Here is a 106,639-nt window from a genome sequence, read left to right on the forward strand (position 1 = left end):
AACAACTTGCAATCATAAGTGACGGAGTTAATTTCGGGTAAAATCAATGAAAATGGGGTATGCCGCTAGCATAAAAATTAGATGTGATAGAGCAAATCTGAGATCATATTTAGAATCGGCACCCTGAAATTAGTCTAGAACAGCTGCAAAAGTCCAGGCCAGAAAAAAAACGTTTTTGATGTTGTTGTTGACCAGTGTTATTATCTATCGCTCTATCTCTCTCTAACTCTCTCTCTACCACCTCTGTATCTCTCTACTCTCTCGATCTCTCTCTCGATCTCTCTGTGCGTGTGCACACACACGGCGCTCCGTGCTTGACGCTTTTTCTGGGGGGGTTGGAGGGGGGTCTCGTGGCTTTTCTACGCGAGTCGTTGGGTGTCAATCAATAAACCTTCCCGTGAACATTGCCTACACGCGTTGGCTTCTGGGTGGGGGCTGACCAGAGGTCACAAACGGGTTTTGATTCCTTACCCGTACCCGTACCCGGCCGCACCAGGGTCGCAAACGGGTACCCGTACCCGGCCGTACCCATACCTTACCCGGCCGGGTACGGGTAGGGTACGGGTATCGGGTACCTGATTGCGACCTCTGGGATGAAGCCATGTTGCAGGCGCGGGTGGGTTGATTCTAGGAACTTGAATTGTGAGAAGAGACAAGACGTTGGGAAATGAGTGACAAACGGTGACTCACCAGTGACTCACGGCCTACCCGTACCCGGCCGCACCAGGGTCGCAAACGGGTACCCGTACCCGGCCGTACCCGTACCCTACCCGGCCGGGTACGGGTACGGTACGGGTATCGGGTACCTGATTGCGACCTCTGGGATGTTGCCATGTTGCAGGCGTGGGTGAGTTGATTCTAGGAACGTGAATTGTGAGAAGAGACAAGACGTTGGGAAATGAATGACAAACAGTTACTCACCAGTGACTCACGGCCTACCCGTACCCGTACCCGGCCGCACCAGGGTCGCAAACGGGTACCCGTACCCGGCCGGGTAGCCGGGTATCAACAGCAGCAGCCTATGACACCTGTTATGCACGGTGGCTGAACGCCGCTTTACCCTCCGAGGGCGGGCTGATGGAAGTTCTGTCACGTGACCCGTCCACTGCGTGTGACATCGGCGGCACGGCACGGCTTCCCCGCAGTGGGAAAACATTAACGGCTCGGCGGCACGGTTGTGCAGTGGAAAAGAAGCGAGTTACAGGATGGCCCAAGTGACCCTCTACTGAGTGGGGACGGGTGGGGGGGTAGGAGCGTAGAGGTACGGTACAACATGGGATTTTCTTCCACTGCACTGCTCTCCGCTTCTCGCTACGTAGTACAGCAGCAGCAGCCTATGGCACCCGTTATGCACGGTCACTGCCCATCCGATCGCTGTCCGGGCTGAACGCTGCTTAGCTTCCGAGGGCGGGCTGATGGGAGTTTTGTCACGTGACCAGTCCACTGCGTGTGACGTAGGCGGCGCGGCACGGCTCCCTGCAGTGGACAAAAAAAAACAAATCACGTGTCTCTTCTTCCAGGAGCGACCCTGGCCGTCACAAATGATAGCTCAACGAAGCGGCTTGTCGCCGCGTGGAGATTTCACGGCACGCCAAGTGCTCTGAACGCGTGGCGATGTGGATTCTAAATGTTGCGGGGGAGGGGCGGGGATATTCATATTCTTAGGTTTTTTCGGTAAAGTCACGTAGGTAAAAAATTTAAATTGATAAAAGTAAAATAAAAATAAAAAATCACGACGTTTCGGAGGCAACACAAGCTTCCGTATTCTTAGGTTTTTTCGGTAAAGTCACGTAGGTAAAAAATTAAAATTAATAAAAGTAAAATAAAAATAAAATAAAAATTACGACGTTTCGGAGGCAACACAAGCTTCCGTATTCTTAGGTTTTTTCGGTAAAGTCACGTAGGTAAAAAATTAAAATTAATAAAAGTAAAATAAAAATAAAATAAAAATCACGACGTTTCGGAGGCAACACAAGCTTCCGTATTCTTAGGTTTTTTCGGTAAAGTCACGTAGGTAAAAAATTAAAATTAATAAAAGTAAAATAAAAATAAAATAAAAATCACGACGTTTCGGAGGCAACACAAGCTTCCGTATTCTTAGGTTTTTTCGGTAAAGTCACGTAGGTAAAAAATTAAAATTAATAAAAGTAAAATAAAAATCACGACGTTTCGGAGGCAACACAAGCTTCCGTCTTCAGGTGGAACCGTCACAGCACGATAGCTGTATCAATATATACAAGGACTGTTTTCTTGGAATTTCTCTCACTTGATACAGCAATCGTGCTGTGACGGTTCCACCTGAAGACGGAAGCTTGTGTTGCCTCCGAAACGTCGCGATTTTTATTTTATTTTTATTTTACTTTCATTAATTTTAATTTTTTACCTACGTGACTTTACCGAAAAAAACCTAAGAATATGAATCCTTGCAGTCACGAAAGCTTCAAATCTAGAATTAATACCCTCTAGGGGGGGGGGGGGGAGGACCGGAGGACCCCGGAGAAAAATCCACGCGACCACGGGGAGAGAGAGAGAGAGAGACGCGCAAACTCAAGTGACACTTTGGTCCACACACACTGAACGGCCAGAGGAAGTGGATATTACAGAGCTACTTCTGAGATCCCTTCTTCAAGTGACACTCTGGTCCAGTAAAGGGCACTTTCCCGCCCACTCTCCCACGACCTCCTGTATACCAGGCGAGGTAGTTAACATCTCCTCGCCACCGTGATGATGATGAGAGAGAGAGACACGCAAACTCCAAATATACAGCAGCAGGCGTCAGGGTCGGGATCGAACCCACGACCTCCTGTACACCAGGCGAGGTAGTTAACATCTCCTAGCCACCGTAATGATGATGAGAGAGAGAGACGCAAACTCCAAATATACAGTAGCAGGCGTCAAGGTTGGGATCGATCCCACGACCTCCTGTATACCAGGCGAGTTAGTTAACATCTTATAACCACCATGATGATGATGATGAGAGAGAGACACGCAAACTCCAAATATACAGCAGCAGGCGTCAGGGTCGGGATCGAACCCACGACCTCCTGTACACCAGGCGAGGTAGTTAACATCTCCTGGCCACCGTGATGATGATGATGAGAGCGAGAGACACGCAAACTCCAAATATACAGCAGCAGGCATCAGGGTCGGGATCAAACCCACGACCTCCTGTATACCAGGCGAGGTAGTTAACATCTCCTAGCCACCGTGATGATTATGAGAGAGACACGCAAAGTCCAAATATACAGCAGCAGGCGTCAGGGTCGGGATGGAACCCACGACCTCCTGTACACCAGGCGAGGTCGTTAACATCTCCTAGCCACCGTGGTGCCCTCTAAAAAAAACAAAACACCATTCGGCTCGGGGAGCTCGGCTTGTGCGGTGGGACAAAGTAAAAAAAACGAAATCAAAGTGAGCGATGTGATAGGGGAGGCCCAAAATCCGGTCGCGTTTTCGGCAGCGTTGAGGGTGGCAGCTTCCCACGCTCACGCGAGAGGCGCTGAGATTCAAACAACCGTGGGGGGTCGACCCGAGTCACCCCCCCCACCCACACCCAATGGTGGAGCCAGGATGTTCAGGTAGAGGGGGAAACCCCTCCAGCAATGAGAAATGATAGAGGAGTTGTTAGTGAGTAAGGAGTTGTTAGTAAGGAGTTGTTAGTAAGGAGTTGTTAGTGAGTGAGGAGTTGTTAGTGAGTAAGGAGTTGTTAGTGAGTAAGGAGTTGTTAGTGAGTAAGGAGTTGTTAGTGAGTAAGGAGTTGTTAGTGAGTAAGGAGTTGTTAGTGAGTGAGGAGTTGTTAGTGAGTAAGGAGTTGTTAGTAAGGAGTTGTTAGTGAGTAAGGACTTGTCCCTTGCTTTGTATGCGACGCGTGTGCGGCGATGACGCAGCCATTGATCGAGGGTTGAATTCGAACCGCGTTGTGTGATCGGCATCGCGCTCGCTGAAGGTGAATGCCTTCAGGGAAGTCGTGTGGACTGTATACACGCAACTGCGCACAATTCTGAGTCACTTATAACTGCTTTGCCGTTCCTTATTGCCAATTATGGATTCATACTATTGTCCTATCATCTCATAGAGTCCCTGGCACATAATAATATGCTACACAATGGCAGTGGGGGTCGAAAAAATGCCGATTTATTACTAATAAACCCCAACGATCCGATCGAAATCAGGGATTTTGATCGGATCATTGGGGGGGCACGTGCCCCCCACCCACCCACCGCCCCCCCCCCTCCCCAGGAGGCTAGGCCTGTGGTGTAATCGGCCGAGGATTAGCCCGCACCCGTTCGCAGCAAACCACTCCCGAGGTGAGAATCAAATTCTATGCAAATCTTACCCCGCCCCCCTCCCCCTCTCCACCCCCCTCCACCCCCCCCAAAAAAAAAATCTCAGCAAATATTAAAAAGAGCACGCGCCCACACACTTTGCATGCCACCAAGTTGCGCAATCGTCTCCTAAACATTGGCACACTTAAAAAGTAAAAAGTGATTTTTTTGTTGATATGTGAGCAGGTGTAAGGGCCCCGTCCATAAATGACGTCACGCACCTAGGGGGGGGGGGGGTCAGACATTTGTGACGATGGGGGATGGGGGGTGAGAAATGTGACGTCACATCAAAATGCGCAACTTTAAATAAATATACACAACACGTTTTACTTAATTAAATAGACTTTTTAATAAATGTTTTCTCCTACAACGTCAGAGTGCAGCGCCACATTAAATACGCACTACAATGACAATAGTTTAAAGCGATTTGAAGCATGTTTAATTTTTGCGAGGAGGGGGGGGGCAGAGCTTTGTGACGTCATATTTCAGGGGGGGGGTCTGACTTTTTGTGACGCCGTGTGACGAGGGGGGGGGGTCAAAAATAGTCAAAAATCAAGTGACGTCATTTATAGACGGCCCCATTAAGGCCTCCACTGATCTACTGCGTAGCTCCTTGACCTCCTGGCCATCACAAATGAGAGGTAGTTAACATCTCCTAGCCACCGTGATGATGATAATGAGAGAGAGAGACACGCAAAGTCTAAATATACAGCAGCAGGCGTCAGGGTCGGGATCGAACCCACGACCTCCTGTGCACCAGGCGAGGTAGTTAACATCTCCTAGCCACCGTAATGATGAGAGAGAGAGAGACACGCAAAGTCCAAATATACAGCAGCAGGCGTCATGGTCGGGATGGAACCCACGACCTCCTGTATACCAGGCGAGGTAGTTAACATCTCCTAGCCACCGTGATGATGATGAGAGAGAGACACGCAAACTACAAATATACATTCTAGATTTGAAGCTTTCGTGACTGCAAGGATTCATATTCTTAGGTTTTTTTCGGTAAAGTCACGTAGGTAAAACATTAAAATTAATAAAAGTAAAATAAAATAAAAATAAAAATCACGACGTTTCGGAGGCAACACAAGCTTCCGTCTTCAGGTGGAACCGTCACAGCCACGACAGCTGTATCAAGTAAATGAGAGATTGCCGGAGCTACCACTCCGTTTATATAATGGTTGGAGAAGGTGGTGGGGCAAGGGCCAAGTACAGCACACTTTTTATTAATTTAACTACACTTGTTTGCCAATCTTCTTTGATAGACAACTATTACAGGTTTACCATGTTTAGTGGTTGTCTCGTTGTCACAGGTTGAGTCACAAACCGTACCGCTCCATAACAAAGGCTCACCCTCTTAAGCCTCACCTTACCATATTAATAAAAAGTGTGCTGTACTTGGCCCTTACCCCCTTCTCCAACCATTATATAAACGGAGTGGTAGCTCCTGCAATCTCTCATTTACTTGATACAGCTGTCGTGGCTGTGACGGTTCCACCTGAAGACGGAAGCTTGTGTTGCCTCCGAAACGTCGTGATTTTTATTTTAATTTTATTTTACTTTTATTAATTTTTATGTTTTACCTACGTGACTTCACCGAAAAAACCTAAGAATACAAATATACAGCAGGCGTCAAGGTTGGGATGGAACCCACGACCTCCTGTGTACCAGGCGAGGTAGTTAACATCTCCTCGCCACCGTGATGAGAGAGAGAGAGAGACACAGACTCCAAATATACAGCAGCAGGCGTCAGGTTTGGGATCGAACCCACGACCTCCTGTATACCAGGCGAGGTAGTTAACATCTCCTCGCCACCGTGATGAGAGAGAGAGAGAGACGCAGACTCCAAATATACAGCAGCAGGCGTCAGGTTTTGGATCGAACCCACGACCTCCTGTATACCAGGCGAGGTAGTTAACATCTCCTAGCCACCGTGATGATGATGATGAGAGAGAGAGACACGCAGACTCCAAATAGACAGCGGCAGGCGTCAAGGTTGGGATCGAACCCACGACCTCCTGTACACCAGGCGAGGTAGTTAACATCTCCTAGCCACCGTGATGATGATGATGAGAGAGAGTGAGAGACACGCAAACTCCAAATATACAGCAGCAGGCGTCAGGGTTGGGATCGAACCCACGACCTCCTGTACACCAGGCGAGGTAGTTAACATCTCATAGGCACGAGCTGAATGAATATCACGTGAACGTGAGGGGTACTGCACCCGGCTACCCATGAGGGGGAGGTGGTCGGAGGTTCGTGGTGCAGAGCCAGTACAGCTGGCGGCCTGGGTTCGAGTCCACGTTTCAGCCGCTAGCCTGTGGGAAACCCAGCGCAGTGAGTTGATGGTGTGTAGCCTGATCACCAATCACTCGCGTAGAGATCCATAGACTCGGGCAGAGATCCATAGACTCTAAAGACTCGCACAGAGACCTATAGACTCACACAGAGATCCATAGACCCACAGACTCTATAGAGACCTGTTGATTCGCGTAGATTTGGGTTGTTATAAAACTGGGTTCTCAGGTGTAGTGGGTTGATGGTGTTTATCCTGATGACCAATGACTCACACAGAGATCCATAGACTCAAAAAACTCACACAGAGACCCACAGACTCATATAGAGACCTATCGACTCGCGTAGATTTGGGTTGTTATTAAACTGGGTTCTCAAGTGTAGTTAGTTCATGGTCTCGGGGTGGTCACCAATGACTGCACAAAACACCAATCACCGTAAGTTTGGCTCTCCACTGAATTTGTCCAAATTACAGCTCTGGTCATTTGAATATCGGTTTGACTGTCACATGACGAACATCGCTCTCGTATGATCCAGAGTGTCACTTGAAGAAGAAGGGATCTCGGATGAGGCTCTGTGATATCCACTTCCGTGGGTCAGAGGTAGCTCTATGAAATCCTCTTCCGCGGACCGTTTCTCTAACACGGGGACTGGGGGGAGGGGGGGGGGGCGTCACGCTGCTCCGGATTTTCCTCATCCCGTGTAAATGAAGGTGGCTGCTGCGACCGGAGATCAACATTGGGATAGAAAAGTAAATAAATAAAATAGCCAAAAAAATACCAAAAATATGAAAACAAGTATTTAAAAAAATATTAAGAGGAAATAAACCAACAATAAAAAAGTAAAAAAACATAAAGAAAATATAAAGAAAAACAAGAAAGAAAGAAATTCAAAAGGGAAGAAAAAAATAGAAAGAAAGAAAAGTAAAAAAAAACAAAAAAAACATTCAAAATGCAAAACGTCAAATTGGCACGGAGGGAACGAGTCAACAAATCCTTTTGGTACAGAGGAAAAAAAAGAAACTACGAGAGGGGCCAAACCTCCTTTTTAATATAAATAAATCGCCCGCCCAATTTAAAACAAACGATCCGCCTGGGGCGTCAGCGCCTGAAAGTGTAAACGTTGCCACATTTTTCTTACATCAACGTTTATCTCAGAGGCCTCGCCGACACATTCAGCGTCGGTGTCGACATCGCAATCCCTAAAAGCGCCCCCGCTTTTAGGAATTGCGTGATGGGGGAATACATTTCTTGTGCAATTCACCATCCTTCACATCCATGACTCATCACGGTGGCTAGGAGATGTTAACTACCTCGCCTGGTATGCAGGAGGTCGTGGGTTCGATCCCGACCCTGACGCCTGCTGCTGTATATTTGGAGTTTGCGTGTCTCTCTCTCTCATCATCATCACGGTGGCTAGGAGATGTTAACTACCTCGCCTGGTGTACAGGAGGTCGTGGGTTCGATCTCGACCCTGACGCCTGCTGCTGTATATTTGGAGTTTGCGTGTCTCTCTCTCATCATCATCACGGTGGCTAGGAGATGTTAACTACCTCGCCTGGTATGCAGGAGGTCGTGGGTTCGATCCCGACCCTGACGCCAGCTGCTGTATATTTGGAGTCTGCGTGTCTCTCTCCCCGTGGTCGCGTGGATTTTTCTCCAGGTCCTCTGGTTGTTCCCTCCACATTTAGAATCAACAAGCTTTTAGAGTCTTTGGCTGCGATACATTTCCACGCGATGTGTGCACGTTGAACTTCTTTCGCACCGTACGTAGCCAACCGTCCTAAATCGGAGGTGTGGGGGAAGGCCAAACAACACTCACCACAAAAAGCAATTTTAGAGAAAGTAGTTTTAAATCTAGATTTAAAAGTGCATAGCTCCAGTGGCTTCCTAATATCGGAGGGAAGAGGGCGATAAGCCACCTCGCAAGCTCTCGTTTGCGATTTCCATGAGGTTGCTTCTGAAAAAAAAGCTAGGTAGCTCAGTGGGCCCTGGTAAAATAAAACAAAGTTGAAATATAATAAAACGGTTTTCCCCCCTTTTTTCTGGTGACAAAACTGAAAAACCCTATTATTATATTTTGGTACTGGCAAAGATGGTCTAATGATGTAGATGCTCACCCCGAGCCCTCATTACTTTGATAGTGCAGCATTGTCTTTGAGCTGTACGCCTTTTGGCGTCCTCTGGTTGAGCACCAATTGGGTCGAGCCTTAAAAAAAAAATTAACCCGTAAAAACAAAGTTTTTCACTATAAATCCTTTATATGCGTGGCGGCTAGAGTCCTCTCGTCCTCTGGCTTGAGATGGCTGCCACCTATGGGTTAGATGATTGCCTGCCACCATTAAGCAATTGGTAATTAAATATATATTTTTTCCCTAAAAAGTGTGAAGTTATGGAAAAAAATTTTCACGAAAATAAATTGTCACGCACAACGAGTCTGTGTGCAAAATGTCAGCTCGATTGGATCACGGGAAGTGGGTTAAAAAACGACCGAAAGATTTGCACGGTCGTAAGCGCGCAAGCAAGCAAGCAAGTGAACTTAATATAAAGGATTTAAAAAAGCCGTCCCTTGGTGTGGACCAATCATTTTCAAGGACAATGCATGTATTATCATAGTGTGTTTTTTGTTTCCATTTTGACTGTAAGTATTGTGGTTAATGCAGACATGAATCCTTGTTAAAAGGTTTCAGTTTTGTTGCCAGAAAAAAGGGGAAACATCCTATTATTATATTTTGGTACTGGCTAAGGAGGTCTAATGATCAAAGTTTCAATAGCTTCTAGATTTGAATCTTTAGTGACTGCAAGGATTCATACTCTTAGTTTTTTCGGTAAAGTCACGTAGGTAAAATTAAAATTAATAAAAAAATAAAATAATAAAAATCACGACGTTTCGGAGGCAACACAAGTCTCCGTCATCAGGTGGGACCGTCACAGCCAGATTTGCTGTATCAAGTGAGGCAGGGATTCCAAGATGCAAGTTCTTAAATACAAGTTAAGGGGGAGGAGAGGAGGGGGGGGCTTATCAGAATGTGGCAGCCAATGAATGGAACGTATTGGGAGGGGGGGGCGGGGCTAAAAGAGCACGAGGTGAACGTAGACGTGGACGTGTTTGTGCGCTATGAACCCGGCGACACGAGTTCGATTCCAGCTCACGGCCAACACCAGTGACGATTATCTGAACCGGTCCCGGGCCTCCCCTAGGTCGACTCAGCCTCAAATGAGTACCTGGTGCGGTGTGTAGTAAACATCGCCACTAGGGAGACAAAGGCGGTCGGGCGTGGTGCTGGCCACCCACCCCCTCGTGTACCGTTCCGGCCTTCATAGGTGCTCGCTAACAGCACTTGCCCCTACAGTCTGTTAAGGCTATACAGGGGATCTTTGTCTTTGTTTGTGCGCAAGCCTCTGTTGGTGCACATGATAGAAGAGAACGAAAATGCCCATGTTGTTGTCTACCAGTGTTGGCTGACAATCAAATACGAAAAAGGAGAGTACTGTTCAACGCTGGGGATGTTAACACTCGGTAAAGTAAAATAGTGCCTGTCAAATAAGATGGTCCAAAAATGTGTAGTTACATCTTTTTTGCATGGTTAATAACATCTTTCCCACGATTAAAAAGAGAACACCGGTCTCTCCCCCTCACTCGGCTCCACTCTGGAATTTCCTCAAAATCGGCTGCCTTCTTGACTTCTTATTAGCATAATAAAAAACTTGCTGAATCCGAGAAACGTCTGGACTCATGGACTCTTATCTCTAACGACCATAAGAGTGCTGCTTGTTGCTGGCTACTGGGCGTATTGGGCCATTAGGGCAAACTGTGCAATATTTGATTTACATATAAAAGGTTTTTGGGTTAGGTCATCTAAATATCAACGTGTTGTGAAACCCGCCACCACCCGGCGCTGAGTAAACCCACTCTCCAACACACAACCGGTTAGTGCTGAACTAGTAACGAATTGTCAATGTTGTAGTGGGTTTAACTCTCCAACACACACAACCGGTTAGTGCTGAACTAGTAACGAATTGTCAATGTTGTAGTGGGTTTAACTCTCCAACACACACAACCGGTTAGTGCTGTACTAGTAACGAATTGTCAATGTTGTAGTGGGTTTACTCTCCAACACACAGCAACCAGTTAGTGCTGAACTAGTAACGAATTGTCAATGTTGTAGTGGGTTTAACTCTCCAACACACAGCAACCGGTTAGTGCTGAACTAGTAACGAATTGTCAATGTTGTAGTGGGTTTAACTCTCCAACACACAACCGGTTAGTGCTGAACTAGTAACGAATTGTCAGTGTTGCAGTGGGTTTACTCTCCAACACACAGCAACCGGTTAGTGCTGTACTAGTAACGAATTGTCAATGTTGTAGTGGGTTTACTCTCCAACACACAGCAACCGGTTAGTGCTGAACTAGTAACGAATTGTCAGTGTTGTAGTGGGTTTACTCTCCAACACACAGCAACCGGTTAGTGCTGAACTAGTAACGAATTGTCAATGTTGTAGTGGGTTTAACTCTCCAACACACAGCAACCGGTTAGTGCTGTACTAGTAACGAATTGTCAGTGTTGCAGTGGGTTTACTCTCCAACACACAGCAACCGGTTAGTGCTGGACTAGTAACGAATTGGCCACGTTCTGTTTCCGTGATAAACCCTTTACTAATTGGCTGTGTCGGGTGGTGGCGGGTTTAACGACACATTTATATTCACACGATCCCCCCCAAAAGAAACCCCTCTGTTATGGATAATATTGGTTGCGAAAGCCTCCGACCACGTGTTAAACTGATCTTTTATATATATTTCGATGTCATCGAGGGTAGTGGTAGGTGTCATTACGCAACGCCGCTAAACCACAACTCTCCTTCCAAGTCACCTGGGCGGTGAGGGGGGGTGGCCCGGCTGAACGCGCCCATCGCACCGCAAGTCCAATTAAACCGCGCGCCCAACCACTGTGATTGTGAAGTTATTGCGAAGTTATTGTGAAGTGTGTTTTGGGTTATTCTGACGGGTGACAAGCGAGCGACGCGCCCCTTGTCAAGGATTTCGCTGCGTATAAAAGTCGAGCACCAGCTCCCAACGCCGATCAGAGAGGCACTGCCGCCCGTTCCCATCCCAGCAGCCAGAGATGTTGTGAGTATGTGAGCATCAAACTTGTTTCGATTTAAAGCTTTCGTGACTGCAGGGATTCATCTTCTTGGTTCTTTCGGTAAAGTCACGTAGAAGGGAAGTAATAAAATAATAAAAATAAAACATAATAAAATACAATTCTCACGACGTTTCGGCCACAACGCAAGCAGCCGTCCTCAGGTGAAGAACAGGTCTGTCGGGGAGACAGCGTCTGAAGCTTTCAGACGCTGTCTAAAACATAATAAAAGCTTCAGACGCTGTCTCCCCGACAGACCTGGTCTTCACCTGAGGACGGCTGCTTGCGTTGTGGCCGAAACGTCGTGAGAATTATTTTATTATGTTTTATTTTTATGATTTTATTACTTCCCTTCTACGTGACTTTACCGAAAGAACCAAGAAGATCAAACTTGTTTTGAAGCTTTCGTGACCGCAGGAATCCATACTACGTGGCTAGAAGTGAAATGAGTTAATTTAATTATTTTATTTTATTTCTACCTACGTGACTTTATCGAAAGAACCAAAGAGAACGAGAGCATCGTGATGATCGCGGTGTATCGGCATGACGCGATCTTCGTAATCGTTACGGTGCATCCGTCAGTACGCGTGTATCCTAATGGCGATGCTACCGACAGACCTGTTCTTCACCTGAGGACGGCCGCTTGCGTTGTGGCCGAAACGTCGTGACAATTATTTTATTATGTTTTATTTCTATTATTTTATTATTTCCCTTCTACGTGACTTTACCGAAAGAACCAAGAAGATGAATCCCTGCAGTCACGAACGCTTTAAATCGAAATTTAACCGCAACTACGGGGTGGGATTCCACAAAACTTTAAGATCCTTCAACAAACTCCGTGATAAGAAGGCTCAGCTAATCGAGTCTCTCACCTTTCTGAAGAGATGCCGCGACTCTAAGACCTGTTTTTCACCTGAGGACGGCTGCTTGCGTTGTGGCCGAAACGTCGTGAGAATTATTTTATTATCTTTTATTTCCATTATTTTATTATTTCCCTTCTACGTGACTTTACCGAAAGAACCAACAAAATAATAAAGATATATTTTATTATTTCCATTATTCTTGGTTCAGCGTCTGAATGAGACGCTGTCTTTCCGACAGACCTGTTCTTCACCTGAGGACGGCTGCATGCGTTGCGGCCGAAACGTCGTGACAATTATTTTATTATGTTTTATTTCTATTATTTTATTATTTCCCTTCTACGTGACTTTACCGAAAGAACCAACAAAATAATAAAGATATATTTTATTATTTCCCTTATTCTTGGTTCAGCGTCTGAATGAGACGCTGTCTTTCCGACAGACCTGTTCTTCACCTGAGGACGGATTCTTGCGTTGTGGCCGAAAACGTCGTGAGAATTATATTTAATTATGTTTTATTTCTATTATTTTATTATTTCCCTTCTACGTGACTTTACCGAAAGAACCAAGAACACCCTGTACTACCTGAAAGTTTAAATGTTTGACGGCGGAGGAGGCCGGGCCAATCCGGGTCTCAGTCCCCGGCCTCGAACCGGGGTATTAAGTCTCGAGAAATTCATGGTCTCAGACCGGTTACAATTGCCTGTGTAGGGGTGTCATGGGAAGGATTCCCACCAATAGGAGGGGGAGTGGGAGGTTGACAGGAGAAGGGGGAGAAGAGGAGATATCAGGGAGATAACGGGCGGGGAGAGGGATTGGTTGACAGGAACGAGATTGGGACGGCTGGGGACAGGTGGATGGGAGGAAAGGAATAAAATGCGAACCCCCTGCAACCTTGTGTTGGCTCTCCTTTACACCTGTCAGTTTTTGGTTCAACTCCAGCCGTGTGAGTCAGAGGTCGTGGTCTGACCGTCATTACTCGCAGTGCGCTGGTTGCCGCCAAGGATATCACAGTTAGCTCTGTTACATTTGCTTTCACGAGCTGTTCACCGAACGAAGCACTGGCCTGAGCAAGCCTTTATCCAGCAGCGTATTGATCGTGGCTGATGATGGTGGTGATCACGATGGTGGTGGTGCAGGTGGTGATGATGGTGATGATGATAATGGTGGTAGTGAGGGTGATGGTGATGGTGACGATGATGATGATGGTCGTGGTGATGGTGGCGATGATGATAATGGTGAAGGTGGTGACGATGACGGTGGTGGTGATGGTGGTGATGATGATGGTCGTGGTGATGGTGGTGATGATGATAATGGTGAAGGTGGTGACGGTGATGATGATGGTGACGACGATGATGATGGTCGTGGTGATGGTGGTGATGATGATAATGGTGAAGGTGGTGACGATGACGGTGGTGGTGATGGTGGTGATGATGATAATGGTGAAGGTGGTGACGGTGGTGATGGTGGTGATGATGATAATGGTGAAGGTGGTGACGATGACGGTGGTGGTGATGAAGGTGGTGATGAAGGTGGTGACGATGACGGTGATGGTGACGACGATGATGATGGTCGTGGTGATGGTGGTGATGATGATAATGGTGGAGGTGGTGAGGGTGATGATGATGGTGACGATGATGATGATGGTCGTGGTGATGATGATGATAACGGTGAAGGTGGTGACGGTGATGATGATGGTGACGACGATGATGATGGTCGTGGTGATGGTGGTGATGATGATAATGGTGAAGGTGGTGACGATGACGGTGGTGGTGATGGTGGCGATGATGATAATGGTGACGGTGGTGACGATGACGGTGACGATGACGGTGGTGGTGATGAAGGTGGTGGTGACGGTGTCTATGCGCGTGCGTGCACCGCACCCCCCCCCCCCAGCACTAACCTCGTAACCTCGGCGGCGGCGGCGTTGGTGTTCATGGCGAGCGTCGTGGTGGCGACATCCGTCAACGACTGGAAGCTCCTGGACACGACGCTGCCGGCGAACAGGAAGGTCATCGTGGACGTTCACAATGAGCTGCGGCGCGGCGTGGTGCCGACCGCCAGCAACATGCTCAAGATGGTGAGGACACGTGGCAGTCAGCGCCCATCGCCCCCCCCCCCCTCCACTATGTGGCCCCCACACACCAGATGTCGCAACCGGGTACCCGATACCCGTACCCTACCCGGGTAGCCGTTTGCGACCTTGGTGCGGCTGGGTACGGGCACGGGTAGGCCGTTAGTCACTGGTGAGTAACCGTTTGTCACTCATTTCGGGTAGGGTACGGGTGCGGGTAGGATACGGGTACCTGTACCCGGCCGGGTACGGGTAGCAGTTTACGACCCTGGTGCGGCCGGGTACGGGTAAGGAATCAAAACCCGTTTGCGACCTCTGCCACACACTCCACCCATCCTCCGATTAGCAGGGTCGGCTACGTACAATGATTTAGACGCAAAGATTTAGACAATGATTTAGTCACGATGATTTAAACACGACGATTTAGACGGAATGATTCAGACACAATGATTTAGAAACAACGAGTCAGGTACGATGATTTAGATACGATCCTTTAGACAAGATTATTTAGACACAATTATTTAGACACGAAGATTTAGGCACAATAATTTGGAAAAATGATTGAGACACGACGAATTAGATACAACGATTTAGACACAAACACAACAGACAGCCCAGCAGAGCCGCGGGACATATTAATGCTGGGGTCCCCCACCTGAGCAATCAGTTGCATGCGACTCAGTTGCATACGCGAACGTGTCTCTGCAACCGGTTGCGAGCAAATTGCGCTTTCCACTTTGGTTGCGTTTGCTCCTCCGCAGCGGTGAGCAGAGGCTTCGCCTTCAAGCGGCGACCGATTTTGTAAAAAACAAGACGGATTTCACTTCCCACTTGTGTGCGTGTCGTGAGGTCTTACGCGACCATACCTCACCACGCCGGTGAATTTGCGGATTTGCTAGAGAGGGGGTGGAGGTGGGGGCGTCAGTGGGGTGGGTGGGATGGAGGGGTGAGTGGGTGAAGTGAGGGGGTGGAGGGGTGAGTGGGTGGCATGGAGGGGTGAGTTGGTGGGATGGAGGGGTGAGTGGGTGGGTGGGGTGGAGGGGTGTGTGGGTGGGGTGGAGGGTGGAGGGGTGAGTGGAGGGGTGAGTGGGTGGGTGGGTGGGTGAGTGGGTGGGATGGATGGGTGAGTGGGTGGGTGAGGTGGAGTGGTGAGTGAGTGGAGGCCTGAGTGGGTGGGGTGGAGGGTGGGTGGGTGAGTAGGTGGGTGAGTGGGTGGGATGGAGTGGTGAGTGGGTGGGTGGGTGAGGTGGACGGCTGAGTGGGTGGGGTGGAGGGTGGAGGGGTGCGTGGAAGGGTGAGTGGTTGGGATGGAGGGGTGAGTGGGTGGAGGGGTGAGTGTGTGGGTGGGATCGAGGTGTGAGTGTGTGGGTGGGATCGAGGGGTGAGTGTGTGGGTGGGATCGAGGGGTGAGTGTGTGGGTGGGATCGAGGGGTGAGTGTGTGGGTGGGATGGAGGTGTGAGTGGGTGGGTGGGTGGGTGAGTGGTATGATGGTGGTGGTGGTTGTGGCACAGCCTGGCTGAGTGTGCCGGGACTTGTCTGCTACAGGCGTACAACGAACAGGCGGCGGGGACCAGCCGCCTGTGGGCCGCTGCCTGCAGCTTCACGCACAGCCCCAGCAGCACACGCACCTGGAAGACGCCGCAAGCAGGTGACAAAAAAGCTTCCGTGACTGCACAGTGATAATGGTTTTTTACCCTTCTATCTGGCTACAAAACTGACACCTTTTTACGAGGAGTCATGTTTGCATAGACCGCAATACCTGCAGTCATAATACAAACAAAAGACATAACTCTGATAATGTATGCAGTAAAAAAAAATGATAATTGTTTTTTTACCCTTTTATCTGACAACAAAACTGACACCTTTTTACGAGGAGTCATGTTTGAATAGACCGCAATACCTGCAGTGATAATGCAAACAAAAAACATAACTCTGATAATGTATGCACTGTCCTTGAAGTTAATTGGTCCACACCCGAGACAGCTTTCCTTAGAGCCTAGTCTCACAGTTTTGTAGCCAGATAGAAGGGTAAAAAACCAATTATCATATTTTTACGGGCAAATGAGGTTCCCATAGTGACTGCACAGTGTTAAGCAACCGATAGAAAAGATATTGCCGCTCGACTGATTCGGAGTGAAACCTCTGGTGTCAAACCGGAGCCGGTCATGAGCACACTGCTCAGGTATGGGAAACTCTCCACTCTCTCCACAACTGCCCCATCACCAGTTGGGAGTTGTGGGGGTGGAGTGTCCGATGGTACAAAATACCCAGGCAGGTGCTTCGTTTTGGTGGGGCTGATGGTAAGGCCGCACCTCCTAGTGTCACACTCCAGTTTAAGCAGCAGCAACTCCAACTCCTCATGTGAGTGAGCCGCAATTACCAGGTCGTCAGCATACATAACGTGGTTGACCAATAGGGAGCCATCCCTTGACCGCACCCGGGCATCGATCAGCCTCCCATTGTATCTGCACCAGATGGAAATTCCTCCGGTACAGCTACTGAAGGCCTCACTAGTTTTGGTGGGGCTGATGGTAGACTCACGCAGTCACTCACCCACACACTCACCCGCACCTCCGATTAGCACGGTGGGCTACGTACGATGCAAACTCTGATGGTGCATTGTCTTTGAGTTGTGCGCCTTTTGGCGTCATCTGGTCCAACACCATGTGAGACTAGGCTCTAAGGAAAGCTGTCTCGGGTGTAGACCAATCTACTTCAAGGACAGTGCATATATTATCAGAGTTATGTTTTTTGTTTGCATTATGGCTGCAGGTATTGTGGTCTATGCAAACATGACTCCTCGTAAAAAAAGGTGTCAGTTTTGTTGCCAGATAAAAGGGTAAAAAAACAATTATCTTTTTTTTACTGCATACATTATCAGAGTTATGTTTTTTGTTTGCATTATGACTGCAGGTATTGTGGTCTATGCAAACATGACTCCTCGTAAAAAAGGTGTCAGTTTTGTTGCCAGATAAAAGGGTAAAAAACCGATTATCTTATTTTTTTACTGCATACATTATCAGAGTTATGTTTTTTGTTTGCATTATGACTGCAGGTATTGTGGTCTATGCAAACATGACTCCTCGTAAAAAGGTGTCAGTTTTGTTGCCAGATAAAAGGGTAAAAAAAACAATTATCATTTTTTTTACTGGCAAATGAGGTTCCAATGGTGGTGCATTAGAAGTTCAACGTGCACGCATTCCTGCGACGCGAATGATCTTACACTGCACGCACCCGGCTCCTCCTCCTCCTCCTCAGAGTGGGGCTGCGGAGAGAACCTCTTCATGTCCAGCAACCCACGGTCGTGGGACGAGGTGGTGCACAGCTGGTACGACGAGGTGACCACCCCCGGCTTCCAGTACGGCACGGGGGCTGTGGGGCCCGGGGCAGTGGGACACTACACTCAGGTGAGGGGCCACGCTCACCACCAACACCACCACCACGCTCACCACCACCACCACGCTCACCACCACCACGCTCACCACCACCACCACCACCACGCTCACCACCACCACCACCACCACGCTCACCACCACCACCACGCTCACCACCACGCTCACCACCACCACCACCACGCTCACCACCACCACGCTCACCACCACCACCACGCTCACCACCAACACCACCACCACGCTCACCACCACCACCACCACCACCACGCTCACCACCAACACCACCACCACGCTCACCACCACCACCACCACGCTCACCACCACGCTCACCACCACCACCACCACCACCACCACCACCACCACGCTCACCACCACCACCACGCTCACCACCACCACGCTCACCACCACCACCACCACGCTCACCACCACCACCACCACGCTCACCACCACCACGCTCACCACCACGCTCACCACCACCACCACCACCACCACCACCACCACGCTCACCACCACCACCACCACCACCACCACCACGCTCACCACCACCACGCTCACCACCACCACCACCACGCTCACCACCACCACCACCACCACGCTCACCACCACCACCACGCTCACCACCACCACGCTCACCACCACCACCACGCTCACCACCACCACGCTCACCACCACGCTAATCACCACCACCACCACCACCACGCTCACCACCACCACCACCACGCTCACCACCACCACGCTCACCACCACCACCACGCTCACCACCACCACGCTCACCACCACGCTCACCACCACGGTCACCACCACCACCACCACGCTCACCACCACCACCACTACGCTCACCACCACCACGCTCACCACCACCAACACCACCACCACGCTCACCACCACCACCACCACCACCACCACCACGCTCACCACCACGCTCACCACCACCACCACCACCACGCTCACCACCACCACCACCACGCTCACCACCACCACGCTCACCACCACCACCACCACGCTCACCACCACCACCACCACGCTCACCACCACCACGCTCACCACCACGCTCACCACCACCACCACCACGCTCACCACCACCACCACCACCACGCTCACCACCACCACGCTCACCACCACCACCACGCTCACCACCACCACCACCACCACGCTCACCACCACCACCACGCTCACCACCACCACGCTCACCACCACCACCACGCTCACCACCACTACGCTCACCACCACGCTAATCACCACCACCACCACGCTCACCACCACCACCACCACGCTCACCACCACCACGCTCACCACCACCACCACGCTCACCACCACCACGCTCACCACCACGCTCACCACCACGGTCACCACCACCACCACCACGCTCACCACCACCACCACCACTACGCTCACCACCACCACGCTCACCACCACCACCACGCTCACCACCACCACGCTCACCACCACGCTCACCACCACCACCACCACCACGTTCACCACCACCACGCTCACCACCACGCTCACCACCACGCTCACCACCACCACCACGCTCACCACCACCACGCTCACCACCACGCTCACCACCACCACCACCACGCTCACCACCACCACGCTCACCACCACCACCACCACGCTCACCACCACCACCACCACCACCACGCTCACCACCACCACCACGCTCACCACCACGCTAATCACCACCACCACCACGCTCACCACCACCACCACGCTCACCACCACCACGCTCACCACCACCACCACGCTCACCACCACCACGCTCACCACCACGCTAATCACCACCACCACCACGCTCACCACCACCACCACCACGCTCACCACCACCACGCTCACCACCACCACCACGCTCACCACCACCACGCTCACCACCACGCTCACCACCACGGTCACCACCACCACCACCACCACCACGCTCACCACCACCACCACCACTACGCTCACCACCACCACGCTCACCACCACCACCACCACGCTCACCACCACCACGCTCACCACCACGCTCACCACCACGCTCACCACCACCACCACCACGTTCACCACCACCACGCTCACCACCACGCTCACCACCACGCTCACCACCACCACCACGCTCACCACCACCACGCTCACCACCACGCTCACCACCACCACCACCACGCTCACCACCACCACGCTCACCACCACCACCACCACGCTCACCACCACCACCACCACCACGCTCACCACCACCACCACGCTCACCACCACCACGCTCACCACCACGCTCACCACCACGGTCACCACCACCACCACCACCACGCTCACCACCACCACCACCACTACGCTCACCACCACCACGCTCACCACCACCACCACGCTCACCACCACCACGCTCACCACCACGCTCACCACCACGCTCACCACCACCACCACCACGTTCACCACCACCACGCTCACCACCACGCTCACCACCACGCTCACCACCACCACCACGCTCACCACCACCACGCTCACCACCACGCTCACCACCACCACCACGCTCACCACCACCACCACCAGGGTGAGGGTCGTGAAGCTGTGGGCTGCAAGCTGCACCCTGTAGCAGTCAGCCGCCCCGTGCGATCGCTCAACTCGCACCCCCCCCCCTCGGTGTCCGCGTGCCCCCCCCCGCCCCCCCTCCCCCCCAGGTGGTGTGGTACAAGTCCCACCAGGTGGGCTGCGCCGTCAACTACTGCCCCAACCACCCCGGTGCCCTCAAGTACCTCTACGTGTGCCACTACTGCCCCGCGTGAGTTAGTGGACCCACCCCACCCACTCCCCACAACACCTCCCAAAACCTCCCCCACCCACCCCCCAACATCCCCCCCACACCCCAACACCCCCTCACCCACCCCCCAACACCCCCCCACACCCACCCCCCAACACCCTCCACCCACTCCCCAACACCCCCCCCACCCACTCCCCAACACCCCCCACCCACCCCCCAACACCCCCCCACCCACTCCCCAACACCCCCCCACCCACTCCCCAACACCCCCCACCCACCCCCCAACACCGCCCCCACCCACTCCCCAACACCCCCCCACCCACTCCCCAACACCGCCCCCCACCCACTCCCCAACACCCCCCACCCACTCCCCAACACCCCCCCCACCCACTCCCCAACACCCCCCACCCACCCCCCAACACCCCCCCACCCACTCCCCAACACCCCCCCACCCACTCCCCAACACCCCCCACCCACCCCCCAACACCGCCCCCACCCACTCCCCAACACCCCCCCACCCACCCCCCAACACCGCCCCCACCCACTCCCCAACACCCCCCCACCCACTCCCCAACACCCCCCACCCACCCCCCAACACCCTCCCCCACCCACCCCCCAACACCCTCCCACCCACTCCCCAACACCCCCCACCCACCCCCCAACACCGCCCCACCCACTCCCCAACACCCCCCCACCCACTCCCCAACACCCCCCACCCACCCCCCAACACCCTCCCCCACCCACCCCCCACCATCCTCCCCACTGCGTGCAGAGGGAACCTGGTCACCAGGATCAACAAACCCTACGACCTGGGGACTCCGTGCCAGGCCTGCCCCCATAGCTGCGACAACAACCTGTGCAGTGAGTTACACGCACACCCACGGCGCACACCCACGCACACACCCACGCACCCACGCACACAAGCACACACCCACGCACACACCCACGCACACACCCATGTACACACCCACGCACGCACACACCCACACACTCACGCACACACTCACGCACCCACGCACACACCCACACACACACCCACGCACGCACGCACACACACACACACCCACGCAAACACTCACGCACCCACGCACACACCCACGCACACACCCACGCACGCACCCACGCACACACCCACGCACACACCCACACACCCACGCACGCACCCACGCACACACTCACGCACTCACGAACCTACACGCACACGCAAGTACCCACGCACCCACGCACACACCCACGCACACACTCACGCACTCACGAACCTATACGCACACGCACGCACCCACACACCCACACGCACACCCACGTGCACACCCACGCACCCACGCACACCCACACACACCCACCCACGCTCCCACGCACACACTCACGCACCCACTCATGAACCTACACGCACACGCACGTACCCACACACCCACACGCACACCCACGCACACCCACGCACGCGCACACCCACGCACCCACGCACATTTACACACACACCCACAGAGGCCGATCTTGACACCGCTGGTACTAATCAACGGCAAGTCCACTCAGCTCCACATCCTCTAGCCCGTGCCGCGCCCGTTTAGCCCCTTCGATCCGGCCGAACAAAAGCTGTTTAGGCATGCGGTGGCTGGGCATGCGGGCTAGATGACCCAGCCAACGAAGCCTTGCCTGCCGGAGGTGCTACCGATGGGACTTTGTCCAGATTTCGAAGATTTGTGAGCTCCTCACACAATCCAGCCTGGTTAAACCCAGGATGGATCCTTGGCAGGCCAGCCTAAATGTTTCTAACCGGCGAAGATGTTCCATTAGGGGGTCCACGTTTCGCAAGCGTAGAGAAGGGAGGGAATGACTGTGGCCGAGAAGACCTGAAGCTTCGTGCGGAGCGACAGACCAGGTAGCTTCCACACAGCGTTACGCAGCCGACCAAAAGATAATGCCGCTCGACTGATTCGGAGTGAGACCTCTGCTGTTAAACCGGAGCGGGTCGCACACTGCCCAGGTATGGGAAACTCTCCACTCTCTCCACAACTGCCCCATCACCGTTTGGGAGTTGTGGGGGTGGAGTGCCCGATGGTACAAAATACCCAGGCAGGTGTTTCGTTTTTGTGGGGCTGATGGTAAGGCCCCTCCTCTTGGTGGCACACTCCAGTTTCAGCAGCAGCGACTCCAACTCCTCCTGTGAGTGAGCCGCAATTACCAGGTCGTCAGAATACATAACGTGGTTGACCAATAGGGAGCCATCCTCAGGTTTTTTCGGTAAAGTCACGTAGGTAAAACATTAAAAGTAATGAAAGTAAAATAAAACAAAACAAAAATAAAAATAAAATTCACGACGTTTCGGAGGCAACACAAGTCTCCGTCATCATGTTGCCTCCGAAACGTCGTGAATTTTATTTTTATTTTTGTTTTGTTTTATTTTACTTTCATTACTTTTAATGTTTTACCTACGTGACTTTACCGAAAAAACCTGAGAATATGAATCATTGCAGTCACGAAAGCTTCAAATCTAGAAGGGAGCCATCCCTTGACCGCACCCGGGCATCGATCAGCCTCCCGTTGTATCTGTACCAGATGGAAATTCCTACGGTACAGCTACTGAAGGCCTCACGAACTACGTGGTCGAAATAGATGTTAAATAATGTGGGAGCCAGAGGACATCCCTGTTGCACCCCAAGGTGTACAGGGCATGGCTCTGACTCCCGGCCACGTAGTTTTACCCGGGCCTGCTCACCACCATGAAGGTCCTTAATGAGCGTGAGCAGAGGGTCAGGGACTCCGAAAGCACGAAAAAGAACCCAGAGCCCAGGCCTACTGATGATATCATAGGCCTTGACCAGGTCAATGAAGCAGAGATGTAAGTCTTGTGGGAATTCCCTACACCTCTGCTGTAGCAGACGGACAGAAAATATGGCATCTGTGCAGGACCGCCCTTTCCTGGCACCGCATTGGGGCTCCGCAAGCCTCTCCTTAGCGTGCCTAGCTAGGCGATGTTGAATAATCCTTGCCAGGACCTTTCCCGGCACACCAAAGAGTGAGATGCCCTGTAGTTGTTACAGTCTGTGCGGTCCCCCTTTTTAAAGAGGGGGACCATCAGGGCATCCTTCCAATCCTGCGGAACCCGTCCAGTGATCCAGACTGTTGTTATGATGTCATGTAGGGCAGTCTGCGCACAAACGCCACCCTCCCTCAGCATTTCGCTTGGGAGATCATCTCTGCCCGGTGCCTTTCCTGGTCTCAGACTCCGGATCGCCCTCAGTACTTCCTCAACAGATGGAACCTCAGCCAGCCACTCACAGGGGGTGACTTCCTCCTCCAATATTTGAGGCACCGCAGCCTCAGCAGGGTCATCCCCACTTTGTCCCATGATGTTTTCCAGGCTGAGGGATTCGCCCCATCCCCCAGGACCTCACAGAAATGCTCAGCAAATCTGCACACACACACACAGATTCACAAACAAACAGACTCACACACAGACTCAAAGAGCAAAGATCCCCCGTATAGCCTTAACAGACTGTAGGGGCAAGTGCTGTTAGCGAGCACCTATGAAGGCCGGAACGGTACACGAGGGGGTGGGTGGCCAGCACCACGCCCGACCGCCTTTGTCTCCCCAGTGGCGATGTTTACACACCGTACCAGGTACTCATTTCAGGCTGAGTCGACCTAGGGGAGGCCCAGGACCGGTTCAGATAATCGTCACTGGTGTTGGCCGTGAGCGGGAATCGAACCCGTGTCTCCAGGTTCATAGCGCAGCGCGCTAACCGCTACACTACCGCTCCCCACACACAGACACACACACACACACAGACTCACACACACACACACAGACTCACACACAGACTCACAAACACACAGCACAGACTCACTCACACACAGACTCACTCACACACAGACTCACACACAGACTCACACACACACACAGACTCACACACACACAGACTCACACACACACAGACTCACACACAGACTCACAAACAGACTCACCCACACAGACTCACACACACACAGACTCACACATACACAGACTCACACACACACAGACACACACACAGACTCACACACACTCACAGACTCACACACACACACAGACTCACACACACACAGACTCACACACAGACTCACACACACACACAGCCTCACACACAGACTCACACACAGACTCAGACTCACACACACACACAGACTCACACACAGACTCACACACACTCAGACTCACACACAGACTCACACACACACAGCACAGACTCACACACACACACAGACTCACACACACACAGCACAGACTCACTCACACACAGACTCACACACACACACACACAGACTCACACACACTCACAGACTCACACACACACACAGACTCACACACACACAGACTCACACACAGACTCACACACACACACAGCCTCACACACAGACTCACACACAGACTCAGACTCACACACACACACAGACTCACACACATACTCACACACACAGCACAGACTCACACACACACACAGACTCACACACACACAGCACAGACTCACTCACACACAGACTCACACACACACACACAGACTCACACACAGACTCACACACAGACTCACTCACACACAGACTGACACACCCTTGAATTTCGCAGCCAACCCGTGCCTCTACGCGGACAAGTTCAGCAACTGCCCGCAGCTGTTCAGCGCCTACGGCTGCGGGAACGACGGCGCGGGGGGAACCTTCGTGCAGACAAACTGCCCTGCCAAGTGCAGGTGCACGACGGAGGTGCAGTGATGGAACCGCGTCACGACTCGCTCCACCCCCCTCGCTCCACCCCCCTCGCTACACCCCCCTCGCTACACCCCCCTCGCTCCACCCCCCTCGCTACACCCCCCTCGCTCCCCCCCACCCCCTCGCTCCACCCCCCTCGCTACACCCCCCTCGCTCCCCCCCACCCCCTCGCTCCACCCCCCTCGCTCCACCCCCCTCGCTCCCCCCCACCCCATCGCTCCACCCCCCTCGCTCCACCCCCCTCGCTCCACCCCCCTCGCTCCACCCCCCTCGCTCCACCCCCCTCGCTCCCCCCACCCCCTCGCTCCACCCCCCTCGCTACACCCCCCTCGCTCCCCCCCCCTCACTCCCCCCCACCCCCTCGCTCCACCCCAATCCCCTCGCTCCCACCCCTCACTCTACCCCCATCCACCTCGCCCCCCCCCCTCGCCCCCCCCCACCCCCTCGCTCCCCCCCCACCCCCTCGCTCCACCCCCCTCGCTCCCCCCCACCCCTCGCTCCACCCCCCTCGCTCCACCCCCCCTCGCTCCCCCCACCCCCTCGCTCCACCTCCCTCGCTACACCCCCCTCGCTCCCCCCCCTCACTCCCCCCCACCCCCTCGCTCCACCCCAATCCCCTCGCTCCCACCCCTCACTCTACCCCCATCCACCTCGCCCCCCCCCCTCGCCCCCCCCCACCCCCTCGCTCCCCCCCACCCCCTCGCTCCACCCCCCTCGCTCCCCCCCCACCCCTCGCTCCACTCCCCTCGCTCCACCCCCCTCGCTCCCCCCCACCCCCTCGCTCCACCCCCCTCGCTACACCCCCCTCGCTCCCCCCCCTCACTCCCCCCCACCCCCTCGCTCCACCCCAATCCCCTCGCTCCCACCCCTCACTCTACCCCCACCTCCCTCGCACCCCCCCCTCGCCCCCCCCACCCCTCGCCCCCCACCCCCTCGCTCCCCCCCACCCCTCGCCCCCCACCCCCTAGCTCCACCCCACCCCTCGCCCCCCCCACCCCCCTCGCTCCCCCCCCCCTCGCGTCCGCGCCGTTCGTCGCGAGCGCGCAACGCAAGTCCCATCGAATAAAGTGGAACGACTTCCGTGGGAGTTCCGCTTCGCACGGGGCGTCTGGCTTGGCGCGCGTGTGTGTGTGTTGTGTGCGTGTGTTGCGTGTGCGTGTTGTGTGTGTGTGCGTGTTGCGTGTGTGTGTTGTGTGTGTGTTGTGTGCGTGTGTTGCGTGTGCGTGTTGTGTGTGTGTTGTGCGCGTGTGCGTGCGACGTCGTCGTCCGGTAGCGGCGCAGTGTGTGGTGGTGTGGTACAGCTGGTGTGGTACAGCTGGTGTGGTACAGCTGCTGTGGTACAGCTGCTGTGGTACAGCTGCTGTGGTACAGCTGCTGTGGTACAGCTGCTGTGGTACAGCTGCTGTGGTACAGCTGCTGTGGTACAGCTGCTGTGGTACAGCTGCTGTGGTACAGCTGCTGTGGTACAGCTGCTGTGGTACAGCTGCTGTGGTACAGCTGCTGTGGTACAGCTGCTGTGGTACAGCTGCTGTGGTACAGCTGCTGTGGTACAGCTGCTGTGGTACAGCTGCTGTGGTACAGCTGCTGTGGTACAGCTGCTGTGGTCATCTCAGTCGGTCAACCCAAGGCACCTGGGTCTGCCCCGTGACGTCACGAGGGGGTGGGGGGTGGGGTTTGAGAAATGTGACGTCGCATCAAAATGCGCAACTTTAAATAAATGTAGACAACACGTTCTGCTTAGTTAAATAGACTTTTTTAATATAAATGTTTTCTCCTACAACATCAGAGTGCAGCGCCACATTAAATACGCACTACAATGACAATATTTAAAGCGATTTGAAGCATGTTTTATATTTTTTTTGGGGGTGGGGGGCAGAGCTTTGTGACGTCATTTTTGAGGGGGGGGTCTGACTTTTGTGACGCCGTGTGACGAGAAGGGGGGGTCAAAAATCGTCCAAAATCGCGTGACGTCATTTATGGACGGCCCCAATGAAGGCCGGCACGGCCACGCTAGGGGAGGGAGGTGGGTGGACAGCACCACGCCCGGCCGCCTTTGTCTCCCCTCGTGGTACTCAATTGAGGTTGAGTCGACCTAGGGGAGACCCAGGACCGGTTCGGATATTCGCTACTGGTGTTCGTGGCCGTGAGCGTGAATCGAACTCGGGTCGCCGGGGTCGTAGCGCAGCGTAGCGCTGATCACTACAACAAGCACCACCACCCACCAACTACCACCAACCACCCACCCACCCACCACCACCCTCTCTCACCAACTACCACCAACTACCACCAACTACCACCAACTACCACCAACCACCCACCCACCCACCACCACCCTCTCTCACCAACTACCACCAACCACCACCACCAACCACCTATCCACCCACCACCTACCACCACCTACCACCAACTACCACCAACTACCCACCCACCACCACCCTCTCTCACCAACTACCACCAACGAACATCCACCACCACCCACCACCTACCACCACCTACCACCAACTACCACCAACTACCCACCCACCACCACCCTCTCTCACCAACTACCACCAACGAACATCCACCACCACCAACCACCATCAACCACCACCAACCAACCACCAACCACAGCCAATCACCACCACCCACCACCACCCACCACCAACCACCACCCACGACCCCCTCCCACCAACCACCACCACCAACCACCACCCACCACCATCCACCCCCTGCTCCACGTAACAAACGCGGCCACCGCTCTGCGTCAACGTCCATCCGGAGGGAGAACGCGAAGACGGCAAAGCCGCGAAAGTAGGTGGCGCACAGAGATTCAACAACAACAGCCCGAACCTGGGAGAGAACTCGTCTCGTCGTCGTCGTGCAAGAGAGTTGCTGGCTATCTGAGTCAGCGCCGTCAACGTTAGACGGCTCGTGTTGTGTACAGCCGAGGCTGAGCTACCGTGGGGAGTGTGTGGACGGTGTTGATACTGGTTGGAACGAAGTGAACCAGCCTACAATAGATTATATCGTCCGTCCGTCCGATTAGGTAGAGCAACATTGCCCCCTACTGCAAACACTTGGCAGGACCCTATGAAAACCTTTAGACTCAGTGAGGCTTTCCTGGCTAAACAAGTGTAACATTCCCTTATAATTCCCCGAGATAGTTTTTAATTAAAACATTTAAATTCAAAATTAACTCACAGCGGCCTAGAGCCTACAGCTAGGCCTAAAGCCTAGAACTAGGCCTCAAACTCTCCCTTCGTATCGTCCGATTAGGTGTAGCAACATTGCCCCCTACTGCAAACACTTGGCAGGACCCTACAAAAACCTTTAGACTCAGTGAGGCTTTCCTGGCTAAACAAGTGTAACATTCCCTTATAATTCCCCGAGATAGTTTTTAATTAAAACATTTAAATTCAAAATTAACTCACAGCGGCCTAAAGCCTACAGCTAGGCCTAAAGCCTAGAACTAGGCCTCAAACTCTCCCTTCGTATCGTACTCCCGCCATTTAATTTTATTATAGCCATTCATGTGTTCGTTCCTACCAGCCCACCCCGCAGGGACCTGTTAAATTCTAGATTTGAAGCTTTCGTGACCGCAAGGATTCATATTCTTAGGATTTTTTCGATAAAGAAGGTGCCTCCTACAAAGATTGTCTCCGACTCGCTGACTCTACACATGCATCGACTCACGTAGTCACTCGCCCACACAACTCACCCATTCTCCTATTAGCATGGTTGGCTACGTACGGTGCGAACAAAGTTCAACGTCGAGTTGCTTGGACTGTTTCAATCCGTGAATTCCTCCCATCGTACTCCTCTCCCCCATCCCCCAAAAAACTCTGACAACTCCAACCACACAATTGGAACCTCATTTGCCAGAAGAAAAAATATGAGAATTGTTTTTTTTTACCCTTTTATCTGGCAACAAAACTGACACCACCTTACTCGGTTTGAACCACCTCGACGGGGAGGGGTTTCCGTGCGTGTGTAGTCGTGTACAGTGTAGTGTATAGTGTAGTGTATAGTAGTGTAGTGGTATAGTAGTGTATAGTGTAGTGTATAGTGTAGTGTATTGTGTAGTATATAGTAGTGTATAGTGTAGTGTACTAGTACAACACTAGTGGATAGTGTAGTGTATAGTAGTGTAGTGGTATAGTAGTGTATAGTGTAGTGTATAGTAGTGTATAGTGTAGTGGTATAGTAGTGTATAGTGTAGTGTATAGTAGTGTAGTGCTATAGTAGTGTATAGTGTAGTGGTATAGTAGTGTATAGTGTAGTGTATAGTAGTGTATAGTGTAGTGTATAGTAGTGTATAGTGTAGTGGTATAGTAGTGTATAGTGTAGTGTATAGTAGTGTATAGTGTAGTGTATAGTAGTGTATAGTGTAGTGTATAGTAGTGTATAGTGTAGTGTATAGTAGTGTATAGTGTAGTGTATAGTAGTGTATAGTGTAGTGGTATAGTAGTGTATAGTGTAGTGTATAGTAGTGCATAGTGTAGTGTATAGTAGTGTAGTGCTATAGTAGTGTATAGTGTAGTATACTAGTACAGCACACCGGTTGTGTGTTGGAGAGCTAAGCCACAACATTTACGACTTTTTGCCAGTAATTACAACCAGCTTCATCAGGCGACAGCCAGATTTGTGGAGAAGTCCACCTGTTTCGTTCCTTATATAGAGACGTAGATGTGGTGATTATTGAGGCAACGTACATGATGCATGTGCATTACGCGAGCCCTTTGAACATGTCCTTCCTGTCTATTGTGTTTATTCAATAGGGATTACCGTTGGTAAGGCTATTTTAATAAACAGGACGTGGAGAAAAAGCCACATGACCACAGGGAGAGAGAGAGAGAAATGCAAATTCCAAATATACAGCAGCAGGTGCCAGGGTCGGGATCGACCCCACGACCTCCTGTATACCAGGCGAGGTAGTTAACACGGCGCATTCATCGCGGTCCCTTGACTTGGGAATAATGATGTATTCACCACGGACCTTTGCATCGGACTCGATGGAAAGGTAGTGTGTTCATCGCGGTCCCTCCAATCCACTGTGTAATTCATTCACCGCGGTCCCTTCAATCCACTGTGCAATTCATTCACCGCGGACCCTTCAATCCACTGTGCAATTCATTCACCGCGGTCCCTTCAATCCACTGTGTAATTCATTCACCGCGGTCCCTTCAATCCACTGTGTAATTCATTCACCGCGGTCCCTTCAATCCACTGTGTAATTCATTCACCGCGGTCCCTCCAATCCACTGTGTAATTCATTCACCGCGGTCCCTTCAATCCACTGTGCAATTCATTCACCGCGGTCCCTTCAATCCACTGTGTAATCTATTCACCGCGGTCCCTTCAATCCACTGTGTAATTAATTCACCGCGGTCCCTTCAATCCACTGTGCAATTCATTCACCGCGGTCCCTCCAATCCACTGTGCAATTCATTCACCGCGGTCCCTTCAAACCACTGTGCAATTCATTCACCGCGGTCCCTCCAATCCACTGTGTAATTCATTCACCGCAGTCCCTTCAATCCACTGTGTAATTCATTCACCGCAGTCCCTCCAATCCACTGTGTAATTCATTCACCGCAGTCCCTCCAATCCACTGTGTAATTCATTCACCGCGGTCCCTCCAACCCACTGTGCAATTCATTCACCGCGGTCCCTTCAATCCACTGTGCAATTCATTCACCGCGGTCCCTTCAATCCACTGTGTAATTCATTCACCGCGGTCCCTTCAATCCACTGTGCAATTCATTCACCGCGGTCCCTCCAATCCACTGTGCAATTCATTCACCGCGGTCCCTTCAATCCACTGTGCAATTCATTCACCGCGGTCCCTTCAATCCATTGTGCAATTTATTCACCGCGGTCCCTTCAATCCACTGTGCAATTCATTCACCGCGGTCCCTTCAATCCATTGTGCAATTCATTCACCGCGGTCCCTTCAATCCACTGTGTAATTCATTCACCACGGTCCCTCCAATCCACGGTGTAATTCATTCACCGCGGTCCCTTCAATCCACTGTGTAATTCATTCACCGCGGTCCCTCCAATCCACGGTGTAATTCATTCACCGCGGTCCCTTCAATCCACTGTGTAATTCATTCACCACGGTCCCTCCAATCCACGGTGTAATTCATTCACCGCGGTCCCTTCAATCCACTGTGTAATTCATTCACCACGGTCCCTCCAATCCACGGTGTAATTCATTCACCACGGTCCCTCCAATCCACTGTGCAATTCATTCACCGCAGTCCCTTCATTCCACTGTGTAATTCATTCACCGCGGTCCCTCCAATCCACGGTGTAATTCATTCACCACGGTCCCTCCAATCCACGGTGTAATTCATTCACCACGGTCCCTCCAATCCACTGTGCAATTCATTCACCGCAGTCCCTTCATTCCACTGTGTAATTCATTCACCGCGGTCCCTCCAATCCACGGTGTAATTCATTCACCACGGTCCCTCCAATCCACTGTGCAATTCATTCACCGCAGTCCCTTCATTCCACTGTGCAATTCATTCACCACGGTCCCTCCAATCCACGGTGTAATTCATTCACCACGGTCCCTCCGATCCACGGTGTAATTCATTCACCGCGGTCCCTTCATTCCACTGTGTAATTCATTCACCGCGGTCCCTCCAATCCACTGTGCAATTCATTCACCGCAGTCCCTCCAATCCACTGTGCAATTCATTCACCGCGGTCCCTTCAATCCACTGTGCAATTCATTCACCGCGGTCCCTTCAATCCACTGTGCAATTCATTCACCGCGGTCCCTTCAATCCACTGTGTAATTCATTCACCACGGTCCCTCCAATCCACGGTGTAATTCATTCACCGCGGTCCCTCCAATCCACTGTTTAATTCATTCACCGCGGTCCCTTCATTCCACTGTGTAATCTATTCACCGCGGTCCCTCCAATCCACTGTGTAATTCATTCACCGCGGTCCCTTCAATCCATTGTGCAATTCATTCACCGCGGTCCCTCCAATCCACTGTGTAATTCATTCACCGCGGTCCCTTCATTCCACTGTGTAATCTATTCACCGCGGTCCCTCCAATCCACTGTGTAATTCATTCACCGCGGTCCCTTCATTCCACTGTGTAATCTATTCACCGCGGTCCCTCCAATCCACTGTTTAATTCATTCACCGCGGTCCCTTCAATCCACTGTTTAATTCATTCACCGCGGTCCCTTCATTCCACTGTGTAATCTATTCACCGCGGTCCCTCCAATCCACTGTGTAATTCATTCACCGCGGTCCCTTCATTCCACTGTGAAATCTATTCACCGCGGTCCCTCCAATCCACTGTTAAATTCATTCACCGCGGTCCCTTCATTCCACTGTGAAATCTATTCACCGCGGTCCCTCCAATCCACTGTGTAATTCATTCACCGCGGTCCCTTCATTCCACTGTGTAATCTATTCACCGCGGTCCCTCCAATCCACTGTGTAATTCTTTCACCGCGTCTTCTTGGTTCTTTCGGTAAAGTCACGTAGAAGGGAAGGAATAAAATAATTCTCAGAATTAGAATTATTTTGAGAATTATTTTATTATATTTTATTTTTTATTATTTTATTACTTCCCTTCTACGTGACTTTACCGAAAGAACAAAGAAGATGAATCCCTGCAGTCACGAAAGCTTTAACTCGAAATTTTATGATGTTAAATTTGTATTATTTTATTATTTCCCTTCTACGTGACTTTACCGAAAGAACCAAGAAGATGAATCCCTGCAGTCACGAAAGCTTTAACTCGAAATTCATTCGCCGCGGTCCCTTCTCTCCCTACTGCATGCGTCGCGTGTTCACCGCGGCCCCTTGTGCCTACTGTACACGGTGCATTCAAACCACACGAAGATGCGGTTCGGCGTTGGGCTCGTGGTAAATGCGTCTCGCTCCGACAGAACCACCACTCCAACTCACTCGCCGTCTCATGCCTGCCACCATCTCTCCCGTACAATCATCATCGTCGTCGTCGTCGTCGTCATCGTAACATTGCTCAACTCAATGGAAGTTAATTCTAGATGTGAAGCTTTCGTGACTGCAATGATTCATATTCTAAGGTTTTTTTCGGTAAAGTCACGTAGGTAAAAAAACATTAAAAAGTAAAATAAAATGAAGTAAAAATCACGACGTTTCGGAGGCAACACAAGCTTCCGTCTTCAGGTGGTACCGTCACAGCCACGACAGCTGTATCAAGTAAATGAGAGATTACAAGAGCTACCACTCCGTTTATATAATGGTTGGAGAAGGGGGAGGGGTAAGGGCCGCATACTTTTTATTAATATGGTAAGGTGAGGCTTACTTTATTTTACTTTGTAATGTTTTTACCTACGTGACTTTACCGAAAAAACTCAATAGAAGTGTTGCCATAACTCGTTTCTGTGTACAACTCTTGACAGTGCCGTTTGGTTCTTTCGGTGAAATTCACGTATGAAGATAAAATAATAAATTAAATAATAGCATACTACGACGTTTCGATTGCAACGCAAGCAATCGTCATCATCAGGTATAAATTAAATAGCAACAAAAAATCTAACCAGAAAACTATAGACAGACATGTGTTACTCTCTGTGTATCTTGGTGATATCTGTCTGCTTATATGTCTGTCTATAGTTTTCTGGTTAGATTTGTGTTGCTATTTCATTTATACCTGATGACGATTGCTTGCGTTGCAATCGAAACGTCGTAGTATGCCATTATTTAATTCATTATTTTATCTTTACACGTCACTTTACCGAAATAACCAAAGGGTAATTCCTGCAGTCACCCAAGCTCCAAATGTAAGATCTTGACAGTGCTGTTTGTTGCTACCCGCTTGGTAGCCAACACTCAGCACCTCCGATCGGCAACGGTTGGCTACATACGGTGCGAAGAAAGTTCAGCCCACGTGCGTTGGCTGCGTTGTGTGCGCGCAAGAGTGTGACGGTCATGCCTCTCACGACACCAAGTGGCAGGGTTCGGTTCCCGGCTAAGGCCGCACCCTCTCTCTCTCTGTCTCTCACTGTGTGGCGATTGTGTTGTGTGTGTGTTGTGTGTGTTGTGTGTGTGTTGTGTGTGTGTGTTGTGTGTGGGTTGAGTTGTGTGTGTGTGTTGTGTGTGTTGAGTTGTGTGTGTGTGTGTGTTGTGTGTGTGTGTTGTGTGTGTGTGTTGTGTGTGTGTGTTGTGTGTGGCGATTGTGTGTTCTCCACGCTGGTCTGGAGAGTGTTGTGTTGTGTGTGCTGTGTATGGTGTGTGTTGTGTGTGTTTGTTGTGTGTGTTGTGGTCTGTGTGTTGTGTGTTGAGTTGTGCTGTGTGTGTTGTGTGTGTTGTGTGTGTGTTGAGTTGTGTGTGTGTGGTGTGTGTGTGCTGTGTGTGGTGTGTTGTGTGTGTATGGTGTGTGTGTGGTGTGTGTGTGTGGTGTGTGTGTGGTGTGTTAAGTTGTTGTGTGGTGTGTGTGTGGTGTGTGTGTTGTGTGTGTGTGGTGTGTTAAGTTGTTGTGTTGTGTGTGTGGTGTGTGTGTTGTGTGTGTGTGGTGTGTTAAGTTGTTGTGTTGTGTGTGGTGTGTTGTGGTGTGTGTGTTGTGTGTGTGTGGTGTGTGTGTTGTGTGTGTTGTGTGTGTGTGGTGTGTTAAGTTGTTGTTGTGTGTGTGTGGTGTGTTAAGTTGTTGTGGTGTGTGTGTGGTGTGTATGGTGTGTGTGTGGTGTGTGTGTTGAGTGTGTTCTCCCCGCAGGTCTGGAGAGTGTTGTGTGTGTTGTGTAGGTTGTGTTGTGTGTGTGTGTTGTGTGTGTGTTGTGTGTTGTCTGTGTTGTGTGTTGTCTGTGTTGTGTGTGTGTGTTGTGTGTGTTCTCCCCGCTGATCTGGAGAGTGTTGTGTTGTGTGTGTGTGTGTTGTGTGTTGAGTTGTGTGTGTTGTGTGTTGAGTTGTGTGTGTTGTGTGTGTGTATGGTGTGTGTGTTTTGTGTGTGTGCTGTGTGTGTGTCGCGTGTGTGTGCTGTGTGTGTGTGTGGTGTGTGTGCTGTGTGTGTGTGGTGTGTTAAGTTGTTGTGTGGTGTGTGTGTTGTGTGTGTTGTGTGTGTGTGGTGTGTTAAGTTGTTGTGTTGTGTGTGGTGTGTGTGTGGTGTGTGTGTGTGGTGTGTGTGTTGTGTGTGTTGTGTGTGTGTTGTGTGTGTGTGGCGTGTTAAGTTGTTGTGTTGTGTGTGTGGTGTGTGTGTGGTGTGTGTGTTGTGTGTGTTGTGTGTGTGTGGTGTGTTAAGTTGTTGTGTTGTGTGTGTGGTGTGTGTGTGGTGTGTGTGTGGTGTGTATGGTGTGTGTGTGGAGTGTGTGTTGAGTGTGTTCTCCCCGCAGGTCTGGAGAGTGTTGTGTGTGTTGTGTAGGGTGTGTTGTGTGTGTGTGTGTTGTGTGTGTGTTGTGTGTTGTCTGTGTTGTGTGTGTGTGTGTTGTGTGTGTTCTCCCCGCTGGTCTGGAGAGTGTTGTGTTGTGTGTGTGTGTTGTGTGTTGAGTTGTGTGTTGAGTTGTGTGTGTTGTGTGTGTGTGTATGGTGTGTGTGTGTGTGTTGTGTGTGTGCTGTGTGTGTGTTGTGTGTGTGCTGTGTGTGTGTGTAGTGTGTGCTGTGTGTTGTGTGCTGTGTGTGTGTTGTGTGTGTGCTGTGTGTGTGTATTGTGTGTGCGTTGTGTGTGTGCTGTGTGTGTGCTGTGTGTGTGTGTTGTGTGTGTGCTGTGTGTGTGCTGTGTGTGTGTGTTGTGTGTGTGTTGTGTGTGTTATGTGTGTGTGTTGTGTGTGTGCTGTGTGTGTGTTGTGTGTGTTTTGTGTGTATGGTGTGTGTGTTTTGTGTGTATGGTGTGTGTGTTGTGTGTGTGTATGGTGTTTGTGTTGTGTGTGTGTTGAGTTGTGTATGGTGTGTGTGTTGTGTGTGTGTGCTGTGTGTGTGTTGTGTGTGTTGTGTGTGTATGGTGTGTGTGTTGTGTGTGTATGGTGTGTGTGTTGTGTATGGTGAGTTGTGTATGTTGTGTGTGGTGTGTGTGTTGTGCCCCCCCCCCCATGTATCGTCTCAAGGCTTAAACGAGCAACCTGTTGCGATGTTTATACATCGCCACTCGGGGAGACAAAGGCGGCCGGGCGTGGTGCCCTGTTGGCCGTCAAAGGTGCTCGCTAACAGCACTTGCCCCAACAGCCAGCTAAAGGCTATAGCGCTTCTGCATGGGTTTCCACCGGTTTTCTCTCCTATAACAGACACAATGTATCTTCTTGGTTCTTTCGGTAAAGTCACGTAGAAGGGAAGTAATAAAATAATAAAAATAAAACATGATAAAGTAATTCTCACGACGTTTAGGCCACAACGCAAGCAGCCGTCCTCAGGTGAAGACCAGGTCTGTCGGGGAGACAGCGTCTGAATGAGAAATATTTTATTTTTTCCCTTCTACGTGACTTTACCGAAAGAACCAAGAAGATGAATCCCTGCAGTCACCAAAGCTTTAAATCGAGACACAATGTAACTGCTTAAAACATCACACTCATTAAAAAGGACCTTCAATTAGGGTCACACGCAGAAGCAGCAACAGCAACAACATCGCCCCAACTGCGAAACAGAGGTCGCAACCGGGTACCCGATACCCGTACCCTACCCGATACCCGGCTACCCGTACCCGGCCGGGTACGGGTAGGCCGTGAGTCACTGGTGAGTCACCGTTTGTCACTCATTTCCCAACGTCTTGCCTCTTCTCACAATTCAAGTTCCTAGAATCAACCCACCCGCGCCTGCAACATGGCTTCATCCCAGAGGTCGCAATCAGGTACCCAATACCCGTACCGTACCCGTACGGGTACCCGTTTGCGACCCTGGTGCGGCCGGGTACGGGTAGCCGGGTAAGGAATCAAAACCCGTTTGCGACCTCTGCTGCGAAAGCGTTGACACGACCCTCCTGACACAGATTTTTTGAGAGTCGTTGAAGCTTTCCTGGGTAGCCAAGCGGGATAGTGTGACGTCGTGTGGAGGTGTAGGTCTCCGAGGTTCACTCGGCCTGAAATGAGTAGCTGGTGCGGTGTGTAAACATCGCCACTGGGGAGACAAAGGCGGCCGGGCGTGGTGCTGGCCACCCACCCACCCACCCCCTCGTGTGCCGTGCCGAACTTAATAGGTGCTGCTCGCAAACTGCACTTGCCCGTACAGTCTGTTAAGGCTATACGGGGGATCTTTGTCTTTGTTTGTGTGTGTGTGCCATAGGTGGGGAGCGGTGGTGTAGCGGTTAGCGCTACACTGCGCTATGAACCCGGCGACCCGGGTTCGATTCCCGTTCACGGCCAACACCAGTGACGATTATCTGAACCGGTCATTGATCCTCCCTTAGGTCGACTCGGCCTCATATGAGTACCTGGTGTGATGTGTAGTAAACATCGCCACTGGGGAGACAAAGGCTGCCGGGAGTGGTGCTGGCCACCCACCCCCTCGTGTGCCGTGCCGGCCTTCATAGGTGCTGCTCGCAAACTGCACTTGCCCCGACAGTCTGTTAAGGCTACGTGGGGGGTCTTTATCTTTGTGTGTGTGTGTGTGTAGGTCTGCAGCATGAGCGGCGGTCGCATCTGCTCCCGGCTTCTCTCAGTGACTCCGCTGAGCTGCAAAGTGAAATCGCGCAGATCGCTGAGTAAGTGACGGACGCGGCAGACGCTTGCGATGCCTGATTATAACACTGGTCGACGCACTTTTTCTGCCATAAGGTATTCCCAACGGTAATTTTTGGGTGCTGATTCCAAATCTGGCATCGGTTTTTGTCTATCACATCAGGTTTTTGAGATATCAAATATTGCATTTTCAATAAAAAACTGCAGAAGAAAAATATTAAATAAATGTGGATATCTACATAAAATTATATTTTAATCACACTATCCTAAAAATACAGCACCTTATTTATCTACATAAAATGATATTAATAACACACTATCCTAAAAATACAGCACCATATTTATCTACATAAAATGATATTATAAACACACTATCCTAAAAAATACAGCACCATATTTTAACACTAAAGCAGTCACTGACTCGCAACAACTTGCAATCATAAGTGACAGAGTTAATTTCGGGTAAAATCAATGAAAATGGGGTATGCGGATAGCATAAAAATGAGATGTGATAGAGCAAATCTGAGATCAGATTTGGAATCAGCACCCTGAAATTAGTCTAAAACAGCTGCAAAAGTCCAGGCCAGAAATTTTTTTGTTGTTGTTGACCAGTGTAATAGAATCATTCATGTGAACAAAAAAGTCCACTGCCCTAACGAGCGTTGAGACATTGCCGTTCATCCTCCTGGTGGGAATTACACATTCCTGTGACAAGGGTGAGTCTGTCCATAGGGCAACCGCTGTTGACTTACACACAAAGTGGAACAAGTTTATCGACCCCCCTGAATGATGATGGGCAGAGTCAACCGCCTCAGTCTGGATGATTAAATAAGAACCTTATGGTGGGAACCTGTGCTCCCGAATAAAAGGAATTGAAAAATCGTAATTAATAAATTTACTTTTGCCGACTCCGTCCCACCGCGCACACACAAACTCCGCGACCCGCCAGAAATCAATCCTCTCGTTCTTCACCAAGCACCCGGCGTTGCCAAAATTGCCGTTCTCGTAAACAAAACTTTGATACTTTGATCAGCGCGTCGTGTAGAGCTCGTCGAGAGGAACAGATCGCCGCGTCGTTCGCCTTCAACAGACGTACAATGACGTCGCAGCGCAGATTACGCGAGAGCCCCGGGGGCTTATGGGACCCCGGGGGCTCCCGCCATGAGGTTCACGATGAACTCGCAACCTTCAGGCTGAGAGAGATGCTCGCTACCGCTGAGCCTGTGTCGGCCATTGGCGTTAACCACGTGGCTGTTACAGGGGGGATTGATCTGTGACGCAGGAGGGCAGTGGTCTTCATTGCAAGACCTGCGGGCCACAGACGGAGACTGGTGGCCTTCAGTGCGGTCCAGAGGTCGCAAACGGGTTTTGATTCCTTACCCGTACCCGGCCGCACCAGGGTCGCAAATGGGTACCCGTATCCGGCCGGGTACGGGTACCCGTTCCCTACCCGTACCCGTACCCTACCCGAAATGAGGGACAAACGGTGACTCACCAGTGACTCATGGCCTACCCGTACCCGTACCCGGCCGCACCAGGGTTGCAAACGGCTACCCGTACCCGGCCGGGTACGGGTACGGGTTTGGAAAGGCACAGCAACATTGCCTCCGAATGTGAAACTACGGTGGTACGTTCCAAGTTGATTCCGTTAATATTCTCGTCTTTATGCCTTGCAGGGAAATATGCGGCTCTAGCAGGATCGGTGATTGCAGGGTAAGATGGCTGTTCAGTTCCTGTTATTTCTGTGATGTTTGTGAAGATACTTCACTCTAGGTGCTGTTTGTATCAAGTTAAAATATTATACTCTTTGGTTCTTTCGGTAAAGTCACGTAGGTGAAAATAATAATAGAATAAAAAAAATATATATATAAAGTGAAAACAACTAAATAAAATCACTTTTTTATTTTTTATTCTATTATTATTTTCACCCACGCGACTTTACCGAAAGAACCAAAGAGTGCGGATCCTTGCAGTCACGAAAACTTCAAATCTAGAATTAAAATATTATTTGTATTATTATATTAGTCTAGTGACTAACTCGGAGACGGTAAGATTTGGAGACACTTCTTTATTAACGAGCACCATCGGAGCTCGCGCTCTTCATAGTCAGTCCATCTATTGCCGGCAACGCTACTCAGCCAGGACATTTGGTAGGCTGCCTGACTGGCAGAGGTCGCAAACAGGTTTTGATTCCTTACCCGTACCCGTACCCGGCCGCACCAGGGTCGCAAACGGGTACCCGTACCCGGCCGTACCCGTACCCGGCTGGGTACGGGTAGGGTACGGGTATCGGGTACCTGATTGCGACCTCTGGGATGAAGCCATGTTGCAAGCACGGGTGGGTTGATTCTAGGAACTTGAATTGTGAGAAGAGACAAGACGTTGGGAAATGAGTGACAAACGGTAACTCACCAGTGACTCACGGCCTACCTGTACCCGGCCGCACCAGGGTCGCAAACGGGCTGTTGTGTTGTGTGTGTATGCACCGATGCTCTCTGTGTTGTGTGTGTGTGTGTGTACACCGGCTGTGTTGTGTGTGTGTGTGTACACCGGCTGTGTTGTGTTGTGTGTGTGTGTACACCCGCTGTGTGTGTGTACACCGGCTGTGTTGTGTTGTGTGTGTGTGTACACCGGCTGTGTGTGTGTGTGTGTACACTGGCTGTGTTGTGTTGTGTGTGTGTGTGTGTACCGGCTGTGTTGTGTGTGTGTGTGTGTACACCGGCTGTGTGGTGTGTGTCTGTGTACCGGCTGTGTGTGTGTGTGTGTGTGTTCACCGGCTGTGTTGTGTGTGTGTGTGTACACTGGCTGTGTTGTGTGTGTGTGTGTGTACACTGGCTGTGTTGTGTGTGTGTGTACACTGGCTGTGTTGTGTGTGTGTGTGTACACCGGCTGTGTGGTGTGTGTGTGTGTACCGGCTGTGTGTGTGTGTGTTCACCGGCTGTGTTGTGTGTGTGTGTGTACACTGGCTGTGTTGTGTGTGTGTGTGTGTGTACACTGGCTGTGTAGTGTGTGTGTGTGTACACCGGCTGTGTTGTGTGTGTGTGTGTACACTGGCTGTGTTGTGTGTGTGTGTGTACACTGGCTATGTTGTGTGTGTGTGTGTGTGTACACCGGCTGTGTTGTGTGTGTGTGTGTACACCGGCTGTGTTGTGTGTGTGTGTGTACACTGGCTGTGTTGTGTGTGTGTGTGTGTACACCGGCTGTGTTGTGTGTGTGTGTGTGTGTACACTGGCTGTGTTGTGTGTGTGTGTGTACACTGGCTATGTTGTGTGTGTGTGTGTACACTGGCTGTGTTGTGTGTGTGTGTGTGTACACTGGCTGTGTTGTGTGTGTGTGTACTGGCTGTGTGTGTGTGTGTACACGCAGAGGCTGCGTGTTCGTCGCGTACGAGGCCGCGTCGCTGCGCTTGGCTCTGCAGATCCGGACGTCGGCCGTGGACGTTGAGAAGCTCAAGTCGTACATCTACATTGACACGGAGTCACCGCTGCCCCCCGGGAACCAGGGTCCGCTTGCTGCCCTCACTCACTTGCACCAATTCTTCTCCAGAATTGGGGCTGGGGCAGAGGTCGCAGCCGGGTACCCGATACCCGTACCCTACCCGATACCCGGCTACCTGTACCCGGCCGGGTACGGGTAGCCGGGTAGCCGTTTGCGACCCTGGTGCGGCCGAGTATGGGTAGGCCGTGAGTCACTGGTGAGTAACCGTTTGTCACTCATTTCGGGTAGGGTACGGGTACGGGTAGGGAAAGGCTACCCGTACCCGGCCGGGTACGAGTACGGGTACCCATTTGCGACCCTGGTGTGGCCGGGTACGGGTAAGGAAACAAAACCCGTTTGCGACCTCTGGGCTGGGGTTAGGAATATAATTAAGCTGTCCCTGAATTTAAACTCCCCAAGTTGGCCTGCGGCCACATCTGCAACACTAAAACCATCCTGCTGCTGCCTGCTGCACCGATTTGTTTCAAGTTCAAGTTCATGTATTAGGTATAGCCCTGTGAGCCATTCGGCTCTTGAATCGGGTGCAACCGCAACAAACAAAAAACAAAAACACGAACAAAAAACATCTTAAAGTGAATATGTGACTGAGTGCAAACAGAAAATCCATGGAAAAGACAGGAAAATATTGCAGAAAAAAATCACCGCACACCAACGCTTCTGTTACCTCGACTCAACAGGGACGTTTGATGTCTGCCGGTTGAGTCGCCCTTGGAAAAAGAGCTTGGCTTTATTCAGGAAATAAAACTTCTGATTCTGATTCATATCAATCTCTTAATGCCCCACCCTTTTACTCTATTGGCTCCCGGCGCCTTTCCATTTTGGGTCCCACCCCCTTGTTCTTTAGGCCCCGCGTCTTTCCGTCCAGACGCCGCCCATTCGGCATTGAGTCGTCATCTGTTCCGTGGGCCGCACACTCATCTGCTTCATGCCTTGGGATCAAAGTGGCAGAGGAGGTGGTGGTGGTGGTGGTGGTCGCGATGAATCTGAACGCCGTGTCTACGATGTGTGCAGGTCTGCCTGAGCGTGTGAGGACCGGCCTACACAGGCTGCGGCGGAGGCTTTACGAGGCCACGCTCGGGAGGCTGTGGAAGCCGCTGGATGGTGAGTCTCTCCCAGAGTACTACGAGCTTGAAACGATATTGAGGGGACTGGGCGGGTCAGAGGTCACAGCGCCGTGCTGCCCGTGCTGGAACCGCCGATATCCTCGGTTTGGGCCCAGGATCATGGCCAGCGCTTAATAAACCAGGTTCTGAGACGTGGTAAGGTGGTGGTCTCAACCCAGTCGATGACAATTGCACAAAAATTATCCAGTAAAACCTTGGATTGCGAGTGACTTGGTCTGCGAGTGTTTTGCAAGTACGAGCTAAATTTTTTAAATAAATAAGCAAATGGCATCATAAGCCGTTTATGGATAATTCACACGGCAGTGTTAACCAGGGCGGCCTGCCAGATTCGAATCGCGAACCTACGCAACAAGCGGGGAACCGCGCTGCCGGTGGGCTCTGTGACCATCCACTCAATCAACGCATCGGCGCTGCCGTAGCAATACGGTGAAAACTTGGATTGCGAGATTCTAAGAACACAGGATGAGATGTTACTATCCTTTGTGCAAGCACTTCCAAGAGTTCATGAACAGTGAGCCTGGTGAAATTTGGGGAGCGCATCGTCAGTAGTGAACCTTTGGTTCCTAGGGTGTTTCGGCCTTTCACACGATACAGCCTCCCCAAAGGCGGCCAGCGACAGGGTGATCAATCCTACGCTTGCGTCCCATTCCCAATTAGTCATAGGAGTTGCCTTGTTGTTGATAGCCAACATCCCATGGGACTATGCGTGGCAGGGGCGTCCTCCTCCCTGAGTCAAGCATTGTTGACTGCATACCTCCTGGCCCTCTCACTTCGGGGCCCAGCTGGGGTCTTTCCTCTTCATCCAGAGCCACTGACTGCTGCCTTCTGCCGCCTCCGATACAGCTCTGATTGCCGAACGCTGGTCTGCGAGTGTCTTGCAAGACGAGCTAAATTTTTAAATAAATATGAATTTGATAAACGAGCGAGGTCTTGCAACACGAGCATTACGTACAGTATACGCTTTAAATTTCGATTTAAAGCTTTCGTGACTGCAGGGATTCATCTTCTTGGTTCTTTCGGTAAAGTCACGTAGAAGGGAAGTAATAAAATAATAAAAATAAAACATAATAAAATAATTCTCACGACGTTTCGGCCACAACGCAAGCAGCCGTCCTCAGGTGAAAACCAGGTCTGTCGAGGCGACAGCGTCTGAATGAAACAGCACCATGCCGAGCGTCACGTGATCACCACCGATGTACGAGTGCTTTGATATACGAGTGCTTTGGATTACAAGCACGTTTCCGGAACGAATTATGCTCGCAATCCAAGGTTTTACTGTAGTGAATTTGTTTTTTGGCCAAATTTGAATACATTCTTCCTAAGTTATGGGTCTGCGAATTTCAATCACGGTCCCTGCTTGCGGCTCGTGCCTTGTCCCCGACGTAGTTGCAACCTGGTGTGACCGCTGCTGCTCGTGGATGTTGACTCCCCACCCCTCTTCTTGGTTCTTTCGGTAAAGTCACGTAGAATTGAAATAATAAAATTATAAAAATTAAACATAATAAAATAATTCTCACGACGTTTCGGCCACAACGCAAGCAGCCGTCCTCAGGTGGAGGACAGGTCTGTCGAAGAGACAGCGTCTGTCTCCTTATTATTTCCACTCTACGTGACTTTACCGAAAGAACCAAGAAAATGAATCCCTGCAGTCACGAAAGCTTTAAATCGAAATCCCTCCCCCTCGCCGCACCATTTTCTCCTCGCCCCCCTTACCCTCCTCGCCATCTTCTCTCCCACACCCCCCCCCCCCCCCTTTCCGTGCCTCCAGACATTCTTCCTGGCGCCAACGAGGACGACAGGAGACTGTGGCAGCTGCTGCAGAAGTCCCGCTCTGCCCAGCTGTCAGAGAGGCTGCAGGCCGTGCGGGAACTGGCGTCCGCCCATCACTGGCCCGGTACCGGCACCGCCCCCCACGACGCTCGCCGGCACGTCGGCGCGTTTCGTGACGCGTAGCGACGATGGTGATGATGGTGACAGTGATAATTGTTTTTTTTATCCTGTTATCTGGCAACAATAGTGACACCTTTTTTACAAGGAGTCATGTTAGCATTGACCACAATACCTGCGGTCGGAATGCAAACAAAAAAGACAACTCTGATAATGTCATTGAAATTGATTGGTCCACACCCGAGACAGCTTTCCTTAGAGCCTAGTCTCACATGGTGTTGGACCAGATGACGCCAAAAGGCGCACAACTCAAAGACAATGCACCGTCAGAGTATGAGAGCTCTGGGTAATCATTTACACCATTGGAACATCCTTTGCCAGTAGCAAAATATGATAAAAAAAATGTTACCCTTTTATCTGGCAACAAAACTGACACCTTTTTTACAAGGAGTCATGTTAGCATTGACCTGCGGTCGGAATGCAAACAAAAAACACAACTCTGATAATGTATGCACTATCCTTGAAATTGATTGGTCTACACCCGAGACAGCTTTCCTTAGAGCCTAGTCTCACATGGTGTTGGACCAGATGACGCCATAAGGCGCACAACTCAAAGACAATGCACCATCAGAGTATGAGAGCTCGGGGTAAGCATTTACACCATTGGAACCTCCTTTGCCAGTAGCAAAATATGCTAATTGTTTTTTTACCCTTTTATCTGGCAACAAAACTGACACCTTTTTTTTACAAGGAGCCATGTTTGCATTGTAAAAAAGGTGTCAGTTTTGTTGCCAGATAAAAGGGTAAAAAACCAATTATCATATTTTTCTCCTGGCAAAGGAGGTTCCAATGGTTACCATGGCGACGCGTGGCGACGATGGTAACGTTGGCAACGCGTGTTGACGATGTTGCAGATTACCAGTACAGGAACGTGGCCCAGGCAAGCGACGCACGGACCCTGGTCGGCCTGGCTCGTTCCCAGGACGTGGACTTGAGATTTTTCCTCCCTCCTGCCCCTCTGCTTCGTTCGGACACCGTGAGCACCCTCGCACCTCGCGCGCCCCCCCCCCCCCCCTCCTCGCATCCCGCGTCTGCCGGTCGTCTCGGTCTGTCCTGTGACCTAGGCGGGCAGTGAGCCTTCCACACTTCACTTGGCGTAAAGGTGCAAACGGCAAAGATCCCCCGTATAAGCTTGAATATACTGTTCGGGCAAGTGCTGTTAAGCGAGTGGTACCTCATGAGGCCTCCTTTGCCAGTACCAAAATATAATAATAGGGTTTTCACCCTTTTTTCTGGCAACAAAACTGAAACCTTTTTACAAGGAATCATGTTTATATTAACCACAATACCTGCGGTCAGAATGCAAACAAAAAACACACTGATAATGTATGCATTGTCCTTGAAATTTATTGGTCCACACCAGACAGCTTTCCTTAGAGCCTAGTGTCATACGGTGTTCGACCAGATAACGCCAAAAGGCGCACAACTCAAAGACAACGCACCATCAAGAGTATTGAGAGCTTGGGATAAGCATTTAAATCATGAGGCCTCCTTTGCCAGTACCAAAATATAATAATAGGGTTTTTCCCCTTTTTTCTGGCAACAAAACTGAAACTCTGCGTTGTCTATTTTTACGAGTGGGTACCTATGAAGGCCGACACGGCGCACGAGGGGGTGGGTGGCCAAAACCACGCCCGGCCGCCTGTCATGGTGCGCCTGGCTGACACAAGCACCGTGGTGATGTCACCGCCACTTTGTGTTGAATGGCGAGTCTTGTTGGTGGCGCTGGTGGCGGTGGCTATGGCGATTGTGTTGTTGTTTTGGTGGCGGTGGTCATGGTGTTGTTGCTGGCATTTGTGGTGGTGGTGGCAATGGTGATGATGATTGCGGTGTTGGTGGTGGTGACTTGGCGGTGGTGGCGGTGGTTGCGGTGGTTGCGGTGGTGGCGGTGGTGGCGGCTGCGTCGTCGTCGCTGCTGCTGGTGCTGGTGGTGGTGACTTGGCAGTGGTGGCGCTGGTGGCGGTGGTTGCAGTGGCTATGGTGTTTGTGGTTGTTGTTTTGGTGGCGGTGGTCATGGTGTTGTTGCTGGCATTTGTGGCGGCGGCGGTGGTGGCAATGGTGATGATGATTGCGGTGTTGGTGGTGGTGACTTGGCGGTGGTGGCGGTGGTGGTGACGGTGATGATGATTGCGGTATTGGTGGTGGTGACGTGGCGGTGGTGGCGGTGGTGGCAATGGTGATGATGATTGCGGTGTTGGTGGTGGTGACTTGGCTGTGGTGGTGGCAATGGTGATGATGATTGCGCTGTTGGTGGTGGTGACGTGGCGGTGGTGGCGGCGGTGGTGGCGGTGGTGCCGGCTGCGTCGTCGTCGCCGCTGCTGCTGCTGGTGACTTGCTGGCGCGGCGGGCTGCAGGGCCCTTCCCCTGCCTTGGCCGAGGAGCTGCGAGCCCTGGTGGCTGCTCTGCCCCAGCGGAGCGAGGACTCCTGCCTGCGCTACTTCACATCGCTGGCGCTCAGGGACGGCTACGAGCACGTGGAGGCACAGAGGGTACGGCCGCCTACACCGCCGCGGCCCACGGCATCGTCGTTAACATCTCGCCGCAGTGGCTCAGAGATGTTAACTACCTCGCCTGGTGTACAGGAGGTCGTGGGTTTGATCCCGACCCTGACGCCTGCTGCTGTATATTTGGAGTTTGCGTCTCTCTCTCTCTCTCATCATCATCACGGTGGCTAGGAGATGTTAACTACCTCGCCTGGTGTACAGGAGGTCGTGGGTTCGATCCCGACCCTGACGCCTGCTGCTGTATATTTGGAGTTTGCGTGCCTCTCTCCCTGCGGTCACGTGGATTTTTCTCCGGGTCCTCCGGTTTTTCACCCCACAATTAGAATCGACGTGACGCGTTCAGATTATTTGGCTGCTTCGTGGTGGGTTAGGTAGTGGTGAGTTGGTGGCGGTGGTGCCGAGTGTGGTGGTGTCACTGGCAAGTCCCGTAGCCCACGATGTCTCCGTTGCCTCCCGGCGCGCAGGATGGCCCAGGCTGCTTCGAGACGAGCGAGTTCCTCTACGCGCAGACGCTCAGCTCGCTGGCGCCCGAGCGCGCTGAGGCCTTCTGCCTGCACGCTCTCCTGCACCATTCCATGGTGAGCGCCGCAGTTAGAGCTCGGTGGGAGGTGGGGGGTGGGGGGTGGGGGGGGGTTGGGTGGTGGGGGCTGGGGGGTTTGCGGGGGTAGGGAGTTGGGAGGTGGGGGGTGGTGTGTGGTTGGGATGTGGGGGCTGGGTGGTGGAGGTTGTGGGGGGTGGGGGGTGGTGTGTGGTTGGGTGTTGGGGGCTGGGGGGTTTGTGGGGGTAGGGAGTTGGGGGGTGGGAGGTGGGGGGTGGTGTGTGGTTGGGTGGTGGGGGCTGGGGGGTTTGTGGGGGTAGGGAGTTGGGGGGTGGAGGTTGTGGGGGGTGGTGGGGGTGGGGGTACCACTTGACCCACGCGGTAGGTGGGAACCATCCCGCTTGCTGTACTGCCATTGTGCACGTGGCCGTGAGCCGAGAGACGGCGGCGGGCGACGCGGCAGCCCACGGACAGGGAGGGAGTTTCACGGTCGCGTGTGTGTGTGTATGTGTGTGTGTGTGTATGTGTGCGTGTATGTGTGTGTGTGCTCCACCAAACCTCGCTGCGTCCACAGTGCACTGCCTTAGTGCTGCCTTAGTGCTGCATTTCCTGGAGTGGTGGCCGTGCACATGGCCTGTCATCCAGCCCTGTGAAGGCAGCAGGGGTTGGTGGAACGTAAAAATGTTGAGTGAGTGGGTGGGTGAGTGAATGGGTTCGTGGATGAGTGGACGAGTGAGTGGGTGGATGAGTGAGTGGGTGGGTGAGTGAATGGGTGAGTGGGTGGGTGAATGAATGGGTTCGTGGATGAGGGAGTGGGTGGGTGAGTGAGTGAGTGGGTAGGTGAGTGAATGGGTTCGTGGATGAGTGAGTGGGTGGGTGAGTGAATGGGTTCGTGGATGAGTGAGTGGGTGGGTGAGTGAATGGGTTCGTGGATGAGTGAGTGGGTGGGTGAGTGAATGGGTTCGTGGATGAGTGAGTGGGTGGGTGAGTGAATGGGTTCGTGGATGAGTGAGTGGGTGGGTGAGTGAATGGGTTCGTGGATGAGTGAGTGGGTGGGTGAGTGAATGGGTTCGTGGATGAGGGAGTGGGTGGGTGAGTGAGTGGGTGGGTGAGTGAATCGGTTCGTGGACGAGTGAGTGGGTGGTTGAACGGACGAGTGGGCGAGCGATTGAGCCACCTCCATCGCTAAGGTGGTCCCACCTCCACCTCCGCAGGTGCCGGGCCACGGTAAGCTCATGGTGGACCGTGGCGCCCTGCAGCTGCTGCTGAGGCTCTACCTGGCGCGGCGCGACCCGGCGCGCAAGGTGCAGCGCCGGGTCACTCGCATCCTGGGCAACCTGGCCGCGTGCCCGGAGCTGCACGGACAGATCCACCAATCCGGTGAGCGCACGCGGAACGACTCGGGGCCGTGCCAGTCGCCGCGCACTTTGCCTCGCGACGCAATCGGCCCGGTGCTCGGGGACCAGAGGTCGCAATCAGGTACCCGATACCCGTACCCTACCCGATACCTGGCTACCCGTACCCGGCCGGGTACGGGTACCCGTTTGCGACCCTGGTGCGGCCGGGTACGGGTAGGCCGTGAGTCACTGGTGAGTCACCGTCTGTCACTCATTTCCCAACGTCTTGTCTCTTCTCACAATTCAAGTTCCTAGAATCAACCCACCCGCACCTGCAACGTGGCTTCATCCCAGAGGTCGCAATCGGGTACCCGATACCCGTACCCTACCCGTACCCAGCCGGGTACGGGTACGGGTACCCGTTTGCGACTCTGGTGCGGCTGGGTACAGGTACGGGTAAGCAATCAAAACCCGTTTGCGACCTCTGTCGGGGGCAGCTACGAGCACGTGGAGGCACAGAGGGTACGGCCGCCCACACCGCCACGGCCCACGGCATCGTCGTTAACATCTCGCCACAGTGGCTCGGAGATGGTAACTCCCTCGCCTGGTATACAGGAGGTCGTGGGTTTGATCCCGACCCTGACGCCTGCTGCTGCTGTATATTTGGAGTTTGCGTGTCTCTCTCTCTCATCATCACGGTGGCTAGGAGATGTTAACTACCTCGCCTGGTATACAGGAGGTCCTGGGTTTTATCCCGACCCTGACGCCTGCTGCTGCTGTGTATTTGGAGTTTGCGTGCCTCTCTCCCTGCGGTCACGTGGATTTTTCTCCGGGTCGAATCGACGTGACGCGTTCAGATTATTTGTCTGCTTCGTTGGGTTATCGTTTGTGGCCGGGTTGCTGTTGATGAAGAGTTACATAGCTCAGTAGGCCTTACCTGGTGAAATAAAAAAGTAGTTTAAGTCGTAAAATTTCGATTTAAAGCTTTCGTGACTGCAGGGATTCATCTTCTTGGTTCTTTCGGTAAAGTCACGTAGAAGGGAAATACAAAATAAAAAAATTTGTAAATGTTTTTTATTATTATTTTATTATTTCCCCTCTACGTGACTTTACCGAAAAAACCAAGAAGATGAACCCAGTCGTTCGTAAAAGTTGAAGGCGGTATAGTACTATAGTAATCGAGCGAGTGCAGAATCACTGAGCTGGAATTGATAGCTTGAAAGCATTTAGCGCGGGGCCCTTGAAAGTGCGGGGCCCGTAGCTACATATGTAGCTATACTCTTTGGTTCTTTCGGTGAAGTCACGTAGACGGGAAATAATAAAGTAAAAAAAATAAAAATTATTTTATTATTTCCCTTCTACGTGACTTCACGTAGAAGGGAAATAATAAAATAAGAAAAATAAATCATTATTTTATTATTTCCCTTCTACGTGATTTCACGTAGAAGGGAAATAATAAAGTAAAAAAAATAAATCATTATTTTATTATTTCCCTTCTACGTGACTTTACCGAAAGAACCGAGAAGAGTCTAAGTCGTAGTTTAGTAGCGTGTGATACTGACGGTTCTGCCCGTGATGCTGCTGGCGCTGTGTGCGTGCCGGCGCTGCCGGCGCTGCAGGCTGGCTGCGGCCGCTGGTGGAGATGTCTCAGAGCCCCCGGGTGGTGCAGGCGTGCCACGCAGCGCGGGCCCTCGCCAACCTGGACAGGGAGACGGCGCACGGGACCCTGATCGAGGGAATGTTCCTGCTGCACCCTCTACATCGCAGCAGGTGACTGCTGCAGCACCGCTACATCGCAGCGCCACTGCACCACTGCATCGCAGCGCCACTGCACCACTGCAACACTGCATCACTGCTCCTTCATGGTGGTGTTGGTGTGATCACCAGTGAGGAGGTGGTGGTGATGGTGGTGGTGTTTTTGGTGTGTTCACCAGTGAGGTGGCGGTGATGGTGGTGGTGTGTTCACCAGTAAAGTGGCGGTGGTGGTGGCGTGTTCACCAGTGAGGTGGTGGTGGTGTGTTCACCAGTAAGGTGGCGGTGATGGTGGTGTGTTCACCAGTAAGGTGGTGGTGGTGGTGTGTTCACCAGTAAGGTGGCGGTGGTGGTGGTGTGTTCACCAGTGAGGTGGTAGTGGTGGTGGTGTGTTCACCAGTAAGGTGGCGGTGGTGGTGATGTGTTCACCAGTAAGGTGGTGGTGGTGGTGTGTTCACCAGTAAGGTGGCGGTGGTGGTGTGTTCACCAGTAAGGTGGTGGTGGTGGTGGCGTTTTCACCAGTGAGGTGGCGGTGGTGGTGTGTTCACCAGTGAGGTGGCGGTGGTGGTGTGTTCACCAGTAAGGTGGTGGTGTGTTCACCAGTAAGGTGGTGGTGGTGGTGTGTTCACCAGTAAGGTGGCGGTGGTGGTGGCGTGTTCACCAGTGAGGCGGTAGAGGTGGTGGTGTGTTCACCAGCGCGAGGCGGTGGTAGCGGCGGTGATAGTGGCGGTTGTGTGTTCGCCTGTGAAGTGGTGGTGGTGTCGGCGGCGTTGCTTTATTCACCAGTGAGGAGGTGTCGGCGGATGTGCTCTTTGTGCACGGCCTCCTGGGAGGTGGCTTCAAGACGTGGCGGCAGCAGGACGTGGAGACGGCACCCTCTGAGGAGGGCCCCGAGAGCGAGGCCTACACCCACTGCTGGCCCAAGGTCGCGACCCCGTGCCCGTGCAGGCAGGAGTGGCCACTCACTCACACTGACACCGACTAACACACTCGCTCGCTAAGACTCACTCTCGCTCACGCTCATTCTCGCAATCACTCTCTCACTGACACCGACTAACACACTCGCTCGCTAAGACTCACTCTCGCTCACGCTCATTCTCGCTATCACTCTCTCACTGACACCGACTAACACACTCGCTCGCTAACACTCACTCTCGCTCACGCTCATTCTCGCAATCACTCACTCACTGACACCGACTAACACACTCGCGCGCTAAGACTCCCTCTCGCTCACGCTCATTCTCGCAATCACTCTCTCACTGACACCGACTAACACTCGCTCGCTAACACTCACTCTCGCTCACACTCATTCTCGCTAACGCTCATTCTCGCAAACACTCTCGCAATCACTTACTCAAATTTCGAGGTAAAGCTTTCGTGACTGCAGGGATTCATCTTCTTGGTTCTGTCGGTAAAGTCACGTAGAATGGAAATAATAAAATAATAAAAATAAAATATAAAATTTCGATTTAAAGCTTTCGTGACTGCAGGGATTCATCTTCTTGGTTCTTTCGGTAAAGTCACGTAGAAGGGAAGTAATAAAATAATAAAAATAAAATATAAAATTTCGATTTAAAGCTTTCGTGACTGCAGGGATTCATCTTCTTGGTTCTTTCGGTAAAGTCACGTAGAAGGGAAATAATAAAATAATAAAAATAAAACATAATAAAAAATTCTCACGACGTTTCGGCCACAACGCAAGCAGCCGTCCTCAGGTGAAGACCAGGTCTGTCGGAGAGACAGCGTCTCAATGGATTCAGACGCTGAGGACGGCTGCTTGCGTTGTGGCCGAAACGTCGTGAGAATTATTTTATGATGTTTTATTTTTGTTATTTTATTATTTCCATTCTACGTGACTTTCCCGAAAGAACCAAGAAGATCACTTACTGTCACTCTCGAACTCTCACACTCACTCACACAACAACAACCGCCATTCGCCACTAAGTGGCGGTGACGTCACCACGGCGCTTGTGCCAGGCCATGTGCATCTTGAGGCAACGTGAAGTGTCGAACGCCCGCTGGCAGGAGGTCACGGCACAGACCCAGGTGCCATGGGTTGCCTGACTGATATGACTGGCTGATACACCACCTGTGCCCCCTACTGTGCCAACTTGCTGTGCTTTAGCCACCTGGTGCTCCGCTCGTTGTTGTGAGCGTCGCTCCTCCTCCCTCCGTTGTTATTGGAGGGCGACTGCCTCCAACTGCCCAGTAGTGTCCTTCACGAGCCTCCTCCACAGAGGCCGATCTTGACACCGCTGGTACCAGTCATCGGCAAGTCCACTCAGCTCCACATCCTCCTGTATCACATCAGTCCATCTCTTCTCTAGCTCGTGCCGCGCCAGTTTTGCCCCCTCTATTCGGCCGAACAAAAGCTGTTTAGGCATGCGGTGGCCGGGCATGCGGGCTACATGACCCAGCCAACGCAGCCTTGCCTGCCGGAGGAGAAGCTCACCGGTGGGACTTTATCCAGATATTTCAAGGACCTGTGAGCTGCTCACACAATCCAGTCTGGTTAAACCCAGGATGGATCGTAAGCAGGCCAGCCGAAATGTTGCTAACCGGCGAAGATGTTCTATTCGGGGTGTCCAAGTTTCGCAAGCATAGAGAAGGGAGGGAATGACCGTGGCCGAGAAGACCTGAAGCTTCGTGCGTAGTGACAGACCAGGCGGCTTCCACACAGCGTTACGCAGCCGATGAAAAGAGTATGCCGCTAGACTGATTCGGAGTGAGACCTCTGCTGTTCAACTGGAGCCGGTCATGGGCACATTGCCCAGGTATGGGAAACTCTCCACTCTCGCCACAACTGCCCCATCACCAATTGGGAGTTCCGGTGGAGTGTTTGATGGCACAAAATACCCAGGCAGGTGCTTAGTTTTGGTGGGGCTGATGGAAAGGCCACATCTCTTAGTGGTAAACTCCAGGTTCACTAGCAGCGCCTCCAATTCGTCCTGTGAGTGAGCAGCAATCACCAGAACATCGGCATACATAACATGCTTGAGCAATAGGGAGCCATCCCTTGACCGCACCCGGGCATCGATCAACCTCCCATTGTATCGTTTACAGATTGAAATTCTTCCGGTACAGCCATCAAAGGCTTCATGAACTATGTGGTCGAAATAGATGTTAAATAATGTGGGAGCGAGAGGACATCCCTGTCGCACCCCAAGATAAACAGGAAATGGCTCCGACTCTTGACCATTTAGTTTTACCCTAGCCTTCCCACCATCATGAAGGTCGTTAATGATTGCGAGCAGAGAGTTAGGGACTCCGAAAGCATGTAGAACAACCCAGAGTCTAGGCCTACTGATGGTATCACAGGCCTTGACCAGGTCAATGAAACAGAGGTGTAGGTCCTGTTGGAATTCCCTACACCTCTGCTGTAGCAGACGGACAGAAAATATGGCATCTTCAGGACCGCCCCCTCCTGAAACCACATTGGGGCTCCGCAAGCCTCTCCTCAGCTTGCCTGGCAAGGTGATGTTGAATAATCCTTGCCAGGACCTTTCCCGGCATACTGAGGAGGGAGATGGCCCTGTAGTTGTTACAGAGTAGGCTAGGCGAGTCTTCAGAGAAGACCTAAACAGGGATTGTGAGCTCGCCGGTCGAACGTACGTATGCGTGCGTGTACGTTGAACTTCTTGTAGAACTTCTTTCGCACCATACGTAGCCAACCGTGCTAACCGCAGGTGTGGGCAGCAGGTGGCCTTCCATCGTCTTGGCACAAGTACAGGCTCGGTTACCCATGGTGTAGCGTCTCAGTGGAGAGCCGACGCCACCGATCCCCAGACTCTCCCGAGTGAAACCCGGACAAGTGGCAACCCTAGTTATGGGAGGCCTTCCTCCAGCTGTGGATGAATCGTAGCAGCACCCAAATGTCAATGATTCTATTCCGTGGTTGAGGGAGCGGTTGTGAGGATGAGAAGCCGGTGAGCATGCACGTGCCTGGTGAGCCGTGCTCCATGCGTGCGTCAAGAGGTCGCAAACGGGTTTTGATTCCTTACCCGTACCCGTACCCGGTTGCACCAGGGTCGCAAACGGGTACCCATACCCGTACCCGGCCGTACCCGTACCCTACCCGTACCCTGCCGGGTACGGGTAGGGTACGGGTATCGGGTACCTGATTGCGACCTCTGGGATGAAGCCATGTTGCAGGCGCGGGTGGGTTGATTCTAGGAACTTGAATTGTGAGAAGAGACAAGACGTTGGGAAATGAGTGACAAACGGTGACTCACCAGTGACCCACGGCCTACCCGTACCCGTACCCGGCCGCACCAGGGTCGCAAACGGGTACCCGTACCCGGCCGGGTACCCGTAGCCGGGTATCGGGTAGGGTACGGGTATCGGGTACCTGATTGCGACCTCTGGTCCCCGAGCACCGGGCCGATTGCGTCGCGAGGCAAAGTGCGCGGCGAGTGGCTCGGCCCTGAGTCGTTCCGCGTGCGCTCACCGGATTGGTGGATCTGTCCGTGCAGCTCCGGGCAAGCGGCCAGGTTGCCCAGGATGCGAGTGACCCGGCGCTGCACCTTGCGCGCCGGGTCGCGCCGCGCCAGGTAGAGCCTCAGCAGCAGCTGCAGGGCGCCACGGTCCACCATGAGCTTACCGTGGCCGGCACCTGCGGAGGTGGAGGTGGGACCACCTTAGCGATGGAGGTGGCTCAATCGCTCGCCCACTCGTCCGTTCAACCACCCACTCGCTCATCCACGAACCCATTCACTCACCCACCCACTCACTCATCCACTCCTTCACGAACCCATTCACTCACCCACCCACTCACTCATCCACGAACCCATTCACTCACCCACCCACTCCCTCATCCACTCATCCACGAACCCATTCACTCACCCACCCACTCACTCATCCACGAACCCATTCACTCACCCACCCACTCACTCATCCACGAACCCATTCACTCACCCACCCACTCACTCATCCACAAACCCATTCACTCACCCACCCACTCCGGCCGGGTACGGATAGCCGGGTATCGGGTAGGGTACGGGTATTGGGTACCCGGTTGCGACCTCTGGCGTGCGTGCGTGCGTGTTTGTGCCGTCAGGCCTGGTTGGCACCTGACTGCCCGGGTATTAGGATCTTGAGCCTGGACTACGACACCCACCTGAGCGACTGGAAGGTCAAGTGCCCAGCGGAGCAGCACAGGTAAACATGCAGACGCGGGTAGCGCTAACCGTTCGGGCGTTTCGAGGTTCGGGGGTGAACGGGACCCGCACCCTGCAACTTGCAGACACCTCGGAACGGGCAAAAGTTAAGTCCGCTCATCCTCGACAATTTGCGCTTTTAAGACCGGACTAACAGCATTTCTTCTCATCTTCTTGGTTCTTTCGGTAAAGTCACGTAGAAGGGAAGTAATAATAACTTTAAACCCCCTTCCCACCTCCTACGCACTTCACAAGTAGTACTAATCCCATATCTGCATTTCCCATAAACCTGCTAAATTCCGCTTGATATGCAAATTATTTTGTCAAAGCGCACATTCCCCCTCCAACCCAGCTTAAATAGACGCTCCAAGCCTGGGGCGTGTCATTCAGACGCTGTCTCCCCGACAGACCTGTTTCTTCACCTGAGGACGGCTGCTTGCGTTGTGGCCGAAACGTCGTGAGAATTATTTTATCAAAATGGGACAATCGAAAAAAGTCTTCTTGGTTCTTTCGGTAAAGTCACGTAGAAGGGAAATAATAAAGTAATAAAAATAAAACATAATAACATTAGATATTATTTTATTATGTTTTATTATTTATTTGTTTGTGTTTCTACCTCGTGATAAAATAAGATATTATTTTATTATGTTTTATTTTTTATTATTTTATTACTTCCCTTCTACGTGACTTTACCGAAAGAACCAAGAAGATGAATCCCTGCAGTCACGAAAGCTTGCAAATCGACATTTCTTCTCAGTTTAATTTACCGCTTTTCGCTGAATTTGTCCGCGCGTTACAAATCATTGGGCCGACCGACCGCTTGATCGGTACGCGCGGTCACCGTTGCCGCGTCGTTATTTGCCGCCGTGTCATCGCAGGCGCTCGCTCGCTTCTCGGAGCGTGGAGATGCTGGAGAAGTTGAGGCTGGCGGGCGTGGGAGACCGCCCTCTAGTCTGGGTGGCGCACAGCATGGGAGGTGAGACCCGCGCCTGCAACCAGGGCCGCATCTCTTGACGCAGGATGAGCCGTGGGGAGTTTCTCGCCTTACCTGAGGCTGCAAGCTCTCAGGCAATCAGTCGTCGTAGCTGTTGTGGAGGGTTACGACACATTTGTAAATAACGCGATCTAACCCAAAAATGTTTATTATGAATAATCTTGTATTATTGAAACGTCGGGAGAATTTTATTGTTTTATATTTTTATTCTTTTATTGTTTTCCTTCTACGTGACTTTACCGAAAGAACCAAGAATATGAATCCCTGCAGTCACGAAAGCTTTAAATCAAAATATGAATAATATTGGTCGCGAAAGCCTGCTGCGTGTTAAACGCACCTCTTTAAATCAGCCTTTAACCCCTACCTAGTTGTGGAAATTTAAACCTGGTTCCGAGTGGGTGGGTGAGTGGGTGGGTGGGTGGGTGAGTGGGTGGGTGGGTGGGTGAGTGGGTGGGTGGGTGGGTGAGTGAGTGGGTGGGTGAGTGGGTGGGTGGGTGGGTGAGTGAGTGGGTGGGTGGGTGGGTGGGTGGGTGAGTGGGTGGGTGGGTGGGTGAGTGGGTGGGTGATTGGGTGGGTGAGTGGGTGGGTGGGTGGGTGAGTGGGTGGGTGGGTGCGTGGGTGAGTGCGTGGGTGGGTGGGTGAGTGAGTGGGTGGGTGGGTGAGTGGGTGGGTGGGTGGGTGAGTGGGTGAGTGGGTGGGTGGGTGAGTGGGTGGGTGGGTGGGTGAGTGGGTGGGTGGGTGGGTGAGTGGGTGGGTGGGTGAGTGGGTGGGTGGGTGGGTGAGTGGGTGGGTGGGTGAGTGGGTGGGTGAGTGGGTGGGTGGGTGGGTGGGTGGGTGAGTGGGTGGGTGGGTGGGTGAGTGGGTGGGTGAGTGGGTGGGTGAGTGGGTGGGTGGGTGGGTGAGTGGGTGGGTGGGTGAGTGGGTGGGTGGGTGAGTGAGTGGGTGGGTGAGTGGGTGAGTGGGTGGGTAAATCGGTCTTTACTCTGTGCCTAGTTCTAGTTGTGTGCTCTGCAGGTTCTACTGATTTCCTGCTTTACATACACGGTGGTGGCACATTGGCGTCTACAGATGAAATGTGACACTTTTAGTTAATTATTAAGAATGTTGAGATATAAGATGATGATTTGTGATATCGGCGAAGTAATGTTAGGGTTGCCACCTAATATCTGTAGGGTTTGATCTGCACAGGTTGAATAAACTTCAACACGACACCTCCCGGTCTGGTAGCGGTATTGTTCACGTTGAACTCGTTTTTTTTTTTACGCTTTCATTGAACTCACTCTGTCTGTTGTTTTTGTTGTATCCTCAAATCTTGTAACTCAATTTTTACCCACTTCCCAATGTGGTATCGACTGCAAACTCGGTATACTTATGTCATACTGATGACAATACTATATTTTATCATTAAAAAAATATATAACTTTAAACATTATTTTTTATATGTTATGTTTCGGCTTGGGTCTAATTGTCCACGGTCAACTGACGTTGGCTGTAATTGGCCACGGCCCCTTACGCTATGGCAAGCTTCGGGGCCACTTCCTGGAGTCGTGGAGTTCTTCCATTACTCGTACATTTCATAAAAGCGTGTTTTTAAAAAAGTTTGTGTAAATATTACTTATTCATTTCGATTTAAAGCTTTCGTAACTGCAGGGATTCATATTCTTGGTTCTTTCGGAATTAATATTATTTCCCTTCTACGTGACTTTACCGAAAGAACCACTAATATTACTTATTCAGTTTGCTGCACAGTTCTGATAATAATTTCAATAATTGACCCAGTGCTGACTGAGACACATGCCCCGGTTTGGTCTGCAGTGGAAAAGGTGATGACTCCTACGTGAGACGTATTCCGGAAGTCATGGGATAATTCCTGAAAAAGCATTCATACAGATATTGTTAGGTGTCTTTTGATGTTCATATTTTTCGGGGTCTTTTACCAGATTTCATTACAAATTTGCTCTGATCTCTGTCTGTTTGTCTTTGCTCTGATCTCTGTCTGTCTGTCTCTGCTGTGATCTCTGTCTGTCTGTCTCTGCTGTGATCTCTATCTGTCTGTCTCTGCTCTGATCTCTGTCTGTCTGTCTCTGCTCTGATCTCTGTCTGTCTGTCTCTGCTCTGATCTCTGTCTGTCTGTCTCTGCTCTGATCTCTATATGTCTGTCTCTGCTCTGATCTCTGCTGTGATCTCTATATGTCTGTCTCTGCTCTGATCTCTGCTCTGATCTCTGTCTGTCTCTGCTCTGATCTCTGCTCTGATCTCTATCTGTCTGTCTCTGCTCTGATCTCTGTCTGTCTGTCTCTGCTCTGATCTCTGTCTGACTGTCTCTGCTCTGATCTGTCTGTCTCTGCTCTGATCTCTATCTGTGTCTCTGCTCTGATCGGTATCTGTCTGTCTCTGCTCTGATCTCTATCTGTCTGTCTCTGCTCTGATTTCTGCTCTGATCTCTATCTGTCTGTCTCTGCTCTGATTTCTGCTCTGATCTCTATCTGTCTGTCTCTGCTCTGATCTCTGTCTGTCTGTCTCTGCTCTGATCTCTGTCTGACTGTCTCTGCTCTGATCTGTCTGTCTCTGCTCTGATCTCTATCTGTGTCTCTGCTCTGATCTGTATCTGTCTGTCTTTGCTCTGATCGGTATCTGTCTGTCTCTGCTCTGATCTCTATCTGTCTGTCTCTGCTCTGATCTCTGTCTGTCTGTCTCTGCTCTGATTTCTGCTCTGATCTCTATCTGTCTGTCTCTGCTCTGATTTCTGCTCTGATCTCTATCTGTCTGTCTCTGCTCTGATTTCTGCTCTGATCTCTATCTGTCTGTCTCTGCTCTGATTTCTGCTCTGATCTCTATCTGTCTGTCTCTGTCCTGATCTCTATTCTGTGGTTTTTGCTCAGTACGGCACTTTTATTTCACGTCTCTCTGTTCGAGTAAATTTTTTTTGGGCGACCTGCGTCAGTCGCTGCTGCTCCCCGAGCCTCCGTCGCGCGGCCTCTCCCTGTCGACCCACCGCCTGGCTAACCACGACCTCACCTTCGACCCCTATCGGCTGGCCATCAGATATGCTTCCGCAGACGTCTGGAACGCTTTTTCCTTCCAATATTAGGATGCCGCTTGAGCTAGGCACTTTTAAATCATCTAGGTTCAAAACTAATTTCTTTAGAACTGCTTTTTGTGTTTAGTTCGTTGTCCTTTCACCCGCACCTCCGATTAGCACGGTTGGCTACGTATAGTGCAAAAGAAGTTCAACATACATACGCACTACACTATACACTATTATACATGACACTACACACACTATACTCTTCGGTTCTTTCGGTAAAGTCACGTAAAATTAAAACGACACACACTATTCTACTCACTACGCTACGCACTAGAGTACACTACTACACACTATACACTACACCACTACACTAAATAGAAAACGCATTTCTTTAGAACCAATTTTTGTGTTTAGTTTGTTGTCTGTCCCCACCGCACCTCCGATTAACATGCTTGGCTACATACGGTGCGAAATATGCCCACCATGCATACGCACGCACGCGCATACATACATACGTGCCTTCGCCGCCAGGCCTGCTGGTCAAGAAGATGCTGTCGGATGCGGAGAGGATTCCGGAGTTCCGCCAGGTGGTGGAGAAGACCCGCGGCGTGGTCTTCTACAGCGTGCCACACCGGGGCAGCCGCCTCGCCGAACTGTCGCGCAATGTCGGCTACCTCCTCTTCCCCTCCGTGGAGGTCAAAGAGCTCGGCCGAGGTGAGGGGGGCGGCGGGGGGGGGGGGCGTGCTGATCGTGGCTTCTACCAGAGGTCGCACACGGGTTTTGATTCCTTACCCGTACCCGGCCGCACCAGGGTCGCAAATGGGTACCCGTACCCGGCCGGGTGCGGGTAGCCGTTCCCTACCCATACCCTACCCGAAATGAGTGACAAACGGTGACTCACCAGTGACTCACGGCCTACCCGTACCCGTACCCGGCCACACCAGGGTCGCAAACGGGTACCCGTACCCGTACCCGGCCGGGTACTGATGCTGCTGCCGCTGCTGCTGCTGCTGCCGCTGCTGCTGCTATTGTCTGTGCTGCGGCTACCGCTACTGCTGGTGCTGCTGGTGCTGCTGCTATTGTCGCTGCTGCTGCTGCTACTACTACTACTGTCGATAATGCTACTATTACTGCTGCTACTACTACCGCCGCTCCTGCTAATGCTACTACTGCCGCTGCTGCTGCTCCTGCTGCTTCTGTTGTCGCTGCTGCTGCTACTACTACTACTGTTGCTAATGCTACTATTACTGCTGCTACTACTACTGCCGCTAATGCTGCTACTACTGCTGCTCCTGCTGCTGCTACTGCTGCTGCTACTACTACTGCTGCTACTGCTGCTGCTACTGCTGCTGCTACTCCTACTGCTGCTACTGCTGCTGCTACTGCTGCTGCTACTACTACTGCTGCTGCTACTGCTGCTGCTACTGCTGCTACTACTACTGCTGCTACTGCTGCTCCTGCTGCTGCTGCTACTACTGCTCCTGCTGCTGCTGCTCCTTCTGCTGCTGCTACTGCTGCCGCTGCTGCTGCTCCTGCTGCTACTACTGCCGCTAATGCTACTGCTACTGCCGCTGCTGCTGCCGCCGCTAGACTCTCCGCGTCTCAAGGAGCTCCACGCGGCGTTCACGGCGCTGGTGCAGCGGCGCCGCCTGCGTGTGCTGAGCTTCGGGGAGACGCGGGCGACGCCCGTCCACGGGCTCATCCGCATGCTGGTGGTGCCTCTCCACTCGTCCGGTACCTGTGCACTCGCCCACCCGGCTGGTACACACACAGCCTACATATATACACACACACAGCCTGTATATATACACACACAGCCTGTATATATATACACACACAGCCTGTATATATACACACACACAGCCTACATATATACACACACACAACCTGTATATATACACACACACAGCCTACATATATACACACACACAGCCTGTATATATACACACACACAGCCTGTATATATACACACACACAGCCTACATATATACACACACACAGCCTGTATAAATACACTAGCTTTACTACCCGGCTTCGCCCGGGACTTGGATTCACCACGGCCGGCCGCCTTTGTCTCCCCAGTGGCGATGTTCACACACCACACCAGTTACTCGTTTGAGGCTGAGTCGACCTAGGGGAGGCCCAGGACTGGTTAAAATAATCGTCACCGGTGGTGGCCGTGAGCGGGAATCGAACTCGGGTCGCCGGGTTCGATTCCCGCGTAACGCATTGTAGTGTAGCGCTAACCGCTACACTACAATGCGTTACGCTTCCACACGCGTGGGTCACGTGACAGATTTGGGGTCACGTGACAGATTTGACGTCACAGCTTAGTTGCCGTGCAAAAAATGTATGCATTATTGAGCTCCCCCCCCCCCCCAAAAAAAATAAGTGTATTTTTAAAATTTTTGCATGGTGTACAGTCTGGAATGTACCCACATTTTCTTGCTGTGGTTTTCACACCTGATGATGATTGCTTGTGTTGCAATCGAAACGTCGTGGGAATTGTATTGTTTTATATTTTTATTATTTTATTGTTTCCCTTCTACGTGACTTTACCGAAAGAACCAAGAATATGAATCCCTGCAGTCACGAAAGCTTTAAATCAAAAATATATATACACAGTTATTAATTTACACACGCAGCATATCTATACACACAGCCTGTATATGCACAGCTGATATCTATACACACAGCCCTTGTGTATATATATACAGATTATATATAGAGTATATACACAGCCTATATCACACCGCTTATACAGAGCTGATATTAAACACAGAATACAAGTATCGATTTCCATTCATTTCCATTGGCGGCGGGGCATCCGTTTGCTCAGTCCACAATGTTCAAGAAAAGGCGAGGCACCATTGGAACCTCATTTGCCAGTAAAAAATATAATTGTTTTTTTACCCTTCTATCTGGCAACAAAACTGACACCTTTTTTACAAGGGGTCATGTTTGCATAGACCACAATACCTGCAGCCATAATGCAAACAAAAAACATAACTCTGATAATGTATGCACTGTCCTTGAAGTTGATTGGTCCACACCTTTTGGCGTCGTCTGGTCCAACACCATGTGCGACTGGGCTCTAAGAAAAGCTGTCTCGGGTGTGGACCAATCAACTTCAAGGACAGTGCATACATTATCAGAGTTTTGTTTGCATTATGACCGCAGGTATTGTGATCAATGCAAACATGACTCCTTGTAAAAAAGGTGTCAGTTTTGTTGCCAGATAGAAGGGTAAAAAAACTATTATCAAGAGGCGAGGCGTTTCGTGTTCAGTGGAGAAACCCCTGATGGGTCCGATCTGCAGATCCGGGCGTGGGGCAGTTCGTCGCGCTGGACGTCAACCACCTGAACGTGTGCAAGCCCTCGAGCAGGGAGTCTCTGCTCTACCAGAGGACGATGAACTTCGTCAGGGACTGCGTTAACGAGGGAAGGGCAGAGGGCGGCAACAACGGCGGCAGTGGCGGCGGTGGCGGCAGCAGCATCACGTGACCAGTCAACTGAACTCTCACGCTTCGTAGGATATGCAGACAGCGTGAAGTGTGTGTGTGTGTCTGTGCGAGCATGAGTTTGCGCAGGCACACACACGCGTAAGGTGATGTGTGAGTGTGAGTTTGCACAGTGAGTGTGAGTTTCCTCACACACACACACACAGCCAACGTGATGTGTGAGTGTGAGTTTGTTCAGACACACACACACACAGCCAATGTGATGTGTCTGTGTGAGCGTGAGTTTGCATGCACACACACAGCCAACATGATGTGTGTGTGTGAATTTGCACAGTGAGTGTGAGTTTGCTCAAACACATGCACAGCCAACGTGATGTGTCTGTGTGAGTGTGAGTTTGCACGCACACACACAGCCAACGTGATGTGTGAGTGTGAGTTTGCACAGTGAGTGTGAGTTTGCTCACACACACACACACAGCCAACGTGATGTGTGAGTGTGAGTTTGCACAGTGAGTGTAATTTGCTCACACACACAGCTAACGTGATGTGAGTGTGCGAGCGTGAGTTTGCGCGCACACACAGCCAACGTGATGTGGGAGTGTGAATTTGCACAGTGAGTGTGAGTTTGCACACACGTAACATCTTGTGTGTGTGTGAGCGTGATGCGTGTGTGTGTCAACTCACGCTCACACACTGTTGAAAACAAATTGTCACATTAACTTTGGTTCTTCATTTAATTTGGTTTAATTCCAGCTCTGAGAATTCGAATATTTGTTCGACCGGCATCACGCGACGGCCACTCATACAGCAGAGCGAGTTGGGAAAGAGGTCACCCTCTACTGAGTGTGTGGACCAGAGTATCACTTGAAGAAAGGTTCTCAAACGTGGCTCTGTGTTATTTGCTTCTGTGGGCCATTCTGTGTGTGAATCAGAATATCATTTGAAGACGGGATCTCAGAGGTAGCTTTGTAATATAAACTTCTGTCAGCTGTTATCTTCACACGGAGCGATCTGGCACTGCTCAGCCGGATTTGCGAATGGATACTTCATCCTGTGACATTGCTAGTGTGAGAAGGATCAAGTGGAAATACATGGAACGCGGGTAATTGACAGCAGCTGATACTGGAATCAATATTCATCTTTGCAGTAATGTATCCTGTATGGAAAGCACTTATATGGATGGCCCACTGGAACAGTCACGCGGCATCTTATACATTTTTAGTGGTTTTAAAGAAACCTGTTTACTCAGCACAGAAGCCATTCTCCCATAGCCATATTCAGACGCCTATCCCCACCGCTATGTATTCCTAGGAACCAAGGCTATGTGCTTAAAGTGCACTTGCTACCACTGCATTGCACGATATTAGAAAGCCACCGGGAGCTATGCATTTTTAAAATCTAGATTGAAAACGAATTTCTTTGAGGGCTGCTTTTCGCGTTTAGTTTTTTCTCTTTCCTTTGCACCTCCGATGAGCACGGTTGGCTACATACGGTGCGAAACAAATTTTTGTTTTCGACTTAAAGCTTTCGTGACTGCAGGGATTCATCTTCTTGGTTCTTTCGGTAAAGTCACGTAGAAGGGAAAACCCCCGCCCACCTCCTACGCATTCCACAAGTAGTGACTAATCCGATATCTGCATTTCCCATAAATATGCAAAATTCCTCTTGATATGCACATTCTTTTGTCAAGGCGCTCTTCCCCCTCCAACCCAGCTTAAATATACGCTCCAAGCCTGGTGGTGTTTCATTCAGACGCTGTCTTTCCGACAGACCTGTTCTTCACCTGAGGACGGCTGCTTGCGTTGTGGCCGAAACGTCGTGAGAATTATTTTATTATGTTTTATTATTTTATTATTTCCCTTCTTCTACGTGACTTTACCGAAAGAACCAAGAAGGTGCGAAACAAGTTCAACGTACACACGTGGCAATACCGCACATGAGTGTAGTTGCGATGGCCAAACAGAAGTGCAGTGCCACACGACACTCGCTCACCCGAACGGCCGGCGTTCCTGACTGGCAGGTTGTGTTGATCTCCCCCCGAACGCTTTGACCGTGGCCGCGCGTACGAAATGTGCGTGCTTCGTGCAGTCGACCGATGGCACTTTGCATGGCGATGTAAGCACATTCCTTTGGAGTGGGCAGGCAGGAACTTGGTTGGACAGCGCATTCGTGCGATCCGTGTTGGATACCGTAGTCGTGTTGGAGGTTATCGTATGCACGACAGGCAGACAGATAATCCCTGGTGGGCAGTGTGGAACCTGTTGTTCCTACCTGTAATATTGTGCGCAGGCCCCTATTCAGCCTGTGCCGCGGGTGGGGCAAGTGCTTTGTTTTTTTCCTGTACAGTCTGTTCTCCTATAACGCGTGTTTTCACAAGACGAACTGTATACAGCGCGATGAATGTCTTCGGGGACACATTTTTTGTTATAACGCGGATGCGAGTTGGATACAACGCGATTGAGTGAACGGAATGACAACGCGCGAGTCGGAACAAGCGGTTGTGGGGCTGCCTCGGCACGTGGCAACGCACAAGGCAGTGGGATGCTGCTGGATGCTTCGAGACGCTACCCAGCCTGCATACGCATCTCGCGCGTTATCGCGGACTTTTCTGTACCCGACACTTTTATTATAACCCCGATTTTTGAACAACGTGGTATTCGGCCGGAACGCAACTACTACCACGTTATAGGGAAACGTACGGCACTGCAATCGGTAATTAAACTTTCGCAGCACCACTGACTTGTGCCTTGCAAAGGCTTTGCCCTCCTCTACCCGGGTCACCCTATGCTTATTTTACTTTAAAAAAATATACAGTTGCTGTGCGCACAGGCCATCTTCTTTTTCGTACGGCCATCTTCTTTTTCGTACGGCCGATGTGAACGTAGAGCAGCGACATTTTACATTGAGCTGCTTAATGAGCCAGATGATTGCATCGGGAGTAGTGGTATGGTGTGACGCTACCATCTCTACAGCTCTCAGTGTGAACCTGTGGGTCTCTCTGAGCGACGGATTGACTCACCCCCTCCCTCCTCCCCCGCCATAGGAATATGGAATTTCCACCATTGGCTCAGGGTTGTAAGCAACGGATGAGCACCGCCTCGATTGTCTCACATGAGCAGGATGTCACTTTGATTTCAATAATTAGTATTCGGCTGCGGTTTGTGCAAGATACGTTGGATTGCATCATTTGACCGGGATAATCCGCTGAGTTGGAACGTCTGGTTTGCGAGGGTTGCCCAGGGTGTCGCATGCCACAGAGAAAATCCACGTAATGGCACGCGCACATACATTCGTAGTTAACACTATGCACCCACGTGGTGTGGTGTGTGAATAATTATAAACGTATTTTATGTTTTCATTTTAACACAAACACCCGGTGTCTCATCATGAGCAGAGTCAGGTTTTGCTTGAAAAATGTTGATAAAATGCCAGATTTTTCATAGGCAAGTGCTGGCTTCGACATTAATTGTCTCATCAGCAGAGCCAGGTTTTGCTCGAACCAATGTTGGTGAGCTGCCAGACGTTTATATGCGAGGACACTGTAAAATATCGGTCCCAGTTAAATTTAACACGAAATTCTAGATTTGAAGCTTTCGTGACTGCAAGGATATTCATTCTCTTTGGTTATTTCGGTGAAGTCACGTGGGTTAAAAAAGAAAACAAATAAATTAAATCACGACGTTTCGGAGGCAACACAAGCTTCCATCTTCAGGTGAAACCGTCACAGCCAAAATTGCCGTAACACTTGATACAGCAATTTTGCCAAATTGCCGTATCACTTGGTCACTTGATACAGCAATTTTGCTGTGACGGTTTCACCCGAAGACGGAAGCTTGTGTTGCCTCCGAAACGTCGCGATTTAATTAATTATTTTATTTTTTAACCCCCGTGACTTTACCGAAAAAAACAAAGAGTATTAACACGATTTTTCTAACCGTACAGTTCAAAGCGCTGCCCTAATTTTAATCGCTGAATAATGATACCGCTGCGGGGAGGAGGACACCCTGCACACCACTGGTGAGATACAGTGTCGATTGCAAGTGGACCGATGGACAGAATGTTGAATTTTTAATTTGGGCTGTTCAGGGACAAATCCAGCTTCAGGTCGATTTTGCGGGAAATGCCGATTCGGTGGTTGACAAAGCCAGGCGAGGTGCTTCACTGCCTGGGGATATTCAGTCGGGTTGTTCCCACTGCCCCGTTTTTGTTGTTGTTTATTTGTCTCTTTGCCGCCTGAAAATCAAAGTGCAAATTTGGATCGGTGGTGATTGTTGTAAATTGTACGATTTTAAGCGTGAATTCATAACTGGAGAGGGCTTTTTTCGTGTTTTCCCTTGACAGCAATAAACGTACTCTGTGCCAAAGTGTACTCTGATGATGAGCTTGGACGCAACTCTTAACAATTGCTTTATATTTTACCATGTGTAGAGAAGTTCCGACGGACGCACTCGGAGACGGAGGTAAGTTAAGGGCTTTCGCCAGGGTTTATTAAAGCTGTTACAATATTACACAGCAGGGTACGCAACTCCCAGGGGCTAGGGGTCCTACTCTGAGTCCGGGTCCCTGCCGGCTAGCTCCGGTCTCTCTCTCTCGTGTCGGATCGTGGACTCTGCCGACTCCACCGAGCGGAGAGAGAAGCACCTCTACGGCTACCACCGGCTTCTCCCCAGACTCACCACTCGATCCCTCTCTCTACCCCTGGTTCCCTCTTCACCCTTCCTACTCTACCCGTTCCCACAGTGACCCCGCTTACGTCACGGGGTATCCCTTAAGTACCCTAGGAGACGTGACGTCATCGCACTGAACGGCACACATGACGTCACGTCCCCATTTTACTCCTCTGCACATGTAAAGCCCACTTTACCTATAGAGCTGTTTTTCACTTACGACCTTGCCGTAAATGATAGCTCCACGAAGTGGCTCATCACGTGGAAATGGATAGTGGTCAAACACGCGAAACGCGTTGCGATGTCGATTCTAAATGTGGAGGGGAAAATCAGAGGACCCGGAGAAAAATCAACTCGACCAACGGGAGAGAACACGCAAACTCCAAATATACAGGCTGGGATCGAACCCACGACCTCCTGCATGCCAAGCGAGGGAGTAAACATCTTTTCACCCACGGGTCTCTACTCAAACGAGCATTTTTTTTACTTTACGATTTAAAGCTGTCGTGACTGCAGGGATTCATCTTCTTGGTTCTTTCGGTAAAGTCACGTGACTTTACCGAAATAACCAAGAAGATGATCTCAAAGTTATGTGGAATCCCACCCCGTAGTGGCGGTTAAATTTCGATTTAAAGCTTTCGTGACTGCAGGGATTCATGTTTTCTCCGGACTAAGATGTACTTGTGTATTTTAAAGCCACGGTTGGGCTTTTTTATGTGTGTGTGTGTCTGTGGTATTTACCAGTAATCCCAGTAAACCCATGGCACCTGAGTCTGTCCCGTGACCTGCCAGCGAGCCTTTGACACTTCACGTGGCCTCAAAGTGCACCTAGCCTGGCACAAGCACCGTGGTGACGTCACCGCCACTAATTGACGAATGGCGGTTGTGCAATTTGAGTGGGGAGCGGTAGTGTGTGTAACAGTTGGCGCGCTGCGTTATGAACTCATCGACTGACATTCGATTCCCGCTCACGACCACCAACACCAGGGACTGGCCCTAACCCGGTACAGCCTGAACAGACTGTTGGGGCGAGTGCTGTTAGCGAGTAGCACCTATGAAGCACGGCACACGATGGGGTGGGTGGCCGGCACCACGCCTCTTCTCCCTAGTGGCGATATTTTTACACATCGCACCTGGTACTTTTCAGTTTTCAGTTTCATTTATTAGGTGTAGCCCTGTGAGCCATTCGGCTCTTGAATCGGGTGCAACCGCAACAAACAAACAAAAACTAAAATATGAACAAGAAAACATCTTAAAGTGACTATGCGCAAACAGAAAAGTAAATTTTAGGCTGAGTCGACCTAGGGGAAGCCGAGGACCGGTTCAGATAATCGTCACTGGTGATGGCTGTGAGCGGAAATGCAAACCCGGGTCGCTGAGTTTGTAGACCGACGCGCTTAACCACTGTACCATCGCTCCCCACTTCTGTTACAGACGGACAACTTACACAGATGATTCCAATGTTTTTATTTTATTTTATCCCCAAGGAAAGCACCAAAAACAAAACCCCTTCAAAGTCACAAATCTGTTTCGGCTCAACCGCGAATGTTTGAACGTGGACAAAGCAGGCGGCTTTTGCGATGTCAGCCTGTCTGAAAGTGCGGGAGTAGAAACATCCCCCAGGGTTCATCGTTGAGTTGGCTGTTTTGACGGGGGGGGGGGGGGGGGCAATGGCATCGTCGACCGATTAGAGATGCCGATTCGCACGCAGAGAACGAACGAGTCGATCCTTCTTCCGAAGGGAGGAATGCCCGTGAGAAATCGCACCTCCGATGAGCACGCTACGTACTCTTTGGTTTTATTTCGGTTTACGTGACTTTACCGAAAAAACCAAAGAGTATGGATCCTTGCAGTCGCGAAAACTTCAAATCTAGAATTAGCACGGTATGCACGTTGAACATCTTTCACGCACCGCACGTAGCCAAACCGTGTTAATCGGAGGTGCGGGCGAAAGGACAACAAACTAAACGCAAAAAGCAGTTCTGAAGAAATGCGTTTGTCAATCGAGATGATCATTTACAGGTGCATAGCTCCAGTGGCTTCCTAATATCAGATGGAAGAGCGTTCCAGACGGCCACAGAAACGCATCTGAACCAGAGGTCGCAAACGGGTTTTGATTCCTTACCCGTACCCGGCCGCACCAGGGTTGAAAACGGGTACCCGTAGCCGTATTCTACCCGATACCCGGCTACCCGTACCCGGCCGGGTACGGGTAGGGTACGGGTATCGGGTACCCGATTGCGACCTCTGGGATGAAGCCATGTTGCAGGCGCGGGTGGGTTGATTCTAGGAACTTGAATTGTGAGAAGAGACAAGACGTTGGGAAATGAGTGACAAACGGTGACTCACCAGTGACTCATGGCCTACCCGTACCCGGCCGCACCAGGGTCGCAAACGGGTATCCGTACCCGGCCGGGTACGGGTAGCCGGGTATCGGGTAGGGTACGGGTATCGGGTACCCGGTTGCGACCTCTGATCTGAACGCACGCAATGCGGTGGTCCTTCTTTGTTCGATGGCCAGCCAATAGCCGCTGCTGCGACCGCAGTTCACGTGATGGTTTACGCTCCTTGACGTGATCAGCAGCGAGGTACTGTGGTTCACGTTTGGCAAGCACTTTGTGTGCAGTGAGTACGGCGCGAAAGAAGTCCGTGCGTGCAAGCCACGGGCTGCGTCGGCCGTGGTTTGCGGCGGATTAAATCACGAACCCACGCTTTGAATGCAGCGTCACCGCCTTGCTTTGATGTTGACGACGACGGTGCCTTCAGTTTCCTTTTGGAGCCCTCGACCGCTGACTTATTTGCGTGATTAAGGTTATTTTAATTTATTCTCTAAAAGCTATCGGCGTATTCTCGAGATTGTGGCCGCGGTGAAAAGTTCAAAGCGATTACCCTGAGGCATTGATGCGCTCGTTTCCCGATTACAGCCCTTCCGGAGCCAGTGGTGGTGATGATGGTGGTGATGATGTGATGATGGTGATGATGATGGTGATGATGATGGTGATGATGATGATGGTGGTGATGATGGTGGTGATGATGATGATGATGGTGGTGGTGATGATGATGTGATGATGGTGATGATGATGTGATGATGGTGATGATGATGATGATGATTGCTCCGATTGCCCGAGTGTTACCCTCCCACCACCATCCACCCCCACGTCCTGATAATGGTGCGCGCGGTGTGCTGCGTGCAGTGTGGTGCGTGCGGTGTGGTGCGTGCGGTGTGGTGCGTGCGGTGTGCTGCGTGCGGTGTGCTGCGTGCGGTGTGGTGCGTGCGGTGTGGTGCGTGCGGTGTGGTGCGTGCGGTGTGCTGCGTGCGGTGTGGTGCGTGCGGTGTGGTGCGTGCGGTGTGGTTCGTGCGGTGTGGTGCGTGCGGTGTGCTGCGTGCGGTGTAGTGCGTGCGGTGTGCTGCGTGCGGTGTGGTGCGCGCGGTGTGCTGCGTGCAGTGTGGTGCGTGCGGTGTGGTGCGTGCGGTGTGGTGCGTGCGGTTTTTGCGTGCGGTGTGCTGCGTGCGGTGTGGTGCGTGCGGTGTGCTGCGTGCGGTGTGGTGCGTGCGGTGTGGTTCGTGCGGTGTGGTGCGTGAGGTGTGCTGCGTGCGGTGTGGTGCGTGCGGTGTGCTGCGTGCAGTGTGGTGCGTGCGGTGTGGTGCATGAGGTGTGCTGCGTGCGGCGTGGTGCGTGCGGAGTGCGGCGTGGTGCGTGTTGCGGTGTGGTGCGTGCGGTGTGGTGCGTGCGGTGTGCTGCGTGCGATGTGGTGCGTGCGGTGTGCTGCGTGCGGTGTGGTGCGTGCGGTGTGGTGCGTGCGGTGTGGTGCGTGCGGTGTGCTGCGTGTGGTGTGGTGCGTGAGGTGTGCTGCGTGCGGTGTGCTGCGTGCGATGTGGTGCGTGCGGGGTGTTGCGTGCGGGGTGTTGCGTGCGGTGTGGTGCGTGCGGTGTGCTGCGTGCGTGTGCTGCGTGCTGCGTGCGTCGACGATGGAGTCCACTTCTCAGCGGGCGATGGACGAGGCGTCCACGCCGTATCGTGGAAGTCGCTCTGTAAACAAACATCAGAGACGGGGGATTGGGGGGGGGACCGCACACACGTGAGGGAAGGCGAGAGGCGATGGGACGCGGTGGTGACAGAGTGAACACCATCTAGGCCAGGTGGCTCAGAGTTACACAAACTTCTAGATTTGAAGCTTTCGTGACTGCAAGGATTCATACTCTTAGTTCTTTCGGTAAATTCACGTAGGTAAAAAATGAAATTAAAATTAATAAAAATAAACAATAAAAGTCACGACGTTTCGGAGGTAACACAAGCTTCCGTCTTCAGGTGAAACCGTCACAGCAAAATATCTGTACCTTATATAGTGGCTCCTCCCCCCTTAACCACTATATAAGGTACAGATATTTTGCTGTGACGGTTTCACCTGAAGACGGAAGCTTGTGTTGCCTCCGAAACGTGACTTTTATTGTTTTATTTTTATAAATTTTAATTTCATTTTTTACCTACGTGACTTTACCGAAAGAACTAAGAGTATGTTACACAAACTTTACCCGGTTCTCAGAAGATCTTGCCGGCGCACTTGCAGGAGGCAGGGCAGTAGCCCTGCACGATCTTGCCGGACCCCGTGTCTCCGCACCCGTAGGTGCTCTTCATCGCCGCGCAGTTCGCGTACGCGTCTTTGTAGAGGCAGGGGTTCCCTGACGAGGAGAGGAGGAGGAAGGGAGGAGGAGGAGACAATTGAGGGGCACGCGGGTCTAGTGGTCGCCGCTCTCATCGGCGGACGCTGGCATGTGGACGGAAGCTCTCTCGGCCTTGCGCAGACCACCAGCTCAACGGAACTGCAAGGGGATGGTGACTTACGGCACAGCTTGCGGCTGCAGCTCTTACGGCACGACCCGCACGAGTTGCCCTTGTCGTACGGTCGGTTGATGCGAGACGCCAGGTTTCCGCTGTGAGCAACAAACAACGACAACAACAATGGTGACGACAACAACAACCACCACCACCACGGACCGACATATATCGGAGGACAGCAGAGCAAAATCCACGCGACAACACGGATTATAATGATCCCCAGTTTGATAATAGGGTTTTCCCCTTTTATCTGGCAACAAAACAGGGGTAAACACCATCTTCTTGGTTCTTTCGGTAAAGTCACGTAGAAGGGAAATAATAAAGTAATAAAAATAAAACAATAAAATAATTCTCACGACGTTTCGGCCACAACGCAAGCAGCCGTCCTCAGGTGAAGAACAGGTCTGTCGGAAAGACAGCGTCTGAATGAACACCACCAAGCTTGGCAGCGTATATTTAAGCTGTTCTCGCCTGGTTAAACAAAACAACTGAATAGCGAGAGCACTCGAGTTTACTCGCAACTCGTTTTATGTGAGTATGTGGGTCTTTATGCGAGTCTATGGGTCTCTGTGTGTGAGTCATCGGTGACAGGGACTGACCATTAACTCGACTCAATCGCGGCTGGGGTGGCTGACCTCTGAGCCACCCAGCAGCCTGTTAAAAAAAAAGAAAATACATTTTTGCTTGACATTTTTTCGTGTGTTTTTAACCGATTTGTTTTTCTGCCCAGCAAATTATTTCACCGGGGTGACGTCGCGTTCTGCTCCGGACGCCTCGGGCGAGAGAGAGAGCCACCCCCTGAGGCCCAGAATGAGGGCGGACGAGGCCCCTCCCGTGACAAAAGATCCGTTGATTTATTACGGCGGTTGAAATCGCATAGTTTGGGGGATGTTACCGTGGACACGACGAGAGAAACAATAGGGCACGGGTAATCGATCGATCTCGGGCGACACAAATTACGTGACATCTCGGTATGAGTGGAATTCGTGGTCGCTCACGGAGAGACCCGGGTGAACTTTTCTCTATCATTGTGTAGTGACATGGAATGGGTCACTATGCTGGTTGCTTGCAGAGAAGGGGATCTGCAGTTGCAGCTGCCCTGTCTGTCAGCAGGTCACGTGATGAGCGGAGAGAGTGGGCACGTGAGGCGAGCCCGCGAACCCGCGAGTAGGTTCTAGAAGGGGGGCGTGGCCGGGGGCGGAGCGAGGCCTCGCCGGGAGGATAAAAGGGGGCACCGAATGAATGTTCGGGGCTGTTGCGTGGAGTGGGATCCCGTCGGGCTGCTGGAGTTTTCGTCACCGTCTTCACCATCTCGGCGTCGTCAGTCAGGCAGTCTGTCAGCTGTCCTGACTGAGAGTGTAGTTACCCCTTGTACCCTGTGAAGGTTATAATACACAGAGTGCCTCCTGCTCCTAGTGTGTATCACTACATTTGTATGTCCGCACATTGAACTTATTTCGCAACGTACTTAGCCAACCGTGCTAATCGGAGGTGCGGGGGAAGGACAATAAACTAAACACAAAGAGCCGTTCTAAATGAGTTTTCAATTGAGTATGTATGTTGAACTTTCGCACACACACGGAGTAACCGTGAGGCCTTTCCATCTGTAAACATTCTCAACATTAAATTATTATAAGGATGCCATGGTGTACATCAAGGCCGTAATTATAATATATATTGGGGGGGATGTGTATCGCTATAAAATAGATTTCTGTTTATATGATTGTGGTTATGGTTGTACTTTATTAATCCCTAATCTCTGCCATTGCATACAATGAAACAAGAAAAGGTAAGAAATAAAAAAAACAGAGCAATGTAATACAATACACTATTAGACATTATTGTAAAAAATAAATAAAAAGTCCATCCTGTGTGTTAGTGAATTTTTTCATATTTTAGGCAGGAAATTCGTTTTCAAATTTAAGATTTTTTTTCAGGGGGGGGACCCCCAGACTCCCTGGAAGATTTGGTTCCCCCCAATGTTGGCTCCATGGCTACAGCCTTGGTGTACATGTTGTGTATAAATATCATCTCCAACTATTAATGACCCAGTCTCTCTAGCCTCATTATGTGCTATGAAGAAGGGCAATTTGCCCAAAACGCCACCGACTTTATATATGTTTGTTCTTATTAATCCCGTGATGTTACTGAAACACGTTTTGTGTTTTAAGCAAGATAATGTTTCTTCTTCAACTTTCTTGAAAGTGGTGGATCGCCAAGAATCCGGCAAAAGGCGCTGAGTAAGTGACTGCCAACAGGACGAAAGAAAGATCGAGAGAGAGTACGATGCACAACGCGTACAATTGTCATGTTGTGGAGATTGATTGGTGTTTGAGAGCCGTAGAGGCAGCGGTTTCCTGGAATGAATGAGTGAGTGAATGAGTGGGTGGGTGGGAGGAGTCGGAGGAGATGAGCAGGCGATAGGAGACAACGAGCTTACGGGAGACATTTAGCAGCCATTAAAGCAGCCGTGCGTCAACTCGAGAAATCGAGACGTCATTTGTTTTATTTTTCTGACGGCCCGGACCGCCTTTGGCTGTGTCACGTGGTGTTTGTCTCGGCTCAGGGAGCAACGGGGGGGCATTGTGGTTAGTCCACGCTAATGCTGACCTCCAGTTAGGGGCCGTCCATAAATGACGTCACGCGATTTTGGACGATTTTTGGGGGCGAAACGGGCGTGGCACGGCCTTGAGAAGAGATGGAGTGATGTGGTACACGAGAACGTGGAGCTGAGTGGACTTGCCGATGACTGGTACCAGCGGTGTCAAGATCGGCCTCAGTGGAGGAGGCTCGTGAAGGACGCTACTGGGCAGTTGGAGGCAGTCGCCCTCCAACAACAACGGAGGGGGGAGGAGCGACGCTCACAACAACGAGCGGAGCGCCGGGTGGCTAAAGCACAGCAAGTTGGCACGGTAGGGTGCACAGGTGGTGTATCAGCCAGTCATCTCGGCCAGGCAACCCATGCCACCTGGGTTTGCCCTGTGACCTGCCAGCGGGCGTTCGACACTTCACTTGGCCTCAAGGTGCACATAGCCTGGTACAAGCGCCGTGGTGACGTCACCGCCACTGAGTGGCGAATGGTGGTTGTTGTTGGTTGTTGTGTGAGTGTGTGTTGGCCACCCAACCCATCGTGTGCAGGCCTTCATAGGTGCTCGCTAACAGCACTTGCCCCTACAGTCTGTTAAGGCTATACGGGGGATCTTTGTGTGTGTGAGCGAGAAGAGAGCGGTTCGCGAGCTGATTCCCGCTCTCGTGACTATTATCTGAATCGGTCCTGGGCCTCCCCTAGGTAGACTCAGCCTCAAATGCGGCGTGTAAACACCGCCGCGAAGAGAAACAAAGGCGGTCGGGCGCTGTTCCGGCCTTCATAGGTGGTCCTCGCTCACAGCACTTGCCCCAAGTCTGTTGCAGGCTATACGGTGGATCTTTGTATTTTACACGCTTTTATTTAGCTCAGTCTGTGTTGTCGTATCCTCAAACCTTGTAACTCAATTTTAACCCACTTCCCAATGTGGTATAGACTGCAAACTTGGTATACGTATGTCATACCGATGACAATACTATATTCTATAATTGAAAATAAAATATATATTTTTAAGCAATCTTTTTTACATGTTATGTTTCGGCTTGGGTCTAATTGTCCATGCTCAACTCACGTTGGCTGTATATCACCACGTTGTGGCAAGCTTCGGGGCCACTTGCTGGAGTCGTGGAGTTCTGCCATTACTCGTACGGTACATTTCATTAAAGCGTGTTTTTTAAAAAAAAGTGTTTTTTAAGTATAACTTTTGAGCGAGAGAGAGAGAGGCAATGGACCACAGCCCGTGCTCACGCTGGGCAGTAGTGGCACACGTAGAAGTACTTGGCCGCACTGGCGCAGTAGTTGACGGCGCAGCCCACTTGGAAGGAGCCGTACCACACCACCTACACGGCACGGCGAGAGAGACAGAGAGAGATAATCTTTCATTTAAAAAGGGGGGGTTTACATAAAGCAAAGCATTAAAAAAAAACCGAAATGTCTTCTTGGTTCTTTCGGTAAAGTCACGTAGAAGGGAAGTAATAAAATAATGAAACAAAACATAATAAAACATAATAAAATAATATAATATAATTATTATTTTATTATGTTTTGTTTTTATTATTTTATTACTTCCCTTCTACGTGACTTTACCGAAAGAACCAAGAAGATGAATCCCTGCAGTCACGAAAGCTTAAAATCGAAATTAAAACCGAAATGATGAACGAAGCAAAGTGCCGACTACACCGAGCATCTTCTTGTTTCCTCTGCATCGTAAAAAAAGAAAAAAAGAAAAATAGAAAAATAAAAAAAATAAAAAGTCGGAGAGAGTCCTCGTTTGCGCGGGGCAGTGCTCACAACCACAGCGCGTTGTCGTCACAGGGGCCGTCCATTAATGACGTCACGCGATTTTGGACGAGTTTTGACCCCCCCCCCCTCGTCACACGGCGTCACAAAAAGTCAGACCCCCCCCCTCAAATATGACGTCGCAAAGCTCTGCCCCCCCCAAATAAATAAAACATGTTTCAAATCGCTTTAAACTATTGTCATTGTAGTGCGTATTTAATGTGCCGCTGCACTCTGATGTTGTAGGAGAAAACATTTATTTAAAAGTCGATTTAATTAAGTGGAACGTGTTGTCTATATTTATTTAAAGTTGCGCATTTTGATGTGACGTCACATTTCTCACCCACCCCCCTCTTCGTCACACATCGTCACAAATGTCTGACCACCCCTCGGGACGGTTGGCTACACACGCTGCGAGTAGATGTTGAACAAACATACATTAAGGGACGTGTTTCACACAACGCGTAACGCGCACCGTTATAACGCGTGGCCAAGCCCTGCCTCTGGCCACGCCCCCCTTCTAGAACTCTCGTGCAGGTTCCAGGAGCTTCCCGACTGATCCCCGCCTCTGACCTTTAGCCCAGTTACACCTCCCTTACGGTTGGCTATTATATAGCGCAACCATACCCGTAATTACCCGTCCTGGTCAACAGATGGCACCCTGTCACTACATATGTATGTACGTTGAACTTCCTTGGCACCGTACGTAAAAGCAGTTCTAAAGAAATATACATTTCAATCTAAATGCATTGGTTTCCTAACATCGGAAGGAAGAGGCGTTCCAGACGGCCGCATCTGAAAGCGCCGCGTGGCGCGGTGACCGACTTTGTTCGACGGCGAGCAGAAAGCCGGCGTGATGGTGGTTTAAGCTCCTTGACGCGGAGATACAACGAGGAGCTGCGATTCACCATTGGAACCTCATTTGCCAGTAAAAAATATGATAATTGTTTTTTTATCCTTTTATCTGGCAACAAAACCGACACCTTTTTTTACAAGGAGTCATGTTTTTGTTTGCATTATGACTGCAGGTATTGTGGTCTATGCAAACATGACTCCTTGTAAAAAAAAAGGTGTCAGTTTTGTTGCCAGATAGAAGGGTAAAAAACCAATTATCATATTTTTTACTGGCAAATGAGGCTCCAATGGTGTAAATGCTTACCCCGAGCTCTCATACTCTGATGGTGCATTGTCTTTGAGTTGTGCGCCTTTTGGCGTCATCTGGTCCAACCCATGTGAGACTAGGCTCTAAGGAAAGCTGTCTCGGGTGTGGACCAATCAACTTCAAGGACAGTGCATATATTATCAGTTATGTTTTTTGTTTGCATTATGGCTGCAGGTATTGTGGTCTATGCAAACATGACTCCTTGTTTAACACGTAGGCTTTCGCGACCAATATTATTCATAATCAACGTTTTTGGGTTTAGATCGCGTTATTTATAAATGTGTCGTAACCCTCCACCACCCGACACGGCCAATCAGTAAAAAAGTGTCACGTTGACGAAAGACAAATAGTTCACTGCTTTAGCCCACCGGTGTGTTGAAGCGTGAAACCACAACGTGACACTTATATTATCAGAGTTATGTTCTTTGTTTGCATTATGGCTGCAGGTATTGTGGTCTATGCAAACATGACTCCTTGTAAAAAAAAGGTGTCAGTTTTCATTCTTTGTTTCTTTCGGTTAAGTCACGTCTAAAGATAAAATAATAAATTAAATTAATAGTATATTACGACGTTTCGATTGCAACACAAGCAATCATCATCAGGCATAAAAGAAATAGCAACAAAAATCTAACTAGAAAACTATAGACAGACATACAAGCAGACAGACATCACATCGGAGCAACAAAAATCTAACTAGAAAACTATAGACAGACATACAAGCAGACAGACATCACATCGGCACAAAGAGAGGGGTCGTTTCTGTGACGGTCCCTTAAATATAGAGAGGGGGGGGCGGGGACGGAGAGAGGGAGGGGGCAGAGAAAATTAGCATATCAATGAGTGTACGGCAACGTACTGCTGTTGCTGCTGCAAGTAAGATGATGACGTGGCACGGGCACGCAAGCTTGAAAATTAGGAGAAAGGCACACGAAAATTAAATAACCTAGTAAAATATCTGCTTGTATGTCTGTCTATAGTTTTCTAGTTAGATTTTTGTTGCTCCGATGTGATGTCTGTCTGCTTGTATGTCTGTCTATAGTTTTCTAGTTAGATTTTTGTTGCTATTTCTTTTATGCCAGATGATGATTGCTTGTGTTGCAATCGAAACGTCGTAATATACTATTAATTTAATTTATTATTTTATCTTTAGACGTGACTTAACCGAAAGAAACAAAGAATGATTCCTGCAGTCACGAAAGCTCCAAAATTAAGAAAGGTGTCAGTTTTGTTGCCAGATAAAAGGGTTAAAAAAACAATTATCGAGCTGTGGTTCGTTCGCGGCAAGCACTTCGAGCGCGCGCAACGAGGTACGACCTTGCAATGTGTCGCGGCTCAGGTGATCTTCGCCGTCTCACCTGGGTGTAGTGGCCAACGGCTCCTGGACTCTTGGGTCCCTGGTCGTACACGAAGCCGGGGCTGGTCACCTCGTTGTACCAGTCGCGGATGGCGTAGTTCCAGGTGAAGGGCGCGCTCGAGATGAAGAGGTTCTCCCCGCAGTCGAACACTGCAGGGCGCAAGACCCAGCGCAGGGAAGGGAGCAGTCGCTTTTGCTGAAATGCGATTTGTAACTGATCTTCTGGCCGTGCAGTTATCGGTAGTTCACTGCTAATGCGGGATTTTATTGAGGGACTGCTGCTGTGTGATTAACCTGGCGTGGTCTGTGTAACTGTTTTGTTGTTTTTGCTGCCTTACCCAAGATTTGAAGTTTTCGTGACTGCAATGATCCATACTCCAGTCCCTAACGTCCACGCTATGCCCCCCCCTCCCCCTATTTCCCCCCCCCCTCCCTTCCCCCCCAACCCCCCCTCTCTGACTTATATAACCCTCTTAACGCAGGCATCTCTCCCACTTGAGTTAAACAATTTCTTGCTGTGGTTTTCACACCTGATGACGATTGCTTGTGTTGCAATCGAAACGTCGTGATTTAATTTACTTTCATTTATTTTTATTTTATAATTTGTATTTTTTCACCTTCGTGACTTTACCGAAAGAACCAATGAGTATGCCTTACCCAAGCTTGAAGAATCGTATAATACATGTATTATTTGTTTATTAATATTTAGTGGCTCGCTTACCGTTTTCTCTATTTGGCACTGCTATCGTGTTTTAGTATCCTACGCTGCTGTAACTTGATGATGTGCCCATACTGGACATCTGTGAGAAAGAGCTTAATAGTTCATAGGATTCCTCCTCCAGTCTGAATAAAGATTCTGACTCTGTGTGTTGGGGGGTGGGGGAGGGTCGTTTGTTGACCTATTGAGCCAGGCTGGGCAGGGATACAGCAACACCACTGCTCACCCATAAACTAACATTGCCCATAGACTAACATTGCCTATAGATTAACATTACCCATAGACTCACATTGTCCATAGACTAACATTGCCTATAGATTAACATTACCCATAGACTCACATTGTCCATAGACTAACATTGCCTATAGACTAACATTGCCCATAGACTAACATTGCCCATAGACTAACATTGCCCATAGACTAACATTGCCTATAGACTAACATTGCCCATAGACTAACATTGCCCATAGACTAACATTGCCCATAGACTCACATTGCCCATATACTCACATTGCCTATAGATTAACATTACCCATAGACTCACATTGTCCATAGACTAACATTGCCTATAGACTAACATTGCCCATAGACTAACATTGCCCATAGACTAACATTGCCCATATACTCACATTGCCCATAGACTAACATTGCCCATAGACTAACATTGCCCACAGACTAACATTGCCCATACACTAACATTGCCCATAGACGAACACTGCCCATAGACTAACATTGCCCATACACTAACATTGCCCATAGACTCACATTGACCACGGTCTAACACTGCCCATAGACTAACATTGCCCACAGACTAACACTGCCCATATACTTACATTGCCCATAGACTAACATTGTCCATAGACTAACATTTCTCATAGACTAACATTGCCCATAGACTAACATTGCCCATAGACTCACATTGCCCATAGACTTACATTGCCCAAAGACTAACACTGCCCATAGACTAACATTGCCCATAGACTAACATTGCCCATAGACTAACACTGCCCATAGACTAACATTGCCCATATACTAACATTGCCCATAGACTAACATTGCCCATATACTAACATTGCCCACAGACTAACATTGCCCATAGACTCACATTGCCCTTACCTGAGGACGGCTGCTTGCGTTGTGGCCGAAACGTCGTGAGAATTGTATTATTTTATTATGTTTTATTTTTATTATTTTATTATCTCCCTTCTACGTGACTTTACCGAAAGAAGCAAGAAGATGAAAGGTTTACGATTTTATTTTTCTCTTTAAAAAAAATATTGCCAGAAGGCGTTTGGCGAGGCGGGCGGGCGGGCGGGTGCATAATTGCGGTGAGGATAGGTGTTAACTTTGACTGGCAGCCGCTAATCCCATCCCCAGGTTCCGCGTTGCTCCACGTGTCACTCGACGTGACTTAAAGTGGAGCGTTTAAAACGCATAACATCTAAAGCGTGTCTTCTTGGTTCTTTCGGTAAAGTCACGTAGAAGGGAAGTAATAAAATAATAAAAATGAAACATAATAAAACAATTATCACGACGTTTCGACTACAACGCAAGCAGCCGTCTTCAGGTGAAGAATGAGACACTGCCAAGCTTGAAGCTTATATATAAGCTGGGTTAGAGGTGGAAGACGAGCGCCTTAACAAAAGAATGTGCATATCAAGAGGAATTTAGCATATTCATGGGAAATGCGTAGGAGGTGGGCGGGGGGGTTTCAAAGTCATATTATAAAATAAAATCTGAAGCGTGATCGATAAATTGTCTCACACCGCTGACTTAATTCATCGTCATTATTACTGCACACCACTGGTTCACAACCTTGTTTGACTGATACTCCACCCCTTCGTGGCATTTTGGCAGATGATTCACACGTGATTATTTAACCAAGACTCTCATGGATTAATTAATTTCACAAATTTAACACATTCCTGCAGAGGGAGCTGGTAGGAACGTCGGGTTGCTCGGTCAATGGCCAGGGTCAACGGCGGCGTGGTGTATTCCGCAAATATGGCCGACTGTGAGGGCGGGCATAAGCCGGCGTGAGTAGGTTAAACGTTGAGTTTTATAAGGGCACCACGGGGTGACCATGGGGTGGACCAGCCCCTCCCCACCTACGATCTCCTGTGTACCAGGTGAGGTAGTTAACATCTCCTAGCCACCGCAGCGCCCAGGAGGGGCCTTGCCAACATGCCAAGCGTGTCTGAGCGAGTGCGCGCGCACACGGGTTAACCTTGCCTCTAGATTTCTCACACGTGGTAACCTCACCTCTAGATCTCTCACACGGGGTAACCTGGCCTCTATATCTCTCACACACGGGTTAACCTCGCCTATAGATCTCTCACACGGGGTAACCTCGCCTCTAGATTTCTCACACACGGGGTAACCTGGCCTCTAGACTTCTCTCACACGGGTTAACCTTGCCTCTAGATGTCTCACACGGGGTAACCTGGCCTCTATATCTCTCACACACGGGTTAACCTGGCCTCCAGATCTCTCACACGGGGTAACCTGGCCTCCATATCTCTCACACATGGGTTAACCTCGCCTCCAGATTTCTCTCACACGGGTTAACCTGACCTCTAGAATGATCTCACACGGGTTAGCCTGGCCTCTAGAATTATCTCACACGGGTTAACCTGACCTCTAAATCTCTCACACACGGGGTAACCTGGCCTCTAGACTTCTCACACGGGTTAACCTCGCCTCTAGATCTCTCACAAGGGTTAACCTTGCCTATAGATCTCTCACACGGAACAACGACTACAATTTCACATTCATGCGGTCAAGCCCAAACAACCGCGTCACAGGAGTAGCGTATCGCTGTGATTATGTCTCTTTCGTGTTTGTCACCGGGCTAATGTTTGAGTTACAATCACAACAATAACAACAATAGCAAGAGCCTAACCGCCGTTTGTGGCGTCTCCTGTGCGCAGAGGTCGCAAACGGGTTTTGATTCCTTACCCGTACCCGGCCGCACCAGGGTCGCAAACGGGTTTTGATTCCTTACCCGTACCCGTACCCGGCTGCACCAGGGTCGCAAATGGGTACCCGTATCCGTACCCGGCCGGGTACGGGTACCCGTTCCCTACCCGTACCCTACCCGAAATTAGTGACAAACGGTTACTCACCAGTGACTCACGGCCTACCCGTACCCGTACCCGGCCGCACCAGGGTCGCAAACGGGTACCCGTACCTACTCACCCACCCACTCTCCTTCTCAACTCACCCACTCACCTACTCAGCCACCCACTCACCTACTCACCCACCCACTCACCTACTCACTCTCCTCAACTCACCCACCCACTCTCCTTCTCAGCGGTCCATCGAACCTGGAACTCACTAGCTCTGCACGATGTTCAAGACTCTTCACAAACATTTTACCAGTTGAGTAGACAATGAAAGACCGAACTGTGTAATGGAGCTTACAATGTGAAAATATTGCGCATTCGTGACAACATAGTTTACAACAGTAGTAGGTTTTTACCCTTTTAAACTGGTACAAAACTGACACCTTTATTCAAGGCATCATGTTTGCAATAACCACAACACAAGTAGTCAAAAAAGCAAACAAAAATAAGCAACTCTGATAATGATAATAATAATATGCACTGTCCTTGAAGTTGATTGGTCCACACCCGAGACGGCTTTCTTTAGAGCCTAGTCCCCATTGGTGTTGGACCAGATGACACCAGAAGGCGTACAACTCAAACACAGTGCAATATCAGAGTATTGAGAGCTCGGGGTAAGCATTTACACTATGAGATCTCTTTTACCAGTGGCAAAATATAGTAGTAGGTTTTTACCCTTTTAAACTGGTGGTTATTGCAAACATGATGCCTTGAATAAAGGTGTCAGTTTTGTACCAGTTTAAAAGGGTAAAAACCTACTACTCTATTTTGCCACTGGTAAAAGAGATCTCATAGTTTACAACAGTTTCGCGTTTACAATACTTAGGTGAGTGAGTGAATGAATGGCTGAGTGAGTGGGTGAGCGAGTGAATGAGTGGGTGGGTGAGTGTGTGTAGGTGCTCGCTAACAGCACTTGGTATCGGGTACCCGGTTGCGACCTCTGCCTATGCGTGGTGAGTGGGTGGGTGGGGGCGTGACTACGGGGGGAGGGACAGTGGGGGAGGGGCAGGTTATTGTGACGTCACCAAGGCACGAGGCCAACCGTGATGATGGTTACAAACTGAGTAATCATTGGAAAGATGTGATTAACCATGCAAAATAGATTTAACTACACTTATTTGGACCATCTTATTTGACAGACAACTATTACAGGTTACTGATAGGCAGCCAGTTTTGTTTTACCAGGTTTAGCTTTCTTTTTTCACACTTTTGTTATGTAGGCCAGGCGTAGTCACAAACCGAACCTCTCCATAATAAAGGCTCAGTCTTTTGTTATGTAGCCTATTACCATCTACATGGCAGAGGCTCGGTCTCATTTACAGCATTTGTTATGTAGGCTATGCGTAGTCACAAACCGGACCTCTCCATAATAAAAAGTGTGCCGTCCCTGGCCCTTCCCCCCTCAACCACTATATATCAGAGGTGTGGACTCGAGTCATGTGACTTGGACTCGAGTCAGACTCGAGTCATGAATTTGATGACTTGCGACTCGACTTGGACTTGCATAACAATGACTTTGTCCCACCTATGAGATGTGGACTCGAGTCATGTGACTTGGACTCGAGTCAAACTCGAGTCATGAATTTGATGACTTGCGACTCGACTTGGACTTGCATAACAATGACTTTGTCCCACCTATGAGATGTGGACTCGAGTCATGTGACTTGGACTCGAGTCAGACTCGAGTCATGAATTTGATGACTTGCGACTCGACTTGGACTTGCATAACAATGACTTTGTCCCACCTATGAGATGTGGACTCGAGTCATGTGACTTGGACTCGAGTCAGACTCGAGTCATGAATTTGATGACTTGCGACTCGACTTGGACTTGCATAACAATGACTTTGTCCCACCTCTGCTATATATATACGGAGTGGTATCTCTTGCAATCTCTCATTTACTTGATACAGCTGTCGTGCCTGTGACGGTTCCACCTGAAGACGGAAGCTTGTGTTGCCTCCGAAACGTCGTGATTTTTTTTTACCTACGTGACTTTACCGAAAAAACCTAACAATATGTGTTGTGGGTGCTTCTGCTGGGTGTGTGTGTGCGTGGGGGGGGGGGGGCTCACTCGAAGTCTTGCGGTTGGCAGCGGGGCTGTGGGTCAGGGAGCAGCCATTGGCCCAGACGCGGCTGTTCTCGGCCGCTGTCAAATTCCACGACTGTAGGGCAACAGCGGAAAGGGGCCGTCCATAAATGACGTCACGCGATTTTGGACGATTTTTGACCCCCCCCCCCCCTCTCGTCACACGGCGTCACAAAAAGTCAGACCCCCCCCCCTCTCTCAAATATGACGACAAAACCATATTTCCATTTTAAAAATAAAACATGCTTCAAATCGCTTTAAACTATTGTCATTGTAGCGCGTATTTAATGTGGCGCTGCACTCTGATGTTGTAGGAGAAAACATTTATTAAAAAGTCTATTTCATTAAGTAGAACGTGTTGCCTGTATTTATTTAAAGTTGCGCATATTTACGTGACGTCACATTTACACCATTGGAACCTCATTTGCCAGTAAAAAATATGATAATTGTTTTTTTACCCTTCTATCTGGCAACAAAACTGACACTTTTTTTTACAAGGAGTCATGTTTGCATAGACCACAATACCTGCAGTCATAATGCAAACAAAAAACATAACTCTGATAATGTATGCACTGTCCTTGAAGTTGATTGGTCCACACCCGAGACAGCTTTCCTTAGAGCCTAGTCTCATTTCTCAACCCCCCCACCCCCTCGTCACACATCGTCACAGGTGCGTGACGTCATTTATGGACGGCCCCAAAGGACTTTAGGACGATTATGAACAAAACAAAACACTCGCCCCCCCCCCCCCCGCGTGTGGACTGCCCGGAACCACCTCCGGCCAATTGAACGTGTCGAGTTTTTGTTTCGTAATTCGAGCAGTCGTTTCTGATTGGCTCATACCGTCGTGTAGGTAATACTAGGAAGTTATAATTGTAAAGTGGCGCATTCTCATCCGTAGATCCCAAAGCGCCATCGCCGTGCATGGAAATCCAGGAAATTAACAGAACCCGCAGGATACATGGGCAGACCTAGGCAGGGGGTAGAGGCCGATTTAAAGAGGTGAGTTTTCAAGATGGGACTTAAGTAACTCTCGCCATCTTCTTGGTTCTTTCGGTAAAGTCACGTAGAAGGGAAATAATAAAATAATAAAAATAAAACAATAAAACATGTTATTGTTTTATTTTTAGTTGTATTTTCATTTGTATTATTTTATTATTTCCCTTCTACGTGATTTCACCGAAAGAACCAAGAAGATTAATCCCTGCAGTCACGAAAGCTTTAAATCGAAATTTAACTCTCGCAACTCTGATTACCAAAGGCACAACGCGTTGTTCCATAGTCTGGGAGATGCACAGTGGCAATAGCCGATCACTCACCCACCTCACTCACTCGCCCACTCACGCATAAGTCAGACTGAAACAGCTTTAAGCACTCTGTCTGATTGCCAAAGACACAACGCGTTATTCCGCAGCCTGGGAGCTGCACAGTGCAGGTGAATGTCCCAATCAAACCGGGAACAAAACCTTAACCTCGGAGTCCTTAGGGACCAGACGACACAGCCAATCAAATCAAGTTGTCACGCTGTGGGCAAATGTGCCACCGAACAATTTGGTTCATCAGCAAAACCGGAGGAGAAGGTGGAATGGGAGAAACGTTAAAAAGCCCGATCAACATTCAGTTTCATGTATTAGGTATGGCCCTGTGAGCCACGCGGCTCTTGACTGGGGTGCAATAGCAACAAACAAAAACATGAACAAGAAACATCTTAAAGTGATTAAATTTCGATTTAAAGCTTTCGTGACTGCAGGGATTCATCTTCTTGGTTCTTTCGGTAAAGTCACGTAGAAGGGAAATAATAAAAGACAGACCTGTTCTTCACCTGAGGACGGCTGCTTGCGTTGTGGCCGAAACGTCGTGAGAATTATTTTATTATGTTTTTATTTTAATTTTATTATTTCCCTTCTACGTGACTTTACCGAAAGAACCAAGTAGATCTTAAAGTGACTACACGCAACAGAAAAATCCAGGAAAAAAACAGCAAAATCTTCCAGAAAAAAACACCGTAAATCAATTATATTTGCAAAAATCCCAGTGGGATGCAAGTCAAACAATAACAACCATAAGACAATTTAGATTAAAGTTATCAGATCGTTGTGTCCAAACGACGTTCGGCTGGAGATGGAAACATCGTCATCAGGTGTCAACTAAAGGCTCCGTTCTCACGTGGGGTTCATTGGCTTGCGTCGGGTGGTGGAGGGCAACGCAAAGCTCCGATTGGCATTACGATTCCAGACAGCCACGTGCAGCGTAGAGTCGCTTCGTTTGACAGCTCATGGTGACGCTGATCGTTTCGCGCACCCGGACAGCGAGAATTTGAACCTCGCAGCTTTGCGATCGGTGTTCTAGAGCTCACCTACCCACTCACCTACTCACCCACCCACCCACCAACTCACCCACCCACCCACCTACTCACCCACCCACTCACCTACTCACCCACCCACTCACCTACTCAACCACCCACTCACCTGCTCACCCACCCACTCACCTACTCACCCACCTACTCACCCACCCACTCACCTACTCACCCACCCACTCACCTGCTCACCCACCCACTCACCTACTCACCCACCTACTCACCCACCCACTCACCTACTCACCCACCCACTCACCTGCTCACCCACCCACTCACCTACTCACCTACCCACTCACCTACTCACCCACCCACTCACCTACTCACCCACCCACTCACTTGCTCACCCACCCACTCACCTACTCACCTACCCACTCACCTACTCACCCACCTACTCACCTACACAACTCACCCACTCACCTACTCACCTACTCACCCACCCACTCTTCTACTCACCCACCCACTCTCCTATTCACCCACCCACTCACCTACTCACCTACCCACTCACCTACTCACCCACCCACTCACCTACTCACCTACCCACTCACCTGCTCACCCACCCACTCACCTACTCACCTACCTAATCACCTACTCACCCACCAACTCACCTACTTACCTACCTACTCACCCACCCACTCACCTGCTCACCCACCCACTCATCTACTCACCTACCCACTCACCTACTCACCCACCTACTCACTTACTCAACTCACCCACCCACTCTCCTCGACTCACCCACCCACTCACCTACTCACCCACCCACTCTTCTACTCACCCACCCACTCTCCTACTCACCCACCCACTCACCTACTCACCTACCCACTCACCCACCTACTCACTTACTCAACTCACCCACCCACTCTCCTCGACTCACCCACCCACTCACCTACTCACCCACCCACTCTTCTACTCACCCACCCACTCTCCTACTCACCCACCCACTCACCTACTCACCTACCCACTCACCTACTCACCCACCCACTCACCTACTCACCTACCCACTCACCTACTCACCCACCTACTCACCTACTCACCCACCAACTCACCTATTCACCCACCTACTCACCCACCCACTCACCTACTCACCCACCCACTCACCTGCTCACCCACCCACTCACCTGCTCACCCACCCACTCACCTACTCACCTACCCACTCACCTACTCACCCACCTACTCACCTACTCAACTCACCCACCCACTCTCTTTCTCAACGGTCCATCGAACCTGAAACTCACTGCCTCTGCACAGACGCCGTGTGACGGTGACGTCACACGGCGTCTGTGCCAGGCCAGGTGCATTTGGAGGCCACGCGAATTGTCGAAGTCTCGATGACAGGAGGAGGTCACAGGGCAGACCCAGCAGGTGCCATGGGTTGACTGAGACGACTGGCTGATGCACCAGCAGTGCCCCCCTACTCTGCAAACTGATTCACTGCCACCACTACCACCACCACCGCCACCACCACCGCCACTACCACCACCACCGCCACTACCACCACCACCGCCACCACCACCGCCACTACCACCACCACCGCCACTACCACCACCACCGCCACCACTACCACCACCACCACCACCACTACCACCACCACCACCGCCACCACCACCACCACCGCCACCACTACCACCACTACCACCGCCGCCACCACTACCACCGCCACTACCACCACCACTACCACCACCGCCACCACCACCGCCGCCACTACCACCACCACCACCACTACCACCACCACTACCACCACTACCACCACCACCACCACCGCCACTACCACCACCACCACCGCCACCATCACCACCACCGCCGCTCACTCACCATCTGCAGCATGTTGCTGGCCGCGGGCCGCACGCTTGCCCGCAAGAGGTTGTGCAGGTTCACGATGCCCCTCTGCACGGAGCGCTGTGAGGTTTTGAGCGTCTTCCAGTGGGCCACCGTGTTGGACGCGGCCTGGCAGCGTGGCAGGCGGCCCGCCAGCACCGCTAGGGCCGCAGTCATCATCAGCACGCGGCCCACGCTGCCCGGGTGTGACGGGGGGGGAGAGCAGAGGTCGCAAACGGGTTTTGATTCCTTACCCGTACCCGTACCCGGCCGCACCAGGGTCGCAAATGGGTACCCGGCTGGGTACGGGTACCCGTACCCTACCCGAAATGAGGGACAAACGGTTAATCACCAGTGACTCACGGCCTACCCGTACCCATATCCGGCCGCACCAGGGTCGCAAACGGCTACCCGTACCCGTACCCGGCCGGGTACGGGTAGCCGGGTATCGGGTAGGGTACGGGTATCGGGTACCCGGTTGCGACCTCTGGGGGGGAGGTTGTACCGTCAGTTTAACTCGGAGGTTTTCGTGACAAATACTATCCAGAATCAGTGCCGGATGAAGCTAGTACGGGACCTGTATAGCATATGTTATCAAGGGGCCCTAAATAAAAAGAAAACTTAATTTGGAGCTTTATTTAGTGACTGCAGTCTGGTGGTTGACCAAACAGTGCCCGGAATAGACCGAGTGCTCGACAACGGGTAGAGGAATCAACGAGTGATGCTCACGGGAACACGGCAGCGCTAGAAGAGCGATACGGGAATGACTGACCGCCAATGCGTGAGTGACCAGAAGTCAATTAGCAAGTAGTGCATCATTAGCCAAGTTCACGGCAGCAGTCATAATGACAGTAGCAGCGTTATGAGAGCGATAAGGGGGGGTGCCTGACCACCGGGCGTGCGAGTGACTGCAAGTGAATCAGCGAGTGCTATCACCGCAGCACACCGTGTCACAAACTCACCACGACATAGCTGAGCCCTCGGACAGAGATGGTCGTTCGGGAGGATTTGAGTCTCGATGCTCCAGCCGTGTCTCTGTGCCTCTTGGGTAAGCGACACGAACCCTCGCTTATATACACACGCACGCACACACACACGCAAACACTACGCCGCGCGCACCTTACAGGTACGGGAGGCGTTGGCATTTAACCGGCTGAACGCCACGCAGGGTAGGTGATGGATGGGTGCTGAGCATGCCGTTTTCAATCACTCAAAGCCACACCACTCACTCGCGTCTGATAATTATCGGTGTCGTGGCCACATTGCCACGAGTGCCCTGGAGGTGGTAGCGATAATATCAACAACTCGTCTTATTTGATGGTTTTAAGAGTAATCGCGTGTCGTATTCCAAAGTGCTCTTAGCGCGCGCCGAAGATTGTGACCTTTGGATGTAAAGAGCCCGTTTTTTTTCTTTCTTTCTTTGAGAATGTTTCGCAGCCGCTCGCGTTCGCCGCTCACGTTCTACGCGACGTTCGCAACGAGACGTGGGGTGGATGGCCACACATCCTCTCTCTCTCTCAACGCCCACAGACAGCGACGTTTCTTTCTTTGATCGTAAACAACGGGTTGAATCGCCCCCCCACCCACCCCAACCACAACCACCGCGCCCTCTGTACGGCAGAGGTCGCAACAGGGTACCCGATACCCGTACCCTACCCGATACCCGGCTACCCGTACCCGGCCGGGTACGGGTATGGGTACCCGTTTGCGACCCTGGTGCGGCCGGGTACGGGTAGACCGTGAGTCACTGGTGAGCAACTGTTTGTCACTCATTTCCCAACGTCTTGTCTCTTCTCACCATTCAAGTTCCTAGAATCAACCCACCCACGCCTGCAACATGGCTTCATCCCAGAGGTCGCAATCAGGTACCCGATACCCGTACCCTACCCGTACCCGGCCGGGTACGCGTAGGGTACGAGTACGGCCGGGGACGGGTACCCGTTTGCGACCCTGGTGCGGCCGGGTACGGGTACGGGTAAGGAATCAAAACCCGTTTGCGACCTCTGCTGCACGGTTATTGGTGGCTGGATTTGAATTTCCCCCTGATAGCAGCGTCTGATTGAATTTAGAATAAAGCGGAAGTCGGGGTGATTCAATCCTGTCACTCGCTTCCTCGTAGGCGGGCAGTCGCCTTCCCTATCACTCGACTATCGCTATTGCCGCCGTGGTTAGTCCCGTCAACTTCACTCGTTCGTTCCTCCACCCGTGTTTCAGTTTTTTTCCCAAGTTTCATTTATTAGGTATGGCCCTGTGAGCCGTTCGGCTCTTGAATCGGGTGAAACCGCAACAAACAAAAAAACATGAACAAGAAAACATCTTAAAGTTCCAGTTCAAGTTCATTTATTAGGTATGGCCCTGTGAGCCGTTCGGCTCTTGAATCGGGTGCAACCGCAACAAACAAAAAAACATGAACAAGAAAACATCTTAAAATGACTTTGCGCAAACAGAAAAATCCAGGGAAAAACAGCAAAGTCTTCCAGGAAAAAAAGCACCGTATATCAATGCTGTTCATTCTTAATGGGGACGGACTCGATCTGGGTCTATACCAGACACCGATTGTTGTGTCTCATCCACCGTGGCAAGATGTTCGGTGCTTCGCCTGGTATACAGGAGGTCGTGGGTTCGTGGGTTCAATCCCCTGACGCCTTTGATACATTTCGAGTCTCCGTGTCTCTCTCCCCGTGGTCGTGTGAATTTTAATCTGGGTGTTCCCACCCCATTATGAATGAACTTGCGTTTAAAGTATATAATTTCAAATAGCGGTGTCATTCATGCCACAACGCTGTACATTCATTATGTACATGGCCCAAATCCCATATACGAGGCTGGCTACGTACGGTACGAAAGAAGCCCAACACTCACACACGCACATACCGAGCAAATTAAAACCCCTCCTACTACTACCAAGCTACTACACGTGTAGTAGCTACTACACGTGTAGTAGCTACTACACGTGTAGTAGCTACTACACGTGTAGTAGCTGCAGGCCCCGCACTTTCAAGGGCCCCGCGCTAAATGTTTTCAAGCTATCAATTCCGGTGCAGTGATTCTGCACTTGCTCTATTACTATGGTACTATACCGCCTTCAACTTGTACGAACGACTGGGTGTTTAAGGTTCGCGATTTGTCGTATTATCCGTCTGTATAGCAAATGAAACAAATACAATTACTTTACCGTGCAAGTAAAAAAAATGTGTGTTTTAATATTTACGTTTTTTTTTAAATCTAGGGCCCCCTTTGTAACCTACGTTACAGGCCCCGCACTCGCTTCGTCCGGCGCTGGCCACAGGTCAAGTAGAAGAGGCCCGCTGGTCGACTTGGCCGGCAGAAGAGGTGCGGGCACGAGTGACCGGGGGGTGGGGGGGTGGGCAGGGTGGGAAAGTGCCAAGCGAAGTTCAACCGCGCATGTCAGTCGGCAGCTTGGGCGGGCGTTGTGTTGTGAGTAACCCAAAAAACGCGACTGAAATTGTGAAAAATTACCGCAACACTGACATACCAATGAGTGGGATGGGGGTGGGGTTGGGGGAGGTGACGGCGGTGGCAGGTAGCGTTTAAGAATAATGAGCGCGCGCAATTCTTAAGTGCCGTTTCGGTCTCGGGGAAGAGGCATCGTGAGCTGCGAGGCAAAACGCGCGCATGCGATCAAACATCGTTCACGTGTCACTTGGCGATGTCAAATAGCAGCAGTAGCAGCAGCAGTAGCAGCAGCAGCAGCAACAGCAGCAGCAGCAGCGAGTCGCCTACTCGCTCGATCGCTTTCTGAACCCCCGCGTAAACACAATCGCGTGCTGCTGCTCCTGCTGCTGCTGACGACGGCGACGGTCAGCATACTTCTCCGTGTGATTGATGTCATTTCTGGCACGATGTGTTTAAAACAACAAAAAAATTAACCCGTAAAAACAAAGTTTTTCACTATAAATCCTTTATATGCGTGGCGGCTAGAGTCATCTCGTCCTCTGGCTTGAGATGGCTGCCACCTATGGGTCAGATGATTGCCTGCCACCATTAAGCAATTGGTAATTAAATAAAAAAATGTTTTCCTAAAAAGTGTAAAGTTATGGAAACATTTTTTTCACGAAAATACATTGTCACGCACAACGAGTCTGTGTGCTAAATGTCAGCTCGATTGGATCACGGGAAGTGGGTTAAAAAACGATCGAAAGATTTGCACAGTCGTAAGCGCGAGAGCAAGCAAGCAAGCAAGTGAACTTAATATAAAGGATTTAAAAAGTTGATTATACATCGCTATTGGCTGCAGCAGTCGGTCAGCGAGCAGATTGAACGTTTATTTGTAATCCAATGTAATCTCATTACGCACCTATATTATTATTATTATACTGGTAGGAACCTCTTGGTTACACCAGCCCACAGGGGATTATTGTGTTCGTCCGTCCGTCGTGCATCCAAAAATGGGAGGGGTGGGGCTGGGTGGAGAGGGGAGGGTGGGGAGGGGCTGGGTGGGGAGGGTGGGGAGGGGCTGGGTGGGGAGGGGAGGGTGGGGAGGGGCTGGGTGGGGAGGGTGGGGCTGGGTGGGGGGTGGGAGGGGTGGGGCTGGGTGGGGAGGGGCTGGGTGGGGAGGGTGGGGCTGGGTGGGGGGTGGGAGGAATGGGGTTAGGCTGGGTGGGGAGGGGCTGGGTGGGGAGGGTGGGGCTGGGTGGGGGGTGGGAGAGGTGGGGCTTGGTGGGGAGGGGCTGTTCACCCCGTGGTGCCCTTATAAAACTCAACGTTTAACCTACTCACGCTAGCTTGTGCCCGCCCTCACAGTCAGCCATATTTGCGGAATACACCACGCCGCCGTTGACCCTGGCCATTGACCGAGCAACCCAACGTTCCTACCAGCTCCCTCCGCAGGAATCTGTTTACTACCCACTCACGACACACACAGCGAGAAATGAGATCCAGGTTGGAAAATTGTTGCTGGGAACGCCCCGTTCCACAACCAGCTCACTTGCGCCACCAGAGAGAATTGAGAGTGAAGCAGCAATCATGGGTGATGGATGATCCAGGGCCCACCGATTCACTCCAGCCACACGCAGCCACTCACTCATTCACCCGGTCAATCACTCAGCCACCCACTCACTCACTCAGTCACTCACTCATTGACTCCACTCACTCGCACACTCAACCACCCACCCTCCCAACCACTCATCCATTGACTCGCTCACCCAGCCACTCACTCATTCACCCGGTCAATCACTCAGCCACCCACTCACTCACCCAGTCACTCACTCATTGACTCCACTCACACGCTCACTGAACAACCCACTCATCCATTGACTCGTTCACCCAGCCACTCACTAATTAACCCGGTAAATCACTCATTCACCCACTCACTCATTCAGCCACTCACTCATTCAGCCACTCACTCACTCACCCAGTCACTTACTCATTGACTCCACTCACTCGCACACTCAGCCACCCACCCACCCACCCACTCATCCATTGACTCGCTCACCCAGCCACTCACTCATTCACCCGGTCAATCACTCAGCCACCCACTCACTCACCCAGTCACTCACTCATTGACTCCACTCACACGCTCACTGAACAACCCACTCATCCATTGACTCGTTCACCCAGCCACTCACTAATTAACCCGGTAAATCACTCATTCACCCACTCACTCATTCAGCCACTCACTCATTCAGCCACTCACTCACTCACCCAGTCACTTACTCATTGACTCCACTCACTCGCACACTCAGCCACCCACCCACCCACCCACTCATCCATTGACTCGCTCACCCAGCCACTCACTCATTCACCCGGTCAATCACTCAGCCACCCACTCACTCACCCAGTCACTCACTCATTGACTCCACTCACACGCTCACTGAACAACCCACTCATCCATTGACTCGTTCACCCAGCCACTCACTAATTAACCCGGTAAATCACTCATTCACCCACTCACTCATTCAGCCACTCACTCATTCAGCCACTCACTCACTCACTCACCCAGTCACTTACTCATTGACTCCACTCACTCGCACACTCAGCCACCCACCCACCCACTCATCCATTGACTGATTCACCCAGCCACTCACTAATTCACCCGGTCAATCACTCATTCACCCACTCACTCACCTAGTCACTCACTCATTGAGTCCACTTACTCGCACACTCACCCACCCACCCATTCATCCATTGACTCGTTCACCTAGCCACTCACTAATTCACCCATTCACTAATTCACCCGGTAAATCACTCATTCACCCACTTATTCAGTCAGTCATTCACTCATTGACACCACTCACTCGCACATTTAGCCACCCACCCACTCATCCATTGACTCATTCACCCAGCCACTCACTAATTAACCCGGTCAATCACTCATTCACCCACTCAGTCATTCAGCCACTCACTCTTTCAGCCACTCACTCATTCAGCCACTCACTCACCCAGTCACTCACTCATTGACTCCACTCACTCGTACACTCAACCACCCACCCACCCACTCATCCATTGACTCGCTAACCCAGCCACTCACTAATTCACCCAGTCACCAGTCACTCATTCGCCAGTAGAATTCAGAGTGAAGCAGCAGTCAAAGGTGACGGATGATCCAGCGCTCACCGATTCACTCTATTCAGTTGCTAACTCACCCATTGACGAATTCACCCAGTCACTCACAACAAGACAACACGCTTCATTCACACACCAGTCCCTCCACGTAAATAACATAAAAGGTTTTTGTTTGTTTTTTTGTTTTACACATCCAATCAGCCACGCGGCTTTTCGAGGAGCGAACAATTATAGCGGACACGATGAGCTCTAAACAACCAAAACTTTGGACCGGTTTCGACTTTCAGTGTCTCATCATCATCATCATCAGCAGCAGCAGCAGCAGCAAGGGTCCGGCTTGACACGAACCAATGATGGTGAACTGCAAGATGCGTATGGGCAACGACGCTTTTTGTAAGAGTTCGTACGGTGCGAAATAAATTCAAAATACATACAGGGGTGATGAGGTAGGTGGTGGGGGGGGGGACTCAGCACTGCCTATAGACTCAACACTGCCCACAGACTCAACACTGCCCATAGACTCAATACTGCCCATAAACTCAACACTGCCCATAGGCTCAGCACTGCCCATAGACTCAACACTACCCATAGACTCAACACTGCCCATAGACTCAACACTGCCCATAGACTCAACACTACCCATAGACTCAACACTGCCCACAGACTCAACACTGCCCACAGACTCAACACTGCCCACAGACTCAACACTGCCCATAGACTCAACACTGCCCACAGACTCAACACTGCACCATAGACTCAACACTTCCCACAGACTCAACACTGCCCATAGACTCAACACTGCCCATAGACTCAACACTGCCCATAGACTCAACACTGCACCATAGACTCAGCACTGACCATAGACTCAGCACTGCTCATAGACTCAGCACTGCCCATAGACTCAGCACTGCCCATAGACTCAATACTACCCACAGACTCAACACTTCCCACAGACTCAACACTGTCCATAGACTTGTAGTGGGTTCCCACGGAGACCGGAGACGTAGCTTTTAGTGGCAACACGTTTATTGCAATAAACGTTATCGGCCCCTAACACAACGGGGTGACGGCCCCTTTACCCGCTCCCTGGGGAGGTCCTGCCTCCATGCTAGCGTGCCCTGTCACTGAGACCACGACCTCTCAGCCCTCCAGCTAAGGGTGACCTAGGGGAGGCTACGCTGACCAGACCCAGCCAGGGTGCGGGTCTCGGCCACTGGCCCGCGCTCGGACCGGCCCTTAAGAGGACGTCCGTTCCCGGGGGTCGTCAGGGTCCTAGCCGAGCCGGTCTTCAGTCTTCGTCTTCAGAGCACTGCCTCGAGCCGTCCTGAGGTCCGTCTTTTATACCCACCTCGGGGAGTCTCCGCCCCCCGGTACCGCCCCCTTTCTGGAACCTTCCAGGGGGCTCTGGAATAACCCCCCCCCCCAACCCCTCACCTGGGGTCGGGGGGTGAGTCGGCATCTCAACGGTCCGGCTCTCTCTAGCAGAGGTCGCAAACGGGTTTTGATTCCTTACCCGTACCCGTACCCGGCCGCACCAGGGTCGCAAATGGGTACCCGTACCCTACCCAATACCCGGCTACCCGTACCCTACCCGTACCCGGCCGGGTATCGGGTAGGGTACGGGTACCCGTTTGCGACCTCTGGAATGAAGCCATGTTGCAGGCGCGGGTGGGTTGATTCTAGGAACTTGAATTGTGAGAAGAGACAAGACGTTGGGAAATGAGTGACAAACGGTGACTCACCAGTGACTCACGGCCTACCCGTACCCGGCCGCACCAGGGTCGCAAACGGGTACCCGTACCCGGCCGGGTACGGGTAGCCAGGTATCGGGTAGGGTACGGGTATCGGGTACCCGATTGCGACCTCTGCTCTCTTGCTCAGGGTGGCTCCCCCTACAGACCCGTGCCCGTAACTACAGCTAAGTGTACATGGGGCGGCGTGTGCCATGTATTTCCGACGCAACAGACTCACCACTACCCATAGAGGCCGTCCATAAATGACGTCACGCGATTTTGGAGGATTTTTTTACCATTCCCCTCCTCGTCACACGGCGTCACGAAAAGTCAGACCCCACCCCCTCAAATATGACGTCACAAAGCTTTGCCCCCCCTCGCCCGAAATCATATTTCCATTTCGATTTAAAGCTTTCGTGACTGCAGGGATTCATCTTCTTGGTTCTTTCGGTAAAGTCACGTAGAAGGAAAATAATAAAATAATAAAAATTAAACACAATAAAATAATTCTCACGACGTTTCGGCTACAACGCAAGCAGCCGTCTTCAGGTGAAGAATTAGACACTGCCAAGCTAGGGGCTTATATATAAGCTGAGTTGGAGGTGGAAGAAGAGCGCCTTAACAAAAAGAATGTGCATATCAAGAGGAATTTAGCATATTCATGGGAAATGCGTAGGAGGTGGGCGGGGGGGTTTCAAAGTCATATTATGCCCATGCATTATGCAGGATCAGCAACACCAAAGGGAGGGGGGGGGGGGTAGCATTAACAAAGGGAGGGCATGTTAATAGTATGTAGAAGCAATGAAACATGTGAATGGGAGAACGGTGGCAGGAGACCCGCAGCGGAGCAAATAATTGATCAGACCAAACAGTTCTCGTTGAAACCTTCTGCAGCCAGGCCACCAAGATTGTATGGCTTGCCAAAGATACATAAAGAAGATACACCTCTTCGTCCCATTGTCTCTACTATCAACTCCCCCACCTACAAACTGGCTCGTTTTTTGTCTGAAATCCTACGGCCTTTCACTGGAAAAACCACCTCTGCGGTACAAAACTCTGCTGACCTGGTATCGACAATCAAGGGGATTTCCCTGTCCCCAGACGACCTGCTTGTCAGTTTTGATGTGGTTTCCTTATTCACCAAAGTTCCTGTACCTGACACCATCGCAATCATTGAAGACTTGGTTCATCAAGGACTGAATACTGGGGTACCCCCCCTGGTGAGACACTGCTTAACCAATACATACTTCACCTGGAGTGGAACTTTCTACAAGCAAACTGAGGGCACCCCAATGGGCTCCCCCCTATCTCCGGTTGTAGCCAACATTTTCATGGAGAAATTTGAGACTGACGCCATCCAGACTGCCACTCTACACCCGACCTTATGGAAGAGGTACGTAGATGACACTTTTGTCATCTGGCCACATGGCCGGCCTGCTTTAGACCAATTTCTCGACCACATCAATTCCATACACCCAGCCATCAGATTCACCATGGAAGTCGAAAAAGATGGCAAGCTACCCTTTTTGGATGTCCTAATTAAAAGGAGACCTGATGGTTCAATGAGCCATTCTGTCTACAGGAAAGCCACCCATACGGATGCTTACCTAAAACCGGATTCCCACCACCATCCATCCCAGAAGAACTCCCTCATCAAGACTCTATACCATAGAGCCCAATGCATCTCCGACCAGGAACACATTGCCAGTGAACTCAAACACGTACGCCAAGCTCTTAAGGCTAATGGTTACTCCGACTACACAATCCGAAAAGCCATCACTCCAACCATCAAGAAGGACCCTGTTGAGGAGCCTTTCAAAACCATCACCTTATCCTACATTGCTGGGGTCACAAAAAAGATCTCCAAAATCCTGATTAAACACAAGATTCAGGTACGATTCAACACAGTACATAAAGTCTGTGATCTGGTCCCGTCTGTGAAAGACGTGGTTCCAGACATACAGTACCCTGGCGTCTACAAACTGAGTTGCCTCTGTGGTAGCAGTTACATTGGAGAAACCAAACGACATGTCTCGGACTGCATCCGTGAACATAAAGCAGACCTGAAACACGGTAGGACAAACACCTCAGACGTGGCAGATCACTGTTACAATTCAGTGGGCTCACATGACATTGACTTCTCCAAGACAGAGGTTCTCTGCAAGCCATCTGGCTACCATGAGAGATTCGTTCATGAGGCGATCCACATATACAAACACAGAGACAATTTCAACCGAGAAGATGGATTCTGGCTCAGCAATCATTGGAAGGACGTAATAAACCACTTCGGATCTTAACTGATTGTTGTTCACGTTTACGGTGACTTCAGACCGCAGTCCACTCACTGGCATTGACTGTGTATCTTGTGTTCTCCACAGGGAATGGATTATTTGCTTCGCTGCGGGTCTCCTTTCACCGTTCTCCCATTCACATGTTTCATTGCTTCTACATGCTATTAACATGCCCTCCCTTTGTTAATGCTACCCCCCTCCCTTTGGTGCTGCTGATCCTGCATAATGCATGGGCATAATATGACTTTGAAACCCCCCCGCCCACCTCCTACGCATTTCCCATGAATATGCTAAATTCCTCTTGATATGCACATTCTTTTGTTAAGGCGCTCTTCTTCCACCTCCAGCTCAGCTTATATATAAGCTCCTAGCTTGGCAGTGTCTCATTCTTCACCTGAAGACGGCTGCTTGCGTTGTAGCCGAAACGTCGTGAGAATTATTTTATTGTGTTTTATTTTTTATTATTTTATTACTTCCCTTCTACGTGACTTTACCGAAAGAACCAAGAAGACATTTTTCTATTTTCAAAATAAAACATGCTTCAAATCGCTTTAAACTATTGTCATTGTAGTGCGTATTTAATGTGGCGCTGCACTCTGATGTTGTATGAATGTTGTTATTACAATTAGTGTTGTTATAACAATTCTATATTTATTTAAAGTTGCGCATTTTGATGTGACGTCTAATTTCTCAACCCCCCCCCTCGTCACACATCGTCACAAATGTCTGACCCCCCCCCCCCTAGGTGCGTGACGTCATTTATGGACGGCCCCATAGACTCAGCACTGCCCATAGACTCAGCACTGCCCATAGACTCAACACTGCCCCATAGACTCAACACTGCCCATAGACTCGGCACTGCACCATAGACTCAACACTGCACCATAGACTCAACACTGCCTATAGACTCAACACTGCCCACATACTCAACACTGCCCATAGACTCAACACTGCACCATAGACTCGACACTGCCCATAGACTCAACACTACCCATAGATTCAACACTGCCCATACACTCAACACTACCCATAGATTCAACACTACCCAAAGACTCAACACTGCCCATAGACTCAACACTGCCCATAGACTCAACACGGCATCATAGATCTCGATCAGATGGACAAATCATCCACCGGTCGGATGTTCAAATCATCCGGAGGCAACGTGGCGATGCCCTTGTTACGGGGCTGGCTGACGCCCCCAGATGCTGTCACGCAAACGACGGCGCAGCAGCAGCAGCAGCGGCAGGAGCACCCCTCCTCGCTCCGGGGCTCTGCGAGACATCACTATGCTGATTAGGCGACGAACATTAAAGGCGCCGGTTAAATCCTCTCTCGGGATCGAAGTATTCTTGTGGGCGTGCGTGCTGGCCTTGCGTGCACGACCGGTGGGAGTCTGCGAGCGAGCGTCGCGTGTACCTATAATTTATCCGTCCGACATATTTTGTGCCAAAGCCGAAGAATGTGATGACTTGCTGCTAAAGCTTTCAGCGAATTCCTCCATAACAGCTGACCCAAGGGAGGGGTGTTGGGGGGGGGGGGCGCAGTGCCGGATTATCCGAGTAGCACAAGTAGCTACATCTGTAGTAGCTACGGGCCCCGCACTTTCAAGGGCCCCGCGCTAAATGCTTTGAAGCTATCAATTCCGGTTTAGTGATTCTGCACTTGCTCTATTACTATAGTACTACACCGCCTTCAACTTGTATGAACGACTGGGTGTTTAAGTTTAGCGATTTGTCATATTATCTGGCTGTATAGCAAATGAAAAAATGCAATTACTTTACTATGCAATAAAAAAAAATGCGTGTTTTAATATTTACGTTTAATTTTTATTTTAGGGCCCCTTTATAACACAGGCCCCGAACTAGCTTAGTCCGGCACTGGGGGGGGGGCAGCGTGGGTAGGGGGGGGGGCTTAAGGGGGGGAGGCGGTGGGGGGGGGGGCGTGATGGGGGGGGAGGCGTGGGGGGGGGGGCTTTCCAGCCCACTCTTCATAAACTTGCTCCATTGTTACTGTTGAGCGTCATTCGACATTGCGATGTGTTGTCTGCCCATGCTCTAAATTTCCACACGATGATAGGTCACTTCGTTGAGCTATTGTTTGTGGCCACGTGGCTTCTGAAAAATAAGTTGATAGCTCAGTGGGCTTTGCCTCTGGTAAAATAAAAATACAACTTATTTTTATGAGTGTATTTTTTAAAGTGATTTGTTTACCTTTCCTAGACACTCCTATCGTGTTTTTGGATTGTGTTTGTTGTCGTAACGTTTTGACTCGCCTCTTCTAGACATCTGTGAACAAAAGAGGCTTCATAGCTCATCGGATTCCTCCAGTGTAAATCCATATTCTGATTCTCACTTGTTTATGTTGAGTCGACCTAGGGGAGGCCCTGGACCGGTACAGATGGTCGTCACCGATGTTGGTCGTGAGTGGGAATTGAACTCGGGTCACCGGCTTAGTAGCGCAGTGCGTAAACTACTACGCTAACCGCTCTCCACGACCAGCACCATCAATAGCAACACCACTTTCACCGCAACCATTGTCCAACAAACATCAGCACCATCACACACAACATTAATACCATCATATACACCATCAGCGGCATCAAGATCACTATCAGCACAATCACCACCATCATCATCACTCCCACCACCACCAACACCAATCCTGACCTCTGATTTGTCTTGGGAGGGGGTCGACCCAAACGATCATCCTTCCAGGGTAGATAAAATTCCTACCATTTTGTAGGAAAGTCAACAATGATTACTTTTTGGTTCTTTCGGTAAAGTCACGTAGGTAGAATTTTTTTTCATATATCACGACGTTATTATTATTTTTTCTACCTACATGACTTTACCGAAATAACCAAAGAGCATAGATTCCTGCAGTCACGAAAGCTTCAAATCAACAATGATTGTTCTATGGATGAACTTACCCATGCCATAATAATGTGGATTGTCCACGACTGGTCCTGCAGGGCTGTAAACACTTTTGACTTTTGAACTCATCGCCTGTCCACAATGATGAACGATGTCAGCTGTTGTACAAACACGCTCGCAAGATTTTAGTGTTTCCCACGTTTTATTCCATTGCTGCAAACGCATCCCGAGATGTGGCATTACAGAAGCTATTACTGGTAGGAACCACCTGGTTCCACCAGCCCACAGGGGATTATTGTGTCCGTCCGTCGTGCATCCAAAAATGGGAGGGGTGGGGCTGGGTGGAGAGGGGAGGGTGGGGAGGGGCTGGGTGGGGAGGGTGGGGAGGAGAGGGGTAGGAGGGGTGGGGCTGGGTGGGGAGGGGCTGGTCACCCCGTGGTGCCCTTATTTAACTCAGTCGGCCATAGTTGCGAAATACACCACGCCGCCGTTGACCCTGGCCATTGACCGAGCAACCCAACGTTCCTACCAGCTCCCTCCGCAGGACAATGTGTTAGCCATGGTCTATCCACTGGTGGATGACGGCCCCCCACACTATTGTTATAAAGACAAAGACCCCCCGTATAGCCTTAGCAGACTGTTGGGGCAAGTGCTTTTAGCGAGAACCTACGAAGGCCAGAAGCGGCACACGAGGGGGTTGGGTGGCCAGCACCACGCCCGGCCGCCTTTGTCTCCCTAGTGGCAATGTTTTTAACACATCGCTCTAGGTACTCAATTGAGGCTGAATCGACCTAGAGGAGGCCCAGTTCAGATAATCGTCACTTGTGGAGAGAGAGAACATACAAACTCCACGCACTCATAGTCACTCATACATGCTCACACAGTCACTCACTCCTCTCGTTTCGTATGGCATTTTTGGGGGCTTACAACAGATTACAAATTCATGTCGTAATTTCAGGAGGAGCGGCGTGTATTTGTTTCAGATCGTTGTTGAATGATCCGATTGGGGCAGTCCGATCACGAAATGTTGTACGGACTGAGAGGCACCACCACCACCACCACAGTCGCAAAGAGAAAGTGTCCCAAACATCTTCCATCGAGCGTCCGAATCCGATTCAAGGAGGACCAGATCTTCCTCGGGAGGTCAGATCCGGGTTTGGAGGATTGTGGGGTCACTCACTCATGCTCGCAGTGCCGGATGATCCTAGTAGCACAAGTAGCTACATATGTAGTAGCTACATGTGTAGTAATAGCTACACATGTAGTAGCTACATGTGTAGTAATAGCTACACATGTAGTAGCTACATGTGTAGTAGCTGCATGTGTAGTAGCTGCATGTGTAGTAGCTGCATGTGTAGTAGCTACACGTGTAGTAGCTGCATGTGTAGTAGCTGCATGTGTAGTAGCTGCATGTATAGTAGCTACACAAGTTGCTTTACATGTAGTAGCTGCATGTGTAGCAGCTATACATGTGTAGCAGCTACATGTGCAGTAGCTACATGTGTAGTAGCTACAGATGCTACGGGCCCAGCACTTTCAAAGGCCCCGCGCTAAATGCTTTCAAGCTATCAATTCCGGTTCAGTAATTCTGCACTTGCTCTATTACTATAGTACTATACTGCCTTCAACTTGTATGAGAGACTTGGTGTTTAATCTTCGCGATTTGTCGTATTATCTGGCTGTATAGCGAATGAAAACATACAATTACTTTACCGTGCAAGTTAAAAATGTATGCGTTTTAATATTTACGTGTTTTTCATTTATTTATAGTCCCTTTATAACATACGCTACAAGCCCCACACTTGCTTAACCCGGCACTGCTTGCTCTGCAGAACAGTTGAGGAGAGACCATGCCACACACACACACAGAGAGAGAGAAATGCCCGTGTCGGTGGGGGGGGGAAATCGAACCCATGTTCCTTCTTGCCATGAGCCACGAGTGTTAGAACCACCGTGCCACCACCACCGTCCCTCGCCCTCCGCCGGTCAAGTGGCCCGGGTAGTGGAGTTCAAGGCGCAGGAAGTGCGGTAGCTGCAGCAGCAGGGTACGTGCGTGCTCATGGCGGGTGTCACAAAGGGTTGCGTGAGTAAGAGAGGGAGACGCAGGGTCCCCACGCATTAAGTGTTAAAGCCCGAGACCGTATTCTGCTCATTGTCGGTGATCCGTCCCATTTATTTTTGACATTTCCAGAGACGACAATGAACGGAATTTTTCGGAAGAGTCTTTAAAAATAAAATCGGAATTATCTGACCCGGTGGTGGAGGGTGGGCGTTGTCAGCAGTTTCTTTAAAAAGCCCTGGGTCATGTGGGACGTTTAGTCATCGCCTGCGGATGACAGATACGCGCAGACTTACATTCGAGAAAAGATGTCCAGGTAAAGTGATTTCTCGTTTGACCTTCACCGTGTTTCCATATAATGCATTCGAACCGTCCTGTGGTTGACCAGAAACATCATACGATTTTAAAGAAGTGTTTCAATCTCATAGGCCGGACGTGCAATTTGCATTCGCATCACTGCTTTGTTGTGAGGTTAGTGTCGTTTTCTTGGTTCTTTCGGTGAAGTCACGTCGAAGGGAAATAATAAAATAATAAAAATAAAACATAATAAAATATTATGTTTCCAGAGACGATAAAATATTATGTTTTACTTTGATTACTTTATTATTTCCCTTCTTCGTGACTTTACCGAAATAATTAAGAAGATGAATCCCTGCAGTCACGAAAGCTTTAAATCGAAATTGAGTGTCGTTATCGCTGCTTTGTTGTGAGTTTAGTGTCGTTTTCTTGGTTGTTTCGGTAAAGTCACGTCGAAGGGAAATAATAAAATAATAAAACTAAAACATAATAAAATATTATGTTTCCCGAGACGATAAAATATAATGTTTAATTATTTTTATTATTTTATTATTTCCCTTCTACGTGACTTTACCGAAAGAACCAAGAAGATGAATCCCTGCAGTCACGAAAGCTTTAAATCGAAATTTAGTGTCGTTGTCCCTTCGCCGCACTTCCGATGAGCACAGTTGTCTAGGTACGGTGCGAAAGAAGTTCAACACACGTACATGCTGTAGAATGCGTTGTCCGCATGTGTGACTGTGTGAGGAGCGGTGGTGCAGCGGTTAGCGCGCCGCACTACGAACCTGGCGACCCGAGTTCGATTTTCGCTCACGACCACCAAGACCTGTGACTGTTATCTGAACCGGTCCAGGGCCTGTCCTCTAGGTCGACTCAGCCTTAAAT

The 106,639-nt window shown here is 50.7% G+C and overlaps 3 protein-coding genes across 5 annotated transcripts; 2 read left to right on the forward strand and 1 right to left on the reverse strand.

Moving 5' to 3' along the window:
- The first annotated feature begins 3,570 nt into the window (after nucleotides 1-3,570).
- LOC144950364 (cysteine-rich venom protein latisemin-like) lies at nucleotides 3,571-25,558 on the forward strand. The gene is made up of 7 exons (XM_078880479.1): nucleotides 3,571-3,578; nucleotides 14,517-14,700; nucleotides 16,241-16,343; nucleotides 17,954-18,102; nucleotides 20,733-20,833; nucleotides 21,585-21,673; nucleotides 25,416-25,558. The coding sequence occupies exons 1-7, from the start codon at nucleotides 3,571-3,573 to the stop codon at nucleotides 25,556-25,558; spliced, it is 777 nt and encodes a 258-aa protein (XP_078736605.1).
- A 7,704-nt stretch (nucleotides 25,559-33,262) lies between these two features.
- On the forward strand, nucleotides 33,263-67,871 carry SERAC1 (serine active site containing 1). Of its 3 annotated transcripts, none has more exons than XM_078880343.1 (17): nucleotides 33,263-33,436; nucleotides 38,087-38,174; nucleotides 39,828-39,864; nucleotides 41,518-41,654; nucleotides 42,661-42,750; nucleotides 44,542-44,667; nucleotides 45,575-45,696; nucleotides 47,075-47,209; nucleotides 47,689-47,802; nucleotides 48,977-49,142; nucleotides 50,719-50,869; nucleotides 51,638-51,776; nucleotides 55,908-56,008; nucleotides 56,886-56,983; nucleotides 60,561-60,743; nucleotides 61,620-61,763; nucleotides 63,349-67,871. In XM_078880343.1, the coding sequence occupies exons 1-17, from the start codon at nucleotides 33,413-33,415 to the stop codon at nucleotides 63,531-63,533; spliced, it is 2,040 nt and encodes a 679-aa protein (XP_078736469.1). In that variant the 5' UTR covers nucleotides 33,263-33,412; the 3' UTR covers nucleotides 63,534-67,871. The 3 variants fall into 3 exon arrangements, with proteins under 3 accessions (XP_078736469.1, XP_078736471.1, XP_078736470.1); XM_078880345.1 differs by lacking the exon at nucleotides 33,263-33,436 and adding an exon at nucleotides 33,744-33,754; XM_078880344.1 differs by lacking the exon at nucleotides 33,263-33,436 and adding an exon at nucleotides 34,421-34,445.
- Nucleotides 67,872-72,630: 4,759 nt separating this feature from the next.
- On the reverse strand, nucleotides 72,631-90,943 carry LOC144950275 (cysteine-rich venom protein latisemin-like). Its single transcript, XM_078880350.1, has 7 exons — nucleotides 90,936-90,943; nucleotides 89,971-90,169; nucleotides 85,791-85,881; nucleotides 79,876-80,024; nucleotides 76,828-76,919; nucleotides 73,002-73,090; nucleotides 72,631-72,838 (listed from the first exon to the last, which is right to left on the reverse strand). The coding sequence occupies exons 1-7, from the start codon at nucleotides 90,941-90,943 to the stop codon at nucleotides 72,699-72,701; spliced, it is 768 nt and encodes a 255-aa protein (XP_078736476.1). The 3' UTR covers nucleotides 72,631-72,698.
- Nucleotides 90,944-106,639: the final 15,696 nt, after the last annotated feature.

This window comes from Lampetra fluviatilis, chromosome 57 (genome assembly GCF_964198595.1).
Source record: "Lampetra fluviatilis chromosome 57, kcLamFluv1.1, whole genome shotgun sequence".
Taxonomy (NCBI): domain Eukaryota; kingdom Metazoa; phylum Chordata; class Hyperoartia; order Petromyzontiformes; family Petromyzontidae; genus Lampetra; species Lampetra fluviatilis.

Bases quoted from the DNA above. Each gene is read 5' to 3' on its own strand.
- SERAC1 (XM_078880343.1), top strand. From the start codon at position 33,413: ATGCGGTTCGGCGTTGGGCTCGTG. The intron at 41,655-42,660 runs GTCCGCTTGCTG...CGATGTGTGCAG, and splicing joins GCTGCCCCCCGGGAACCAGG to GTCTGCCTGAGCGTGTGAGG. The intron at 56,984-60,560 runs GTGAGACCCGCG...CTTCGCCGCCAG, and splicing joins GGTGGCGCACAGCATGGGAG to GCCTGCTGGTCAAGAAGATG.
- LOC144950364 (XM_078880479.1), top strand. The intron at 14,701-16,240 runs GTGAGGACACGT...TGTCTGCTACAG, and splicing joins CCAGCAACATGCTCAAGATG to GCGTACAACGAACAGGCGGC. The intron at 18,103-20,732 runs GTGAGGGGCCAC...CCTCCCCCCCAG, and splicing joins CAGTGGGACACTACACTCAG to GTGGTGTGGTACAAGTCCCA.
- LOC144950275 (XM_078880350.1), bottom strand. The intron at 73,091-76,827 runs GTGAGCACGGGC...TGTTGCTCACAG, and splicing joins GTGTGCCACTACTGCCCAGC to CGGAAACCTGGCGTCTCGCA. The intron at 72,839-73,001 runs GTAAGTCACCAT...TCTCCTCGTCAG, and splicing joins CTGCAGCCGCAAGCTGTGCC to GGAACCCCTGCCTCTACAAA.